General features: G+C 35.9%; 3 protein-coding genes across 9 annotated transcripts; 1 reads left to right on the top strand and 2 right to left on the bottom strand.

The window, feature by feature from the left end:
* Nucleotides 1-5,093: 5,093 nt before the first annotated feature.
* LOC149806715 (membrane progestin receptor beta-like) lies at nt 5,094-40,548 on the bottom strand. 5 transcript variants are annotated; one of them, XM_089956853.1, is made up of 5 exons: nt 40,193-40,281; nt 21,353-21,442; nt 18,609-18,760; nt 18,324-18,418; nt 5,094-14,768 (listed from the first exon to the last, which is right to left on the bottom strand). In XM_089956853.1, the coding sequence occupies exons 4-5, from the start codon at nt 18,332-18,334 to the stop codon at nt 13,754-13,756; spliced, it is 1,026 nt and encodes a 341-aa protein (XP_089812979.1). In that variant the 5' UTR covers nt 18,335-18,418; nt 18,609-18,760; nt 21,353-21,442; nt 40,193-40,281; the 3' UTR covers nt 5,094-13,753. The 5 variants fall into 5 exon arrangements, with proteins under 5 accessions (XP_089812979.1, XP_089812985.1, XP_089812999.1 ...); XM_089956859.1 differs by lacking the exon at nt 21,353-21,442 and having other exon boundaries at nt 40,193-40,270; XM_089956873.1 differs by lacking the exons at nt 18,324-18,418; nt 18,609-18,760; nt 21,353-21,442; nt 40,193-40,281 and adding an exon at nt 40,474-40,548.
* Nucleotides 28,036-35,139, bottom strand: LOC149806716 (P2X purinoceptor 7-like). The gene is made up of 3 exons (XM_089956847.1): nt 34,018-35,139; nt 33,002-33,150; nt 28,036-28,345 (listed from the first exon to the last, which is right to left on the bottom strand). The coding sequence occupies exons 2-3, from the start codon at nt 33,005-33,007 to the stop codon at nt 28,088-28,090; spliced, it is 264 nt and encodes an 87-aa protein (XP_089812973.1). The 5' UTR covers nt 33,008-33,150; nt 34,018-35,139; the 3' UTR covers nt 28,036-28,087.
* Nucleotides 40,549-64,836: 24,288 nt separating the features above from the next.
* LOC149806714 (polyadenylate-binding protein-interacting protein 1-like) lies at nt 64,837-122,516 on the top strand. 3 transcript variants are annotated; one of them, XM_089956827.1, is made up of 11 exons: nt 64,837-65,123; nt 72,670-72,767; nt 73,633-73,728; nt 76,213-76,443; nt 78,948-79,060; nt 82,886-82,994; nt 87,566-87,688; nt 93,460-93,560; nt 99,916-100,054; nt 104,557-104,786; nt 112,070-122,516. In XM_089956827.1, exons 1-11 carry the CDS (start codon nt 64,991-64,993, stop codon nt 112,164-112,166), a joined length of 1,470 nt encoding a protein of 489 aa, XP_089812953.1. In that variant the 5' UTR covers nt 64,837-64,990; the 3' UTR covers nt 112,167-122,516. The 3 variants fall into 3 exon arrangements, with proteins under 3 accessions (XP_089812953.1, XP_089812960.1, XP_089812967.1); XM_089956834.1 differs by lacking the exon at nt 73,633-73,728; XM_089956841.1 differs by lacking the exon at nt 76,213-76,443.
* The last annotated feature ends 2,603 nt before the right edge of the window (nt 122,517-125,119 follow it).

Below are 125,119 nucleotides of genomic sequence, written 5' to 3'. Positions count from 1 at the left end.
CCAAAACCCTTGTATGAACCGTCATATAATTTTGTTAAAGGCCAAGTAAAAATTGCTATTTGGAATGACCCTAGTGTGTCACTAACAACTCGAGGCCAGCTTGGGATTATCCCCCAGGCAAACATCCAAACGTTGATTAACATCAGCAAAAGTAATATCTCTCCGAGACTGTTTCTACATTGGCGAAGTAGTATTCACTGCTGTGTCCACCCCGGTTATGTTCAGCAACGAATATCTTACACCCACATTGACTCAGCTGAGACTTTTCGGGTCACAGTTATTGGGCAAAGAAGATCGTTAGATGTCATAGGTTCTTGTATAATCGGTGGTTTTTAAAATGAGAGGGGTACCAATCCACCAGAATGCACAATTGTCGGTGATTTAAGTATTTCGAGATGGAGATTTATTTATAACTGTATGACCATTGTACCAGTAAAAAATGTGTAATTGGTTAGAAGAGTGTGTATTGCACCTGCTCGTGATCGTGAGACTAGACATGTATGTCGTGCAATTAAAATAAGCGATTGTATTAATAATAGAAGAAATATGACAGACCGTCAGTTTTACCATCATGAAAAAATAATCGAAGCGGAACAACAGCTGCGAAATGAAATCACCAAGAGAACTGTGCTGATCGTAAAATAAAAACGCACGTGTTTATTTGTAGAAGTTATGTAAGGTCTTGTTGCAGCAATAACTGTTGTTCTTGGTGTGGCTGTAATCACGACATCAACCATTGTAGAGACATCTATCGCAACTGTTGTTGGAGCTATATAGATAGGAACTGGTGTCTCTGGTGGTGCAAGCAAATTAATTCCCATGCAGCTATATTCCCGAGTATGCCTCTATTCCAAATTAATTGTGGCCTCACAAAACAGTTTCAATATGATCAGCAAACTGCAGGCGTTAGCAATCGAGTATAAAATAAAAAGTGCGGCTGAGCTTGAGACTGTGCTGGCAGAAATGGAAAATCACAGACAGTTACAAGCACAAATACGAAACAGGTCAGAGTCGAATAAATCTGATCAATCGAAAACACTAGCTCGCAGTGTGTGTGTGTGTTGATCACTACTATATGACTGCCTGTCTGAGTATACTCTGCGGAATTTCGTTTCTACAATCACAAGTTATTGCTCAAGTAGCATGAAAGGATAGAGTTTTGTCCTTTTGGGGATACCTTTGAGGTCACTGACACCCCAATGACTGGCTCACTCACGTTACGTGTGTTTGCAAAGTGACCAAAATGTATCGATCGTGTAGAGGATAACTATATCATGGGGACAGGGGCGATGACAGTTCTTAGTGGGCCCAAAGGAAACAAAAAAGGCAAAAACCCCACTTTGCTAATACTGGTTCAATTTTTGTGGATTTGAAAATAAAAAAGTAAATTTTGTGTAGGTACATAAACTGGTGGATTTGTCAAAGCTTGAATATTTGTCGGTATTTAATTTAGTGGATTAACCTTTACAAATACCCAAAATAACAAACCGCATTCGCTTAAAACAATACCACCACCTGCATGAACATAAATCAAACACAGTCAAATGTATGCATTAGTCTTTCGCCACAAAATGTCTGCTAGTTGAGGAACCTTTGTCTGACTTTGCTAACATCACTGTATAGTTTATGCCACCAAATTGCTGGCAAATGATTCACACGCCAGTGCTCCACAAGTTCGGAATCGAGACCTTTAACATTAAAATCAAAATAAGTATGCCATCAGCTTGTTATCGGAATGCAACAAAATAAAAAATCTGATAAAGGTTTATTGGTATATGTACAAGCAGGGGTGGCCATAGAATAGCTGCCAGCAACCTGCACCCTAGACGAACTATGCAATGCCCTCCAGGCAAATTTCTTGTCAAATATGGCGCACCGTTTAACTAGTTGCCCTAGACAACCACCTAGTTTGCCTATATGGAAGGGAGGGAGGGACTGCCCCTGTATGAAAGTCGATGCATTTAGCTCAGTACAGTACAAGAATGCAACCAATGATATTTGACTGAACTGCTGGTCAATTAGGTCTGGTTTTAAATTCCTTTACAAAAGTGCTGATATGTTGGGGGTCAAATCTAGACCATTTTTATTCATGATCAATTAAACATTGTAATAAGTATTTTAGTGAAAACATTATATCCATGCCAACATTCATTTATAAGTATCAATCAGATTAAAACTGACATCTACTTGTATTAAGATCTGACAGATACCGATAATGGTTCATGTTTTAGTGAGCTTCAGAATTACCGCTTCACTTAATTTTATTAAACTGCACATAGAGCTTTGCATTTCTTATTAGGGAATGTCATGTTTCAAACGATGTTTTTCACTTTCATATGTTAAAGCTGCGGTTTGATTGTTAAATATAAAATGCAGAACATGACCTTGTATCTATGCTTTTCAGATCTCCGTCATATCAGAGATCTCGATTTAATCCAGATTCTGAGGAGTAACGGCAAGCAAGTTTTCGAGACGGCTGCTATAATTGCCAGACTGGAGGTTAGTGGTTCACCATTTCCATTCAGAATGAGCACAAGACTCGAACCCACTCGGGCAGATGTAAGATGTCAATGATCTGAAATGGCGAGCCACCATTTTATTTGTTGTTATTATTGTTGTTGTGGGGTTTAATGCCATTTTTTAGCACACGATAGGCAATACATGGCGGCCAGTATTAATGGTGGAGGAAGAACCCGGGTAAGCCCCGGAAAGAACCACTAACCCACGAGAAGCTACTGGCAAGCTTTCTCACATACCCACACTGGCCAAATCCAAGACTCGAACCCACGCAGACAGAGGTGAGATGGCAGTGATCCGTAATAGTGAGCGCTTTAGACCACTCAGCCACTCAGGGCCCCACCACCATTTTAAGAGAGTAGTTATAACAAAATTTTCAACAATGCGTTTCATATTCAATGTCTTCATGACAGCCATATGGGGAGTGCTGATTATGGTGGTTGTCAGTCCTGCACCGTTTTTATTTAGTGCCAACTACACTATAACAAAGACGTAGTTTTGCACCAGGAGAGCTAAAAACTTAAAAGTAATGGCAAGTGAAAATGCTAGATCACTTTCAACTATTAGTTTTAGCTGGCCAAACCTATCCCATAGCTGCATCCGATATGGTCATGCGCATTTGACGTAGGGCAACTCAGTGACATAAACTTCTTGAATTAATAGAAAACTTGTCATTATTGATCGCCGCAGATGGTAATAAACAGTTATATGCCAACTCATAAGTATTTGAGTTGAACTGTATGTTTTCCTCAAGCATTCTTCAATAAATGGGTATCTATTGCTTTATGTTACTGCATAGTGACTCTCATCTTAACTCTGCCCCCCACCCCACCCCCCGCTGACTACATGGTAATGATTAATCCGGTAATAAAAAGGGTTAAATTGTCTGACTAACAGCTAGCAATGAACACATTCCAAAGATACATTATCTTAATTATGATCGTTAAAAGTTGCCCTACTTTGACTGCACATGTGTTAAATATTGGTGAGGAAAAACCCAGATTCAACTTCCAGGAAAAGGTCTAAGGGCATAGCCATTACAAAGTTATGCAAAAAAGATCACTCTAACAAACCAAATAACAAGTATAACATGAACAGCACATTATATCCCTGCCCAATGCATAATAATTTTTAATGAAGGCACTAGAAGGGCATAACTTAACAGATTATTGACCAATTAGTCTCACTGACTTGGACCTTTGGTCAAGGTATGCAGGCATGAACTAAACTCATCTGTGCAAAACTTTTATTTTCTTATTAGACTTACCATGACAGTGACCAATGATTTTTAAAGCCCAGAATATATAGGTTTCTTTATTACCCGAAGTGTAAACCATCCAAAAGTGTTGTCAATGAACTTACAATAAAACAAAGATTATCATGCATAACCCATTTTATTTACCCTCAATGATCATAACATTTAACCTTCTTACCCCAAATCAAGTGGAAGCCCTCCTCAAACTTGGTCAAAAGTACATGGTCTAGAACTATGTAGTGGCCAAAACAATTTTCTTCTTTCAGTCACATTGGCATTGAACCTTGACCTCTAGGTCCCAAAGTCAATAGGATCCTGTCATAAGAAGCGTTGCAAGTCATCCACATACTACTGTGAAGATAATTACAATCACGAAATAAAATATCTGTGCAGAAACCATCTTCTTTCAGACAGGACTTTGGCCTTTGACCTTTGGACCACAAACAAAAAGATCTCTTGCTTTACCACAAGTGCAAGCCATTCAAAATGTTTGGAATGGATCTGTGATGTAGAATTTTATTGTACTGAAACCACTTTTTTCTTCAAGTGCGTTAACTTTATCATTCACAATTTAATAGGCTTCTTTCTCTTACTAGCAAGAATTTATATGAAAGCAGATGTTACTGAACTGATGTTATCGTGTTAACACATGGAGAAATAACATAATGGACAAATGGAGTCAAAGTCATAGCAAAATAACCTCTGCCAAAAGGCAGGCATATAAAAACTAGTCAAGCATTATTTGCATGAGAAATTTACATGTGCGTGATTTGGATTTTTAACGTAGCTTTAACAATTTTTCGGTCATATTTCTGCGATGTATGCAGTGTGGCAGCTTATAGTGATGTATAGCACTGGGGCATCATGCCACAGACATATAGCATCATGTCCCGCCCAGTCTCATCATCCTGACACCAGGCCAACCAGTCCTAACACTAACCTCTTAATGCTGAGCCCCTAGAGAGGCATCTTTTAGTACCATTTTTATGAGTCTTTAGTATAACTCGGCCGGGGTCCGAACCCACGACCTCCCTCATCGAAGGATGGCGTTCTAATCACTAGGCCACTAGAGCGGTCCCATGAGAGATTAAAAAATAGATATGAATTTACATAAAAAGACACTATACACTTAAACCTGTCTTAAGCAGCCACCTCTGGAAACTAAGAACACATATCTACAGACAGATGGTTGCCCAATATAGGCCTCTTTCTACAGTAAAATGGATTAAAGGTCTCTGAGAAAGGTGTGATTGCACAAAAAATTACTTTGAAGACAGGAGGTTTGACTGCAGTGGGAGTAATAAATGCATTCAACAATATACAAGATAACCAGGATTTTAATTGTATGCCTCAAGAAAAACATGTCACACTTATCCAAATACAATGCAAAACTAACTGGCAAACACCTTACACCAATACCTGCCACTGAATAATTCAACACAAGAATTGGGTCTATTAAACTAACTTGATTTCATCAACAGTGCAAACTATGGGACTATCATGCTGGTTCAAGTTCATTCATAGAGCAAACAATAAAGACCCTGACCTTGCAAGTCATTATGTGATGACTGACCAGAATCTTCTCTGTTGGTTTGATTTCATCTACACAACAAACAATACATATCCTGATCAGACGGAGCATTATCTAACTGCAGATCTGGATAGAAGTAACTTTGAATCAATCATACTGACTTGATTTTATCCAGAGAGCAAACATCATAAACCACAATTCAATAGGCCTCATGTGATCACAGAACAGGGTCAATTCACTTTATTTCATCCCTAAAGTGAACATCATATACCCTGCTCTACTACTACTAGGTCATTCTGTGACAGCAGATCTGGATCTATTGTGTCTGAAAATGGCTGAGTGTTATATTTTGACAAAATACCATACTAATTTTATGACATATACTGCCACTGCTAAAGTTTCATTTGCCAGTTGCAGTGAATCAATGAGATATTTAATGTACTAAAAGATGATGCATCGATGACATAGGTGCCAAGGTGAAGGATGAACATCAATATAATAAACATTACAAATAGCCAGCTATTATTGTAAAAAATAAATTGTTTTTGATGTTGCAGCATGCAGAATAATGGATATTATGTGACAAAGAAGAATCAACTCAAACAGAAACAACGGTAAATTTAACAAACACAAAAACAAATTATGTACTACCCTGCAGAATAAATAAAGCCCTGGACAAAACTTTACAACAATGAGCTGTAAATTGCTTATCAGGTTAGAATGTGCAACCAGATTTTTTCCAATTTTCTAAAAATGTATCAGATTTATGCCTTACTACCTAAATTTCACAAGTAATGGTAAATGTTCAATTGGATGGTGTGCTCACACACAATTTGGCTATTCAAGACTTGGTTCATGTAACTAGCAATGTACATATGATCACAAAAACTGAATCCAGACTAAAGACTTGAAAATGAGAAACCATACTTGGAATTCTTTTGAAAAAGATGAAATTTTATGAATATCTAAGCAAAAATTTTCAAGATGTTCCTGAAATCAAGATAATTCTATCCTTAATCTGATTAATGTCATTTTAAAAATTCTAAAAAAATGTCAGGAGTCAAAGTTGATATTTTTTGATGAAGAGTTATATGATAGGTCAGGTTGAATTTGGAGCTTTCAAATCAAGATTACTTCTCTTGAACTGTCAACGTTTAGTTACTGACTGCCAGTTTTGTTCAGTTTTCAACCTTATTCTACATAACAAAATAAAGGTCCTAAACATTTCTCTGTAAATTCCATCCAAAGCTATGACAAGTGACAATTTTATGCTTAGATACAAGATCTGAAACAAAAACATACTGCTTTATAAGGAGCTCATTTCTCTGTCAATTCCATCCAAAGCTATGACAAGTAACAATTTTATGCTTAGATACAAGATCTGAAACAAAAACATACTGCTTTATAAGGAGTTCCACAATTATGTCTTTTCAAAGAGCTCAGCAGTAAAACTTCCTGTATCAAGGACCCCCATATGTTTTAGTCATGGACTCTCAGGTTTCATATTAGGTCAACATATATGATGTTTTTGAAGAAACACCTACCTTTTCATCCACTTGCAAAATATTAAAATAAGCTCTACTTCCAGAGACAAAATTCTTCTAGTCTGCCAAAATGTAGTCTAAGTTGGTCTCTGTTCTGTAAATTTTACTGTTCTTGAACTGCATTCTCATAACAGGTTCATTAATTTTTCTCCAATGTTCATAAAAATACATGTCTCTAACAATATTGGTTAATGTTTCATCTTACTAAACAGTACTTTAAGTTAATGATAAAATATAACCATGCATATCCAAAACCAGTATTTATATAAATATTAATATGTTTATATTGAAACCACTGCATTAACAAAACATATAGTTCAACACTGTGACCATTATCAATATGACATAAACCATTTCCACCTGCTGCATCTAAATTCAACAGTGTGACCACAATTAAATAGACGAAACCATATATACAGTATATGACCCCAGTTGTTACTCAATTTCTCAAAATCTCTTCCCCAATTTAAGATTTTAACATTGTTCTCAGTGCTTGATTGGTGAAAAAATTTCACTGAACATTCAGCATGTGCTTTCTCTCTCAGGAAGTAATTTCCTCAAATTTGAACATTTCCCCAATTCTTTCTATTGAAGAATAAAAAGGTTTCCACAATCCCAGTTTTAAATCTAAAATGTGACTAAGCATCCCTTCTACTATCATTAATACTAACTAAAATAATGACATTGTCTGAAGTATCATATGCAAGATAATGTAAAATCTCAATCTGAGGAGAAATTTGGAGAAATTTAGTGAAACTGGGCTTGTCCTCGATAAAAAAATCCTCCACTTAAAAAACAGTTCTTGGCACTTACTGAAATAATCTGTGAAAACTACATACAGCTAGAGTCAACTCTTTTTGATGAAAAAGTTTGTTTGCAGCCATTTTGCCAGAGTAATAAATCTATTGTTGTAAAATCATATCTTTAACTTATATGGGTTACCACCTTTATCTTTATGTTGTCAGAAACATGTCATGAATATGGATTTTATTTCGATATCATCATAATTAATATTGAAGTCTAATGCACATTTAAAACTCGTTTTTCAAAAATTAAAAAATGATAAATACAATCTTCTTACTTGTTCCCAGTAAAGTAAATATTCAAAGAATGACAATGATGCTGTAAAGAACATTAACATTACAAAATATGCCCAATTTAAGATGGAACCCTTGGGACAGACCCAGATACAAATATGGACACTGAATCCTAATTAAATTCATCTACCTGGATTTTCCAGTAATCCATATCAATGGGACAGAAACAAAACTGTATAGATTAATGGTGTTTCATGATGCATGAATTTGAATGTATTTATTGACAGTTTTACCATACATATATATATATATATATATACACACACACACACACACACACACACATTTTCCTTGAAAAAAAATGTCTGGCAGTAGACTTCAAAAACATTTGATCCCTAATGCATGTATATCTATATAGCAATAAGGAAATGTGATTTAATAGATCCATTTTAAATATATTATACAAAACAGCATTAAAAACAAATAAATAACTATATAAAAAAAACTGATTTTGATACAATAACCTTTCAAAAAAGGATCTTCGGTATAATTCCACCATGCATATATGTTAATCTACATACCCTATATACTCACTTATAAGACAAGTCCAATTGCAAACTGCACAGACCCAGATATGCCATTGTATAATGTGCTGGCAGATTTGGGTCTGTGCAGTTTGTTTTGAGTAATCAGCCAAACAAACAACATAGACCTGATCTGCAGGCACATTATGCTACAGCATATCAGGATCTTTGTTGCTTGCAGTTTGACTTATAAGCGAATATAAATGGTACATGAAAATGAAAACTATCTGAGAATGTCAAGTACCATATATACTTGCTTACAAGTCAAGTCCAACTGCCAAGTGCAGATGAGAAAGCGATTCACAAAATGAAAAGTTCATTATAAAAAGAATCACGGGCAGATTTCGATTGACTTGAAACAAAATATTTGATACAATGCTCGGATATGACATCACATGGCATTTAAAGCCAAATAAATGTGTTCCTCTAAAAGAGATTATTTTTTTGAAGCTCTGTTTATGGGTAAAATTTGTTAAAGCATATTGTGCATCTCTATTACTCACTCATAGCTTCTTTTGTAAAATCTTTTTCTAGACTATGTTTTATTATGACACACTGAGCAATTGTTTGACCATGTACATGGATTTGTTATCATAAACTGAGTAAGCAGGTTAGATTTATTGGCATTTTTCAGCTGGATAATCCATATGTTTGGGTTTTTGTCTTGATTAAAAATTACACTGCTAAAATTTTTGAATTTTTGAATCTAATGCCTATTTTTTCCTTTCAAAACATCTCTGAAACTTTAAAACTATTGCAAGCTCATGTTGAATTATGGAACAATACCTTTCTTCCAGATTTACAAGTATCTCCAATGTCTCTTTCATTTCTACCAAAGTTCTTTTTACCAGCAGGCTTCTCTAGCCTGCAACCTTTTGGTTGTAAGCTGAGTATACTATCCAATCAGCCACCACAGCTCATGGTCAAAAAACAGAAATTGGATAGAGAGAGGCAAGAGAATCTACCAGTAACAAATTATATTCTTATTACATTTTTGCAGCAGTTTCCCTCTGTCTAACTTTATCTTGCCATGAAACTCAAACCAAGTATAGATTTCAACAATGCTTTGAAAATCTGACAAATGCCTTAACATCATTAAGCACTTTTCCAGAATAATCAATCAAGGAGAAGGGGGTTTGGGAAACTGAAATAATCAGGTGTAAAATAAAATGATTCTTAGATGTAAAGACAGATATGCTATTTTAATATCATCAAGTTCAACATTTTGTTCAGATTTGTTTTTTAAAAAGCTGTAACAGTGCATTAACAGATAAAGAAGCAATTGGATATATTTCCATTACTTTTCAGCCTTTCCTCCTAAGACCTGAAACAACCTACATTGATAACCATGAAAAGTACACTAAGCATTCATAAATACTGTGTACCAGTAACCTCTCTTAAGCAGCCATTGACATGATGGATAAATATTAGGTGGGAATGAGAGTTAACTATTGTGTAAGTGTTAAATAGGTACATAAAATGAAGAGAAGTGACACCCAAGTTTTGGGTGAAAATGAACAACTCATATTTATGGATGTCAAAGTTATTGGAGATTAAAATGCATTTGAATCAAATCACAGGTAGTATTGTCATGTTTGTATTTTTTGTACATATTCTAATTTTTCATATGCCCTCATTCCATTAAAATTACTTTTATTGTATTTTAAAGTTTTAATAGAGAGAACTTTCTTTTTGGAAAGCTGCATGTTTCCTTGCAAATCCCTACGGCAACTGGGTTAGTTTCAACACATCTATTATTGACATACTTATGGATTGTTTTTCAGTTACAAATGCCATGAAGTGGCATTATTTTTGCCACGAAAACATCAATACATTGTTGCCAATCTTTGTGGTCCCAACAAATGCCAGTATACCATGAGAAACTGATGTGAACTCTCCACTCAGAAATGAAATAGTAAAATCCCAACTTCTTATGACATCCCTTGATGGCAATACTGCCTTCAAGAATGACTGTGCATGTGTCATAATGAATCAAAATATCAATTGAAATATTCTCCAATACAATAAAGGTATTGTAGTACAACCTGCCTGCACTTTAAAATTCCTGCTAAATGCATAACAGGTCTGCCTGGGGTATTAATAAGATATGGTCAACAATCTAATGCCTGGATATTATCAATACCACAACCAGGAAAATATGAAGTCATTCATCCAGGAGTCACTTGTTTCACTGCTTAATTTATTAATTATTTTTACTGTTCAATTGATTAACATGTTTCACTGCTCAACTGATTTTTTACTGATCAATTTATTAATTAGTTTTAACATAATCTACATCAATGAAAATAAATTTTTATGCAGATTATTGGAGAATATTTTAAGTTTCCAAGTAAAATAATGGCCCTGACTTAAAAAAACAACAAAAAACATGTAATTATATAGTGTAATACGATTACAAATGAAAGGATCTTAAATTTAAAAGTAAAATGAAGAATATATGAAGTAATAAGCATCAACAAAAGAAAATAATTGTCAACAAAGTAGATTAATAATTAAGGCATGGTGTACACCATTATAGTCTATACAAAATTGGGTGTACTTATAACTGACAGATGAGACAAGCTGAAGAAACAAATCAGCATAGCCCTTGAGACAGGGGAGGAAACTGATGACAAAAAAACAAAACAATGAGTAATACATATTTCAGTGTTGAGTGGATTGTCACAATGGAAAAGAAGTGATGAGTGCTTTCAGGTCATGTTAGTGTGTCTATGGTATGCCATGCTGATTTACTCTTCAAGTTTTTGAATCCAGTTTTTGTCTGGCTAGGTATGTGAATATAAGACAGGAAAAGTCCTGTCATTCAGTACACCATTTCTATGTACAGTATGACATTATCACAGAATCAGGATGAGTAATTCAGAAGTAAAGCTGACTAATTTAGTTACTGTATTTAAGTTAGAAGACACTTCTTTCTACACAGATCTTCATAACATTCATAAACCTAAACGACTGTAAAATTTCTGTCTCTCAAAACATCACACCAAAGAGCATATAAAGTTGTTTTAAAATATAAAATGAAAATGATAAAAACCACATTTCATACAGAAATCCATCATATCCATTAAAAACAACAATGGCCTTCGGTCTTCAGCTATCTCCTTCATAGATGTCACAACAGGAAAAGATCTTTATTACTTACAATATGAATTATTGAAAAATGTATTTTGGATACAAATATGGAAACATTTCTTACTTTCAGAATAAACATCAAAAAAGAAACAAAAATCACAGAAAATGGAAATAAAAAAATAAATTTAGAAATCTCTTGCAAATAAATTATTACATGAGTTCACAAGAAGTGTTGTTCTATCTTTTTGTAATGCAACATAACATATTTCAAAGTTAGAAAGGAAAGAATGCACCACTGCACTCGAGGGAACATGTCTTTAATTGCAATATATGGAATTTAAATAAATAATTATTTAAATAGTCGCTTAATTTCAAGTAAAACATTTTATCAGCAGAAAGTGTTATTATAGGGGAAAAAAGCCTGACCATAGAAAAAGAAGAACCAAATCAGTGAGACGATATTCTTGTATTTGTTGGACCAGGCTTTTCAAGTGGTGCTATGCATCAGATTCAAGGTGAGTAAGCGAGCTTGATTCCACATTAAGTAATGGTCCAACCTTACTGGCACAACACCAGGCAGCTAGGCTAAGGATGACAATTTTTCAGATTATTACACAATCAGCAAGGAAGCATATTTTCAAATGTCTGAAATGATCAATCAGCTTCAAATCATCATCATTTTAAATTGTTAAAACTTCTAAAAATAAAAGTGTTAGAAAAATTACATACAATACAGTATACATTTAGACATATTTTGCAACATCTTGTATATGGAATGAATGAAAGACCTTAAATAAACCAAGCATGCTACTTGGAAAAACACATTAAATTTAAAAAAGAACAAATCTTAGTTTATCTTCATTGTGGGAGGTAATTTTATGAATTATTCTGTTAATAACAAACATAATAGAGGGCAACATTTACCAAGAAATAAGCAACAAGCTGTTTAAAAAAAAAAACATCATAGCAATATTGGAGATAAAAATGACACAATTATTTTGATCAATTTCAAAATCGATTGTCAACCAATGTCTATACCTTTCCATACAAGGCATTTCAGATATTTTCACACACTTGCATAAACAAAAACGCAAATCCTAATAGCATGTCTTAAATGAAACAATTTACAAAGCTGAACATCTTTGATGCAGTCTACCATTAATTATTACTTGATATACAGGCATTATATATCATGTTATAATGAGGTATGGCCACTAAGTCGTTCCATATTTTTCTGAAACAATTATCTAATACAAATTAAGAGCTTTCTTTCTAATTAATGTCTAAAAGGCCAGTGTGACCTATCTTCTTCTGTTGTTAAATAATTCTGGATATTGGGAGACCATTTCAACAAAGGTCATACAAGATATATGGTAAAATTTATGTTACTAAACAATGATATTGGAGATTTAACCATTACAAATAAAAAGAACAATACAAATTTTAGCCTCTCAACCAGAATAAAGGTCACAGTAACCTATATTAATCAAAAGCAATTCATAGTAATTTAGTAACACTGTTGTGCTCAACCAACTGATATATTTTAAGAACTGTGGAATTTGTCTTGTTCCTGAAATGTTATTCTCCCCTGAGTCTTATAATTACCATATCTATTTGCTTATAAGTAAAGTCCAACTGTAAACAAAAAAGACCCAGATCTGCCACTGTATAATGCACCAGTAGATCAGAATCTATTTCTTTGTTCTACTGATTACTCCTAACAAACTACATAGACCCAAAACTGGGTCTGTATTGTCTGTCTACAGTTGCACTCTTCTATAAGGAAATATATACAGTATACCCTATGATCTTTTGATGCTGGAATCACTCAGAATATTTCCAAATCTGTTCGCAAACAACTTATTTTACACAAGACAGATGTAGCAGTTACACAGAAAAAGTGTATACTGGCTAGTTAGCAAGAAAGAATGTTATTAATACAACTGCTAAATCATACATTTTAAAAATAAAAATGCCTGTAATTCTTTGATAGACTTTGTTTTACACAAAATAAATGTACAAATTTTACCCCAAATACATCACTATCACAATGTGTTCATATTATGAAAGACAACAGCAAGAAAAAAGGCTCCCCTGTGTATCCAAAGTGTTGATATGCATAAAATGACTACCTTGGCTAATGGCACAGCTGTTTTTGACAACAGTTATTAAAATGTATGTCAGGACTAAAATCATTCCTTCTTTTCAGATTCTACAAGAAGCTTACTCTTTGCAAGCTGATGAAAGATGGACACAACAATGATGTTCATCAAAGTGGCAAGAAGTACAGCCCCAATTGTACCCATGAATGATGGTATTGGCAGCTGCATATGGTATTGCTCTCGATTTTGTCTAATATCCTCGTAAACGGCATCCAGCTTCTTGAAGGTAGTCATCATAATGCAGACATGAAATATTTGATGGCTATGTCCAACAAAATCAAACATTCCTGGAAAAAATCTTTGTGGTATATCAGACCCAAAGAAAAATCCCGCACTTAAAAACCACAAAATTTGCTGGGTATGATGTGTAAGTCCAGAGTCCCACTTCTCTCCATCATGAATACTCAAATATATTCGTTGCAGTATTGGAATTATCAACAAAATATAGATTCCAGCAACAGAACTTAGTTGCCAAATTTTTCTAGCGAATGGATAGGGCCGCTTGTACATGACCTTCGAGATGCTACAACACACACAGACAGTCACAGCAAGACAAACAGCAACTGGGACAGCTATGTCATGTAAAATCCCTCCAATCAGTGACTGGTCTAGACTATAGCTGTAATGAAGAATGGTGCAACCAAGACCATACATACCTATTCCAGCGTAGTCAATCATGAACCAGGTGTAGTGCATTAGTTCAGACTGGTTGTGAAAACAATGAGCGCTAAAACTACAAAGATACAGCATAACTGTCGTCATTATACCAGCCACAAGTGGTAGCATGTACGGGTCATTTATCAGATCAAACTCTTCTGAAAATGATTTAAACTTTGCAAGGCAAAACAGCAAAGCAATAAGGTGTGTCCATGCATTCATACATTCATTATGTCGCTGGAAAAGGCTGAGCAAATAATATGACCATGGCTGATGAATTTTACGGAACCCAGTCTCCACATGTGGTTCGTGAAAGAGTAGGGGTACTTCCTGTTTTGTGGCAGTTGGTGTCAAGGAATCTACAAACTTCATGAGAGGCATCATTATGCTGGAAAGAACAAAATTAATTGTTTGAGAACATGCATTTGTCAACTGTTTGAGAAAATATACTTGCCAACTGTCTGAGAATATGTACTTGTCAACTGTTTGAGAAAATATACAGTGTGACCTTGCTATAGCATGGTCCATTATAGCATGAATTTTGATATAACAAAATCATGGTTATGGCTCCAGAAATTTCATATGCATGTATTTTTCTTGTACACAAACATAATTTTGTCTTCTTAAAAGTATGACAAATAATCTGTAAAAAGTTACTATGGTTTTCGGGAAGAGACTGTGTACAAATTCTAACATAATTGTGTCAGGATTCCAGAAATTTCATATACATGTATTTTACTTGTGTACGAAAATAATTTCTTAAAAGTATGAAAAGTAATTTGTAAAAAGTTTATTCAAGGACTGTGCTGGGCTTTGCCAATATCACAAATTGCGATTTTTGTTTCCCTCTTTGGTGACAAGATATACCATCTGGTGATTTTGTTTGTGACAACAGTGTTGGCTGTTTAAACTTGTATATACAATCTTGGGTTTGGAGTAAAGAAATTCAAATCAACCATGAGAGGAAGCTGCAAATGTGGATATTAGATGAACTGGAATCTATATATTGTTACACAAGTAAATCCTTTGTTCATATTGACAAACCATCTTAACAGTGCATTGTTATATATCATAATCTGCTTCTGCTGACAAGTAATCAAGTAATGTATGCTGCTTCTGGACTAGCTGCAAAAGTGTGTGTGTGTGATTAGGATTTTTAACATAGCTTTAAGAATTTTTTAGTCAGATCACTACGATGTCTGCAGTGTGGCAGTTTATAGTGATGACTAGCACTGGGGCATCATGTGGCATGATGTCCCACCCAGTCACATTATCCTGACACCAGGCCAACCAGTCCTACCACTAACCTCTAAATGCTGAGCACCTAGCGAGGCAGCTGTTAGTACCATTTCAGTAAGTCTTTGGTATGATTCGGCAGGTGGTCAAAGCTACAAAAGACCAACCTTTGATGGCAGACAACTGACCAAACAATGGCAAAAAAACTTTTTAATGTACCAAGAAAAAGTTTTGCTGAAACTTTAAAGAAAAACAGATCACGTTTTAAGCACCAATCATTCTGTATAAATGCTAAGCAAATGCTTTTAAAAATTCAGTCTCAATCAATGTTCTACAATTAGCTGATGTTGCCACCAGAAAGAACAACAAATGGGCTTTTGTTTGTCCTACAAAATTGTTTTTTTTAGTGCTGACTCCATTAACACACACACCCTTCATCAAAGCAAGCAGACAACAATCAATAAAAATAAAGCACCTTTCATCAAAGGAAATCACCACCAAACATAAATAAATGCAATCAAATCTGATGGATTGTTGCATTTTCCAAAGTGACCAGAAGATGTTTACTGTGCCATGAAATTTTCCTTTTTGCTTGAAAAACATTTATGCTTGCAATCACTACCAACGGTGGCATAAAATGCAATTAAAATTTCTGATCTTTTGAAACCATAGATATCTCTGGCTGTCAAGTTATTTTTTAATTTGTTTTTATTTCCTTATAAATAACCTCATCCTCTGGTAGTCTCATCAAGATGATAGCTGTCTCCAGATGACCAAAATCTAGGCTAGTTTAAATACATGTATACAAATCATGTATACAACTATAGCCACATGCTACTAGCAACAATATTGTAGTGAATTGTTTAGTGACACATGTTTGTTGACAATAGGATACAGATCAAATGACAACTACTTTTTTTATACACGTGTTTTTTGTGTTTTCTAATGGGATGGGATGGATACATAAATTTTATAACGTATTCATGAAATTTTCATATACGCGTACAGAATGCATTACGGACTGTACTACACAAATGTAATTTGTCCAGATACAAGTGTATTTCATAGTAGTTCTGTCTTCATTTAATGAAAGCATGTATTTTTGCACCCCTTTTTATTACCTCTGCCCCCGACCCCCCCATGATAAATTTTTTGTACATGCACAATTTTCTTCAGCTGAGTTAGTTGATTTTTAACAAAGTTCCTTCTATAACACAGTCTGGGTTCTATTGACCCCAACCTCCGTGTTATAATGTATTTGTCAGCCAGCCGAAAAAATATACTTGTCAATTATCTGAGAATATGTTTGGGAATATGTACTTGTTAATTGCTGAATTAAAGTTAGGACTGCATTCATGCATGATCTTCTTCATACCATTTCCTTACATCACACTAAAGTTCATTTGACAAAATGTTGAGAACTATGAATATAACACTAACAATGGGGTCAAACCTACGTATTATCAGTTATCTATTGATGGATTTATGCAAGGATTTGAGTAAATGCCACATTAACAAAATCCCAATAAATACTGAATAGACTACACATTCAGGAATCCTTCAATGTAATGAGTTTACTGCATGAAAACTAAAAACGATCAGGTCAAACTTGATATAAATAAGTACATGACAGGGCTGAGCAAATTTTTTTAACCACTAGTCCAGGACAAGTGGTTTCTGAAAATTCACTAGTCCCACCTTTCTCTTCACTAGTCCCACCTTACTCTTCACTAGTCCCACCTTACTTTTCACTGGTCCCAAAATGGTAATCACTTGCAGAGATTTGATGAGATGTATGTACTTAATCTATATAAAAAAAATAAAAATAATATACAACATAATTATTTCATACAAGAATTTAATTTTTAAAAACATTGGTTGTTATACATTTGGCTTCTTCAGGTTCATGTATATATGTTTTAGCTCATGGATTTGAAAATATGTCTGTGTATATGTCTGCCACCTTCCGAGTCACGTGGAAGTTAATCATCTGTATAATCAATTATAAATTAAAGAATCATTACTGTTATTTAATCAGTTCATAAAGGAAACCAACACTGATGTCGGTAAAGTACCTTTCATTAATTTAATTACACTGACTCGCCGGATTAAAATCATAGCAAGCCGCTGGTTATGATCGTAATTGAGTAAACTCATTGCAACAAAACCGCTTACAACACTGCTAATTGATCATACTGGCTTTCTTTTGTTTTACGTGTTTTGATTTGCCGATAATTTGGTCGCTTAGCCCAATATGCAGTAAAGCAGTAACAGGATGTAAATGTATACAGAGTAGAATCAAGTATTCAGTACGCCCGGAGGGCATGATTGGCCAAATAAAGGTAGATATAGTGATTAAAGCACGAAAATAAGGACTAGCTAATTTTTTTCAAAAGCACTTGTCCCAGACTAGTGACTTGGAAAATTTTACTTGCCCAACTTCAAAAATGACTAGTCCGGGATGTCAGGCATAGGGGATTTGCTCAGCCCTGCATGTTATAACAGGGTCTGACAAATTTTTAAATCTTGTGGTAGCCCAGTGATTAGCTAGCTCAAAATTTATTGGGGAGGGGTAACTATATGAAAAAAGGCTTTCAGTATGCAAATAGTTTATTTTTATGATTTTTTTATTCTCTATCTGTACAAGATTCAATATAAGAAGTAAATATGTATGACATTTCACTTTAATATCTTCAATCAAGCTCACTTTAATATCATCAATTATGTTCACTTTATTAATCAATGTCCCTTGTTCTGGTCAGTCTCTGTGTCTGTGTAGTCTTCAAAGGACAGGTCTATAAACTGAAATAATAAAATAATTACAAATATTTTAATCACTGCATAATGTAATTGTTTATAAGATATTCAATGGTCAGTACAATTCTTGCATTTAATTACTATTATTTAATGACAGATGTTAATATTTTGCCATTTCATCAAATTAAATTAAATTAAATAAAACATTTCATGTGCAAAACTCTGAAACACTTACCTTTGATTCTTACTGGAATTTTGTGGCCATGAACATGTCTATCCAATGGTTTATGACTAGGACTGGGTCAAAGATGGCAATACCTTGGCCATATGAATGAAGACCTCAACTGTCAAATGGCTCATGTGTTGCTCTCAGTGATGTCTTCATGGCTGAAAACAGAAAGTTACTTGTAAAATTATTACTGTAGAATTATATTGTATGTAACAGAAACATATATTTTTTTTCCGATTACATGATTTATTTTAATCCTGACAAAGAGAAAGGAAGTTATAATATAATATTGTAAAATATATGAATTTTTTAAAATATGTTTAAACCAATCTTGATTTGTCTTTTTTTAACCTATACCATATCATTTTAATTACCAAAAAACTGTCCTTCACATTCAGCAGTGGATGGTGATATGGACAGCATGATGTTGATGTGCAGCAGTAAGGTCTTAGCCTCCTGAGGCCCTGACATCATTAAGTCATTGTGCACACTGAAGAGACAAGTCCTGACTTTCTTCACATGGTTCTCAACGGTCCATTCTCGAATGATGTTGGCCTTTTCTTCCTCTGTCAGTATAATGGAGAAATGTTCTACAAGCTCCCTGATCTCTGTGCATCCAAAATTAAGAAGCTCTTTATCATCTGTAGGCCAGTATTTTAAGCTGAAAACTGGGAAGTTCTTCAGAGGTTTACATTTAAAGTTGCAGAAACATCTTCAATGTACAGAATACTAGCTTCTAGCAGCTTCTTTAAATAACTGTCTTCACTGTACTTAGGATGTAAATGTCCTTTTAGCTTGATTGGATCTAAATGTTGGTCATCATACTCTGAGGCTGTCATTAAACTCCACATTTTCTTCAGGCTCCTCCTTCATCAATTCCAGCTAACCAACCAGAATCAAGATCAGTTCATCTACTTCCATAGTCCAGAGTTGATAAAAACCACATTTCATTTTGTTGAAACTTAAGTGACAGTAATGGCAGCCAGGTAGTCATGAACGTGAGGCATTTCACAAAGCATGAAGACTGCAGGTCATGGAGGATTTTCTTGGCCTTGCCACCTTCTTCAGTTCTATTTTAAAGATGCTGCTATTGAAAATGATCTTGCTTGTAGACAAGAGTTTGCAGTTGTTTGTTTGAATGAACAACTTTTCCTGCTTTACCAACAGGATCACTATCATTATTTTAGTGGATTGTCCCTTCGTTTTAATTGCAAGTTGTATTTATTCCACCTAGGTGGGCCTATACCAAGTTTCTGGTTTGTTTGGAAGCATAATGCACCTGACATGGCAAAAACTATCCAAGTCATTTGAGAAATCGAGAAAAACATTCTACAGTATCACACTTGTGCTATACACAAAGAGTTTCCAAGCCATCTCTGGATCAGTTGCTAAGCTGCAACCTTCTGTTGTCCATGCTGTTTATCAGTTTCTCACCTCAAATTCCTCAACTATGCATGATGCAGCATCTAAGGATGTTACTTGGTTAAAAGAAAATTATGTCTGCATTTATTTATAACTTATTTTCAGTTGGAAAAAAAAGAAGGCAGTATTCCAATCAGCTTGTTGTTCTTGCATATTAAGCTGGAGTGATCTTGTCCATGTCAAGCAGTAGTGTGGCAAAATAGTCTGGCATTCCTTAAAGGTACAATAGTCAGCCAAACTTTGGATAGGCATAAAAAAGTCAAAATACCTGAGCTAACATCGATAACAAATGTATTACACTACACAAGAAAGGAGAGAAGTGTCCCCCTTTGTATTATTGTAAACTATATGTATGACTGATTTGTAAGCAATGATCCGAGCCCTTGTGATCGTGAAGTTACATACCCATCAATTGAACAGCCTTTTCCAATGATTTATGTGTGGTTCTCCAAAACATGACATGTCAGTGAAGAAGAGAATAATCAGTTTGCAAGTGTTAAACCACTGTGCTCTATGTGCATAACTGAAGGGCTATTCATCAAGAACAATGAACAAGAGTAAAGTCAGGGGGAAGAAGCTGACAAAGTAAACTTGAATGCTACTAATATGTGCCATTAACTGCCAAATGAAAGGAGACACTTAAATGCCAAAGTATTTTGAAAAGGTTGTTTCAATTTTTTTCTATCAGGGACATTTTTTTCTTCTTTTTTTTAATATGTGCCATTAACTGCCAAATATTTATGACTTTTATCTTTATGAACAGAGACACTGCTAAATGTCAAAATATGGTTGTTTACATTCTGTTTTCATATCAGGGACAATGGTTTGTTTTATATATATATATATATATATATATATATATATATATATATATATATATATATGAAATAATTATTGGCTTTGAAGTATTAGTGGTAAATATCTTGTGTGTTTATAAACCTTGCTTGCTGGTACCTTTAAAATTTTTGGCTAGATGTAAAACAAGCTAAAAACAGATCGCTTAAATAAATTTACTTTCAATCTTCAATAGTCATGAATAAGCTATTAGTCATTTGCCTCTTGATTTTTTATGTGTATCAATATGTAAACCATATGTTGTGCATTGCAATATGTATCAATGCATGGCACATACACATCATTTCACCGCTAATATTGACATAAGGTGGAAACCCTTAAGATTTAGTTCAAAAATGAAATATAAACCTCTCCCTTACAAAAGTCATAAATATCTTACATTGTCAAATCTTGTATGATCATATAGGTGAATTTATTCATAATTAAAATAAATATAAATTGTTGCTCTAAAATTTAATAACAAATCTGCTTACCCAAAGTCTATTCAATCCTGACAGTTCAATGCTCTGCACCTTACATGCCATCAACAAACAGCCGCATGAAAATTATTCATCATTTAAAAGCTGGATAAAAAAAGATGATGAGTCTATCATAACAAATATCAGGGCAGTACAAATTAGTTTCATTACACATTGCTTTCATTGTGACATCACAGGATGCATCATTCAATCTGGTTTGTAATGGGTCACATCCTAACAATGATCTCGTCCAAAATTAACATTTGATATTGCTGTTGTGTACTTGACGGGGCAAGCAAATAATGACCGTCAAAATGAATAACGGTGTATAAGGATCCAAATAAACCGAATAAATGTCATTTAAATAATCAAATAATATATATATAAAAAACACTCACAACTGAATTAGTTTATTCTGAACTCCTACGCGACCTTTATGGCTTTTACTAAAAACCTGTTATCGAAATGGTTTTCATGTAATTGCGAGTTCTTAAACACAATTATCCCAAATGACTCTTCCATTAAATAAATCAGATTATTCCTATTTTTACAAAAAATTAATGGCCTAATTGCACACACAGGTGCTCGACGTGAGTTTGATGTTGAGAAAAAAAACCAATAATCTGAAGGTAAAAAAAATCATAAAGAGTGACAAAAATACCTTAGATTACCCCCATGACCCGTTCTGACATAGGACTCTCTCTATCATACTATAAAAAAAAAGAGCATGATAGAAAGGGTCCTATGTCAGAACGGGCAGTGGCACGATTTACCCAAATACACCCAAATACTGTCCAGAAACAAGCATTTGATAAATGTACAAATAAAGAGATTTTTACATTCATTGCAAAGTTAAGTTCTGGGTAGAATGAAATATGTTAAATTACCAAAGCAATTAGAATGTCTTTGTATGAAACATATTAAACATCTCCAATTACCATTTGCTCATAAATTATCGACAGAGATTGTGGCCAACGATCTTTCTACTGTCCATGTTTGATATGTATATGCTACAATGTTTAGTCTGCTATAAAGTTTCTGTGTCTGGACTAGTCTTTGTGTGGTCAATTTTTTCGTTTAGTAAATTGATGTTTATTTCTCAAGATACAGACTATGACCACACACACACACATATAATGTATGATACATATGCATAAATCGTTACCTTTGGCTTTAATGAATATAAAATAATGCAAGGAGAAATCCAATTCAGCACAAACGTTGATATTGCTAACACATCTATTTATAACTTGGTCTATGATCTTTTCCAACTGATTCTTAGAATTTAGTCTCTTATTCCTCTCTTTTCACTGTTATATTTATATACAAGATCAGAGCCACATGTTCAACTAAATCTCTATTCAGCCACAAAATAAAAATTCATGTGATGAGGATCAGTTCGGACTGTTTAAAAAAACTAATAAAACTCTATGTGATCTAATGAACAAAATGCAAAAATAAACAAAACTGCACTATTACAGATGTCCAAATGAGAAAACATTGTGAACTAAGTTACATTCTTAATGTTTTCTTTTACTGGCAATTATTGAATAATGACATTAGAATGAGTTGAAAAGCAGAAAGATAACTCAGCCCTTGGCAGTCGAGGCCAGGAGTTAATTATAAATATTCGAAAATGTGAACAATAACAGGTAAATTGTCAGAAATCTCAAGTGCTTTTTGTCAATGATTAAAAATATAAACCAAAGAAAGAAATTGCCAAAAAAGATGATCAAGCATCAAGCTCTCTTTTACTCAGTTAATATTTGTTCACCAGCAACCTGCTAAAATCAGCCTTGAATTGTTTTAGATTGCATATTGAGTGTAAGGGTGCAAATTTCTGTCAATCTATAAAGAGGACATTAATTTGGGCAAAAGAACAATTAATTTGATTTACTGGGACAGGTGTGTGTTAAATCACTATACTGTAATGATTTTTAATGTCTGTGTCATGAGAGGAGGTGATTCTTAATTAAGCCTTCGTTTATTTAACTGTCAGACAGACTGGAAGGGAAAAGGTTAACTTTGATCTTTGTGTTGAACATGTCAGAGTTGAAATTGTCCAGGATCAGTTATTTGGAAATCTAGAAGTCAGGCTGTCTACAATTTTGGCAGCTAGTTATAAAAGGCAGTAGATATATTTAATCAGGATTGGTTACGCTAAATAAGGGTCATGTATCCAACATGAAATTTCTTGGTTTGATATGACCCATGGCAAAAAAATTGTCAGTCTACGTTTTCCTGCAAGAGAAAAAAATATAGGAGGCTCCAAGATTGAATTTAGAAGAAATTTTCTCGTAAAACATTTATCTGAGGGACCAGATGTCTGGAAAGGCGACTGTTAAGGATGAAAATTTCTGTCGATCTATGAAGAGCACAATAACTTGGGTCATATAACAATTAGATTTATGGGGACAGGCGCTTGTTAAATCGCTATACTGCAATGATTTCTAATGTCTGTGTTGGGAGAGGAAGTGATTCTTAAAGGCACAATAGTGCAGAGTGTTTGTAATTTTGTGAATGTTACAGATCATGTAACTAGTAAAATGTGTCAACTTATAAGCTGAAATAATTCAAAATAACCTAGAGTTTGAGAAGATTAAATTGGGCAATTGATAAATAAACGAGAGAAAATGAATTTTTGTGGGGGCCCGCTTTAATTGAAACTTGTAGGTCATGAACTGTTACGGAAGCCTCACGTGACCACAAAAACGTACACGTCATCTTCGTCCAGTGGGCGGGTTATGAGTCACGTGGTTGTAATTTAAATATCTACTATAAACAAAAATGCGGATACACGTGAGAGTCAAAAACGTAAAGGTCGCCCGCACTTGTCGCTTTCCGAGAAGAAACGTCGAAACACTGTCTGAGAAACCGAACGGGACTTATCAAGGATTCGTCTTGGGGACCAGTTTGTTCGATGGAGAGCATTGATGTAAGAGTTAGGACTGGCATCAGGCACTGAAATGGCGAATTTGTTGTTGGACAGTTAAGCCAATGTCTGTGTTATATGGTGATACACATTAGTTTCCCCAGAATCAAGTGACTGTGATGTCTATGTATAAGTGTTCTCCATTTTTCAATATCTTGTTCCTGCTGTATGTTTGAAACTACACTGTTTTATTAATACAATGTTTGCACAAGGACTTGCTTTGTGATATGTCAAAAATAGATGTGATCGGCTGATCAATATTTCACTCAGTTACTGCATTGTGTGTATTGTATGTTGGGGTAGAATATATTATTTATTTTTTATAACAGCTTGCTCATAAAGGTCATTTTGTACACCTGTCAATTATCTTCGTGAGACAGGTATTTTTAAAAAAATTTGGCGAGGGAACTTAGATACATTTACAAGCATTATCATTATTTATATCATATCTATCCCCTAGTCCTACCTGCAAGACCCGACGCTGATATTTATGTTGTTGCTTACAAAATCAAAATGTGCTATGTCTTACATGTAGGACTAATCTATCCCCCCCCCTCTCTCTCTCACACACACACATGCACACCTTAGGTTAATGTGACATGCACATTACTTGCATAAAAGTTTAATAACCTTATCATGTAAACGTGATGGAACAAATAATAAGATTTTATTGTAAATCTTTCAACTACTAGTAAATCTATTATAAAGCACTGTATTGACTACAGTTACAAAAGGATCTCTAGTCATGATAGGAAAGGATGTTGTAGTGCTACCAGAATATATGGCTGGCAGATTGTTATCAGTTAAAGTTTTGAGCTGCAGTCAAGTTAGTTTTATTGATGTGAATTTTTTTTAGATCTATTATTATGTATTCTTGCTTAAATGAAGTATTTCAATTCTAAGTGTTTAACACAGTGCACAAAGAAACAGATTTAAAGCATAACTTATAATACAAATGAATATTTAATTCATATTTTAAGTTACAAAGAATGTAGCAAAAGATGAACCCAAGCATACAGAACCGATGGCCAGTACATTTTCATGCTTCACATCAACACCTGGCCAAGTGCTTTTGCAACATACTGAGAGAATGAAGACACCTTCAGTATCTAAAGTATTTGCTATTGAATCAGGAAGGTAAAAATGACAAATTTCTTGCAGATTTTTTTTGTGCATGGGTGGGGGTTGTCTTACAATTGTCATTGTGCTGAAAACAATGATGTAACAAATGCAATGCTGATAAAGGACATTATTATAACTGCCAGCAGGTTGAGTTCCCACTTCATGCTTTTCTTAGTTTGAGTTATAAAAAAGAACTTGAATTTCGCTTTCTCAGAAGTGGGGTTGGGTATTTCAACTGTGCCACTTGATGCATAGAAAAAGGCATAATTTGAACTGTCATTGTTTTGGTTATGCAAAAAAGTTCCGGTATACTGGGTTTTTTCCCCCACTCAATACTTAGAGGACCAGTGATTGTATATTGAAATTGTGTCTACATGCCTCATATGCTTTCTTTATACATTTATACATGTATCCATGTCCCACATGCAGTTCTTGCTAACACCCTCTTCCCATCTATCCACTTAGCTCTTGATGAATGCACATAAGACATATTTAATTTAAAAACAAAATACTGAGATAACAGTTGAAGTTTGTTTTTGGAAACCACCAGCAGTTCATTAGAACTTTATTCATTAGGACTGGTGATATAACTTATTTAGGATTTAATTTACAATACTGTAAGTTCTGTTTAAATTTCATTTTTTATTCTTGGGAATTAAACGACTTGTTGGTTTTCACTCTTTACTGTTATAAAACTTTTGGAATTGAAAAGCTGTTTCTGTTTTGATGATTGCTCTTCATGCATTTTTAACTTTATTTTATCTACCTACTTTTCAAGGTTGCCAAACAAATGGATAATATGGCTTTATTACAATGGTCCCAAGACATGAACCAGTTTTGGTTTTTCATGCAAGACTGCTAGCAGCTACGGACAATTTTTTGTGAGTTTTCAGTCCTTTTATTTGAAACATATATGTAAACATTTGCTATTGTATACTTTTGTATGAAATCAAAATTACAGTGCATAATCCTTATCTTCTGATTTCTTTTAATGTATTTTTTATCCATATATATTCATCACCAAATTTTCTAGGTATGTAGTTTATTAAAAGTAATTTATTTGAAATGTCATAGTAATGTGGAATATTGAAGGAACAATGATCTGAGGAAAATTTGAATCCTTCTACGCTAACTATTAACTATTAGCTTTCACTTTATGATATAAATCAAGTTGTCTTATCAATATGGGGTCACCATGACAAAAGAGACCAGCTTTAGGTGCTAAAGGTATTGATTGTGGCATTCTTTCAGAGTATCTTGAGGAGTGTCCTAAATCACATCACCAATACACGAGTAGATCCTCTCACATGGCCAAGGCATTAATAAATGTCTTCATGAACCTTACCTGGAGAATGAAGAGTTGACAAAGCCTTGGCTTGATGAAGATGATCCCAAGAAGAAAGCCAAAGTGCTGAAAACCTTGGCACAGGTGCTCTTGGACCAAAGGTTCCTAAACTGTGGAGTATTACTTAAATTTCAGGTATGCCATTTCAGGATTGCAACAACTGCATGGTATTTAAAAGAAAAATGTGAAGACCACTTTAAATATTTTTATTCTCAACTAAATAATAAATTACTGTATATATTTACCATTTGAAGATCTGAATAAATTAGAATTCATAAGATGTGTGCACATGATACATGTATAGTGACTCTCCTTCTCAAGTCGGCACACATTTATATTTGTGGTAAGGAATCTAAATATTTTCATGCATACAGATCTTGTAATTAGTATTGTTATCATTCTAGTGAATATTTATTTTTATTTGAGCAATGCAAGTCTAGTAATTAGATCCAGTGATATGTATATCACTTTCCCAGGGGACTGACACACTTTATTAAGGATATATGGGGTTTATGGAATGTCCTCAGGACGTTTGGAGTAGATGCTGTCATCATGATGATTACTAGCTAATACCTGTTCATGAAAACATGTTGCTTTCTGAAGGAATGGGCAAAAATGCATGCTGTCTCACATAGTATTTTGTGGATAGAACAAATAAGAATTAAAACAAACCCTCAACAACTCCTTCTTGGGAACTGATCATGAGGCTCTAATATTGGGTAAAAAGTTAATATGGGTTAGCATGGGGATGTTTGTCACACATGTTAGAAAATAAAATTTTCTTTAAAACAGGCATTGATGTTACAACAGAAAAAGTGGCAGATGGTCCGTCTACCCTTGCAAGGAAAAGAAAACATCCCCACATCAGGGAGCTTATAAAGAAAGCCCTCATCTGTCAACTTGAAGGAAAGCAGGGTATGCAGAGGAGAAGAGAACTAAAGGAAGATGATCCCAGGAGAATTTGTAGAAACCTGGCACCTCAAGAACCACCATCAACTCTAGTTTTGGTGTGGTGAAGGAGATCTCTCGATTTTAGTTATGTAAAATATGAAACAGTGTCTGATATATGGAGGTGTCAGCTAAGGCAGGTTACACTTTATATAATATCCTGAAATATCAGTAGTTGAAAATAAAATGTATAATACTGTATCTGCAGTTGCTGAAAACTTTTTATATTGATTATTTATGATCGTGCCCACATTGTTTATAGGCAGAAATAGACTGGTGTTAAAAAAAAATCTGAAAGCATTATTGTTTGATGCAATATTATGTGCATTTATAAGAAAACAATGAATAAAATCAATTGTATTCATTTATATACCAACTCATACATGCAAGAAAGTGTTTAAGTTCATGCAAGTCTAGAGGGGATGAAGCCAGTGTATTGTCCATCGGGATATTTGTCATGTATCTGCCAGAAACAGCAAGAGGGAATTACATGTCTCTGTCCAGGCCCCAACCTTCCATGTTGCCGTAGTATGAACTGCCTATAGGTAGCATGACTGTTGGCACTCATCAAGTCAACTTTATCGTTGAGGACAAGAACATTTCGTCTGTACAACCTGGACAAGGCATATACATCCTCATCAAGGATTAGATCTTGAAAAATCTGAAAAATTATTCAATTGTAACATGCTATTTCTAAAATGTAAAAAAATATATTTTAAGAAATAATAGGAGCATGCACTTATTCAAACGTTATTCATCTTTGATCAGCAAATTCCACTGTGAAATACACGTGGATCAAAACTGCACATGGTTTTTATTTTGACATGAACACTGAGAGTTCCATCGCAACTAGAACTGATAGTTTATGTTAAGATGGACAGCTCAAAGTTTTTGGGGAGCATTTCTAGAAGTCAGAAACTCCTACATTGGGATCAAATAGGAATGGCTGATTGCAGCTTCGATTTGTTTAGTATAGTGAGGTACCCATATTGAAAAAATCAGGTAATGAAAAGAATCTACTCAATGAGTATCAATTGTAAATTAAAACAAAGTCCTTATCATTTGCATATGTATGCATCATGTCTGTTTTTGGACGGCTTACAATTTTAAAATTCTTTCACAGTGGTTGCAAAGAAATAATATTTACAACAATCATGTATGTACATTAATTATCAATCTTTGAGAGTCCACCTTGGAAATGGAATTCATTGTTAATGTTGTATTGTAAGAGTAACTATCAAAGTTTTAATTGCTTGTAAATTGATGTAGCATTTTGATTTTATTGGTACAAAGTGCAAGTTGTACATTTATAGGCATGTTCTACACATATCCTGTATACAGAAAGAGGTTTTCTGTAATGTAGCCAACATACCTGTAAAGTTATTCATACCTTTTGTGATATACATTTTGTACATAAAAATGTTAAGCTTTGGCAATAACACGCTTAAGGAATATATAAAAGTTATTGAAAGAATTAAAGAAATTTCAAAACTGCCATTGAATCAAGTAAATTTGTTATACAGAAATCATTTGCAGTAATCACCAATTCAAAGGTGGAAACATTGAATGCCAAGCAGACTGGGCAATTAAAATTCTTACCCAAAAATGTTAGATCAGATATGAAGAAAAAAAAAGGTTTCTTGCAAGCCTTCATGTCAGTCTTAATTCTGGATAAATAAAACAATTTAGGATTATTAAGTCCTTATGTTTATCATGATATTGCATATATAGTATTATCTTAACATATTTTGGGGCTTTAGAAATACACATTAAGGCATGCATCATATTTAAAACAGAAGAATAAAAGTGTAGCATTTATTTCACAAGACTTAAATGGCTATATGAATTCTGTACATGTCTAAATTTATAAAAAAAACTGCAATCTAGTCAGGTCTAACTGCTGAACTCCAAAGTAAGATTGCATAGAATTTTTGTTCCCATTTTGTATTTTTTAAAAATAAAACTAATAAATGTATTACTTAAGTTGGTTTATTAATTAAATTGAAAAAAGAGCAAGTTGACCTTAATAGTATTGAATGTTTGTATGCCACTAGTGTAGATCACTAATACCTATATATGAAATGATTTTAGCTAATCTACCTTTAGGCCCTCATATAAATGAATTTATCTATTTTAAGTGTATCTCTGAAGCCGCTGTATATATTGGTTTGGAAGAAGGAAATAGAGTTGGCATTTCTAAAGTCAACTGGAATACTATTCCTAAGCAAAGTTCCAGAGTACTGGAAACATTTTTTAAATAATTCCTTATCTGGTTTGGGAATTCTATACTGTTTGGTAGACATGGATCACAGTTGTGGAGTATTACCAGGTAGCCTATACTTGAATAGTGATTGTAAATATTCAGGAGCACTATTATTGGATATCATGTACATTACTTTGGCTTTTCTCAACCGGATTCAGTCTTTAATAGGTAATAATTTTAACTTACCAGCTAAAATTTTCCTTGCTTACTTTCTGGATTGATATAGCCTGAATGTACTTGTTTTAAGATGTGCCAGCTTTGCTATGATTTTATCATTTGAATTACTCCACACTGTGTTACAGTAGTCTAAATAGGGTTGTATGTAACTGTTATAAAATAGTTTTCTGTACCTTATCCTACTGAAAAGCCATAAACTTGAATTAACTTTTTTACTGACAAGATCAGTCCATGATAGGTTATTATCTACCAAAACACCAAATAGTCTATCATGACAAACCATTTGCAAATTTGTATCCTTCCATGTCAGACATAGTTTATCACTACCAAGATTTTTTCTTTTTTGCCATGTTGAGATAAATAATATTTTAGTTCTTCCAGTATTTACCACTATGCCATTGCATGTGTACCAGTTGTCCAGTTTGTTTAGGGCATCCTGTAAATAAATTTATAGTTTGTGCTTGTGTTTTGGATGTCTGACAATGTTGTGTCATTTGCATAGAGATCTGTAGATGAAATTGAGTCCCCTAGTAAAAAGTGGTAGGCCATTAATAAATAGTATTAATAGTAATGGACCTAAAATTGAACCTTGTGGTACTCCATATCTAATTGTTCCAGGTTCTGACAGAACATTATTTATATAAACATGTTGTGTTCTCTCACTTAACTTTGAAGTAAACCATCTAATTGTGCTTTCATCACATTGGTTGATTTTCAGTTTCTTAAAAGAATTTCATGTACACCAACCCATAAACTTTCCTGAAATCTACAAATAGAGATCCTATTATTCAACTCTGATCAAGTGGTTGAAGCCATTTATCAATTAGAGAGATCAAGTCAGTCTCACATGAATGTTTCTGTCTAAAGCCTGATTGAATAGGGTGTAACAGCAACTGTTTCGTTAAATATGACATGAACGAGTCATGGACATGTTTTTCAATCAATTTTGACAAGTTTTGGTTGTATTGAAATTGGCTGGTAGTTATCAGCATATTCTTAGAACCAGATTTGTACATAGACATTACTTTTGCAGTTTTCCATATTTTGGGGACAGATGAGGTTGCAATATTTAAACTGATTATGAATGTTATGTTATGCTATCTGAAATAGCTGAGGCAGAAGTTTTAATGAGTGGTGGACCAATCTGATCAAGTCCTGTAGCTTTCTTGATATCAAGTTTACTGAGACATTTTTTAGCAGTTTTTTTATACCTGTGGGATAGAGAAACATCCCACCTTAGGCATTTTTCAGTTCATTATAGTTGTTTTCTATCACTGGTTCTTATAACTGAGTGATATTGTTAGTGAAAAAAAATCACTCAAAATATTTGCAATGTCAGTGTCATCAATGACTTTTGTGTCATTTACCAGAAGTGAGTGAATTTTATTTGTCTGATCTTTGTGTGTTACCCCAATGAGTTCACTGAAGACTTTCCAAATGGAGTTTGTGTTGCTCTTTGTGTTTTCAAGCATTGATTGAAAATAAGGTGTTTTTTTTAGCCTTTTCAGTCATACTTGTTATGTTATTTCCCCATACTTGATATTGTGCATGGTTTCCCATAGCCTTCAATTGGTCTCGTGTCTTCATAGTATCTAGAATTTCAGTAGTAAATCAGTTAGGTTGGATTTCATACTTTACTCAATGTACATTTAGTGGTGCATGCTTAGAGACTACATTCATAAATCAGTCCACCCTTTTAGAGCTTCACATATGTCATCAAAATTTTGGATAATATTCAATGGAACTTTATATAGGTCATCTTGAAATTGTTATTTACTTCAATTTTGGAAAGATCTGTAAGTGATAGTTTTGTGTGTATTGTTCCTATTTATGTTGCATTTAACCTTTCTTGTCAAAAAAGTAGGATAGTGGTCACTAAGACCAACATTTGGTACATTAACACAAGCCACATTGCTTGGTAGGTTGGTATAAATGTGATCAATAAGAGTGCTTGATATTTCTGTTACACTTGTGGGCTCATTTACTAGCTGGACTAGGCCTAATGATTCAAAAAATTCCATCCAGTTACTCCTTATTTGAGTATTGAGTAGGTCCTTATTTAGACTGCTGAGTATATATGTTTCTTTCTCCTGTGCATGAACATTTTCTATTTGTGTCAGAGAGTTATCATTCCAAATTGCTTTGGAGGAAGGTGACCTATAAATGAAACCAACTAGGAATGATTCTGCATTATTTTGAGAAATTTCCACCCAAATACTCTCAATTTCACGTGACCCCAAGTCAGGTCGCCTTTCTGCATTTACATCTTGTAATGTATACAAGACCCCCCCCCCCCACTGTCTCTCTGTCCCTGCATAATGGTTTATTGTAGCCTTGACAGTGAAATAGATTATCATTGTGGCTAGCATTTAATTTGGTTTCAGTGAGTCCTAAAACATGCATACTCTTTTCCTTGGAAGACAACATTAACTTAATCTGTTCTATTTTTTCCACTATACCTTGTACATTTAAGTGACCCATGTTAAAACCTTTTGTATTTAGTTTCATATCAATTATATGTATTTCATCGTGCAATGGGGTACTCTATGAGATTGTTTCCATAATACTTTTACCATTTTGGTATTAAATAAGGTGGCCATATAAATGAGGTGGCCTCTGTATTTTCTATGTTATCTGTGCATCGTCTTCCTTTATCAAATCATATTGGGGTGGGGTGTTGAGTAGCAACAAAAAGTAAAGCACTTTAAACATACATTGTTTGGTAAAATAACTAATCGTTTAATACAAGTATGCGTTTTCTAAGTTGTGCAAAACACTACTGACATAGATATTAGAGTCTTTGCCAACTTTACTTAGTACCAAACATTTTTCAATATCTATCAATACTTGTTTTGCAAGATATAAATAAACAATTACCCTCATTCTTGTCTGCCTTGTCTGAACTATGTGTAGAGCTTGGTCAGCTCAGTTTTTAGGCTGCACAGCATGTCTTTCTCCTCTCCCCCATCTGGTTTTTCAACTTCTTGTTCCATGCCTCATCCTCCCTCTTCCTCTTAAAGGTCGCTCTAGAATTGAGCTTGAAAGTGAGCTGATTTAAGTCTATCTAATGAATTTTAATATGTAAATGTATTTCATAATTTGACAACTAATATATTCATGATTACTTATTAAACTTATAGGAATATAGTGCTAACTTTGGATCAGAAATTAATACATGAGAGGTTGTGATTTGATAGAAGTATTTTTGGGCTGGATCAGGTCAAGTGTTGGGTGGGGTGGGGATCCAAAATTTAAAAGGGCCTCTACTTTCCTCGAATGGGCACCAAAGCAAAGTCTATGTGTCTATTTACTCAGTGTGCACAATACCAAATAAACATGTCCAAGAATAAAGCTGTGGTCAAACTTCAGCTGACAAGTGACTGTACGTTTGTGTGTGTACTTTTTTATGATCTGGCCCCGAGTTTTGAACCTAGATTCCATATTCTAGTCGCAGATTTAAAAAAAAAAAAAAAAATTAAAACCTTGTGTATGTAAAGTATTAACTTGGAGAAATTCTTTTCCGCTTTGTTTGAAACGTCAGAAAGATGGGTATTAGGGGCCCACTGGTGACAATCTGGTTAGAATTTATAAATTGATTAATGAAATTACTCAATTTTGAGCATTTTTAAATATCCCTGATGACTTTCATTTATAAAATTGAGTGGGGGGGACGTGAGGGAGTACGAATTCTACTGGGCAAGAAATAGAGTACCTGTGGGTTTTTGCAATACTGTACAGAGCACGTCGATTTAAATTATTCTCGTACCATAAAAACTTTGAAATATAACTATAAAAGTAGTTCTACATACATTTCATTGTTTCCTCTCAAAATTAAAATTAGAAAGGAAAAGGATAAGAAGAAAAGAACGAGATCAGAAGAAGATCGTACTCACCGTTGTTGACATTTTCGTAGCGTGGTTGTGTTTTACGTCATCAGCTTCAGTGTTTACAATGTGGCCTATAATTATGCAAATTTCGGTCACCAGAATTATGTGTGTTATTCATTCGGGATCTGCCGATCACTGCCGAGCGGGATTTCAACATGGAGACGGTAGATTCGTTACTCTACGTACGAAGATTTCAGAGAGCTCATATTTCATAACGAGAACCCCTACGTACTTGATATTACCCCAGTAATGCCTTTTAAATAGTATTTAATCAGTTGATATACATAAATGTCCCAACATTTTTGCAAGAAAATTCACCGTCAGCTGCACTATTGTGCCTTTAATGAAGCCTTCGTTTATTTAACAGTAAGATGGACTGTTAGGAAAAGGTTAACTTTGATTTTTGTATCGAAGTGTCAGAAGTTGAAACTGTCCAGAGTCAGTTATTTGGAAATCTAGAAGTCAGACTGACTGCAGTTTTGGCACCTAGTTATCTATGGCAGTAGATATATTTAATACTGATTGGTTACACTAAATAAGGGGCATGGTTCCCACATGAAATTTCTTGGGTTTAAATTGCCCCCATCGAAAAATCTAATCTCTCTGCATTTTTCCTGCAAGAGTGAAAATATAAGGAACTCAGAGACTGAATTCGGAAAAAGTTCTCTGTAAAACATTTGTCAAAGAGACTGGATGTCTGGAAAGTCAACAGACACAATTCTGGTGGTAGAAGCAAACAAAGCTTGAATGCACAAGGTATTTGTGTCAATCTCATGTAATTCATTCATACCAGTATAATGATTTGCTTGAATTTATTTGCTTATATTTGCATGAATTTATTTGTTTAAATCCGTAGATCAATTCTCTTGAGATGAGTGTGTAACTTCATATCTCTGAATTCGTACAATGATCTTCTTTATATATGTTTGACGAATTGGTTGAATTTGTCATCTTGATTGTTGTTGTTGTTGTGGAGTTTAATGCCATTTTCAGCACACGATAGGCTATACATGGCGGCCAGTATTAATGGTGGAGGAAGAACCCGGAAAGAACCACTGACCCATGAGAAGCTACTGGCAAGCTTTCTCACATACCCACATTGGTGAATCTGAGACTCGAACCGGCGCAGACAGAGGTGAGATGGCAGTGATCTGTAACGGAAAGTGCTTTACACCACTTGGCCACTTGGAGCCCCATCATCTTGATTGTTATAGGAAGCTAAGAATTTCATGCATTACTTTAGTTGATATGAGTTATGAAAATCCATGTGAATTCTCCAATCTTGGATGATTTCATATATGATAAAGACTTGAATGTGTATATTCGCTGAAAATAATGTAGTTAAACCATGTAATGAATTTCATTCATTTGTGAAATTGAGACAAGAACGGAACTGTTATGTCTCCTGTGATGTTAATGCAAGTCAGTGATTAAATAGCCATTAGGAAGTACATTAATCTTATGAACTAGGTTTGTTTATGGTCTGCCATATTTGGCTTGACAAGATAGCCTTTGGTATCTGTTTGAATTCCGATAGGACGATATGACATAACGAGAGGGTAGTAATGATCTATTCCCAGTAGGATATCTGACAGAAGATTTAGGCTGCTTCTCTATTTATTTTGAAAGAGGGAAATAGCTCCATTGACATATCCACGTACCTATTGATCCAAGTATCTATGCATCTATGTACTTACATATCCACCCACCCACACAAAGTTTGAGGGCCAAAAAGAGGCGAGGCAGTAGGGAGGTTGGAGAAGAAAAAAAGCGAAGGGACTGAGAAGGACAGCCACAGTAAAGTTAGAGTGAACCAGGAATGAGCAGGTTATGAAGTTGTACAAGGCAATGACTTCGATTGTTCACTCGATTCTATGATGAACCAATTCTATCATTTTAAACAGATCAGCTATTTATATAAATATATTTGTTTTTGAAATTCGCTGAATGATTTATTTCAGAGAGATGTGTATCTTCCTAATTTAATGTATTATCACAGTTGTTTATATAATTGATTAAATTGTTGGTTTTCATGTACAGGGGCTTATGTCATTCTGTTCTATATATCTGCTCAGATCACTATTTATTCCATCTATAAGTTTCACACTTTTATTTTAACATTTACTCAATCCAGGCAATAACACCAAGGGCGATTATCTCCTAGATAATGAGAACCAAATAAAGCGGACACCTTGTAAGAAGGTACAATCCGCCAATCAACTACACCACCCATGGCACCTCTACAAAGTGGGCACTCATCCTGGGGATTAGAACATTTTTATTCAAGAGTCTGAGCAAATATAGAATAGAATAAGTATCTAAACTGTGATAACTTCAATGGTACTTGTCAAGAAATAGTGATCCGTGTGACTCGAATCATTGTCTGCTTATTTTCTTTTATATTCTGTGCATGTAATTTACTTGCCATTTCTTTTCATATTGTGATGAATATATTGTAAGAGACTGAAGCAAATTTCTTGCAGTTCAGGTCATATTCTAAATTTGTGAAGTAAAGTGAAAAATTACCTCTGTATTCTCTTGAAAGAAGAGAAATTCTGGCCAACCCAACAGTAGTAATTACGCCTTGAGTGTGTAAGCATTACGCTGAGTTTGGGGAACCATTCCAGCTGTGTATTGCCCATTTATTAATTGTTGGTGCGAGGAATAGTTGGTTTAATTGAGTAAGGTTATACTAGAAGTAGGATAAACACATGCTGGGCTATTTTCAAGTAGGGCAGTAAAACTTAAGTGTTGGTAAAGGACTTAATTCTTGTGTCATCATACAAGTAGACCGGGATAGCAAAAGACAGACAATTAGCAAGAGAATTTAAGTTGATTGGTAAGGATGAATTAGGTGCCAAAAGGGCCCAGTTAGCTTAATTTGTTGAGCGGAGTGATAGAGAAGACAAGGAGCAACTAGCTGTGGAATGAGATAAAGGCAGACAAGCAGCTGAGCGTGAATGAGAGAATGACAGACAGGTAGCGGAACGAAAGACAGGCATGTAGCTGAGCGAGAACGAGAGCTCAAACTAGTCAGATTGCAGGCTAAAGAAAAATCTAGAGAATGCGAATATATGTTAGCCATGGAGAGGGTGAGGATCAAAGAAGAGTCCAGAAGGGGTGAAGACCTGAATAAACATTCAGGACCCACAAGTAGGCAATCTGAAGACTGATGACCAATACAGGTCACCAAGTCCATGTTCAACGACAAGGACGAAATCACTGACATCTTTTTGATGCAATTTGAAAAGTTGGCACTGGTTCATCAGCTACCCAAAGACCAGTGGGCTATCAATATTTCAGCATTCTCACAGGGAACCGCAAAAGATGTCTACCATAGTATGACACCAAACGAGGTAGAGAATTACAATGCTGTGAAGAAAGCGCTACTATGGCACTATGAGTTTTCGGCAGAAATGTTTCGGAAACTCTTCAGAGAATGGTCAAAGAGAGCTACCGAAACGCATGCACAGTTCCATAGCCACATACATGAGGAAATTTTGAAAGAGCACGTGTTAAGTACATACAGAAAGGAATTATTAGCATTCTTAGCGGTATGTGAATTATCAACCTTGGATGATATAAGCATGATGGCCAAGCGCTATGGGGTGGCAGGGATTGACCTGGAATCGGCGAGCACAGAAAGACCATTGAGGTGGTACCCCAGACGGAATGGTCAGAATGGTGGGAGGCCAAGTGCCAGAAATCCCAGCCAAGAACATTTCCATGGGTCGGGGGAAGAACATACGAGTATTCTGATGTGAATGAATGCGTGACCGAAGAAATTTAATAGCCATTATCTGATGATAGGCTGGGTGTAGTGTGAGATGAGAGGGCTTAGGAAAATATTGTACCATCCTTGTTTTCACAGAAAGCTTTTTTGGGGATAGAACATAAAGTTCAGTGAGTCCTTTATCTCTGAGAGGTGAGACGTTAGTACGACTAGCAGAACAGTTGGAGCAGACAATACTGGTTGGGAGAGAGTCGAGGAGGAGGAGGAAAAGGAGTCGAGGAGAAAGTGGAGGAGGAGTATCAAGGAGTCGGTGGAGAGAAGGGATTTGGAGAAAGTCAGGAGGAAGAAGAGAAGGAATTGGAGGGATAGGAGAGAAGAATACACAGATGAACAGAATACAAGGACAGATGGAAAGCTATCTCACACTACAAATCAAATGGTGCAATAGGCTACCACAGGGTCAGGCAGAAGGAGAGTACTTGGGAAATTTTAATCATTTAATTACTGAAGTCATTAAATTGCTATTAGTTGAATTTCACTTTTTTTGTATATTCAATCATTTAACTGTCAGCATTGCTGAATGGGGGTTTGGAGCTTTACATCTATCTTTCACTAATTTAACTTCCAACCAAAATCAAGCCTGGGTGGGACTTCTAATAAAAGATAAAACATAACCTTTTTTAATTCTAATTTGACTTTATACCTGTATAGGAATGTAATCTCCTTTACAGCATCAAAGGTAACCAAAAAGGCATAGTTTTGTGCCTTTAATAACACAACTGCTTATCTGTTATGACAGAGAACTAGAAGAAAAAAAACAAGGATGATGTCATTACCTCTGCCCATGACTGTCAATTATCAGATAATGACTTCACATGACGATTTGAATACCAGAAAGATTTGATAATTCCACCCTTGATCAAATCAACGAGTTTATTTTAGGTATTAGAAATTGCCAACATTAACATTTAACACGCAATAATTAGGACAAATTAAAGTACTTTAAATTGTCAGGGACTGCATAAAATGTAACAAAACATACTGCCAAACAAACTCAGAAGCTGAAAATACAACTTGAATTGACACAAATAAATAAATAATCAGGCCTTTGAAAATAAAGACTGAAGTTGTGAGAGAATAAAAACATCTGAGTATATTGGGATAGATTTATATATATTTTAGAGTATTTGGATAGTGTCTCCATGTTTTAGTAGCATTTAAATATAGTTTGGGAGGTCTCTGAAAGTATTTGGGTATATTTGGCAGTATTTTTATATACATATGCATGCATCCAAGGATTAAAGCCAAAGGTAATGATGTACGCATATGTATCATACATTATATATATATATATATATATGATCTTTAGGAGAAATAAACACCAAATTACTAACAGAAAACAATTGACTACACAAAGGCCAATCCAGACACAGAAACTATATAACAGGCAAAACATTATAGCATATACATAGCAAGCATAGACAGTAAGATCATTGATAACAATCACAACAAGTTATTAATTTAATAAAGCTATCAAGTATTGGGAGAGGAAGAAACAAGGGGTTGGTATATAGAGGAACCTCAGAGAATGACTCATCCAAGAATGTAGCAAATTAAGATAAGCACCTGCAACAACAAAAACAGTCAAATAAATACATTTTCTTTTCCAAATTCTTTTTCATTTTTACGGAAAAAAGCAACACATAAGTATCAGAGGGTGGGAACACAAACACGTAAAAGCCTTTGAATGTTTCGGATAAAGAGCCATGTGGTGGGGGTTTGGGCACACTCGAGGCCAATAGCTAATTATAGGTAAAGGTCGAAGGTGTGCCCACAAACGTTCTTCTAGAATATAGATTTCTGCAATTAAGTATGCAAATTAGGGACATATATGTCGTCTCGGTCTGTCACTAATATCCAAGCAAATGGAAATTGAAGACATTTATTATGTTTCAAACAAAGAATTTCTAATTGCTTTAGTAATTCAACGAATTTCATTTTAACCCAGAGCTTAAATTTGCAATGAATTAAAAAAAAAAATCTTTAGTAGTAAATGTATCTCGTGCTTGTTTCTGGGTAATTTTGTGTAAATCGTGCCACCACTGAACGGGTGGGGTGGGGGTAATCTAAGGTATTTTTGTCACTCTATTATTTTTTTCCTTCTGATTATTGAGTTTTTTTCCTCATCATCAAGCTCGCATCTAGCACCTGCTCATAAAAATATGAACAATTAGTAACGATATAAGAAATCAGTCTGGTGCGTCGGTTTAAATTAATATGCTGTACAGTACAGTACTGAGTGAAGTACAGTAGCTTCCACCGTAATCATGTGTGGAATATTACCTGTCAACCCCTAGTTGTCTAATAAAGAATAACATAAAATTATAACACAGTATTTTCATCCTTAATATGATTCTTCAATCGTTCAAAATGTTCCGAATTACTCACATGTTATAGCCATTACCAGCGGTCGAAAATGTTATAATTTCTGAACCAGCAGAAGGAAGTTAAATATATTCTGAATTGTACCTAGTCTGGTACCCGGACTCACCTTATTCTATGTGTAACATCACAGGAAACCAAGGAACCAGGCTAGGAAGTTATAACGGTTAACCACCCGGATATATTTTCCACATCCGCAATTCAAAGCAAGTGTAACATTATACATTATTAAAGGATATTAAATGATGCAACCAGGGCAAAGTGTTAAACGTTTGAAGCCTTTATACTTGGCCAAATGAAATAAACGTGATTTATCCGAAATAGGCACAGCCTTAGACAAGGGGAGATGACTGGCCTCTCGTGCTGTCAGTGAAATAAGTACCAGTTTTAGTCTGGTTCATGACCTCTCTCCACTCCTCATAACAAATTGGAAAGAGGTCAGGGAACCAGACTATATCAATTTAAGCACAATCGGAACATCTTTGGCCATTTCCTATCTCTTGCTATAAACAAACATGATTAGAAATCTTCCAAAATGTATCTCTTGATGACAACAATGTCACTTAATTTTAACACATGATAATTTGGAACCAGTGCATGATTGAATAGAGCATTAGAAAAGTTCCCAGTTCCTTTATATTCAGAAAACAAACCGAGTTGCTAGTCTTGTAAAATACAAAACGATTGACCTTGATGTTGAGGAAAGCAGTCTAAGTAATCACCTATCCAACATAATTACCAACAAATGAAATTTGCATGGACATTCTTAAAATTGTCTTTGTGACATTCTCGAGGTCGATTCAAACAGGCAGGACCAACACAACCAGGGAGCCAAGATAATAGGGGCGCCGAATTAAACAGAAGTTATTTTTTTATCTATATGGAAGGGGCGCAAACGTCATAGTTTTATTTGGGCGTCAGATCCCTTAGGCCGTTCTTGGGCCGCTATTTCATAGTATTGTTATTCATTTATGATAACATGTAGCTTGTTCTTGGCAAGACACAATAACAAGGTTCTTGACGCGATTACAATGTTATTGTGCTTCTCGTCTAGCATGGGTTACAAATCAGATTATAATCAGATCACCGCTGTCCTACATGAAGATCTGACAGTAACTCCTATGGTGTCATGTTCTTGTGACCTTTAAATTAGCCAATACAATTGCAGCTTTCAGAAATCCGAAAGCGAATCAAATTGTTCGGCACATACTGATGCTCCTCAGCCATTCTCAATCTCCCAAAAGTGAAGATATAAGACTTCATCCGATTGGCTGATAAAATAAGCGATTATGGTAATAACATAGGTCAAAAGAACATGGCCCCTAAGCGGTCGCCGTCAGAACTTCACGTACGACAATACAGATTCGATTTCTTAATAAGATTGCCTGGTTTACAGTCCGGTCAGTTTTTTCTTCAAGTTTTAGTTTGACGGCCTGGTGACATGCAAAAAAATAAGTGCAACGGCCTCTGTTTTATCTCTCGTTTTAAATTGGCTAATTTCAAGTTCGATAACTCTGATCAGGTTGTTCTTACGTCTAAAGATAAGGTATCCTCATCGCTTCGTTCTGATATGAATGTCATGTCGGTGTCTCATATTGCGAAAATTAGATGAAAATCGCCTTTACCGTGGATCTTATTACAGCTGATGTTCCGATGATATCAAATGGCGCTTATAGCAACACCCTTGCTCGTTTTGGATAAAGTAAACGTGATGTGCTAATCGGTTGTTAAAAGTATTAAGCATTCAGGAAAACACCTCGTATGTCTCAAGATCTTGATATCGCTTACATTCTCAAGAGGGTGCTATTAATTAATGATAATCTATTTTAGACGGGTTTACATCTTGAAAAAAAGCCACACCGTCTCTGAAGCGGAAGTAGACAAGAAAGTTAGAGGAACATGCCGAGCGTTCACGTGCCATATTTTTTGTTCTGAGATCAACTCGAGTTTTCAGGATGTGCACAGCCAGGGACAAGACTACGGAATACATAGCGTGTGGTATAAAGTGTACGAAATACAGAGGGTGTTGTATAAAGATTACGGAATACAGAGTCTGCTGTATAAAAGCTTCGGAATTGAGACTTTCCAAAGGAGATTGTTCAAGCTGGATGGAGTATCTGGCCGTAATTAAAAAATCTGACGCCTGAACAGAAACGTGTTTCCATCGGGCACACAGCTCAGCTTATTGCGAACGGGAGAGTCGCATCTGATATCTTTCTCGATTATCGCGATGTTTAATATGATCAAGGTACAGTGCACCAGATAAAATCCGGGCAAAGATGCGAGTAAAAATGCTATATCTGGTCACTATGAACACAGTAGCCATACAATTGAAGATAGTACATGTATACTTCTGAGTTCGACTCCTACGGCCAGATGCAGGATTGAATATCAGAGTCAAGAAGCTGGATCACATGATCCGGAATATGGGAATGTTTTTGGAGTTGACAAGGATAATCCATATTCAACTAAAACCAAATATACTAGTCTCTGCGAGTCGGCGACTTCTAATGCTTTGGTGCTATTGAGGCTAGAAGAACACTTTCGTCAACGGGATGGTAGTGATCGAATTGTGAATCTGGAGAAGAGAAGTAGAGATGCTGGTTCCCTCGTCAAGTCGAAAAGTTGATACATGATCACGAATGGTGGGTTTGAATAAAATACGACATAAAACCTCACTTGTGTGAAAAATAGTTTTATAGGTGGAAGAGCACATGAGACCTATACTCCACAGGCAGCTAGGAAAGTTCCCATGCTGTACATTGCTAGTGTAACCGCGAAATGTATCAACACTCTCAGATTAATGCTGTTTGGTGTGATTCCAAAAAGTTATTAATCAGAATGGCAAAGAAATAAGACCTGCTCAGCATAAAAGTTCCCTTAGCAAAAGGGCCAGGCAGGGTGATAATGTATTCACGCCCAAGACCACGCGGAGTAGGCATACAACCTTTTGAGGCTAGACATATGGAACATCCAAGGCCTACCTACTAAATCTGCAAATGAACAGAGCAGAGTTGCATGAATTATTTCAACAAAATTAATATTATATTGCTAACAGAAACTTTGAACGTCAAAATTGTCATATATAAATGTTAAAAGGATGATTCTTTATTTCTTCTTACAATTCTTGAGAAAGACAATTGCACAAAGGGCTCTGGGGCTTAATCACGTGATGTAGACAATCGAATTAGAACTTGTATATAGTGATTCTGATGATGCAGTAAAATTATATAAAAAATAAGGATATTTTAGTATTGTGCGTGCCAGAGGGATCAAGTCTTGAAGTCCTGGTTGATTTTCCACTGAAACACAGACTGCATTATCACTTTATTGAGATGGAGAATGCGCTAGTAAATATTTTATTTTTGGTGATTATAATATCCGATCACGTACCACCCCAGATTGTGTACATGATGATAAAGCACTTACCGTTAGCTGGCAACCGCATTAGTGTTTGTGAAACTGGACGTGCGTCGAGAGACCAATGGCAAGTGAATGAAAATGGTTATACGAGGTGTATGAAAACGTTTCTAAATATTAGTGCGCTATGCGACAAATTAAACGTGCTAAATATCAGTGAGCAGTACAGCAAAGTTCTTTTAAAGTGTAGTAAATATTTATATGTTTACAAAAGGCAGACAGTACTTCTCTATATTTAGTACGAGCTGTCGATTGGTCTTGCTTAGGTCAGCTAACAGTTTTCTTGCCAAATAAATTCTTAAGTAATTACTTTACAGCTGTCAATTATCCGGCCAAATAGTTTCTTAAGTCATTACTTTACAAACATTATTATAGTTTTCATTAGCGTTCAGACTTTGATATGTTTCAAATCTGCCAAACAGTATACGTGTGGCTTTCATACACAATGTATGTCACTAAAACAAATAGCTTTCCCATCCAAAATACGAAGACTTTGGCGTAAAGGCATGCCTTGCGTTAGATAGTAATGCACATCAAAAGCGTTACAGAGTCGCACTCTGTATCCACCATAAGTGGATATCAGAGTGTGAGAATGGTCCCAGTGACATTGTTGTTTGAATCGATCGGGTCGTGGTTAGATGTTGTTTGCTGGAGGGCGGAAATTCCCCAAAACAGGCCTTAATAGGGTATCCTATTGGTTGTAAAGACATACGATATAGTCACCGTTGAATATTTTTATAGCAAAGAGTAAACAGTATGGACTCTCTAATTAATAATTCTACCCGTGTGTTATTTAAAGTCATTATATATATATATATATATATATATATATATATATATATATATATATATATATATATATATATATATATATTAGGTACGACGGTTGACATTGCCATCAATTTTGCAAGCCTTTATCTCTGTCTATGTTATGGAGCTTGGCAGACGGAACAAATAGCCGTTTTACAAATAATTATGTCAACACCGTATTTACACAAAATCTGGTTACAAAATTATAAAGAATTCTTGTCTCATCAAAACTGAATCTAGCGTAGGCACGTGGGAAAGCCTGCCAGTAGCTTCTCGTGGGTCGGTGGTTCTTCCCTGGGTTTTCCAGGGTTCTTCCTCCACCAGTTATACTGGCCGCCATGTATAGCCTATCTTGTGCTGAAAAATGGCGTTAAACCCTAGAACAACAACAACAAAAATCAAAACTGAATATGGCTTCATTGTGGCAGGTTGTTACAATTCTTTGTTTTAAGTGTTCTTCTTTAGTTTGGTTTTGTGAACTAACACTTGTTTTCTGCGTGTGTATTATTTTATAAACAGGATACACAAAGTATTAATTTATTCACTGTGCACCATCGACCCTAAGTACGCGCCTCTACCATCTGGCGATTTACTGTAAAGGTTTGTATATTACACTGGTCAACAGTGAAATCATTACTGACTTGAAAAGGCCCTAATCTGTAGTATTTTGGTGTGCCGAACACGAATATAACCGTGAAAAATTTGTATTGGCTCTCGTTTTGAAGATATTCATATACCTCATTTTCTATGTTTCACTGTGTAAATTTCTCCAGTAGGACTGCAGCAACATCCGGAATAATGATGTAACATTGCATAATACCATCATGCTCACATCATCCACAGTTGATTGCATCATTTTCTGATGCAATGCAATACTAATGCCATGCGGCTGCTGAAGTAAGTTGACGTCAGCAGTGTACTATACATGTGTAGGCCTATTATACTAATGCCAGGCGGCTGCTGAAGCTGACGTAAGCAGTGTACTATATAAAGCCCAATCAGATAGGTTCAGCATTTAAAATATTTTAGACCTTGTGCGAGACAGTTCAAGCTACTGTTACATAAAACTTATTATTTTATCCATTTACGTACAATAAAGAACAGTAATGCCTCGAAAGTGTGTTAATACCGCGGACAATTTTTGCTATATTTGTGGGGAAGTGACATTTGCCAACCAGAAGAAAAGTATCAATTCTCAAGTGAAGAAGGCATATCATCTTTACTTCGGATGCAAGGTTGGTGACCAAGACAAGCCTTGGGCTCCGCATATATGCTGTGCTACATGTACAACACAGCTTTCACAGTGGTTGAATTGCAAAAGGTCATCAATGCCGTTTGCAGTCCCAATGGTGTGGAGAGAGCCAAGCAACCACCTAAATGATTGTTACTTCTGCTTGGTTCCTCCTCTTTCCGGCGGAATAACGAAGCGAAAGAAGTCGAGAATAGTCTACCCAAACATTCCGTCTGCATTGAGACCAGTTCCACATGGTGAGGGACTTCCTATTCCAGAACCTCCAGCAGAATATTCTCTTGATTCATCTGACGAAGACAAAGGTGAGTCGACCTGTTCTTCTCCTGGTCCATCAGCATGCAGTGATCCAGATTTTCACTGTGGTGCATCATCAACCCCACACAGAATAACACAGGAAGAACTAAATGACCTGATTCGTGATTTGGACTTATCAAAGAACAAGGCAGAATTGCTAGGATCAAGACTCCAACAGTGGAATCTTCTAGAAGAAGATGTCACAATTACTGCATATCGAAAGCGCCACCAGCAATTGGAGCCTTTCTTCAGAAAGGAAAGTAATCTGATATTCTGTTCCGATATTGAGGGCCTCATGAATGCTTTAAAAATCACTCATGACCCACAAGAATGGAGACTATTTGTGGACTCTTCGAAACTGAGTCTCAAGGCTGTGCTTTTGCACAATGGAAACATTCTTCCATCTATTCCAGTAGCGTATGCTGTCCACATGAAAGAGACATACGATAACTTAAGGCAGCTACTGAATTCCATTGAGTATAACAAGTACAGCTGGCACCTCTGTGGTGATTTGAAGGTAGTTGCCCTTTTAATGGGACTGCAGCAAGGATATACAAAATACATGTGTTTCTTATGCGAGTGGGATAGCCGAGCAAGGGAAATGCACTACATGAGGAAGGAATGGACTCACAGGCAGAATGTAGCCATTGGAGAGAAGAATATCCAACACCCAGCTCTGGTTGAGGCTCAGAAAATCTTGCTACCACCCCTTCACATCAAACTAGGTTTGATGAAGAACTTCGTGAAAGCCATTGACCGGACTTTGCCAGCATTCCGATACCTGCATGAAAAATTCCCTCGACTCAGCGAAGCAAAGATTAAAGAGGGAGTTTTTGTGGGTCCTCAGATTCGAGAGCTTTTCAAAGATGACCGGTTCAACAACTTGCTGGAAGGTGACGCGAAACAAGCATGGAATGCTTTTCGCCTAGTTTCTACAAACTTCCTCGGAAATGTTAGGGCAGAAAACTATAAGGAACTAGTAGAAGACATGTTGATGAAGTATAAGAAACTTGGCTGCAATATGTCTCTAAAGATTCACTTCCTTCATTCCCATTTGGATTTCTTTCCTAGCAACTGTGGTATTGTTAGTGATGAACACGGCGAACGTTTTCATCAAGATATCGCAACAATGGAACAAAGATACCAGGGAAAATGGTCCACTACAATGCTGGCTGACTACTGCTGGACACTCCTCAGAGATGCTCCCGAACAGCTGTACAAGAGACAGGCGAAGAAATTTAAGATGTAGTCAATGACTTGATTTTTTATAGGTAGGCTATTACAGTTGACCTTTTACTATTGGAATGCATTTCGTTATGTAAACATTAATTTCTTGCAGATTACAAAAAAACTAGAGCCAATTTTGCAATTTGACTGTCATATTCGTGTTCAGCACATAAAAATTGATAAGAATTGACTAATTTTATTTCAGTAACATGACTTTTGTAAAAATTTGTTGTCCAGTGTTATTCGTACGCATTGGCGGAAACTTCTAACAAAATAGTTTTAAAACTCTTGACCCATTTACTTGATATGTTGTAATGATTTGCTAATGTCAGTCTAATATATGTCATGATTGTAATTTTGAACTTAGTAAAATTTCAAATTTGTTATAAAAATGTGTTAATATGTGTTGTTTCTTTTATTTTTTTCAGCAGACATTTTTTAATTTTTTTCTTCTAAGGGAGGTAATCCATTCTGAAGAGAACACTTTATTTTTACCCTTTATTTGTAAAAAAAGTAGTATTTCATACATTTGAGCTGACATACAATGTGCTGAATCGAGATAGAAACGTACACTTTATTTAATTCAGAAGAAAATTATATAGTTATGTCATTTTTTTTATCATGAAGATAGTCAAACCCTTCGTTTGCTTCGATCGCTGCCATATTTTACCAACGTACATTGATCCTATGGAGTTCAAGTTTGCCAGGTACCAAACTAATCTGTGTTATGGCTTTGCGCCAAGAACAATTTCTGGGAAGTATTCAGTATTATCATTCCACATAGCACTACTGGTCCATGAAACCGCCTTCAGAGCAGCTGGTTAAAGTTAACAATCTTAAAAACCTACTAACCGAGGAAATCAATTAAATTCGACTGTATTAATTTTCACTTTCTGATACGGTTTACAGTTCTTATACTTTTGTACACCAGTCAACAGTTTTATGTTTCTGGTACTAGTTTCTTGTATTTGATTCCAGTTTATTGAATTATTTATTGTTTTCACTATAAATCAAACCATTGTAGTTCTGTCCTTAACATAGTTCTCGCCGAGACTAGCTTTTGTTCTCAGCAACTGCTTTATCTACTAACAAAGTGCCAAGTCGCGGAGCTACGTACAAACTAAAGCAACAGAGTAGATAAGTAGTAATAAGGGATACATTACGGACAATGGGAATTAGCATTACAGGGACCCCTGGGTCAGATTACGGACAATGGAAATTTAACATGGCGAAAAATCGTGGGTCAGATTACGGACAAGGGGAATTAACATGGGAATAAATCGTGGGACAATCTACGGACAAGGGGAATTTAACATGGGATTTTTTTAAAAAAATTTTTTTTAAAAAAAGGGGTAGGCAATTCAAAGACTATCTCTTTTCGAGAAATATGGCTGGCCCTGAAAAGGGCCTTTGGGTTTTCTTCTGCTTCTAATTTCTTCTTTTCCTCCACCAAGTTCTTATTTTATCTCCTACACTCTTTTTCTTCTTTTTTTCTCCTCCTCTTCTTTCTTCTCTTCCTCTTCTTTCTTCTCTTCCTCCTCCTCTTCTTTCTTCCTCTTCTCATTTTCTTCTTTTTCAATTTTTTCGTTCCATTTTGTGACGATCGTCGATAAATACCTATGTATCTATAATCAGCTGAAATTCCTATGAAATCCCACTATCTATTTATAGCTCCAACTTGTGGGTTTTTCCTTTGGAAAATCCCACTATCTTTTAATAGCCTCAGCTTGAGTGACGTTCCTGTTTATGAATTCTAGTATATATGTATAGCTACAAAATGTGGAAATCCCCAAGTCGATATTTATAGTCTCGAAATTTCCAGCGTCAGTGACGTCACTGTACTGAACACTAGGGATAAATATCAACAGTGTTGCAAGTGGCTGACCTGAATGCACGCTACTGCAGGTAGGTAGGTAGAGTGTATCTGATAGGGATAAAGTGAGTTTTATACGGACAAACAGAGACCAATACACACACCCACACAACGTACGCGCGCAGACACACACACACACACACACACACACATACACACATACACACACACACACACATACAGAGGGAAGAGGAGAAAACAAACCCCAAATATACTATCAACACAGAAGGGAGATGATACAAACCCCAAATAAACTATCCACACAAACGTACGCGAACGCATACAAACCCCAAATATACTATCAACACAGAAGGGAGATGATACAAACCCCAAATAAACTATCCACACAAACGTACGCGAACGCATACAAACCCCAAATATACTATCAACACAGAAGGGAGATGATACAGACCCCAAATAAACTATCCACACAAACGTACGCGAACGAATACAAACCCCAAATATACTATCAACACAGAGTGAAGAAGTAAAAGTTTTATGAAAGCACCTAAGCCCTCACCTGCAATGACCAACTCTGCCAAACACCTACACCCCACCCCACCCCACCCCACCCCACTCCCAACACTACAAAACCCATTTAACCCGTTATTTTATGGCATCAGTGTGTGATTTAGGAAACATCAAGACACAAAATAATGGAGGAATAGACTGACTATTGTTTACCGACTTGCATGCCTAAAGAGCGTGCGTGAAGGAAAACATCCTTCCATTTCAATTCTAACTAAAACATGATCCAGAGGGATAGAGATAGGTGAAAGGGCACAATTTCATAAAGTGTGAGTAGAAAACAAAACACGCCATCCTTATTATACAATGTCAAGACCAAGAGACACGTATGTGTTCTTTCTGGTCTATTCTCTTTTAGAAGGTAGTATGAAATTTCACATCAGGGCCAACGCATCGGCTCACATTGTCAATTTTTCCATTTCCATGTCTTTACTGGCACAAGTTCTTCATCATCTTCAATTTCTTCTTCTTCTGAATCCCTCTTCTCTGTTTCGTCTTGTTTTTGTTTATTCTCTTTTCTCGTAGGGCACTCTGAATTCCAGTGTCCTTTCTCCTGACAACGATATTAGGTATCTTGACTTTTGTCTCTCTTTCTTAGACGAAGCAGGTATTCTGGAGACAAATACCCATTTACCTTTGCAGATATAGCAAACTTCATTAGCACTTACACGCTTTCGTATGACTCTCATCAAATCAACGACCAAAAGAGTAAGTTTTGTTGCCACTTTCGCATGTGAATTATGCTTTCGTATGACTTTTAGCAAATATTTGACCAGCAGGTCGATCTGTGCTGACTCTTCCATCTTTGATCGTTTGAGAGCGGAATGAATACTCTGACGCTAAGACACTCTCCTTATATACAGAGACCTGCTGCGTATGAAACCTAGTCAAATGTAATTTTGCAATAAGATGAAACGATTTCATTGAGGAAGTAAAAGGCAATGATGTACCGTATCGCCTCACACAAAACCTGAAGTGTTAGTTCAAATCCGTGTCAGCGATTTCGAAGACGACATAACTGGGCTTTAATCAATGCTCTCCATTTCTGCCACAAAACCACGAGTCCTGATTCACGCCAAAAGAAATTTCGTTCGGTCCATAAAAAATAGTATCACATCTGAGAAACGCAAAAACGAACTTCCAGAAAACTGAGAACGACGGCTTACACCTACAACGTAAATGTATGAGTTCAAGTAGTGTGTAAGACTTAGTCAAATTAAATTTTTATAGTCAAGACGAAACGATCTCTTTTCGAAGAAGAAAGCAGACACCAAACGACAATGGCGATCCGTGTCACACAACACTTTTCAAAATGTGTATGATCAGAGGTTTATTTAGCGATCTGCACGGTTAAATTAAATGTTGATGTATTTTGCAATAAGACGGACACAATTTCCATGGGATCGCCCATGGTACGATTGTTCGTGCATTAGTTTAATTTTTAAAAATATTTTTTTTATATAAATCGCCTATAGGATAGACCCAGTAAAGCATGGCCATTCTCGTCACTGTCTGAATAGCTACTCAAGTCAATTCGAAGCGAACGCGGTAAGAAAATAAGTATAGCCAATGAAATGGCTTACAACGGGTGATGCATTGTTTTGTTCTAGGACTGTGTGGCATAATAATCCCTATGTTCTTGCGTTGTTACCATTACAGTGCAGACACTGAAATGTGAACTTACAAGCCCTCTTTGTGTGTGTGTGTGTGTTGTACCATTTCCTCTTACCACATCAAAATACTGAGCGTCACAGTATTGGTTCGCGTTTTCAAGCTGACCATATTTTTATATCTCACTTAAACATTTCGACATAAACACTCACACTCACCTCGGTAGAATCAGAACAGACGTGTTACAGTATTGAGGGGCATGTTATCTTTTTTTTTCAAACCAATAAATTTGGGGTTTGTATGAAGTAAAGAACCGAAAGTACAGTGAAACTCAAGGATGATGACCCAATCTGTCTGTCTATTGATGCATGTATTTACTTAAGAAGAAATATGACCTCTAAAACACAAAGAGATACGGCAAGCATGATTAGATTAAACACAACGATGTTTTTCCTTCACGCCTGTGTAATTTAGAGTTTCAATCGTCTTTGAACACAAACTTGGTCTCCTTTTGTAGGGCTTGAAATAATAAAAAAAGCTGAAAAATCTTAAGCACTTTGCTATAGATAATTTCATCAACAGACTAAACAACATAAATACCGTTACAACAATAGAAAGCCTTAAATCTTCTATCAAAAAGAAATGCATGAAAAAAATTAAAGATTAACGATAACTAACCAATGAAACCGAATTTAACAAAGGCAATGACATGTGAAGAAATGCCTCTCACTTTGGAAAGGTAGGCGAATGTACTCTGTCATGCACCATCAACTTGAAAAAAATTATAAACAGAGAGAAACCTGAATTCAAAATTCAGTTGTTTTTTTCTTCAAAATTATTTCGTTTCTTTTTTCTTTTTTTTGGAACAATTCTAAGCACTAATATAGAGTGGAAAAGGGAAAATGCACATACAAGCTTTGATATTTCTGAAAAAATGAGGGGATATTCCTAACGTTCATAACCACCTATATATGCTTGGACTTGTCTGTGACTTATCCACAAAACAAGATGTACATATTTCTGGTCAAGCTGCAAGTGTGTGCGTGTTTTTGAAAATGGTAAAAACTTGGATATACAATTTTCTCGTGACACTTATAAAGTGAAGAGTCTGTGCAAGTGTCAAAAGCCAAAGTCATATAAGTTTTGTATTTTGTACGGCTTGTGAAGATTTCCACTTTAGGAAATGTGAAGTATCACAAGTTATTATCACAAACAGAAGTGGAACATAGGGGCTTGCAAGAAAGAAAATAACCCAGACAGTTGGTGTCATCAAGAGTGCTAGAGACGGTACCCGAACTTGCTTGCTTGCTTGCTTACTTGAATTAAAGTGATTTTCGCTCTAATGGAGCATGTATCACTGGTTTAATAACGCACCGCGTGATTTTTAATTACTCCTGGGGAAGGAAAGAGAGCCTCATCCCCCAGGCTTTTATGTACTCACAGACTATTTTTAAATTTAGCCACTCAGGTGTAGGACTAACTAGTCCTTAACAACCTGACTGAAAGGCTTTACACATGAGTGGGAATTGTCTCACCACACACTCATTTTTCTGTCCGAGCGTGGTAAAGGAGGAAAAAGGTGCTCAGCAAGACAGCCATGGATGTTAAGTACTCACCAAAACGCTAGCCCGTACTTATTTCAAATCAAGTTCTGTTTTTTGCTAATCGACAATAATAAGTACCAATAATGTGTTAACCACCTGTGCAATTAGTTCAAATCTAACGAGTCTGTTAAATTTCCTAACATATCTGTCTAATATTAGTTCTTAGTGTACATAAAAATAGCCATACTGATCTTATTTAAATTATTATGTCTAAGCGACATATACCAGTTTGGTCACTGTTAGGTTTAAAAAGTTAAGTTTGTTGCAGTGTTCCAATGGGTCAAGTTTGTTTCGAGAATAGTTTAGTCAAGGAGGGATACCAAGCCAAATATGGTTCCCTATTTAATAAAAAGCAATCTTTTGGAGCCATAAAAAAAGTCTGTTTTTTCTGTTAGAAGGTAACACGTCTCTCTTTTGCTTTCACGTTCTTTCCCGCACTCCTAGTCACATGATTCTTGATATCAGGAAATGCGTAGCCATGATGGGCGGTAATGTAAGCAGCGGCTTCTACCAGTTGACTGAGGGGGGTATCCAGTGTAGGTTTGTCTGTAGAATTGGGGAAGAACTCTGACCCCTAATCCCATTGAGAAGATCTTGGTTTAAAGTTGTCTAGAGATCTGTAGGCAACGTATTGTATGGCTCTAATAAACTGCCCTGCTATGTTGACGTCATACAATGCTTGATCTAGCCCCATTTCGGTGTACTTTTCAACGAGGGTCAGCGTCCCCCTCCTCCTCCTCAACCGCCTCAATTTATTTTTCTGGTTCTGATACTAATTCTTCAGATAGTTTCAAATCTGCCGCTATGGTGTCTGTCGCTGTTATTGTTGTTGTGGTTGTTATTTCAGCTGAGATTGCCTGTAGTATCGGAGTGAGAAAAGAACGTAGTGCCTCCGATAATTACATTTGAGTTTGCCATACCGTTTGTCTAAGATAATTGGACCTTTGTTTTGCCACCACTCTTTCCGGGACGGGTTGTTTGTTAGGTATAGTCGGCTGTTGACTAGATGTTATTTGTGTTCTCGAGGTGGGTGGAGTGCTAACTGGCAGAAACCGTAAAGTAGGCAAACGACGTCAAAGAAGTCAAAGTACGTTGGAAAGGATATCCGACCAGTTATCATTCTTGGATCGACGCTTCGCACGTCATCGACTATAAAAAGAAGTGACCATCATTCCCTTTCACACAGATTCAGCTACTGCGATCACTCCTTCACCCAATTCTTCTCTGCAAGATTTACAAAAACAACCCTTGTGGGTGTAGTGTGGAGAACGTGTGCCTAAAACGCAGATCGTCTTTTTCTGCCAAATCTTCGTGGTGTATTGTGTCATCGGGGCAGCCATCGCCAATTTGAGTTTGCAACAAGGAGACAAACAATTGTGGACCATTGTATTGAGCAGTTACATCGATTACCTGCTTCCCAATCCCTCCCTGAAATTCTCCTCGAACGGGAACCACGGGAACCTTGTGTCCAGTGTCAGTGCCAGCCACCACTCCAACAACAACTCCATTTTGGGCGGAGACACTCCTCTGACTTCCAGTATCGCCTCGGAGAGCCACAAAACTCTGGAATTATGAGCAATAACAGCCAATTTTACTTAACCTTACCCAGTGACAGTTCCATGGAGGTGCTTCCCAACAACACGTTGTGCTGTTACACGACCAAATTACCTCAAGCCATCCCCTTAGATCACGAAGCCCATTGGGAAGTGGCTTTAGTGGAAATCATTCACCCAACACAAATCAAAAACATCACCGAAAAGCAAAACACTTTCGAGGTGGAAATCCTGAATGCCCAATTGGAGGAAGAAATCAACAAAATCGGGTTTTTAGGGGACACAAGAGCAGCCAGCAATCCAGCCTTCATTATCTACACCTTGAAAATTCCTTCAGGTTATTATTTTAGTGGTGAACATTTGGTGGACACTATTGCGGACAGGTTCAACTTAGCCTTTGGCAAAGCACTGAACAGAGCCAAAAAAAGTGTGAAGATTGAGTACCATAAAGTGGCTCATCGTCTCGTGATCAAATTTCAAGATACGGACACATTGTCCCTCAGGTTCAATGGTAGTTTGTTTGAAATTTTGGGTGGACATGCAGAAATGGTCGCAAACAATATGAGCCCCAAGATCAAAAGTAATATGGATTTTTACAGAGCTTTTGGAAACCCGGTAGAACTGAACCAAGGACTTAATTTGATCTTTGTGTATTCCGATGTGGTGGAGTACAACGTGGTGGGACACACCTCTGTGCCGTTACTGCGTGTCATTCCTTTCAAAGTGGATAGTACCACAAACAATGACCAGGAAGGTGCAAACACCTATCACGTACACCGTGAATTTGTACATCCTCACTATTTACCCGTCAGTAAGTCGTATTTAGACACTGTCAACATTGCTATAAAAGGAGATCTGGGACAAAATATTCCCTTCTCCAAAGGGAAAGTTACAGTGAAACTCCATTTTCGAAAACGGTTCTCTAACGAATTGTAAGTCAAGACAGCGACGAGTGACATTTTCACCCTATAAAATCCGGCCAGATCCGTGTGGAATTTCAGTTTGCAGAAAATCTACGCGCAGATAATACGGTGAACGTCCTCCTGTATGCTGAATTGGACAATACGATATAAGCCAACAGTTTGAGAGAAGTCATTCTACACTATTAGAAGTCATGGAAGACTTTTATCAATGTTTGTATAGTAGGGATTCTTTGGACATGGAATGTGAAGATCCTGAGGAAGGAGAACCCCAAGACAAAGACGAAGAAGTCATCATGATGAAGTCTAGATGGCCAAAACAAGAATCACATATAGTTTCCTGTTATGCTATAGTCTTGACAGAAAAAAAATTAAGGAATTGATCAAGAAAGATTGCTATGGATGTCATAACGATCATCCCAGTCAAATTCAACACGATAAATGCTAATGCTGAGTCAAGAAGAAAAATTGGACGAATATCTGGACGAAGCTTGGAGTCTCATCTCGGAAGAAGACGTGTTACAACAGTGGTATAAAGGCTTGCGTGAACATTATTGTCCTCCATTAACAACTCAAGAGATCCATCGCATCGAAGCTCTGTTGGATCAGAGTTGGGAGACAAGGCGAAGAAAACGATTACTTGTCAGACATTTTCAAGCAGAAAGTCAGGATCGAATTGATGACTTAAGAAAAAAAACAAAAAATGGATACCTGAGAACTTTATTACCTTTTGAACCACAGTTCGTATACGGCTTCTTGGAATCCTGTCGTCTGTGCTAAAGATGAACTCCCTCATCGCAAACCTAAAGACCATCAAGCTTACGTGATCAACACGGACGACAGTCATCTCCCAGGAACCCACTGGGTAGCCGTCTACTTTCCTCAAGAAGGATGTGTGGAATAATTAGATTCGTACGGATTGCCCCCTTTGGAAGACGATATCATCGACTTTATGAGAAGAACTGCTCAAACCACCCGATTCAATAACGTGAAATTACAAGGCACAGATTCCTTGGTGTGTGGACAGTACTGTGTGTATTTTCTGCATCATCGCAGCCTGGGCTATTCCTTAGAACATTTAGTGACTCATTTCGATCCTCGTTCTTCTGCTAGAAACGATGTGAAAGTAGATCGATGGTTTTGTGACCATTATGCTTATCTTTTGTCTCAAGCTAGGAAACGTAGTGTCCATCAATGGCCTAATGATTTCCAACAGTGGAAATCACAATTTCATTCACAACGTTGTCAGCCCTGTTTAAAGTAGAGTGTGAATTAAAAAAACGTTTGGTGTTTGAAAAAAATGTTTGATGTTATAGTGTTAGATTATTGTTAAAAAAATGTTAGAGTTGTTTGTTAGTATGAATAAAAAATGTTGTGTTTTGAAGAAAAAAAATGCTATTGTGGTTTGTTTGGCTTAAGGAATGTTGAATTGATGCTCTTTGACTTCTTTCTATCCCTCCCATAACACTATTTGAACGTTCCGGCTCGAAAACCGTGTAGCAATGTTTTCCTTCACGTACGCGCTTTGACAATACAAACGGGGAAGTCTCCAGTCTGCCCATCCATTGTTAACTTATCTTCCTACGAAGATGTGCTCAAGATTAGCCAAGTTGAACGAAGCCTATGTGAATTTGCATAGGGTCATGACAAGTCTGATACCGAGACCTGAAGAGATAGACAATATCATAATGTTGAAAGTCACTGAAGACCTGAAAGAAGAGCTCTTCAAGGAGGAATTCAAGAAGGAGAAAGAAGAATGGATGGAGAAGTACAGACTTCATAAACGGCAGAGAGAGAGCAGCAACAGCAGCAGCATGAACCTGACAGAGGCTTTGTCGATTGTCGTATCGACACCAAAGAGTTCTTCTTCTCTTTTCCGAAGAAGCAGACCTTATCCTGTGAGAAAGCCTGTCGTCAGAGGAGGCCGCCATCTTATAACCTAAGCGATCGCCATAGCTTCAAGTTCCCAAAAAATTTCAGGGCTACCCCATACTCTCGAAAAGAAATAACATTCCATTGCCTATGATATGTTAGTCAGTTAGAAGAAAAAATACAGAAGTGAGTCTATCAGCACATGATTTCTTTATCTTGGTTAGAAAGTCTGACTCTAAGTTGTTCGTTTCCGTCGATTATCAAAATTTTAAAAATAGTAATATTCTGTAAAAAAGTGAGTGAATGTTTCTTTTAGGTCTGTGCGTTTTTTTTTTTTTGTTTTTTTTTTGTTGGTGATAATATGGATAATGTAAGTTCGGGTACAACGAAATTAAAATAATTAGGCCCAGAACTCGGTGTGGAGGGAAGAAATATACGCAACAGCAGCGGGAGCAAGAAATGCAGACCTAGCCAGTTAGCATTGAGGCATTATGCGTTTGACAATGCCTTTGATGTCGTACAAGTCGTCTTTTTTGGTGACACGACTTGATTTGAAATAAGTACGGGCTAGCGTTTTGGTGAGTACTTAACATCCATGGCTGTCTTGCTGAGCACCTTTTTCCTCCTTTACCACGCTCGGACAGAAAAATGAGTGTGTGGTGAGACAATTCCCACTCATGTGTAAAGCCTTTCAGTCAGGTTGTTAAGGACTAGTTAGTCCTACACCTGAGTGGCTAAATTTAAAAATAGTCTGTGAGTACATAAAAGCCTGGGGGATGAGGCTCTCTTTCCTTCCCCAGGAGTAATTAAAAATCACGCGGTGCGTTATTAAACCAGTGATACATGCTCCATTAGAGCGAAAATCACTTTAATTCAAGTAAGCAAGCAAGCAAGCAAGTTCGGGTACCGTCTCTAGCACTCTTGATGACACCAACTGTCTGGGTTATTTTCTTTCTTGCAAGCCCCTATGTTCCACTTCTGTTTGTGATAATAACTTGTGATACTTCACATTTCCTAAAGTGGAAATCTTCACAAGCCGTACAAAATACAAAACTTATATGACTTTGGCTTTTGACACTTGCACAGACTCTTCACTTTATAAGTGTCACGAGAAAATTGTATATCCAAGTTTTTACCATTTTCAAAAACACGCACACACTTGCAGCTTGACCAGAAATATGTACATCTTGTTTTGTGGATAAGTCACAGACAAGTCCAAGCATATATAGGTGGTTATGAACGTTAGGAATATCCCCTCATTTTTTCAGAAATATCAAAGCTTGTATGTGCATTTTCCCTTTTCCACTCTATATTAGTGCTTAGAATTGTTCCAAAAAAAAGAAAAAAGAAACGAAATAATTTTGAAGAAAAAAACAACTGAATTTTGAATTCAGGTTTCTCTCTGTTTATAATTTTTTTCAAGTTGATGGTGCATGACAGAGTACATTCGCCTACCTTTCCAAAGTGAGAGGCATTTCTTCACATGTCATTGCCTTTGTTAAATTCGGTTTCATTGGTTAGTTATCGTTAATCTTTAATTTTTTTCATGCATTTCTTTTTGATAGAAGATTTAAGGCTTTCTATTGTTGTAACGGTATTTATGTTGTTTAGTCTGTTGATGAAATTATCTATAGCAAAGTGCTTAAGATTTTTCAGCTTTTTTTATTATTTCAAGCCCTACAAAAGGAGACCAAGTTTGTGTTCAAAGACGATTGAAACTCTAAATTACACAGGCGTGAAGGAAAAACATCGTTGTGTTTAATCTAATCATGCTTGCCGTATCTCTTTGTGTTTTAGAGGTCATATTTCTTCTTAAGTAAATACATGCATCAATAGACAGACAGATTGGGTCATCATCCTTGAGTTTCACTGTACTTTCGGTTCTTTACTTCATACAAACCCCAAATTTATTGGTTTGAAAAAAAAAGATAACATGCCCCTCAATACTGTAACACGTCTGTTCTGATTCTACCGAGGTGAGTGTGAGTGTTTATGTCGAAATGTTTAAGTGAGATATAAAAATATGGTCAGCTTGAAAACGCGAACCAATACTGTGACGCTCAGTATTTTGATGTGGTAAGAGGAAATGGTACAACACACACACACACACAAAGAGGGCTTGTAAGTTCACATTTCAGTGTCTGCACTGTAATGGTAACAACGCAAGAACATAGGGATTATTATGCCACACAGTCCTAGAACAAAACAATGCATCACCCGTTGTAAGCCATTTCATTGGCTATACTTATTTTCTTACCGCGTTCGCTTCGAATTGACTTGAGTAGCTATTCAGACAGTGACGAGAATGGCCATGCTTTACTGGGTCTATCCTATAGGCGATTTATATAAAAAAAATATTTTTAAAAATTAAACTAATGCACGAACAATCGTACCATGGGCGATCCCATGGAAATTGTGTCCGTCTTATTGCAAAATACATCAACATTTAATTTAACCGTGCAGATCGCTAAATAAACCTCTGATCATACACATTTTGAAAAGTGTTGTGTGACACGGATCGCCATTGTCGTTTGGTGTCTGCTTTCTTCTTCGAAAAGAGATCGTTTCGTCTTGACTATAAAAATTTAATTTGACTAAGTCTTACACACTACTTGAACTCATACATTTACGTTGTAGGTGTAAGCCGTCGTTCTCAGTTTTCTGGAAGTTCGTTTTTGCGTTTCTCAGATGTGATACTATTTTTTATGGACCGAACGAAATTTCTTTTGGCGTGAATCAGGACTCGTGGTTTTGTGGCAGAAATGGAGAGCATTGATTAAAGCCCAGTTATGTCGTCTTCGAAATCGCTGACACGGATTTGAACTAACACTTCAGGTTTTGTGTGAGGCGATACGGTACATCATTGCCTTTTACTTCCTCAATGAAATCGTTTCATCTTATTGCAAAATTACATTTGACTAGGTTTCATACGCAGCAGGTCTCTGTATATAAGGAGAGTGTCTTAGCGTCAGAGTATTCATTCCGCTCTCAAACGATCAAAGATGGAAGAGTCAGCACAGATCGACCTGCTGGTCAAATATTTGCTAAAAGTCATACGAAAGCATAATTCACATGCGAAAGTGGCAACAAAACTTACTCTTTTGGTCGTTGATTTGATGAGAGTCATACGAAAGCGTGTAAGTGCTAATGAAGTTTGCTATATCTGCAAAGGTAAATGGGTATTTGTCTCCAGAATACCTGCTTCGTCTAAGAAAGAGAGACAAAAGTCAAGATACCTAATATCGTTGTCAGGAGAAAGGACACTGGAATTCAGAGTGCCCTACGAGAAAAGAGAATAAACAAAAACAAGACGAAACAGAGAAGAGGGATTCAGAAGAAGAAGAAATTGAAGATGATGAAGAACTTGTGCCAGTAAAGACATGGAAATGGAAAAATTGACAATGTGAGCCGATGCGTTGGCCCTGATGTGAAATTTCATACTACCTTCTAAAAGAGAATAGACCAGAAAGAACACATACGTGTCTCTTGGTCTTGACATTGTATAATAAGGATGGCGTGTTTTGTTTTCTACTCACACTTTATGAAATTGTGCCCTTTCACCTATCTCTATCCCTCTGGATCATGTTTTAGTTAGAATTGAAATGGAAGGATGTTTTCCTTCACGCACGCTCTTTAGGCATGCAAGTCGGTAAACAATAGTCAGTCTATTCCTCCATTATTTTGTGTCTTGATGTTTCCTAAATCACACACTGATGCCATAAAATAACGGGTTAAATGGGTTTTGTAGTGTTGGGAGTGGGGTGGGGTGGGGTGGGGTGGGGTGTAGGTGTTTGGCAGAGTTGGTCATTGCAGGTGAGGGCTTAGGTGCTTTCATAAAACTTTTACTTCTTCACTCTGTGTTGATAGTATATTTGGGGTTTGTATTCGTTCGCGTACGTTTGTGTGGATAGTTTATTTGGGGTCTGTATCATCTCCCTTCTGTGTTGATAGTATATTTGGGGTTTGTATGCGTTCGCGTACGTTTGTGTGGATAGTTTATTTGGGGTTTGTATCATCTCCCTTCTGTGTTGATAGTATATTTGGGGTTTGTATGCGTTCGCGTACGTTTGTGTGGATAGTTTATTTGGGGTTTGTATCATCTCCCTTCTGTGTTGATAGTATATTTGGGGTTTGTTTTCTCCTCTTCCCTCTGTATGTGTGTGTGTGTGTGTATGTGTGTATGTGTGTGTGTGTGTGTGTGTGTGTGTGTCTGCGCGCGTACGTTGTGTGGGTGTGTGTATTGGTCTCTGTTTGTCCGTATAAAACTCACTTTATCCCTATCAGATACACTCTACCTACCTACCTGCAGTAGCGTGCATTCAGGTCAGCCACTTGCAACACTGTTGATATTTATCCCTAGTGTTCAGTACAGTGACGTCACTGACGCTGGAAATTTCGAGACTATAAATATCGACTTGGGGATTTCCACATTTTGTAGCTATACATATATACTAGAATTCATAAACAGGAACGTCACTCAAGCTGAGGCTATTAAAAGATAGTGGGATTTTCCAAAGGAAAAACCCACAAGTTGGAGCTATAAATAGATAGTGGGATTTCATAGGAATTTCAGCTGATTATAGATACATAGGTATTTATCGACGATCGTCACAAAATGGAACGAAAAAATTGAAAAAGAAGAAAATGAGAAGAGGAAGAAAGAAGAGGAGGAGGAAGAGAAGAAAGAAGAGGAAGAGAAGAAAGAAGAGGAGGAGAAAAAAAGAAGAAAAAGAGTGTAGGAGATAAAATAAGAACTTGGTGGAGGAAAAGAAGAAATTAGAAGCAGAAGAAAACCCAAAGGCCCTTTTCAGGGCCAGCCATATTTCTCGAAAAGAGATAGTCTTTGAATTGCCTACCCCTTTTTTTAAAAAAATTTTTTTTTAAAAAATCCCATGTTAAATTCCCCTTGTCCGTAGATTGTCCCACGATTTATTCCCATGTTAATTCCCCTTGTCCGTAATCTGACCCACGATTTTTCGCCATGTTAAATTTCCATTGTCCGTAATCTGACCCAGGGGTCCCTGTAATGCTAATTCCCATTGTCCGTAATGTATCCCCTATTACTACATACATACATACATACATACATACATACATACATACATACATACATACATACATAACAATATTTGAATCTGTGCGCCCTTGCTCCCTCAGCCACCCCCACCCCACCCCACCGCACTGCAGGGGCTACGGGATGGTCGTTATGCTACTGTATAGATGATTCAAGACGTCAATAAATCTTGTATCTGAATTGTAGCATTTTGCTGAGTGAAGGAATAAAACAGTAATTAATTAGGAAATAATACTTCCGTAGACACGGTTTACGAAATCGTTCCTACAATGTAACATCTTAAATTGCATTCTTTGTAACACACGCATTGTTTACAATACACGTCTCAGACTGAAATCATCTTTAGTACTTTTTCTAGTGAGTTTTGATGTTTCAGTCTTATTATGCAAGACAAATTCGTAAATGCAGAAGTTTTCTATAAAAGTTGCTTTTTAGAGCTTCAAACATAAGACACACACACACACACACACACACACACACACACTGTTTACACGGCTAACGTGGGTATGTGAGAAAGCTTGCCAGTAGCTTCTCGTGGGTCGGTGGTTCTTCCCGGAGTTTTCCCGGGTTCTTCCTCCACCATTAATACTGGCCGCCATGCATAGCCTATCGTGTGCTGACATATGGCGTTAAACCCAACAACAACAACAACAACACTGTTTACAAGTCTTCATTTCTTAGGAAGAAATAAATTAAGACCGAGAAAGCGATTTTTTTTTTCGTGAATATCCTCGTCAGTGTTTCACAGGTCCTGATATTTAATCTGAACACATTTTGAAAACCCGAATTTCTTTATGATGAGTTCCTAACTTCGAATAAATTTTCGTTCGTTTTTCTTGGTTGGGGGTGTGTGTCTTCATGAAAGTGACAAAATCATCGCATATAATAACAATGGCCGAAAATTAATTATTCCCTGAATTAAGACTGACAATCGCATTTCTAAACAATAAATCCTGTTTTTAGTTTGTTTGTTTTGTTGTTGGTTTTTTTTGTGTTGTTGTTGCAAACAATAAGCGGTACTGAAACAGCATCCTCCAAACTTGTGATCCCTTTCTTTGGAGATACGGCCGATTTTTCTCTTCTTCGGATTGTATATAGTGACATTTCAGTGATATATATTTTATGAGTTATTCCGGTAATTTTTCCAAGAACGATAGTCTAGAGCAGTGGTTCCCAAAATGGGCGTTACCGCCGTCCGGGGGAGAGGGGGGGGGGGGCGGTGGGATTACCGAGGGGGGTGGGGTACGCTAATGCTGAATAATAATTTTATGGGGTGAGGTAGGAAGCGCTGAGGATAACCAAGGGGGCGGTGGCCCGAAAAAGTTTGGGAACAACTGTTCTAGAGCTATGCCCTATATATTAGATGGATTGGACGTTCGAAAATAAAAAGAAAATAAACCAGGCCTGTTACGTTTTTTTTTTTTGGGGGGGGGGTCCTTGTTTTATTTGTTATAAATTGCTGAATCTTTCTCTAATAACTAATTAAAATTCAATTTTTTTTTTACATTTTTAAATTTCGTAACTCTCTCGATATACATGATTAGTTACTTAACATGACTCAGTATCATTTTACCCCCACCCGGTATGTCCAATCAATATAGCTCCTGGATTGAAGCCGGCGTTGAGATTCATAATGTTTTAGTAGACGATCGCGGTAATTTAATTCCTTTTGAAATGATTAACGAAAGCTAGATGCATATACCTCTCCTTAATATCCAAAATTTATTTAGTACACGATAATTTTGATATGCCGGAAGATAAAAGGATGAACCTGCAAAAACGAAATTCACAGAAATGTGTTTTAAAAGATTTTTTAAGAAAGGTAAAAAGGCCACACACTGTTATGCAAATAACTTGATAATTAATGAGTTGTCTGAGATCTAGTCGCGCAAAAATTTGTACTTAGGTTACCAAACTGATGTTTTTAATTTGAACTCAAATCAATGCCTAATTGTTACAAATATATCCTGAAATTAACTGACATATTAAACGGCGACATTTCTTTTGGGTGAGAACGAAAGTATCGAACATCTCTTCTGTGATTGAGCTATTACTTCAGCGTTTTGATACTGTTTTATTAAACATTTTACACCTTGTTGCCCAAATTTTGCATATTTGTCCAAAAAGGAAATATTTGCAGGTTTTAGGTATATTTATTAACATTTCTGTTTAGGCATATTTGTTTATGTACATTTGTTTATGTACATTTATTAACACATCAGTCATCTTGACCATTGTATTGTATTTTTCTTTAGAAAACCAGTTTTTTTATCCCCCCCCCCCCCAACAAAAAAAAAAAAACAACTATGCGTGCGCATTTGTAAATAACTGTTGTATACCAGTGTCCGGCAAACATAAAGTTTGCAAAAGTTGTTCTCGTTTCACTTTTGAACATTATCAGCATAAATCAAATAATGAAGTAATGATTTACACAAGGAACAGGAAACAAACGAAATCTGTTTATACGCATTTAACTCTTTGTGTGTGTGTGTTTGTTAGGCGCAGATCTGATTTTTGGTCATTTACTTCCTGCAAATGCTTTTGTCTGGTTCCAACCCGTTTTCAAAATTTATCTTCCTAAGCTATATATATATTAAAGGTTAGATGCACCAGTCTGAGTTGGTATATGGGGGACCTCACTGTATACGTCTGAGTAAAATTCACCTTTCGATTGCAAATCCAAGATTAATTAGCGTAAGGGACGATTGTCCTTTGATTATTTAAACAAATCAGGGACTTAGAAAGGTTTATTTAATAACTGATTTAATGTCGTCCCAAGCCAAGGGCGCTGCAACGGGGTCAGCTGTTAGCTCGACCACCAGCTCACCAGAGAAAACCTTGAGAAAACCTCACAAACAAACAGAAGACAGATTGTTGAATGGTATATACGGAATACATGGTAAATGTTTAAGCGCAGCATGTTTCGATGTATGAATTATTTGCTTAGAAAGGAAGACTGTAGATATACTCTTCCAAAAACTGGTAGGTATTTGGAAAGTGACATTGTATAGGTCCATGTTCTAAACTGTTGATCGTTATTCGTGGAACTGTTATATTTGCACATGTCATAAAGTAGAAAACTGTGGTTTGAAGGATTCTGGTCACAGGGAGAGTATTAGCCAGCCCCCAAAAGTAGCAATGAACAATTAAACTTTAAAACATTTAAATGTTTACTCTATCTCTGCCGTAATAAGTGAATGTAGGTTTACCATGCTTCAGCCAACACAAAATTGAATATGAAGTCATCGTTTGTCGATTATTTAAATCCTGAAAAGTAAAGGATCTCCAATGGTGGGTCTTAATGTAATAATACTTTTATAACATATTGTTTGTAGAATTTTGGAAATTAAGTTCCAATAAAATCTAGATTGTATTAGTAGGTGAAAATAAGCCTAGTTGTATTTAGAAAGTAAGTGCATATAGGTATTTCTATATATTTTATAGCATTAATAAGTTTACATATGTTTATTAAAGGAAGAGTATATATTTGTTAATGAAATAAATTGGTATGTGATGGATACAATATTTACACTTCTTACAATTGATCTTCCTGCAACAAGCAGTAAGGCAAATATTTTGTCCATTTGTCTTGTTCTGATGTTGTTTTGGCATTTTTGCCATCTTTTTAATTTTTTTTTTATTAAACAGCTATATAGTATGCCATTGAATCAGATAGTTGAGTTCTACAATGTAAGACATAATTCAGATCCTGAATTAAACTTTTCAGTCATAGTTACATCTCTTTGCTAATATGTTTCTCCCGAATTTTTCTTCTTCCTCCTAATTGTTTTTCTTTTCCACAAAAAATGTAAGGTTGTTCAGGTGACCAGAACCACACTTGTTTTTAATTTGGTCCTTTATGTATGGGATAGGGGTAGATTGCCAGGACAGTTGGTGCTGTGTTACATTGTTCCATCTGCAGTTGACATGGGAACTGGAGGCCCAATTTTCGAGAATATCACAGAGGTCTCACTAAGATTTTAAAACTAGGAGTCCAGGACTCCCACTTTGGTAAAAATAGGAGTCTCACCATCAAAAGTTGCAGTCCCTTCCAGGGATCAAGCTATACTTGAATTATAGGGAAAAGTTACTTCTCCTTTTGGACAGAACAAGAAGAAGTAAGAACTCAACAGGAAGAAGTGGATGCAAAGCTAGAAACACAATATATATATATATATATATATATATATATATATATATATATATATATATATATATATATACACACACATACACACACAGATGTTCTCTTATTAAGTTTACATTTTTAGCCGACTTAGTCACCCACTTCATCTGGTAGCATGACCCCTGGCCCTCCCCAAAACACTGAAAATTAGAAGAACTGTTGGTTGCCGTTGAGTTTAATTTCTGTATTCTTTATAACACAGACATAGCTCTTCTTTATCCATCAGAGTGAGACTGAATTTTGTCAATCCAGGCAAGGACTTATTCCAAACACTAAGCTAGGCATCACACACTTTCTTACACTTAGCTACTGTCCCATCTGAACTATCAACTCTAGCAGCTTTAGCACTTTTTTTAATCTCGTTACAATCTTTGTCAGTTTGCTGTTTAACCCCAAAATACTTATCCAAATTTACGAATGGCATTTTGTCAAAGTCTCAACATGTCTTGATTCTGAGGTCACGTTCACTGCTTATTCCACTACATTCTGAAATTAACACAATAATGAAAGCTAAAGTTGTTTATTTGATGTACTTTTATAAATGACCACATGTACACCTCTGGGTCTTTCTGCCTCTGAATTTGATCACTGTAAATATCAGTACATTTTCCCACCCGGCTGCCAGTCAAAGCCTTTGAATTTAGTCAATGAATTCAGTTGTTGTAAATATCAGCACAGCTAATTGATCAACACATTTTCCCACAAAGCAGGTGGCTGAAGGAGGACTGGCAAGTCTTTGAATTTTGCCGCACACCTATTACATGCTTACGGAGGACTCCTGTCTCGGTGATTTTCTGCATCTCAGATCAAAAATTTGTGTCCAAATATGCGTAATAAAGCATTTCCAAGACCTCTGACATCACATAATTGGTAACCTATATTGAGACTGCTGCACAGCTTTGAGTTTAATTGTTTATTCGCACAATACTTTTTGAATCCCTATTTCCTTGTGAAAATAAATTCAGGCACAAAATCAGGTGCTTGCATTTTTCTAACTTGGCTGATTGCCATTTCAGCTGCTTGAAGACCACTGGTAGCTGAGGAATGTCAAAGTTGGTTGAACTCAGGCAGCATTTACTTTAAGGAAATGAAAGTGTCTAATTATATTAGGCTGAATGTTATTAGATATATTAGTGTTGTAAAAAAAAAAAATAATAAACATTAAGATTGTACAGAAATTTATTCCGAAAAAAATCTACTGGAAGTTTGTTTTGTACTGGTTTTGATTGAGTTCATACATGTGCTTTGCTCTCTCATTGCCTTGATCAAGCTTGCACAAGTTCTTGAATCTCTCTCATGCCCTTAATCTCCTCAATTTTAATAAACTCTTACCAGAGGAAAAGCCAACTGATCTGTTTGAAATGGCTGACAGCTGGTGTTAGAATGATCACTTCAGAAATTACTGAAAACAATCTTTATCAGACAAACAAATGTTGATCAACATGGTGAACTTTTGTATTCCTATAATTCCTGCTAAGTAAGAGTTTTACTGGGCTGCTGGATTTAAAGATTTTTTTTTCAGCATCCAAAATTTAACCATATACATAACTATTGCAGAATTTAAATAAATTTGCACACATATGCACATTATATATATATGGTTTTAAACTAAGTAACAGTAAAGAGCAAAAACCTACAATACAAAGTTAAAATTTTAAAAGAACTTACAGTATTATGAACTAAATCCCAAATAGTCCTAAAAGTTCCATCACAGTAATGATAGTATAGAGTGTTCCAAATTAATAACAATGGTGTTTTTAATGAATTCCAATTTTGAATGTGCTGATGTGCCAGTAACCTGGAATAGTGTTGATGTGCCAACGTTCTTTCTGTATCACAGTGATATGATCCATAATATCCTTGAATAAATTGACAATTATCCCAGAATAGTGATTTAATCCTGAATCAATGAGCACATTGTAATTTTAATGAACAATTTAAATAAATATAGTAAATCCTCTCAACTGAACACTAAACTTGATTTTGAGATATGGAATGAGTAATTTAAATATAAACAACCTTAATATAAAAACCTAAGACACAATTCGAGGACCAGGATTTGGTCATCTTAATGGAAATTTCTATTAAACTGTAAACAATAATTTGTTGAAAATTCTGATGTCGGAATAAAGACTAAATTCAAAGATAGTAAACATGCTTACCCTACATGACAATAGACATGTTGGCCTAGCTCTGACTATCAGTTATGGATAAAGATCACACAGTACAAATGTATGTATGTGTATATATATATATATATATATATATATACACATTTGTATTGTGTGATCTTTATAATGTGCATACACACATTTGCATGCCTGGTTTATATTAATTTTAGATGGTATTGGCATTATTATGACCCTAAAGACAGTAATGTTCTCCCCAGGACCACTTATTGTTGTGGTTCTGCAATGTTTTCATTTTATTGTGCTATGCTTTTGAACTCACCAGTATTTCATGCACTGCTGCTAATATGCTTGCATGTTTCTTACTAACCTTTAAAAATGATTCTGTTTTTAAAAAAAACATATCACCTCATTCTAAGCACAAGTACTAAGATGCCACTTTTTCTTTCTGATTTTTGGGGTATGCAATTAAGATAAATCAAAATAATTAGCCACTGATTTGGCTGTCATCTTTGTATCTGACTTGGCTTGATTGCCAGTGCATGACCATTTGATGCTGGTTCTGTCATTGCATTGAGATAGTCATATGGTTGGCATGCGATAATGGAGTATGCTCGTAGCATGTGTTGTATTTTGGTTGTTTGCAGTACCAGCTGAATTTGTGTGAGACATTATATTTCAAGTTAGTAAAACCCTTATTATTATATGCTCATTTTTTTCTCTGTTAACTTTACATTGTTAGAATCATTCAGTATTTTACGATATTGCACTCATGTGCAACTTAATATTGAACTCATGTGTGCCCAATAGTTAGGAACTTCTTTGTAAACAAATCATGTACACTCTTGTAGCAGACATTTTACGTTTTGGTTGATTAAATTTGTTTCTGAATGAACTTATCAAGATGTTTTGTGGACTGCCACATACCAGCTGCTTTGGCACATTCGGTGTTAACTTTTTTGATACATTGTTTCGGATTTAGGATAGCTATAGATGCCAGACAGGGTCCTTGCAAATAACATGTAAGTGACAAGGTTAAACTGTCTTCTTTAGCTTTTAATAAGAATGACCAAAAATATACTTAGTTTTGCATCCTGAATTTCCTCAAAATGTACTTTCTTAGTTCTGCAAATCCAAATTAGATGAGCCATGTCATGAGTTCTTAAGCTTGATTACACATTTCAAAATTGTACTGTAATTTTGACTATATGCCAAGTGCAGTTATATCCTCCTTACTGCACTCAAAATGAAATAAACATTAAATTCCATAGTGTCTTTTTGATAATTGCAATTGAAAAGCTTCATATTTTTCCCAAATCATGATTTCAAGCATTCAGTGACAGAACAGAAACACACTTGCAGATGTCAACATGCTTCTCCCTTGCTGCTTCAATCCGATGTATTTAATGTAGAATTAGCACAGATAAATCCAGTCCATAATGACAAAATGTTGTAGAATCAATAAAAATACCAAAATCTATTGATTCCAGTTCAAATGGAAAAGTTGTTGCAATGAGCATTCATTCACAATATGACTCCAAATTTCAAATTTAAGTAGACCAAAATGCCATTTTCTTTTGAAAGTTATGTCTATCACTCGACTAAGTTCAAATTTATCTGGGTGGAGTTATGTGCATATTAATAATGTTGTTGTGTAATGATGAATCTGCGGTTTTGAATTTAGTTTGGAACATGGCATACATTCAGTTACTTTGTTTCTTGTTGTGTATTTTTGTTTATATAATCAAGCCTTAGGTAGAATAAGAAAATGAACATATAATAGAAAGGTTACTGCATTTGTATGGGAAAATATTAACTCATTTTGTCGGATGGATATACTGCACTCCCAAGGTCATGCAGTATTTCCATCCGAAAAACTTGTTCATATTTTCCCATACAAATGCAGTAACCTATAAATACTCATTCAGTAAAAAGGAGAAGACCTTGAACATTTTAATACTATTTACAGAACATTATGTTTAAATTAAAAATCCATTTCTTTGGCAATGTTTAACTGTTTATTCAGGGTTCCAGGGCAAGTCTGGAGAAAAAAATTGAAAATTGCTGTTCCAGGTCTTAAAAATGTCAGGAAAAATTGAGAAATGGCTAAAAAGTTTTGAAAAAGTCTTAAATATTTTTATTATGGAAACCTGTACATGACTGCTCATTTGTGCTTGGGAGAAGATTTATTATGCAGATTAAATCTTGTTGAATACATTATATTTTTCTTCATCTCCTCACATTTTTAGTTTTAGCCTTATTAGGTCAGTAAACTTGGCATATTGTTAGGTCTGGAAATTTTTACATTTTAGTCTGGTAAAGGTCTGGAATCTGTTTTTAAATTGTGGCAGGAACTCTGTTTATCTCATCAAAATTCGCATTGACTAGTGTTTAGGGCTAGTTTTGCTTTTATATGTAATGTCTTTCTCAAACAAATCCACCAGCCACTAAGGTAGGAACTTATTGATTCACTTTGATTTCAAGTAAAAATAACTGCTTTGGTGCAGATTTCACACAAAAGCTATGAAGAGGAACAGAGAAAGGTTTGTTGGTTTCATCAAAATGAAGAAGGATGCAGAAAATGGGGACTATAAGTTATATTGTGTGAATTCAGGAAGTTTTTTGAAATCTTTAAGAGTAAGCCCACTACATTATTGTGTTTTAATTTCTGTCACAATCATATTTCAAGCAACCATATCATTACAAGTCCTTCTGAACTGCTCCAGTGTCCTAGTGGTTAGAGTGTCTGCCTTGGATGCGGGAGGTCATGTATTCAATCCCTGGCCGAGTCATACCAAAGACTTACAAAAATGGTACTAACTGCCTTGCTTGGTGCTCCGCATTAAGAGGATAGTGTTAGGACTGGTCGGCCTGGTGTCAGGATAATGTGACTGGGTGGGACATCATGCTACATGTCTGCAGCATGATGCCCCAGTGCTAGACATCACTATAAACTGCCACACTGCAGACATTGTAGCGATATGACTGAATTTTTTTAAAGCTACGTTAAAAATACAAAGCGATTTAGACATACATAGGTCTCGGAAATGCTTAATCATGGGTATTTGGATGCTAATTTTATATTGGGGGCGCAGAAAATCAATTAGTTGGGAGTCCTACATACACATGTAATAGGTGGGCAGCAAAATTCAAAGGCTTGAGCCACATGCAATGTAGGAAAAGTGTTCATCATTAAGCTGTGCTGATATTTACAATGACAGAATTTAGTGGCTGAAGCCCCCACCCCCATGTACATGTCGCCATTATAAGAGTATATCAAAAGAACATGCTGCAATAGCTAGGTGGCAAGACCAAAGGCTTTGACTGGCAGCTGGGTGGGAAAATGTACTAATATTTACATTGCTTGAATTTAGAGGCAGAAAGACCCATATATGTACATATGGTCATTGATGGCAGGTGTTCATTTCTGAGTGTAGCGGAATAAGCTCTGCACATGACCTCGGAATCAAAATATGTTGAGACTTAGACTTGAATGAGTATTTTGGTATTCAACGGCAAACTGATGATTGTAATAAGATTCAGGAAAGTGCTGAAGTTGTTAGAACTGATACTTTGGATGGGACAGTAGCAAAGTGTAAGAAGTATGTGATGCCTAGCTTAGTGCTTTGAATAAGACCTTCCTTGGATTGACAAAATTCAGACTCACTCAGATGGACAAACGATAGCTATGTGAGTGTTTAAATGAATGTAGAAATTAAACTCAATGGCAACCAGTAGTTCTTATAATTTGCATAGTTTTCTGGGAGGGGATTGCAACTTTTGCTGGACGGACAGACACTTGTCCCAGTATCGCCATTAATCCACCATATCTACTCCATACCACCTTGCTCTCAAGTGCCCAGTGGTTTAAATGCATTTTCATTATGGCTGTCCTAAAGATATGTAAAGGGAGAGGAAAATGTGGTCACACCTAGGCTTATACCTAGACTTTTTTAAATCTAGACAGGTGTCCTACAATGTGTGGCTCAATATTAAGTCAGATATGTGCATACTATAATTTTATGGTAATCATTCCCCTTTAGAAAACAACCAGATGTTAGCATTGCACAGTATTAAGCTCTATCCCATATTTTTGTTTCTTGTATCTCATTTTTTCCCCCTAATTTCAGATGAGAATGAAAACAACAGTGCTCAGTCCACTTCAAAAAAATTGTCAGCAGATGCCCCTGAATTTGTGCCGCAGTCTACATATCAGGCTGGAAATGATGTATTGTTAAAAGTTTCTTGTTCATTAATTATTATTCATGCATTTCATGCTTCCTATTTTAATGACTAAGCATTTTTTCAAAAGTTTTGTTCTTTATATTTTTTTCTTGTTTGTGACAAATGTTTTAAAAAAGATCACATGTAGCATTCCCAATATTGTATGCCTTTCTGTATAACAACAACTATTAACTGCATGAAATGATTGCATATTGTGTATAATTTAGGTGTAAATTTGACTTTAATCAAGCAGTATCATTTTTTCTAATTACCTCCCTTGAAAACTATCCATCATGTAATGGGTATATAATTATAAACAAAAACAAAGCATAATAGCATAAACAAAGTGTAATGGTATCAACAAAGTGCAATGGTATAAACAAAGCATAATGGTATAAAACAAAGTATAATGGTATAAATATTCTGTTTATGCATTGTTTACATAATAAATGGCACTGCCTGGTGTCTACAGATGCTCATTCTTTCATAAAATAAAATTGTAATCATGACAAGATTGGTATACTGATATTTGGAAGATAAGTATGATTTTTGTTGCTCATGTCTACATTAGATGACAAAATGCCCCAACAAATTAAGTGCAGGATTGATCTAAGAACTGGTGGACAGTTTTTCAATGAGAGTTAATTATGAAGTAGGTTTAGTGACAGTTATATGAGAGATTGCTTAGTTTGAATTTAAAGGATTCTGTTCTTTGCACTGCTTTTTTTTAAGCCTTTACTGAACTATAAAATAAAAACATTTGTCAAAGGAAAATGAGACTTCAGAAAAATCTAAAAATCCACAGTTGTTCTCTTGGTAGGTATCTAGTTTATTTTTTTCTCTATATTTACCTTATTTCTCTGTTTTAGAATAGCGAGCATTCCTCACTTGCAGCGTCCTCTCTTTCTGCCTCTGCCCCTGAGTTTGTCCCACGCAACACAACTTCATGTACTGCCACTTCACAGGTATTTGCCCTCCCATTGCCTTATTGTCTGTTATTGGGTGGTGGTAGTTACAATTACTATCCAAGATTTCCACTTCGAAATCCTACTAAATACTTTTTAAGACCATGGATAGAAAATGTCTGAAATGACATATTTGTCTGGAATCAAAGTCTCAATAAAACAGCAGAGAAATAAAAAAAAATTCTGCATTTTGCATGTATATCAGTCTGAAAAAGTGACAGAAAATTTGTTTCCAGCATGTTTGTTGCTTCATGAATGACAGATGAAAGTTGTTTTTTTTTTTTCATCTGGAGAAAGAGTTGAGTCGAGATAAATTGATCTTTAAAACAGATTCGTTGATTTGCATTATAATATAGTAGTATTATGGTACAGTGAGGGAAACATTGGATAGTAAGGTTATGACACTGATGCTGATGTTGTATCATAGTTTACATGACAGTCATAATAATGTTGTCCACAATTACTCATTTTTAAACTTTCCTTATATATATATATATATATATATATATATATATATATATATATATATATATATATATATATATCTGCCTGTTATTATCAAGCATTCTTCTATAGGAATCCAGGGATAGTTTCCATTCTGGTGTGTGTGTATATATATATATATATATATATATATATATACACATATTACAATATCTGTGTAACCTATCATTTCTAGCACTAACTATTCCTGTCACCAATTGCTACTTTCATCTAGGTTGCCACCTTAGTGAGAAATAAGCAAAGCTTTTAACAGAGTGTATCATTGAGCTTATCACCCGGCTTGGTCTTAAAGAAGTAGTAAATCAAACTTCTTGCTTTACATTAATAACCCCTTTTTCTCTGATCAGTTTGGGGGCCCCGAGTGGTCTAAAGCGCTCTCCGTTATGGATCACTGCCATCTCACCTCTGTCTGCGTGGGTTCGAGTCTTGGATTCGGCCAATGTGAGTAATGTGAGAAAGCTTGCCAGTAGCTTCTTGAGGGTGTGTGGTTCTTTCCGGGATTTTACCGGGTTCTTCCTCCACCATTCATACTGGCTGCCATGTATAGCCTATCGTGTGCTGAAAAATGGCGTTAAACCCTGCAACAACAACAACAACTGATCAGTTTGAATTAAGTTGTCAAGTCAAGGTTTTACATTTTGTAAAACCCTAAAGCATTTGTTAGTGCAGCAGAGCTGTCTTGACAACATGTATAAACTCAATTTAAAAATCAACATCATTGTTCCTGAAAATAATAATAAATACATGGCACATGCATCAATTGTGAGTTGTGTTGTTTTGGGGTTTGATGCTATTTTTCAGCACGTGATAGGTTATTTATGACATTCAGTATAACTGGTGGAGGAAAAACCGGAGAAAACCCAGGTAAGAACCACCAACCTTTGGGAAGCTTCTGACAAGCCTTCTCACATACCTGCATTAAGTGAGTCCTGGACTTGAACCCATGTGGACAGAGATGAAGATGGCAGTGATTGGTAAAGGTGAGCACTTTAGACCATTTGACCCCCTGGGGCCCTACACTTATAAATGTCAGTAAATTTGTAATCTAGTATTTAGTTTTAAACAAAAGAAAGATTTGTAAGCATCATTATTTATCAATTATGCAGACTTAAAAGTTTGCTTTTTTTGGTACTTTAATGTAGATGAAAGTTGTTTCTAGGATGGATAGAATAGAATGATTTTTATATCCCATCAAAAATATGATAGGGACACATGATGTAATCCTTGTTCATATTCTGTCTTGCTAACCCAGTGCTTTTTAAAAAAGTGTTAATAATTATGTGATGCCTTACATCTGTCCATATTTTTTGTGTCCGTTGCCATATTTCCTCCTAAACCACAAGTTGGAAGATACGGAATTTTGGTTGTGAAGTTAACTGGCATATCTTTGTAACAGACACTATTATGTTACAACTTTTGAGCATTCTTACAATATCGCAGTTCAGTATATAATGCTGTTCTCATTAGATCTCAATTCAATTCATATAGGAGTTCTCATCTTAATGCAATTGGTGGATTTGGGCAATGTGTACTGCATTATAACGAGTGAGAGCTGTATATGCATTGACTGATTATATATGTAAATGTTTTATGGCTCCCTGGTCATCGGATGGTGGTGAGCCATTGCATTTGTTAAATTGAAGTCTTGCATTTTTATCAGACTTCATGTGAATGTTATCAACATCTGCTTATCCATCACAACATCACCAGGATCAGAGTGGAACTACACAATATATTATTTTGACCTTGTGGCTAATAACTGCAAGATTGGTGTAACATATCTTTGCCGTTCATGGCAACCTTGGGGAAGGGTTCATTGATCAGATTTCAGTACATTGACGTTTGTTCCCTTAGGTCTAAATTGGAGGTAGAGGAGAATACAGGGTTGGGGATTAAAATATGCAGCAGAAAGTATGGAGATTTGCAATGGCAAGCCATGGCAGTTGCACTGGTTTTACATGTGTTATCTATATATTTCAGGAACCACTTTATGGGCAGTTTCAACGTTTAGTTTTAAATTGTCCCACACATCTGAGTGGGAATGTCATCAGTAATCATTGTTCTGCAACAGACCTGTTCAAAAATGCAGTATTCATACTGACCACCAATCCAGGTGGACTCGAGGAGCATATCAGGCCTGTGGTTGACATACTTCAGGGGGTCACAGATCCAAAAGTCAGAGATGAAATAATTAACATTTTACTTGAACAGGTAGGTTACTTTTTGTGCTGAAATATATATCAACACTTTGGGTCAGGCATGCATCAGGGTTTTAGCATCTTTCAGCCCCGATAATTAGAGGTTGCTTTGAGTATGAAATGCCATGGTTTTTACATAGACCTTACAGGGACTTCTCACTGTCAGGTGTCTCAGTTTAACTTTGATCATGAACCTGTTATTCTGACTGAATGCTATTTTTAGTTCACCTGACCAAAGGCTTCTTATGGTATGGTCATTTGTCCATTGTGAATCTGTCCATCCACTTTTGGGGGCCCCGAGTGGCCGAGTTGTCTAAAGCGCTCTCCATTACAGATCACTGCCATCTCACCTCTCTCTGCGCGGGTTTGAGTCTAGGATTCGGCTAATGTGGTATGTGAGAAAGCTTGCCAGTAGCTTCTCGTGGGTTGGTGGTTCTTTCTGGGGTTTTCCCAGGTTCTTCCTCCACCATTAATACTGGCCGCCATGTATAGCCTTTCGTGTGCTGAAAAATGGCATTAAACCCTACAACAACAACAACAACTCCACCCACTTTTGCTATTTTCGATATCTCATAAAAGGTGGCAATTTCAGTCAAACTCAGTAGGAATGTTCTTTACATCATGCTCTATCAAACTTGATTTTTGATTGACTCCACTTGCCATAATGTGGTTAACATAGCAACCATATGTAAGAAAAGTTCTCACCTTCAGAATGATTGAAACAATTTGGATCAAGCTTGGCCTGAATGTTTATGCTTTTAGATTTGTGTTTGTTACAGCTCACTTAGAAGTGTTGTGGCTTCAGGCAATTTTGGAGCTATAACAATATGGCGATATATGTTAGGAGTATTTGCATGGTGATATGAATATGTTGTATTGCCACATAATATTGCAATATGCATAATGCAGTATAAAAACCGAAAATATGTATTTTAAAAAGAAAATATTGACGCTTGTAACTTAATGATTTTATCGGATTAGCATACTAGTTTAATATCATCTTTTTAAATTGTGTTACATTGTGACTAGTTTAACATTGAACTACCAGTCCTATTTTTATTCAAATGGCTTTAGTCCAGGTGTTAAAACAGTAATATATTATGATGACAAAGTCTGGTACTTAATAAACTGTTAGTGAGTATTATGTATAAGGATGCAGGAGGTTTTGGGTTCAAACCTTGGCTGAGTCATACCAATGACTTTTTTTATATATAAAAAATGGTACTAACAGCTACCTTACTAGGTGCTCAGCATTAGGAGGTTAGTGTTAGAACTGGTCGGTCTCATGTTAGGATAATGTGACTGGGTGGGACATCATGCTACATGTCTGTGGCATGATGTCCCAGTGCTAGACATCACTATAAACTGCCACACTGCTGACAACATAGCAACATGACTGAAAAATTGTTAAAGCTACATTAAAAATCCAAATCACACATATACACACACATGTATAAGGATGTATATTGTGATCAGAATTGGAGATAAGTGTCATATCACTAATGGTGGTATTGCATCAGGTCAACATTTCTTGTACCTGTCTTAGGTGTTGCCATTAGGCCTTTATCTCAGTTAATAAGAATTTGTATCTCCAGATCTGCCTTACATGTGAAAAAAGGTGATTGCTACCATGCCTTAATTTTTACACCATGCCTTAATTTCTAACCACCATGGAAAAATACCAACAAATGATTAGAAAAATATTACATTTTAAAGGTTTTGAGATTAGATTACATTTTAAAGGTTTTGAGATTAGATTACATTTTAAAGGTTTTGAGATTAGATTATTGTTCTCATTGAATATTGACCTAATTGTTATCACTGCACACATGAACTTCGATGACAATTCATCCCTACCATGCTTTCAAGTAGGAAAAAAAGGGAGATGTACTTTAACTTGATTAACCAATCTATTAGTGGAGATGGTCTCTAGTGCAGCCGTGCCTTAAATTATCCCTACAGAAAGCCGTGCCTGACATTGCATCCATACAGTCATTTGCCGTTGTCTGGCTTAAAGAGATTTCAGTTCATCTGTGCAGCATGGCGTAGTGTCCATTCTCTGTTACCAAATATGGTTTGTGTTACTAATAATAATATCAAACTATGGTTTTAATAATTGGCAAGCATGTATAGGTGCACTTGTCGTTAAGGTGGTAGTTGCATAAAGGGAGGCAACAAAAAATTGGGTAAATGGTTAACCTGAAAGCATTTATCTCCCAAGGGTGTTGCCCCACGGCTGGTAGTACTTGAATTAATAATAGAAACTGCTTTTAAAGGAAAGCACCACATTAATTCTTCAGTAATGTCTCAAAATTAACGTAAATCTTTTTGTCCATTATAAAAATAAAAAGAACATTTAGAAAAATATTTTGAAGATAATTTAGAATGATATAAGCATGAGTAACAATGTCTCTGGAGTTGCAATTATGCGATATGATCTTGTGGATATAAGCAATACTTGAACCCTTCAAGCTGTCAGTACGTACATTTCTTTGATTTCATCCTGGTCTTTTGCAGGGAATAATGGAGTCCAATTTTCGATATACAGGAGCCAGACTTTGCAAATACCTCACTACAGAACTCAAGAATAATCCTCTATTTGTAGATTTTAGACGTCATTTCTTAAACAGGTACACTTCTTTCTTTATTAAATTCTGTACAGTGTTTGAACTATTTTTAGCTCAGTTAAGGTCAAGTGAACTTATGGTGCTGCCCCTTGTCCATTATTGTCGTGTGTCATTTGGTGAGTCATTCATCTGTCAAAAATTGCTTGTTAGCACACTGGAGTCCATATTTCTTATCTGATTTCAGTCAGACTTGGAATATGGATTTATATCATCAAAATTTCAGATCAAATTGAGAATGAGTATGATCCATAATATTACTATGGTGATCTTGTAGCTTTTTGGCCTTCCTTGTTACTACTCTGGTGTTCATGCTTCTGATCTAATTTGGTAAAACATGGAATGTATGCTTAGATTAGTAAGATCCTCTGCAAGTTTTTCTATGAGTGAGACCGATGCGTAGGAAAGAGTTAGTCTTGCATCTGATTGGCTGAGCTTGTTACCACTCTGGAGTCATACGTTTAATATGATTTTGATCAAACTTGGAATAAAATGCTGATATGATTACTGTCTCCAATAAGTTCAGTAATGAGCAAGATCTTCATATATTTTCGAGGTGATCTTGCATGTGATTGGCTGAGCTTATTCCCACTCTGGAAGCTGTAATTCTGTTCTGAATTTGTTCAAACTTGGAATATGGGCTTGTAATCAAGATCTTGGGTAATTTCAAAAGTGAGTGGGAACAATGCATAATAATGATGTGATCTTGCATCTTATTGGCTGATGAAAGTTAGCACTCTGAAAGCCATTTGCATTTGATCAGCTGACCTTGTTAGCACTCCTGAAGCCATATTTTTGATGTGTTGATTTTTATTATCACGATTAATGGTGCTGTTGATTATATTATATACTGTGCATGTTACATTTTATTGTCAGAAAGGTTTTGTATCAGTCTATAGTTAAACAATAAAAACAATGTGATTTAAAGTTGGGGAGGCAGTTTACATACTTTGTGTTCTTACAATATAGGCCTGCATTGTGAAATGTCCAATTAAGTTATATCAGTTATATCGGTGAATTGTATCAGGCTTTCTTGGGCCTCATGTTTAAGAGGTTTATATTTCCACTCACCTCCTCAAACCCCGCCCCCGCCACAACCACCTGTTTGGCAGGGACATGTGGTGTTAGGCTTATCCATCCATCATGTATGTACATAATGGGCATTGGTTTGCCTAAAAATTATTGTGTGTACAGTTTCCCATGCATCTTTCCATTGATGTCCTGAGACTTGGCAGTCATTTTTTTTTAGATGTGATCAACATTATTTAATTCTGTCATTGTCCTCTGACACATTTTTTTTTAGTTGTGCTTCTTTTTGGTAGTAAATGTATATCCTGTAATTATGATAAATCTAGTCTGACAGCTTTATTAATGAATTCACATAAATCTTGGCAGGCATTATTGACACGAGGACAAAATGTGCATGTCATTCTTTTGGTATGCTCTGTTGATTTCGTAGTTATGCCACATTTTAGTGTTAACATTATGTACTATATACAACCATTTTTGCTTATGCATTTAGTTTCACAGCTTTTGATGAATTGCCCTGAAACTTGGCAGACATTATCAAATTTAACAAAACTTCTAACATCTCCAGAAAATATTGATTTCATCAACATTCAGTTTCAATGATCTGATGATTTTGTAGGGTTTTCTAACCCATTTTAAGTGTTTTTGCATATTCATACACATGTGTATTTTGCTGGCATTATTGCTTTTTATTATTTGCACCACTAATTCAAGCAAGGGGGCATATTGAGGCAACTATGTCCTAATAGACATTTCTGGTGGGAACATATTGAGGCATCTGTGTCCTATTAGATACATTCCTAGTGGGGGCATATTGGGGTCTTTATGTCCTATTAGACACATTCCTTGTGGGGGCATATTGAGCCATCTATGTCCTATTAGACACATTCCTCGTGGGGGCATATATGGGCCTCTATGTCCTATTAGACACATTCCTAGTGGGGAAATATTGAGGCATCTATGTCCTTTTGGACACATTTCTAGTGGGGGCATATTGAGGTTTCTTTGTCCTTTTGGACACATTTCTAATGGGGGCATATTGAGGCTTCTATTTCCTTTTGGACATATTTCTAGTGGGGGCATATTGGGGCCTCTATGTCCTATTAGACACATTCCTAGTGGGGAAATATTGAGGCCTCTGTGTCCTATTAGACACATTCCTAATGGGGGTATATAGGGGCCTCTATGTCCTATTAGACACATTCCTAGTAGGGAAATATTGAGGCATCTATGTCGTTTTGGACACATTTCTAGTGGGGGCATATTGAGGCCTCTATGTCCTATTAGATACATTCCTAATTGGGGCATATTGAGGCATTTATGTCCTTTTGGACACATTTCTATTGGGGGCATATTGAGGCATTTATGTCCTTTTGGACACATTTCTAATGGGGGCATATTTGGGCTTCTATGTCCTTTTGGACACATTTCTAGTGGGGGCATATTGGGGCCCTACATGTCCTTTTGGACACATTTCTAGTGGGGCCATATTGGGGCCCTACATGTCCTTTACGACACCGTTATATGGGTCATTTTGGGGCCTTGGTTTTATAAAACATTTCTAGGGAAATATTTAGGCATCTATATCCTTTTAGACACATTTCTAGGGAGCATATTGAGGCCTTGGTTTTTTAAAACATTTCTAGGGAGCATATTGGCATCTGTCTTTTTTGGATGCATTTCTAATGGGGAATATTGGGGCCTCAGTATTTTTAAAACATTTCTAGGGTGCATATTGGGTTATCTATGTCCTTTTTGGACACATTCTAATGGGAGCATATTGGGGCATCCATGTCCTTTTGGACACATTTCTTGGGGAGGGGCACTAAGTTTTTCTCGACACGGTTCTAGCTTTTTGTCTCACCTGCATAAGCATGTTTGAAGATAGTAGTCACTATTCTGCTGCATCAACATTTTTAGTTTTGCACACAGAAAAATTTGAAAGTCACATATCTTTTGTATCAGTTGTAGCATTCAGTTGAAACTAAGTTATCATTACAATTGGCCAAAAGGGTATATGCTAATATGCTAGGAGTTCCTGTTTTGGTTTTCTTGCTTGCTTAAACAGAAAGCTCAGTCCATTATTGTGAACAATAGTAATTGTCAAAATGTAGAAGTTTCTGTTTAAATTTTATTTGAAATAATCTTCCATGCCTTAAAATCTCAAAGTCACTGTCATTATTAACATCTTTTGCGGCATCTATGAATAATTGTATTTAAAAGTGCTACCCTCAGAGCAGTTGGCACAGGTATTACCTGCCACTTAGATTATAGTTTAGTGAATTTGCAATAGGTTATGAAATAAAGTAATCCTGTGGGTATTTTAAAGAAATTTAAACAACTGAATGTTGCATGGACAGACAATATTATCATTGATAGAAAAAATAAAATGAATGCCATTTATTAGTAAGAATTAAGCAAATGTATTCAAACATAGAAGTTCATATTTCTCACTGTTTGGCTTTAAAGGTTCTATACAACATTGAGATTCCTAGTTTATGCAAGAATTTCTTACATTAACTTAAAAATAAAATGCTATTCTTTGAAATGGAACATGGGCTACCCTGATCTCTTTAAATGTAATCCTCTAACTCCTCAGTATTTTGCTATGTTCAGCTTGGTATATAATGTTCTTATTTCTCCAAAATGAATCAGATTGTTCTTTAAAGTCAGGGAACATGGGGAATCAGATTTCAGAGTGGTTTTTGGCTTTTGCTTTCAAATGCTGGATAAGATCAAAGTTATTATTTTTGACAGTCAAAACTCGTAAAGTTATCCATGAACTTTTTCTTCATTGTACAGATGTGGTGAAGAATATGAGAAAAGAGAAACACTTGTTACCAATCCAGAGACAGTGGAGAGGTTATGTGGACTCACGATGTTCTTTGGAGAATTGTTTTCTCATTTGGAGGTAAATTTTATCCCCGCTGAATATTTTTGCCACACCTGTAAATTACAAGAACTAGGTACATGATTCCCACACAATAAGGCCCTAATAATTTACATTATAAGGCGGGTACAGTCATAGATCCCATTTCAGTATTCAATTAGAGAATTTTGTGTATGATGTATTTCATTGTAAGATGGTCCCACTTCAGGATGATATGACCACTCTAGTGGCTTAAGTGGTTAGAGCATCTGCCTCAGATGTGGAAAGCCGAGGGCTCGAACCCCAACCAAGTCATATCAGATACTTATAAAAATGGTAATAGCAGCTGCCTCACTTGGTCCTCAGCATTAAGAGGTTAGTGCTAGGACTGGTCGGCCTGGTGTCAGGATAATGCAGGCATCACTAAAAACTGTCATATTGCAGACATCGTAGCAATATGACTGGAAAATTTGTAAAGCTAAGTTAGAGACTCAGTTGTCCATTTTGAACTTCCGATTGTACGAAGCCTGGATGTAGCAGTGGTTTAAATTTGAATCATTTGCTTCAACATGGCTGGCTGCCAATTCCGACTTTGGTGGCTAGATGAAGAAATATATAAAGTTTAGAGTGTGTGATCTTTCTCTGAGAGCTTTGCATAATGCCAATTATGCCAGAAGGACATTGATTTTGAGTGCAGTGGGAGAGAGTGCTCCACGGTCACATGCAGCTGGGGAAAAAAAAACAAGCACTTGTAATGGCGCTTAATACAGGCAAAACAAGAAGCCCTCAGCATGAAATCATTTTGCACGAAAGAGGTATGTCTGTGAACACAGAGATTCAAGTTTTAAAATATAAACTGTATATAGTCTTAATTATGAAATTAGTTCAGTACGGGTCTGTTTTGGGATTGAGTGGAAATAGGACATATGATGATTGCAGTGAACAGGAAAAATCTAAAAATATAGAATACAGCTAAGCTGAGAGAAATGTTAATATATCTAATATGAAATAGTTTAAAATATCCATACACTGTTTTTAAATAAGCAATAATGTAAAAAAAATATCTTTACTTTGTTTTGTTTATGGGTATGAGTGAAGAAGAAAGGAAGGTACTGAAAAAGACATTGAGACAGTGACAGCTGCTGATGATTTACTGCATCAAAAGCAAAGATCCATAGGATAATTTCCTTTATCATGACATCAAAATAATTTGAGGAAAAGTGAAAAGGACAAAATCGCTGAACTTGGAGCTCTTGAAAAACAGCTTGACATCAAGTTACAAGTACTGAAAAATTCACTCTAAAATATTTTGGACTTTGTAAAATGAATTTTGTTCAGTGACTACTGTATTCTAATGCCCAGATGTAGGATGTTTAATATTAATGGGAAAGATATCAATGATCATATTATTGACTTCATGTTTTATTTAGTTTTTAAAAAAAATAATTTGCAAGAAATGTTTCTCGCATGGAATAATAGTAAGTATTAACTTGTGTTTACATAGTTTTATTTGTGTATCCTTTCAAATTAATGTAATAATCCTTGAAAAACATGATTTTGAACCTTGAAAAACATTGAAAAAAACCTTGAAATATTTTAATGAAATATGCTACTAACCCTGTTACTAATTTCTGGGGTATGCTATTTCAGATTACCAGCACATGGGAAATTGCATCATTAATGCTAAAATGTTTTTGAAGAGAGATTGTTTAATTGTTTAAAATCCTTAATGTAGGGTCCTATATTGTTTCATACACAATCTCTTCCCCAAAATGAAATATTTTTTACACATTATTTTTTGTACTTATTTAACTCATTCGGCCCCAGAGGTTTTTGTCATTTTTGTCTGAAATGTGCGTAGGAACGAGATTTGGGGTGCTATTTCTGAACACATCGTAATACAGCGGTTTTCAACAGATTATCCATGAGAATAATGCCTAGTTGTATTAGAAACATCAATTTCCATTGGTTATTTTGCTTGCGCATGAGCAGAAGGGTAAAAGTTGGAGTTCTTTTTTTTTTTTTTTTTTTTTTGCTTAATAGACCCATCATTTTCGTATGGAGCCCGCAATTTACTCCAATTGCCCACCTTATCCTAGTTTTTGCAAAGGTTCACCTGTCTGTTCAGTTAAGACCGGTATGCCATAGATCTGAGGCCAAAAGGTCTAAAATCCGGACACAAAATCGCATTCCGATCTCGAGCGAATTTTGGGTGAAAAAAAACCGGGTCCAAAAAATGAGCTTTTTCTCTCTGTATTTTGTAGTGCAACTAGAACTTCCAGATTATTTGATACCATTTTAGAGCTATATCTGTCTGCTTTTTTGTAATACCACCCACGTTGGTCTATCTTAAATGGCCTCGATGCTGCAGGGCTTTGAAGTAGGGTACAGCCTCATCACGCCTACAGACGGGATCGGGGCTGAATCGGTTAAGAACTTTTTCCATGCAATTTTTTTTAAACATACAATAAAATGATCAAGAGGACATAATTAGTATATAAGTCAATTCGGAATATAAGATCTTCTGGTAAAAAAACTATCCTCTTATAGGCTGGCAAATATGGTACAAGTTTTTGAAAGTCATGTAACTTTACCTCTAAGGCTATATTCAAGTGAAACTTTGGTGTAATAAGTACTACTGTAATATGACTGAAGTTTGTACCAAGCTATGCTAGGACTGAGTCTTGCCTTCATTAACGAATATCTCTCTTATGATAAAACTTTTAAGATTTGGAGCAGTATTCTGCCTAACTATTCTTGAAGACTAAGCTCTTTCCTGTCCAATGTGCACCTGGTTTTTAAATGCTTGATTTCATGCAAATACTTGTACATTCTTAGAGTCTCTAATCTTAAAATATTTGCTCATCACTGCGGTCTTAATAATTTTCACCCATTTATATGATGGATTTGGAGGGGGGGGATAGGGTTTTGATTTGGTGGTTGGTTAATGTGAGGAAATTACTAACTGAAAAAAGGCAACACAGTTATATGGTGACTATGCAGTTTCCAGGCAATAATTTGTCATCTATATAATTGTTCTCTACGGAAAGCAAACTCTTCAAATAGCATCTTATAGTTAAGCTGTTGTTCAGTGGCTGTATTTGAATTATTTTTATAAGAAAATCTTTTCTGGAGTTTTGTTACAGATATTGATTTTTTCAGTTTTGGATCAATTAATTTTTGGTGTCAGGTTTTGGAACATTAAGATCATGGAAGAGTTTATTAACGAGCAAGATCCACAAAAGATGAATTTGCATCTTTTTAGTATAGCTGGATTCACGAGGTGTCCAGCTTATTTCCTAATCTTAATGTGATTGGGAACATAAATTTACCTTAAATTTTTTTTTTATAGCATTTACAATGAAAATTACAGGCTTGCAAGTGACCCTAGCCTCTCCTGCTTTTCCCAACTTTTCATTGGGTTCCCTACATTTTTTGTCAAATCAGCTGTACTCTCTATACTTATTCATTTTTCTGGAGACATTCTTTTATCCATTTAATAGGTTCCAACAATCACAGGGAGGTTTTTTCCTCTCATTGCTTTTCAGTAATATTTGTTTTAGAGGAACCTCAGACAATTGTCACGGCAGCCTGGTCGATCTATTGTACTTCATGAGTGGTAGAGGCAGCAAGTCAGTCTTGACTGAACTGCTACTTTCAGGTAAAAGTTGGCTGTTGCATTGTTTGTTAGTACTCATCATCCCATCTGGGACATAAGGCTGCAACTGTCATCTACCATCTAGCAATGGCTTGAGCCTCACCCCAGGAAAGTTCATCTCTTCCAACTTGGTCATCACTGTCCTTTGTCATGTTATCTTTGGTCATCTGCATTTGCACTTACCAGCTGGTGTCCATCTGAGTGCTACCTTGGGTATCCATTCTTGGGGCATTCTGATTATGTGCATCTTGATCTCCAGGGAAATGTTGTTATATCGCGTTTCACACTGGAGATATTATTTGGCCAATAGATGTTGCAGATTTTATGGAGGCAGCTGTTGTAAAATGATGAAATTGTTGCTTTGTGGAGCCTGTTTATTCCTGATAAGAAAGTAGAGATGTGAATATGATATTGTTTGCTTAACTACAATAGGTAAATCAATGAAAGTACTCTTTCCTACTTTCAAATCTGTATTCCGGTTTTTTAACCAATTTTCTGCCTACTTTTCCCTACTTTTTAAAATAGTCATTATATATTCCTAGTTTTTACAGACAGGTGCTTGAAAGCATGAAAATATGCAGAAGTACCGTTTTCAAGACCAGTACTCATTGAATTTATTTGCAGTGGCATAGACTATGGCATTTTTCATTGGTATCAGTTGTCATGGTTCTGTGATGAACGACACTTAGTCAGAATTTAGATTCATGGAATTTGAAGAGAGTATTGTTGTTTCCACAAAATGATGAATAATCACTTCAGATTCATTATTTATTGCATGCCAAAAGTTCACAAAAATTTATAGCCCATGGAAAAAGTCAAGTATGTTTCAATACTTTATTGTAATAAGTCATTTTGAGTCAGCTATTGTGGAGGCTTTTTTCTTGAATTAAACTGAATTTAAGGTATGCTAGAAATTGCTATCATTTTCTCATTTATTATCTTGTAATGTTTTCAGGTTGAGAAGGATGGGATATCTGACAAAATAGGAAGACTTCGGCAGTCACTTCATCAGTTAATCATGACACTTCTATCACATCCAGATGATGTCACAGTAAAATGTGCTACTCAACTTTTAAAGGTATAAAAATATATTTCTGCAGCTTGTATACATTTTTTTTATGACATAAGCATAGGAGAGACATAGGATTTGCTTTTCCAGTGGTGGTGGTGTTTTTTCTTTTATTTGTTGCTTTTGTTGGTGTATATTGTCCAGTTTTTACATTTGTATCCTTTTCTGTGAAGCTGTTACATGTACATTTATGAACCTTGATTAATGTATTCATTATGTGGAGTGCCACTCATCTCTGGCAAAATCAGGACACATGAGACCTGTGTTTCATCCAAGTGAGTGAGGGGACAATGTGTCCCTCTCTTATGAATCTGAGGAACACAAGAGGATTCAGAGGAGCAAATAATTGTTTGCATTAGAAGTAATGGTGAATAAAAATGCCTCAAGGTGCACAGGGGACAAAATTAAGGGAACATTAGGCCACAATTTATGGGAAACTTGTTATTGTGTTCTCAGTGTGCCACACTGTGCACCTGATTTTCATGTACTCACTTAAAATTTTGTACAATTAGGTCTTGAAAGAAGAATGTATATTGGTATTTTCGACTGCAAAAGAGACTTTGTTATAATTACATTAAATGTATTTGTGGAAAATTTTCCAAAAATGTTTAAACATGCATTCATATTTCGCATAATATTTACAATCTATTCTGTGGTGTGTACATCTGTCAAAAATTCTTGAACATCAAAAAGTCTTATTTATTTATTGAAAATCCCTTATGCAACATTGTAGATTGTTAGTAGTTAAATTGCACAAGGAACTATCTTCTGAATTGGGAACATGTCTCAAATCTTGGACCACTACAGCTGGCATAAGTAGGGAGTTAATTCCACCTAAAATTCATCAGTGCCAGACTACCCCTCATAAAGATGGAAAGGCTGAAGAAACAAAGTCACCAAAGTTATGTACATGATCATTAAGTTTGTATATCGGCAATTAAGTACCTTGTATACTCACTTATATTTTTCTGATTGCAGGTGCATTATGCTATGGCAGATCAGGATCATTGTTGTTGATTTGACTGCTAAGCGAGTACTCACAGTATCGTTGATTGATTGTATTTTTTACGGCACACATGCACTGTTAGGCTGTTTAGCTCTACATTAAAAGTTATGTGCTTGATCATTTAAAAATGATAAAAGGTTTTGTATTGACCAGTGATATCAAAACCAAATTGTTGAATGGATAACAATAAGATGGTAAGGGTAATATATAAAGCTTCCAGATCAATGGGGAATGTAAATGGTGTATGTTAATGAAGACAGATGAAAAGTTATTGAAAATAAGGGATGGTATGTACATTACATAAAGATGCTCAAGTGATAGCATAAATGTTATAGCTTCGAATAAATACTTACTTCTTTCAGGAATTCTATTGTACAACTGGTGTTTATTGTATCAAAAAGTTCCTTCATGTGATGCACATTGTAGTACTGACCATGCATGGGTTGCAGGTTGAAACATTCTATCATAAAGTGCTTAACAGTGAATGGTTCATTGCAAGAAATGCACTCTGGTTGGACGTCGCCTTTTAGTATGTGGGAGTCGGTTATATAAGTATGACCAATTGAGATTCTTGCAACTCACAATATGGATTGCAACTGATTAATATGGATTGCAAATGATTAATATGGAACCCTGATACAATGACATGTTACACACAAGATGCAGAGTCATATCTAAATGGTATAAAGTGAAACCTTCAGACTTGCAGGTAATTAGTAATGAATATTTTGCTACCTGTAACTAATCTCCTGTTAGGGTTAGTGAATAAAGGGTCACTAGGGAGGACTCTGTATTATGTTTCATAGGGACATATAATTAGTCATTCCTTCATGGAATATACCAGCAAATTAATTAACACGGACAGTTAAACACTGCCAAAATAGGTCCCTCTTAGAAACTTTCAGAATTAACACAAATCTCCATTCACAAATCTCCTTCGAATGCTCTGGTGTCATATGTGGTTAGAAAGTCCGCCTCAGATGTGAGATGTCATGGGTTCAAACCCCAGCCGAGTCATACCAATGAGTTATAAAAATAGTACTAGCAGCTTCCTCACTTGTTGCTCAGCGTTAGGAGGTTAGTGTTAGTACTAGTCATCCAGGAAGAAAGTTCAGTTTTAGTGAGAAAAAAGTACATCTTGCAAACATAGTCCTTGAATACCCGATTGAAAAGAAACTCTCCAGTTGCTGTATAAATGATGCCTTTTTTTCCCCAAACTGATGTAGTATGAAATTGTATGATACATATTATTTAGGATTTAGTTCAAAGTGTCTCAATTTTAATAGAAGGCATAATTGTAATTGGCCTTCAAATGGAATGTCTGATGCTTTTGAAAACTTATGTCTCAGAACTTAAACAGCTACATAATGAAAACAATATTTCATTAAAACAATAAGACCACTCTGGTGGCCTAAGTGCTTGGAGCGTCTGCATCAGATGCAGTATGTTGCAGGTTTGAACCCCATATCAAAGACTTACAAAAAATGATACAAACATGATGCCTCGCTTGGTGCTCAGTATTAAGAAGTTAGTGTTAGGACTGGTTGGATAATGTGACTGGATGTGACAATAAGACCACTCTGGTGGCCTAAGTGCTTGGAGCGTCCGCATCAGATGCAGTATGTTGCAGGTTTGAACCCCATATCAAAGACTTAAAAAAATGATACAAACATGATGCCTTGCTTGGTGCTCAGTATTAAGAAGTTAGTGTTAGGACTGGTTGGATAATGTGACTGGATGTGACAATAAGACCACTCTGGTGGCCTAAGTGCTTGGAGCGTCCGCATCAGATGCAGTATGTTGCAGGTTTGAACCCCATATCAAAGACTTAAAAAAATGATACAAACATGATGCCTCGCTTGGTGCTCAGTATTAAGAAGTTAGTGTTAGGACTGGTTGGATAATGTGACTGGATGTGACAATAAGACCACTCTGGTGGCCTAAGTGCTTGGAGCGTCCGCATCAGATGCAGTATGTTGCAGGTTTGAACCCCATATCAAAGACTTAAAAAAATGATACAAACATGATGCCTTGCTTGGTGCTCAGTATTAAGAAGTTAGTGTTAGGACTGGTTGGATAATGTGACTGGATGTGACAATAAGACCACTCTGGTGGCCTAAGTGCTTGGAGCGTCCGCATCAGATGCAGTATGTTGCAGGTTTGAACCCCATATCAAAGACTTACAAAAAATGATACAAACATGATGCCTCGCTTGGTGCTCAGTATTAAGAAGTTAGTGTTAGGACTGGTTGGATAATGTGACTGGATGTGACAATAAGACCACTCTGGTGGCCTAAGTGCTTGGAGCGTCCGCATCAGATGCAGTATGTTGCAGGTTTGAACCCCATATCAAAGACTTACAAAAAATGATACAAACATGATGCCTTGCTTGGTGCTCAGTATTAAGAAGTTAGTGTTAGGACTGGTTGGATAATGTGACTGGATGTGACATGATGCAACAAGTCTGTGGCATGATGCCCCATTGCTTGGCATCACTATAAACTACCACACTGGAGACATCGTAGTGATATGACTGAAATTTTTTTAAAGCTACATTAAAAATCTGATCACACAGACACACACACTTTCATAAAAAATATCCTAGACACTTTTCACTTAAACATTGATGAAGCTGTATGATTACCAAATTTAATGTGTTTAAACTTTTTCAAGGAGAAAGAAACTTTGGTGCAAAAAATAAAGCACATTGGTCAGTGTCACAGAGAGCCATCAGGCTCTTGTCTGTTAAGAAAATGATGCATGCACATCCTCAGGGCTTAACATATAGGGTAGGCAGGTGGTATACATGTACTGCAGTCAATGCATGCTAGATACAAAATTATGAAAATACAGTAATTGCAATTTAATATTTGATTTTAAGCAAAATGGACTACTCCGGTGGTCTAAGTGGTTAAAGCATCTGTCTTGGATGCATGAAATCATAGGTTCATGCCCTGGCAGAGTCATAACAAAGACTTATAAAAATGGTACTGGCAGCTGCCTCACTTGGGGCTCAGCATTAAGAGGTTAATGTTAGAATTGGTCGGCCTAGTGTCAGGATAATGTGCCTGGGTGGAACATGATGCCACATGTTTGTGGCATTATGCCCCAGTGCTAGACATCACTACCAACTACCACAATGTATACATCATAGAAATATGTCTCATTAAAGCTATGTTAAATATCCAAAAGTATGCACAACACAACACATTGGTACATTTATGGTTAAATTATCGATGCATGAAATTGCCATCTCATGTCATTGTAGCGATCACAGTGAATCCATAAGCCATAATCTTTCTATTAAAAATAAGCACAAAGAAATGTACATTTGAATCATTCCAGCATAGATCAAAGGTGTGACTAAATTCAGTACAAACAAAATAATCCAAACAATATATGGAAAAATCAAGAAAACTTGCAGTTTATTTGGTATATATGTATTTTATGTTTTGAAATTAAGCAGCATCCATATGCATTTCAAAAAATGTTCTTTGCTAGATTCCATATGAATCTGAATAATGCAGGAGCCCCAGGCATCTGATTACTGAAATAGCTCAGATCTTTCCATGTGAATTCATATCATGGCTTGACCGATGTGGGTATGTGAAAAAGCTTGCCAGTGGCCTTGCATCAGTGGTTTTTCCTGGGGGCCTGCCTGTGTTCGTCCTCAACCAAATATGCTGGATGCCAGTTACAGATGATGATGTAAGAAAAATGGCATTAAACCCAACAAACCCAACCAGACAATCCTGAGTAATACATGTAATTCTATTAACTACAGCAGAAATAATCGAAAACAAACAAATGTAGTAATGGGAGGGGGTGGGGATGGACGATGTGATTCAATAGTTAATTGATTACATGATAATTGTCTGGCACTCAGCTAACTTTTTTACCTTCATGGCTGATAATTTCACCAGTTTTATGCTGCATAATTCACATTGATGATTAGCAGTTATTTAATTGGATAGATACATTTGGGCAAGAAACATTTTTTTGACCACTGCATTGTCTGGTGCTTGCTTGTGTTAGCCAATTGACTAGGAATCATCTTTTGTCTATTGTTTGCCCTGGACTAAGTAATGATTATAGACTGGGTGCATTGAAAACAATCAAAAGTATGTGGTGGCCTTATTTCTTGATGATCTAATTATATATGTATTTAGATAACAAATTAGCCTCTTTTTCAAGAACTGATAAAATAAGTTAAGAGAGTCATGTAACCCTCACCATATTTTGTGGATGATTAACGTGTTGAATGAGAAAGAAATCTATTGATTTTGCAGTTAAAAGGACAAAATTCAAGGTTTGTGACTGAAAACAATTTTGTTTTACACAATAAAGTTTGTTTTAGACATGTATGTTAGCTTGTGAAGGGCTTGCACCAAAGTAACAAAAGAAACCAAGTTGACTGACCAAACATTGTGGATATCCAAAACTTAGGGCACTAAATAAACAAATTGATTCTGGGGTCTAAAGATCAGAGGTCATAGTCATGGTAAGTCTAATAAGAAAATAGTAGACTTCTGCAAATTAAGTTCAAGACACCATACCATGACTAAAGGCCAAGGTGCCTGCATCAAGTACTATTAATCATGTGGCAGGCATGAATATGTTGTGCATGGTACTTTTGTTCAAGCTTGCCTTCCCTGGGTGCCATGCATGTCTAAATGGAACAGTCATGAGGAAAAACTGTATGGAAAAACTATTTGACTCTTCAAGTAACATTACAGCTTTTATGTAATTCTTGCCTTTATTTTCTTCTTACTAGATGACTGGTGCAACAATAGATGACACATCTCATTTGCCTGGAGATTTTGATGAAGTTTATCAAAGGATAAATGAGCTTAAAGGCATGACATCGTTAAACAGGTATTTAAAAAAATAATCACACTCTTTTAAGCAAGCATTAGAGTCTTAATGAATCCATTGAGGAAAATTACTTTTGCTAAAAAAACTTTATTCATGTTAAAATTATGTGCATTAAAAGCTTTCAAAATAAATTATGTGACCAGTGAAGACTAGTTGGATGGTTCCTGGCATCAGTAATGCTGGTTTATAATTTTAGCGTCCACATTTCCTGAACACCTTTATACATGTATTATGTGATACTAGAAAGAAGGAAGTCCTTAGGGTGTTTTATACAAATTAAATACTATACAGTGACACTTTTATTATTATTTTGTTATTAGAAGATATCTCATATTGATTCATGTTTTTTGTTTCTTAATAATCACCTGTTCCTGTTGTCTGACATCAGTATATCTCTTATTTGAAATGGAAAGTAATATGAAGATGAGGATTGAAATCTTTACACATACATTCAATCAAAGTTCTTGTTTCTAAATGAAAATGGTGCTGCTGAGACTTTTAATGCCATCATCACTGTAGCCACCTTGAAAACCTTATCACCACTCCTTGTGAATGTATAGTCATATTAGCATGGGGTTTTCACTCAAAGACTTGTGTCATAAATTAAAATGTAGCTATAAGTTGTCGTCTAAACATTGTATCTAAACTCTGATGATTGTTGACCTGTAAAAAATAATGTGCTGATATTAAGAGGGCTTGTTGATAACAAAATCGTGGTGTTGATAACAAAATCGTGGTGTTGACACTGAAGTCTGTAAACTATTTATATGATAGACAGGGAAACGTTGAGGCTGATGCCAACACCTGGGCAAGAGGGAAAGTAAACAGAAATTCACTAATTGACCAAAAATATTTTGTACATATACAAAATATATAAAATTCAAACAGAAAACAACTGTTCTCCTGATATTTTAGGATTTGTAGTCTTGCAAAGGAATACATGTACTTAAAAAAAATCAAATTAACTCAAATTTATAGTTTTAAAATACTAAATTTTATTTAAAAAAAGTTGGATTTGGTCCAACTATTTTTCATGACATCCTATTTGGCCACCACATTGGCATATGTGACAATGTATGCTGTATGTTTGGTGGAGGTAGAACTCAGGAAGTCCTTGGAAAGAACCACCAACCCATCGGTAGCTACTGGCAAGTTTTCTCACATACCTTAGACTTGAACCAATCTGGACAGAGGTGATGTCAGTGATCTGTAAAGGCGAACCCTAAAGACCATTTGACCACCTGGGGCACAAATGTAAGATCTACCCACTGTTGTAATCCATGTAAATTAATAATCTATATGATACATTGATAAATGGAACTTCAAGACTTTTAATTATGGCTAGTAACTTTCCCATACAATTTTAAGGCTTGTGAAAGCACATCTAATTTTATTCATGCATTTTTAATCCAAAAATGAACAAGACTGTAAATACTTAACTAGTGATTAAACCACAAGTTCTGGTTAAATAGTATGTATATGTACACTAATAACTGCCAGTTTCTAAAGTTCACATATCACTGATTTTCAGATAATACCAAAACATGTCAATCAAAGTTCATGGTACAAGCAGAATTTTGCAACATTGATAATCCCAAAATTGAAGTATTACAGAGCTGCAACCTTATCAAAGCCTCATAATTATGGTCCAGTCTCTCACAAGTGTCCAACCCTTGTTCATGTATTTTTATTCTTTTTGTGTCCATTGTTTTGGGTATTGTTAGAGGTTAAGCCATGAAATTAAATACCTATATAATATAGAACCTAATCCATAGAATTACAGACTTGCTAACCTATATGATTTTGCTATTAGTCTTACAGAAATTATCCAAAAATTACAGACTAACAGAATAAAAGTACAAATTACAGAAATAGGATTGTTTGCAGTAGAATCTGGTTTGTCTGTATTTGATTCCTATCCAGGTTTCGTATTAGATTCAGTGGAATTGGTAGGAACCAGACTAACTTTACTGATGCTTTAAACAGCACACATTTTGTGACGCAAAACATCTGCATGAGCAATCTGATGGTTATTGTTTCTTGATGGCATCCATCAAGAAACATGTTGGAATGAAAGGGACAATAAACCTCTTAAAATGTTTTAATATGACAAAAAAATAAAAAGCGAATATTTAGATTCTTGAGGAAAACATCAGGAAGGGCAACAGCTATGTTTAGTGGACTACGTCACATGATGGGATAGATGAATACTATTGCCATGGCCCACAATCATACAGGCTTGTGATGGTCAGTTGTAATTAACTTCCCAAACTGCAGGAGAAAAACAACATGCTAATTAGGTTGGAAAGTAGTTCCAAAGCCATCATGCAGTGGTCCCCTTCTTATAGGGCCTTTTATGGCCACCCCTTCTACACCAGTGTGGCCGTTCCAGAGTGGGACTAAAGTTTTTGTGAGAAGTATATGCAATGTATGTAGTATGAAAGCTATATACTTCAAAGCATTTAATATCTTCATTTGAAAGTAACATTAATTATTAAATTAAATGTTTCTTCTTGTCTTAAGAATAGACTTAGTTCAACTGAATATACATTATTAGTTCTTATTCTTGATGTAAGCATGATATGTGAGCGGGTATAGTTGTCATGCACATTGCAAAACCATTCAAAAATGTCATTTAAATCTTGGTACATAGATAATTCTCTTTCCATTTACTCCATTTTCCCAATGCTGATGAATAATTTCCTTATTGGTTACAACATTGTTTATCTGAGTCTTTTCATCATAAAATTGTTTGGCAAGACCCCCTCCCACCCCACCCAATGTTGTCGTGTAGAATAACCAACTTTCTTCTGTTACATCTCTGTTTACGTGATGACATGTTAATGTTTGGTAATTATTTATTCAGATGTTGCTAACTGTATGCATTTAATTGTGCAGACAAAACTTTTGTAGAGTGGACGAATTGCCTTCTTCATAAAGAAAACGATAAATGTATTGTCAGGTGATTTTTTTGGTCTTTGTCTGGTACCCTGTTTTGTTCAAGGTTAATTTCTCTGTGTGTGTTAATCCACAAAATCTATATTTAGCCTATGCTGTCCCTGTTATGATCTTGACATTTATATCCAGTTGTAATCATCAAAGAGAAGAACTCAACAGATGTGTGAAGCCCAGAACTGATCATAACATTGTTGAGCCCATTTTCTGTAAACATCAGCTTTTATAGACAATGATATAATATTAATCTTAGTGTTACATGTACTTTAGTCGACACTTCTTTCAGTAACGGAAACCTGACATTGGGAGACATGTATCAATGGTTGAAATAATCTGATTACTTATCTTATGTCACGATCTGAATTAATTATTAGTTCTGAACACATTTTAAATAAAAAGTGGCCGTCTGTGAGGGGAACATTTTACATTTTTACTAATATGCTGAGAGCTAACCTCGTTAGAGGGGTTGTCATTCTTGAGGGGTACTTTTGAACACAAATTCATTGGTGCCAAGGGATTCTGGCCATAAGAAGCGGGTGGCCGCTGGTCAACGGGGGCCATTCAAGAGGGGGACTACTGTATATCTTTATGGCTATAAATGATGTGAATGCAGTAAAATTATTAATCACCTTGATTAATTAGGAATATTGTCAGGTATCTTGTTTATGGTCTTCAATTATCAGATTGATCAGCTATACTAATCTTTCAGTCATAAAAAGGTACATGATTCTAGTAATCCCATTTATGTTCGATATATGTATCTGTTTTCTGGCCACTATAAAGATGGATCATAGAGGTTTTCAGAATGGGACTTCCAAATTTCCAAAATTTCAAATTTCCAAAATATATACAGTGTGAGCTCACTATAACACGTTCCGTTATAACACAAATTTGGATAAAACAGTTGTGGTGTGGTTCCTGAAATTTTATTTACATTTTTCTTATACATGAAAATAAATCTTTCTTAAAAGTACAACAAAACAAAGCATAAGAAGTTTATTATCATTTTGGGGAAGAGATCACATATGAATAATACAAGACGATTGTGGCGTTGCTTCAGAAATTTTTTATGTATTTTTCTTGTACAAGTACAAAAATAATGTGTAAAAAGTTTATTCTGGGATCACATAGGGCTTCGCCAATGTTGCAAACTGCAATTTTGTTTTCCTTATTGACAGCAAAATTTACCATTTGCCAAATTTTTTTATTAGCGACATTTTTGGCTGTTTAAACTTGTATATTCAACCATTGGTTTGGAGTGGAGAAATTCAGGTCCCATGAAAGGAATCCGCAAACTTGATGTAAAATGCACTGAAATTTATTAATTATTGCATAAACAAATTCTTTGTCCATGTTGACAAACCATCTTAACAGTGCATCGTTATATCATAATCTGCTTATGTTGACATCTAGCATGAATACTGTATGTTGTGAGATATCTGCCTTTTTTGTTGTTGACATTTCTGGTAGTGGAGATCAACTGGATGAGGCATTTTCTCATAATCTATCTTTCATCGGATTTTCGGCCACTCACTAGTAACTAATATATTTACATAAATGGACATCTCTATGTGGATGGTAAGTAAATTCCTCTTCTTTTCGTTCAGAATTAAATCCTTCATAACGCTCACATTTTCTGTAGTATACCCTGTCATCAGACCAGAACACCCTGCATCTCTATCATCTGTTGACGCTTTGTTAAATTTCTGATGCATGTGTGGAAGGCAGCACCTCAAATGTAAAAAAAAAAAAAAATAACATCTTACTTGTTAGTCTATTCAAAAGGCAGGAAGGATCAGGAACTACATTCGACCAAATGATGGCCAATTCTTTTTTAAAAAATGTACCCAGATAAAATATCAAAGAAAACAGATTATCTTTGAAGCTCCAATTGTTATGAAAACATACTAAGCAAATGGGGAAGAAATTATTTGATGTTGCCGCCACAATAAGAAACGGGCATGTGTTTGGTTCTCCAAAGCTGTCCTTTAGCAGTGACTTCAATAACACATGTACCCTTCATCAGAGAAAGTCAACTACAATATTCAGTAAAAACAAAGAATATTTCATCAGAGGACGTCAGTACCAGACTTAAATAAAAACAATGGAATCTGATGGATTTTTTCATTTTCCAACGTGACTGGAAAACAATAACTGTGCCGTGACTGTTTCCTTTTTGCAGGGGAAAAGTTTGTGCTTAAGAATGCTACCAGTGGTGGCTTAAAACGCAAACTAGCTTTTACCGACTTGGGGCGTACTGAAAATTAAATGTGCTTCATCATCTGTTACGTGATTTTCCACTGAATTCAGACCTATATGACCTGCAACAAAATTATTGAATATTTTAAATCCGTGTGTGTGTATATTTTCGTTGGAATTACTTGTATTGTGGATTCAATGTATGTGATGAGATTCGCGGGTGAGTACACGGTTTTGATACTCTATTCGTGCTATACACTAAACATGTATATATAAACAGTATACACGTATATGTACCAATCCATGGTTCTCAAAATAAAGTAAAATATTATATATACCTTTTCTGTTTTCACTACAGGTATATTTCTCATTTAATATGTGTCGATTTAAGATGGTAGCTGTGCCAATGAAGCATGTATATTACCATGCATATTTATTACCTACCTACCCCACCCCACCCCTGCACATTTTTTGGGGTACTTGCATAATCTTCTTCAGCTAACTGACCTGGTTGTTTATAACACATTTGGGTTCTATGGCTCCCAACTGCTGTGTTATAACAGGGTCACACTGTGTGTGTGTGTGCATATATATATATATATCTATATATATATATATATATATATATATATATATATAGTTTAAAATATGTAAAAAAAAGTATATAAGATAAAGATGCTAAAGTTCTTTAAAGGTATATCAGGTATGAGGTAAAGGTTACAAAATATTAAATCTTTCAAATACAGTATCAAATTCAGTGATATAAACAACATTCTTTTATTATAGTTGGTCTTCTTGTGGGTTTAATGCCATTTTTCAGCACTTAATAAGCTGTGCATGGCGGCCAGTATAACAGGTGGATGAAGAACCTGTGAAAACCCCGGTAAGAACCACTGACCACCGGTAAGCTTCTAGCAAGCTTTCTCACATACCCACATTGGCTGAGCCCAAGACACAGTGTGATACATACAGAGGTGAGATGGCAGTCATTGGTAAAGTCAGCTGCTTTGACCATTCTTCCACATGGGGCCCCATATTCTTTGGAAAGACAAGATTATCTTGAATATAGTATGTTCTACACAATCAGCATTTGCAACAAATCTTGATCAATTATTTTATAGTATGAGTGGGTCATTTGTAGTAGTGTCAGTATTTTATTTGTAAATGTTCTGTGCTATATGACATTTGTCCTATTTTTTAGAACCAGCCAGTGTCTTATAAACTCAGTCTTAAGTTTGAAGGATGGGAACTGGGGTCGTGGCAGCATTTCCTCCTCACCACAGAAGCCAACTGGATTCAGTATGATGCAACAAAACCAAAGTTTACAGAACTTTGTTGTGGTGTGTTATGTATCTTTTGACATGTCTGTTTATTCTTTTATGCAGATATACATAAATTTCTTACTTTATCACATTCACGCCTATTGAAATATTTAGTCACATACAGAACCTATTGAAATGTTGTTAGAATTTTTTTCATCACATTCAAAAAGTTGTATGCAAACATTCTGGTAGATTTTGTCAGACACATTTCAATGTCCATGATTCTTTGATGGTGTTTTGTGCAACATCCATCCATCTGTTATCGCTGAAACTGCTTGTAAATGAGCGAACTGACCCTCAGTATGGCCACCATGGTGGCCATCTTGAAAATATTGTTATCTCGACTCCTTCCAAATGGATGGCTATATCGGTAAAGGATTTTCACCAGTGGACTTCTTATTATACCTAGTTTGTCCTAAATGAAGAAGAAAAAAAATGGTGCCAATCATGCAACCAGTATTCCTGGCAGTCTTGAAACTCTTGCTGTCACTACTCCCCGATGGTCATATTGATGTGGGGTTTTTATCAACATATTCTTAAAGATGTCTTCTTGGTACCGAATGAAAATGTTGCTTATCTAGCATCTAATAAGTCCACCACAGTAGCTAATTTGATCTAGCACCTAATAAGTCCACCACAGTAGCTAATTTGATCTAGCATCTATTAAGTCCACCACAGTAGCTAATTTGATCTAGTATCTATTAAGTCCACCACAGTAGCTAATTTGATCTAGCATCTGTTAAGTCCACCACAGTAGCTAATTTGGTCTAGCATCTATTTAGTCCACCATGGTAGCTAATTTGATCTAGCATCTATTAAGTCCACAACAGTAGCTAATTTAAAAATCTGGCTATCACTGAAGAATATCAGAAATGGTTTCAACGCTCAGTGGTTAAAAAGAAGAAATTATATTTTGAATTCCTGTATTTTTTTCCGGCTAGTTAACTGTCAATCCCTTTAAGAGATCCTTGTTGAAATTAATAGATGTAACATGGTATATTTGTACATAGTATTAGGTGTGGCACATGTTGCATGATTTACAAGTATACCAATTTACCACACAGACTATTCAATAATTTCATACTTTAGTCAGCACTTAGTGAAGATATTCCAAATTTCTAGAAAACTGATAACTGAAATCTGCAGAAACTGCACAAAAGGTATCAACGGTGTTCACAGATTTTCCCGTAATTCTTTTCTCTGTAAGGCTGTAACAGCTACCCAGATTGTAAACATGTACACAGTATGGAATGACCGAAATGATTCTGTTTATTCAGAATGATGTAAACTTCTGCATTTTACGAATCTGCACATTAGGCTTACAGCTGACATGTTTTTATGTAAGCCACTGGAAATGTACATGCCATTTGTTGCTCAGTTCTGATTCTTTCATTGTGATTCTTTTTATGCCTTCTACCTCTTGTTCTGATTCACCACTTCATTGGCCTTGTGTTTAGGGCATCCACCTTGGATGCGGGAGGTCATGGGTTCGAAACTCAACTGAGTCATACCAAAGGCTTATAAAAAGGGTACTAACAACTGCCTCACTAGGCTAGGCGCTCAGTACTTGAGGTTAGTGTTAGGACTGGTCGGCTTGGTGTCAGGATAATGTCACTGGATGGGACATCATGCTACATGTCTGCGGCATGATGCCCAGGTGCTCGACATAACTGTAAACTGCTACACTGCAGACATCTTAGTAGTATGACTGAATTTTTTTTAAAGCTACATAAAAAATCAATCAGACATACATTCTTGTTCTGATTAAGTTTTTAAGACATCTTTTTGCTAAATAATAGTTTAGGTAAAGCATCCATAGGATCATCATGACGTTGTTTCATACGTGTATGCACATGGTCAAAAATCAATAATGCACATAGGTTGCTTTTGTGGGATCTACAAATACGATAAAAACCTACAGGGGATTAAAAACTTGACTGTGTTTCTTAAAATAAAATGTTACTCATCAAAAGTTCATATAATGAATATGATCTTCAAAAGATAAATAATGTAAATGTTGAGGCAAAACTTTATATAATAGCAGTGTAATTTCAGTTATGAAAGAAACAAATCCACATGTTTTGTGATATAATTCAATTATAAACAAAATATCCACGCTGTTGGGGCTGTCTGTAATTACAAACTGTCAGAGTGTGAAAAAATTGTCATATGTACATTTCATGAATTGCTATCTTGTATAATAAGTCTTATTGATTACAGATGACAAAATCATTTAAGTAATTCTCCAAATCTGTCTGTTTCACACACACACATACAAACAAAAACTGTTGCATCTATAGTTTAACTTTTTCTTTTACTTTCTCTTGCTTTGTCACACACAAAAACAATTTTGCATACACACACAGCATAAATATAAATAGAAACAAGATCATTATTTCAATAAAACACGAAGTATGACTTGTACATATTGTTATATCTAAGGGGACATAACTGTTTGCATCTCATTTCGAGGGACTCTGTCACCCAAAAACCCACAAATGCAAAACATATCTTTCAGAGCTCCCACAGTCCTTGAAAGTTCCTTGAATTTGGTTTCGGTCCTTGACAACTCCTTGAATTTATTAATAGGGCTATTATTCCATGAAAAGTCCATGAATTTAATTAAAGGGCTTTTTTTCCTTGAAAACTCCATGAATTTAATTAAAGGGCTATTTTTCCTTGAAAACTTCATGAATTTAATTATAGGGTTATTTTTCCTTGAAAACTCATTGAAATAGTCTGAAAACTCCTTGAATATTTATAAAAACCTCCTTGAAATCCTAGAAGCAGATATAATGACATAAAAAATGAGTTTTTTAATTGAATGCCAATATTAACTATGACTAAATATTGTGAGCTCTCAGTTTGCTCATTTTTATGATTATCTACTGGTGGATTAATTTAACACGTAAAGAGCACACCAGAAGAAGTGAACTGAACAAATATGTATTGTGTCTGCTCAACAGGCTTATCATAAACCTGTAAACCACGAACAAAAGCAGTGTATATGCAATTTGAAATGAAGCATGGACGAAGCATACAACCAATGGATTAAACTTTTAAGGAAGGCCTTATGTACTGCTAGTGATTGTGTAATAAAAATTTCAAGCATGCAGGAATCTATATCAAATTTGCACGTGAAAGGTGAGAAGTACAAAATGCATGTTCTTAACTCTATAAAATATGTGCTAATATATGGGAGAAGAAACTTGTTACTGAGAAATTGAGAATGGAGGTTTGACTGTACCCCACCCATCTGTGAACATGCAAGGGCCATTTGAACATTGTGTTTCAAAGAATGATGTATTGAAGGCCACAATATTATGGACACTAAAACTTGTAAAAAGAAAAGGAACTGAATCAGACATTCATGATTCGTACACTACTACATATCACTTGCCTGAAAAGACAAAATTGGAAAATAAGTTTTCTGACACAAACAAGCTTGTTGAGGAGAACTGCTAGGAAAATAGCTGTTGAAAAGGAAAAGTTAGAGGAGATTTTGAATAATTAACTGGATAAATTAAAGTAAGCTTAAATGTTGTTGTAGGATCAAATAAACTAACCTTAGTTATTATAGATAAAAATGTGCATAATATATTAAAAATGAATAACAAGAGAAGTGCCTGATGCTGACAACATATATGTGTAAGTGCTTTTTCCTTTCTTTAGATCTGATTCATTTTTAATGTTATGAAAACAAAAACATATTCTTCAGTTATTATGTGAAGTATTTGAAGTTGTGTCATGGTCCAGAAAGAACTAAAGAGGTTTCCAGAATGAAAATGGGTGCCGAAAATTAGTAATAAAAATGTTTCAGAATCAACTCCTTGAAAATTAGAAAAGGTCTGTGAAAACTCTATTTTTTTTCACCCACGGTCTATATAAACTAGGTACTTGGTCACATTGGAGTTTGGTCTTTAGAGGCAATTTTGCATTGAGAAATATTAGTGTGAACTCATTGTTTTAATAGGCCATCTTGCCGGCACAACAGCCACTGCCAAAACAGCTTGTTCATATGGATATTTTTCAGTAATCCATGTACTTTACATCCTGATAGCATGCACCACCATGCAGATAACATACTGGCATGAACAGTGTACACCCTGATTTACCATTGTTCAAGGGTGAGCAGTGTACACCCTGATTTACCATTGTTCATGGGTGACCAGTGTGCACCCTGATTTACCATTGTTCAAGGGTGACCAGTGTACACCCTGATTTATCAGTGTACTAGGGTAAACAATGTACACACTGATCTAACAGTATACTGGGATGAATAGTGACATATGATTTGCCAGTGAATTAGGCTAAATCCAAAATCCAGATGTGATACGGGGCATAAATGTACATAAATGAAATTGGGGATACTAGTAAACGGACTCCAGTTAAGAAGACCCTGATAAATTCATGATCCTCAGCTAGTTTAGTCAGAGTTTTGACAGAGCCTTTTTGATTGCCTTTTTACAGTTGGGTGTTGTACTTGAGCAAGGTACAGTAATGACTACATCCCTTTTCAGGATGATCCAGTGTTCTACGACCAGACGGGGCAACCAATAACTCGGGAGGAAGCAGGGTTTTACCAGGAACCAGAAGATTATGAGGGATTCAATCCTGATGATCCAGAGGGCCATTATCACTGGAATGAAGATCAGTATGGAGAAGAATGGGGATATCCGCCATTGATTGATGGGTCAGATGCTTATTTACATTGGTCATCAAATCCTGATGATCTTCCATACGATGTAAAGTAAGTTATACTTTTAGCTCACATGCTTAAAGTATGAAAAGGGGAAATGGATACAGAGAAAGAGATCAGTCATTTTTGGTTTCTGCAATGATTTCATTACATTGAACTTTTTCCTAACTGGGATGTCTGTTACATGGCTTCTTCTGGCAGATTGACCAGATATTTTAGCTCTGAAAAGGCATTTTAATGTTCATAAATTAGATAAATTTCTGGGTCCCAACAGTGTTAGAATTCGAGAAGTTTTCTGTGGTTGAGGCAGATTTTGTGAGAAATGAAGTCATCTTGCAAATAACCACCCTTCCATGGTTTGCATATAATAGTGATTCCTTTCTCCCCTCACCAAAGATGTTTTGCCAATTCAGTTATGCTGGCTGATCTGTTTGTTCATCTTTGCCAGCCAGGGTTTCAATATGTTAATCTAACTACACCTTGGTGGATCTGATATTTTGGTGCTTCGAGTCTGCATCCAGTCTCAGAAAGACTCTTACATTTATCATTCTCACTGTCAACACCTTGGCAATCTGTTAGTTGCTTCCATGATATTTGGCCGACGTATAAAGCACCAATGTTACATGCTCTTCTTTTAGTTTACATTACATATTTATGAATTTCAATAGATGTCTCTAGTGCAAAGCACTGAAATATTACATCAATTCACCAAGGTTTAGATAGGTTAACATATCTGAACCTTGGGTGGTGTAGTTGTTTTTTGTTATGTCCTCAGTATCATAGATGATATCTATCATACATTCAGTATGCCTAGTAGCCAGCTGGTAAAGTGTTGGACTCATAAGCCAAGCATCACAGGTTTGATACCTGGCTAGGATAGCTGGCTGACTCATTATGTCCTTGGAAAAGGCACTTAACTTTTATTTCCTTGGCAGGATATAGCCATAAAGCGATTAAAGTGTTGTTAAGACCAAAGAAAAATCCCAAATTATCCTACACATTAATGGGCATGTACTGAATCATCCAGACAGGATGCGTTGAGTATTCATCCGATTTTGGAATCAATGGCAAGCATTGTGGGGTCATAGAGATGCCACCCCCACCCATTAATGACACCCAGAATTGCACTGACATCTGTGGTCTCCTCTAACCCTGTGAAAGCTGTGCAAGGACATTCTACATGCTCTGTTGGAGTCATGGAGGATTCATCTTATAAAAGAAGGTCTTTCCTCAGGGTTGTAAAGAAGTGACTTGGATTAAACACGAGCAGATTTTACCCATTTTGGAAGTCCACTGGGCACAAGTCCACATCCCTGCCTGTTCATGGTCTTTGTGCATTTGAAACTTGCATGTGGAGTTACAATCCGACTTTAGCAGGCCGCTAGGCCAGTAAGTCATATACTGTAAGCTATCCTGGATGCTGATCAGTAGTTCCAGACATCTGGCAGACTGATGTATAGGTTGTTGGAATTTTGGCTGGAGATCTGCATGTTGGATGACAGTTATATGCTTCGCCATCTGCCCCAACCCACTGGCCCACCACATACATTACACCAACACAATATAGCATACTGGCCTCGACATTTGTGCTTTTTGACCATCCTGGCCCAACCAACTACTTGCTTCAGTATCCTTCAGCCAGAACATGTTCCATCCTGGACATAGCACCTCCAGCTTTTCAGGGCAGGTAGGCCCACACTATACATACTGATGACACTGTGTGACAGACCTCCCAACTCTTACGATTTTGCCATAAGTCTTACGAAAATTACACTTAAAATACGGACTTACATCATACTACCAAAAACAACAAAAAAATGATCGTTGCCAAAAAATACGGAGAATTGGTTCATCCCTGTTTTATTTGGATCTGGGTTTCATCTCAGAATTAGTAAAATTAGTCAGGGAACCAGACTAACTTTACAGCAGCACCCCAGAGGCTTTAAACTGCACCTATTCCTGCTAAGCATCTGCATCATCAAAACTATTGATTATAGAATTTTTAAAAATGGCATCCAGAAAGTGATGCAAGGGAAAGGGAAAATACGCTTCTAGAAAAGTGTTAATAATCAACACAGAAGAATAAAAAGGAGTATTCAGATTCTTGTGAATAAAAGCTGTAAAGAACACAATTATGTTTACTGGACATCACGTGCCAATTTGAGTATGTCTTGTGATGCTAGATATGATTGCCATTGACATGTGAAATGGAAAAGAATTTCCAAGAATTATGTCAAGCTGAGAGATAGCAACAAGCCATTGAGCTGCATAGGGTTTGAAACTAGAGTTTGTGCAACTGTACTAGTGGTAAATAAAGTCTACGCGTACTTTACAAATTTGTCAGTTGAACATAATGTTTATCGTCGATACGTCGAACTTTTAATTACGTATTCCATCTTTACAATAGCAGTAATTGATATTTTGTTACACCTTACTGAAAACTGGTCAATCTTACGGAATAAAATCAACTCCTTTACTGAGACGGACTCATCAGGGTTGGCAGGTCTGGTGTGATCACATAGCGTGGCATGTCATGCAGGAGGAGGATAACCTGATCAGTAAGGGAGAAGACACACTTCCATGAATATTCTAATCTTTGGAATGGACAAGATTAGCTTTAAGGTGGCAGTAGAAGAAATATATTGAATTTTGTTACCTTCTGAATGCCATGTGGTAGTTAATACCACTTATAAAGTTAATTACTTTATAAATGTTGATGAAGAGAAGGAGAATCCATCTTTCCTGATTTTTTCTCAGTTGGCAAAAGATTGCCATAATTACTAGGTGACCTTGGATAAGATTTGAAACCGATAAGATTTGTGACTGCTCTACTTTGAATGCCTTCTTTTTCGTGATTCAGTTGCATGTGACTTTTTCACCCCACTGATAAGTCACATACCAGTGTTTACCTCATGTATGTGCCAGGTTTAGGTAAATATACAAATCTGCACGCCTCTGTTATGAGGTGGACAAGACTATTGTTCACACATCAGAGTTGTGATCATTCATCCAGCTGAGAAGGGAGGGACTGACCACTTGTTAGTCAACAATGCATCTCACCACATGATGGTAAATGCCCTAGCTGCTTCCAGCAATCTTGTTTTGATAAGAAATATTATTGTGTGATCTTCTCTCCTCCAAGAACCTTGTTCTGATAAGAAATACTTTGTGTGATCTTCTCTCTTCCAACAACCTTGCTCTGATAAGAAAAAATACTATTGTGTGATCTTCTCTCCTCCAGGAACCTTGTTCTGATAAGAAATACTCTTTTGTGATCTTTTCTCTTTCTGCATCCATGTTCTGATAAAAAGATTTGCTCTTGTGTGATCTTTTCTCTTCCTACAACCATGTTCTGATAAAAAGCTCTTGTGTTACCTTCTCTCAAACATATGGTGACCCAGTGCTTTCTCACTTTCAGTTTCCCCCATTTTTGTGTTACCTTCTCTCAAACATATGGTGACCCAGTGCTTTCTCACTTTCAGTTTCCCCCATTTTTGTGTTACCTTCTCTCAAACATATGGTGACCCAGTGCTTTCTCACTTTCAGTTTCCCCCATTTTTGTTTGGTGGCTGTATTGAGGTGAGAAAGCAGGCAGCACAGGAGTTACCACATCCGTTCTTCTTGCAAACTCCTACCTTGTCTCAATCTGTTCACTGGTTGTAAGAATGACTGCAGTAACAACCTTTTCATGGCCAGATGAACTATAGGCAGTTGTATGATGATAACTTGAACAGGTAGGCTGGGAGGGAAGGAGAAAACACAATTTCCCCTCCCCCAAGTCTCCCACTAACTATGATTTCTTGTACCTTCCACCCATTGATGACACTTTTGTGTGTTCCAGACTTTTCCTGTTTTGCCAGACTTGGATCAGCCACTTTCTGACAGTTGGGTGATTCAAATCATCTTGGAGGAAAACCAGATCTTGTTCATCCAGTTATTCATGGTTCTTGTTGACAATGGATAGTCCAGGTGATCCAATGCCCTGTTTGCAGAAGGAAATGAAACATTAGCACCTAAAGCAGTGGATGGAACTTGTATGAAAACCAGTCTCTTCTAGCTTTAATTGCAGACTTTTCTGGTGTTAAATGCCAACAGGAAATTGAGACCAGTCATAGATTTGAACTGGCTTCATCGGTTTATTGCTGCCTGAAATCTGAAATGGAGATGCAAGGTCAATTCTGCTGTTGGTGTGGTGCAACAAATACTGTCAGTCTTGATATAAGATGCACACCTCCATATTCCTATTCACATGGTATCCTGCTTGTTCCTTCACTTTGGTGATCATGGGTCAGTGTACAAATTCTGAACCTCAGCCCTTGGGCCTTCACAAAGACATTGGACTGTGCCATTGTTACATATGAACTATGTAGATCTTTGATTGTTTAGATCATCAGATTTTGATTTCAACCAAATCATCAAACACTTCCTGTGTGAGTAGCAAGACAGAAAGTGACTCGTGGTGGGAATACCTTTAGCAGCCCCATAACTGGAAAACACAATCTGTACAGATGACATTTTGTCATGTTGAGGGGACACACTTGCTACAAGCTTCTCAATGGCATGGGCAAGTGGTTGGTCAAGAGAAGGTTCTTCAGATCATGCCTCCTGTGCTTGGGGCGGGTACATTGCATCAAAAGAGGGATGGTTTTGACAATGTTAAAATGACTCAGGGCAGGTGGGGGTTGATGGCAAATCGCCAGAGCACTGTGTTATAGTATGGGAGCTCCTTCATTGGTGTGCTTAGTACCATATACACATATAAGTCAGACACATCACCAGCAGACAATGTTTTGACCAATCGTTATCCAGAAGAGACCAGTTGCTTCATATGGAGTGGTCTCCATCTTTCTGACATTCATTGACATTGGGGCTGACTGATGCTAATGATAGACCTATATACAAACTGCCCATCCTCATCCCCATTCCTGGACCCCGATGCCTGAACTATTAATGATCTGTCGATCAGCTGGGTGTGGATGTGGATTAACACCTTCCCACATCAGTTTTAATACTGAAGCTTATATAATAATTCTCATTATTCCCTACAGATGTACCCAGGAAGATTTTACAGAATCCATGATGCTGTATCCAGAGAAACTCCTCCATCACACTGGTTTCTTGTCCCAGTCACCTTGTGTTAAAAGTTACTCTGTGTTTTCAGTCATGGAGTGGCTCTAACCAGCTAAAAGGCACTCCACACTGAAAGCATATTTCTCAAAGTGGCATGTTTTTACTGACTTGTGTCATGTTTGTGACATAACTCAACTCTTTGCCCTCAACCCCCAGTTGGCTAGCTGCTTCTTTTGCACTTTGAAGACCTAAAGGTTAGCCCTTGTCTCGGTCAAGGGATACCATGATCTTATACACATTCTATGATCTCATATGCATTCAGACATTTATGCTTTTCCTACAAATTAAGATGGGAAAGCTAGACATAATCCCACAAGTACTGGACTCTAAGCGAAACTGGGTTATTAGAGTGACATACTCTGAATTCTCATGGGTTAAGGTGTGACTCATGACAGTCTTGGCGCATGAAATACAAGCAAGGTTTACAAGTCAGGCCATCAGATGTATTGTTTTGATTCGAGACAAGTGGAGTCATTTGGCTGGAACATCCAGTTTACATTCTCCATCTTGTATTTATGGGAGATGGATGTTTAGAGGAGAGGGCTGACTCTTGCCGTGCCACTGGTAGCTTTCCAAACAATTACCCTGCCCTGTTTATGACAGCAGAGCTTTATTACCAGGCTTCTGCTGGATTTGTTTTTTAAACTTAGGACACCCCCGTTGATCTTCACACGAGTATAAATGTGTAATCTTTTTTTGGTGCTGCCTTTCAGAAGAGCAGTCATTGTGCTCACATTACTATCTAACCCACCACCCTTTCTCACAAATGCAAACAATCTTTTCATGTCTGACCTCTCTGGTGGCCTAGTGGTTAGAGCATCTGCCTTGGATGCAGGAGGTCGCAGGTTCGAACCCCAGCCAAGTTATACCAAAGACATAAAAATGGTACTAGTTGGCCTGGTGTCAGGATAATATAACTGGGTGGGACATCATGCTACATGTCTGCGGCATGACACCCCAGTGCTAAACATTACTTTAAACTGCACACTGCAGACATTATAGCAATGTGACTGAATTTTTTTAAAAGCTATGTTAAAAATCCAAATCACACATACACATACACTCACCTTTCATGTCTTTCTCTATCTTAAACAGCCAAAATATGGCTTGCCACCAAGTAGTGGCATGGGTGGGGTGATCTGTAAGAGCTACTTTCCTTATTCTACATAATGCACAGATAGAAAGACATTCATCATTTCATGGAGGGCTGGATTCAGATGTATGAAAGGTTTCATCCATAGTGTTATTGTGGTAGGGTAAGAAACATTTTTAAATAAACAAATGTCCTTTTTACGTGCTATATACAGCTTTTAGCAGCCAGAGCTGTTGGAAGCAGGAATAAATCTTTATTCATTGATGACCTTCTCATGTTAAAAGAAGTACATTGTGCCATATCTTATGTATTTTTTCGTACACAATCCAGTTATCAAAATAATAATTATTTAAATATATCATAAATTTTCGTACATATCACTTTGTGTTTTTCGAAAAATCCATTCAGTTATATCCATTGTTGCTTTTGCTACTATTCCTGAATAGACCGTACCATAAACATTGGGTTTTCATCAAAAGACTTCCTGTGATGTCTAGTTGATCCTAAAGAGAAATGGCACCAGTCTTTAGATCTAGAATAACTACCATGGCATCCATCTTCAGAATCTTGTAATTGCTCAGGAATATCCAAAATAGTTTCAATGCTCCAGAGTTAAAACAAAAAAGTCATTATTTGGATTCCTGAAATAATTTTCAACTAGTAGAGCATCAGTCCATACAAAAGACTAGTGTTTGTATTGTTTTATGGCTTTTATTCCCAGTCATGTTGGTCATTCTTTCATTGTAAAGACCACTTTAATTTGTATTTGTTTTCTGCACGATAGTTAATGTTTGCAATGGCCATTGAAGATTACTATAAGCATCACAGAGGCAAGCTATGCAATCGTTGGGCTTTCTTTGGATATTTCTACTTTGCATTTGTTTGCTTTGCTGGGTTAGCCATTATGGTGTGTCTCAATGCAGAACATTAACTCCCATTGCTGTCATAGCAGTCTGAATATTGTTGGCCTTTACAGGTGTGCTCCTATTGGTGAGGGGAATGATCTTTATAAGTAATTATAATGGCCATCATATTCTAAAACATGCACTAAAATTATTGCAGTCCATTTCGAATGCATACAAACTACTTTCTTGTTTTGTTTAATTTTCAGTGAGGACCAGTATGTGCAAGCATACCCATATGGTATGGATGATGAAATGATGGCAGCATATGAAGAATTCCTTGAAGGACAGCCACAGAACCAATGACAGCAGTCACCATTCTAAATATCTATGATTGTCATCAAGCTTTTTATAATTACCATATTTCCTTCTGTGTAGAGCACATCTAACAGCAAACAGCATAGATCCATATTAGCTGCAACACAATGCACCTGTAGATTTGAATGATTTTAATTTTTTTTATTTCTTTAGTATTATGTGGTATTAGTACATAATGAGATGAAGATCTGGATCAGCTGCATTTTGTGAAAGTTAGATCTGGATTAACTGGTACATTATGTGATGGAGATCTGGATCTACTTGTTCATTATGGAATGAAGATATGAATCTACATGTGCATTGTGGGATGGAGATTTGGATCTACTTGACGTGTATTATGTGATGGCACATTTGTGCATTGTGATATGGTTGTGTGGATCTATTTGTGCATTATGTGATGGTAGATTTGTGCATTATTGTATGGTGGTATGAATCTGTTTGTGCATTATGGGATGGAAATTTGGATCTACTTTGGTATGGTGATGTGGATCTACATTTCCATTATGAGATGTAGATCTGGGTCTGTTGGAGCAGTATGGTACAGTGATGTGAATCTACTTTGCATTATGGGTTGGTAGATCAGGGTCTGTTTGTGCATTATGGTATGGTGATGTGTATCTAATTTTGCATTATGTGATGGTAGATCTGGGCATTATGGTATGTTGATGTGGATCTACTTTTGCATTATGGGATGGTAGATTTGGGTCTATTTGTTCATTATGGTATGTTGGTGTGGATCTACTTTTGCATTATGGGATGGTAGATTTGTGTCTATTTGTTCATTATGGTATGTTGATGTGGATCTACTTTTGCATTATGGGATGGTAGATTTGGGTCTATTTGTTCATTATGGTATGTTGATGTGGATCTACTTTTGCATTATGTGATGGTAGATCTGGGCATTATGGTATGTTGATGTGGATCTACTTTTGCATTATGGGATGGTAGATCTGGGTCTATTTGTTCATTATGGTATGGCAATGTGGATCTACTTTTGTATTATGGGATGGTAGATTTGGGTCTGTTTGTGCATTATGGGATGGTAGGTCTGTGAATTATGATACGGTGAAGTGGATCTGTTTGTGCATTATGCGATAGCAGATATGAATCTAAGCTGTTTGCAGCTAGTTGCATTGTACTCATAGTGGAATATGGTATTTTAGGTCTTCATTGTCTACATGTATATTGTTACGTTTCTCCCACCATATGCATGTGATATTTCTGTTCCATATTGTGATGGGTGAATTAGATCTATACAGGATTAGATATGATAGACACTGCGATGGTTCAGCAATGTTAAAGTGACAGTAGTGTTTATTTATAAAGAGTAAGATTGTTTCCCAGCATGTGGAACAAATTTGTCGTGTATGAAAATCTCTGTGAGAAGTATACTTTGTAACTGTTGTGTATAAATTACCCACAACTTTGTATATTTGTTTCTCCTAAATACATCAGCATAAATGTATAAAAAAAAGGGTATTTTGTTTCAGTTTGGAGATATTAATATTTTATTTTCCTCCATGGTTATGTCATTAAACAAAAACCAACACAAGAAATTTCTTTCAGGAACATGGTATGGGGAAGCCTTTTTAGAATCCTGCCTTTATATGTCCAGCAAGATGATACCAGTTTTTAAAAGAAAACATTTCATATCTTGCCAGCCTTTGAGGCAGAAATTCATTAATCAGTTGGAAATGTTAGTGCTTGTAGTATGAGTAACCATTGTTTTAAATGTATTTTCTTCTTGACTATTGTTTCAATGTACCAAGTACTTCCTCGGGAAATGAAATAGCCTTAACATTTGGTGTTAAGCATCTTTTGATCTATCACAGGCAACTTCCATGATTGATTTTCATATATGACCAAGTAATGTATTTAGTGTCATCTATTGTCCATTGTCATTGTCATAAAACTGATTTTTGGGGTCATAATACCAAGTCATTTCTTTGCACAATGACAATTTATAGTTCAATATTATGAATGATAACCATGTTCAGTGAAGTTTTACATGAGTGTCACAAAATATGGATAAAACAGCCAAATTGTGTGCCACAGGTAAGCAAACATTATCTGCATCATCTAGTTTTCAGGAACTATTTTAAATTTATCTTATAATATCTCTTAGACATGATTTGTCTAAAGAGAAGACAGTTTATTTATAAGTGGCACGTGATAGCTCCCATAACCACTGAGTCCTGAATCAAAACTGGATCGTTCCATAACTCCAGGACCAACATGTTAGATTAATGTTCATGATCCACTCTTTTTCAGCAGGTATAGAAGGAATGGTCTTGCTGTCTGTCTCAATACAAATGGTGTTGAAATCATTTGAATTGAATTCAGTAAATTTAGCTAGATTTTGCGACACTTGCGTTAAACTTCACCGAGCTGCAGACATGGATATTATGCCTGATTCTTTGCTTAATGAAATTTATACCAATGTCCATCATTTATTAAAAGATATAAAAATGTAATTTAAATTTCAGTTCTCATTTAGACTCAATACTATTGTTTTTAGGCACATTTACATGAAACTTTTTTCTTACTTGTAATTTGAAAAGCTTGAATTGTTTATTATTATTATTAGTTACAGCCTGCACTGCCCAATTCATTAAATCATTTATTCAGTTGTAGCTTGTGTGTCTTGTTACATAAAAGATTGCAACTATAAGGCCTTCTATGAAGGTCATTACAGTAACTTTGTGAGCGACTTGATACAGTTTATTTATAGAAACTGCATTCCTCATTTAGGGCATTTTTATCACATGATTAATGTATCATGAAGGACAAGGATATATATATATATATATATATATATATATATATATATATATATATATATATATATATATATATATATATATATATATATATATATATATCATCATAAGATCTTACATTATCACATTCTACTGTTAGCATTTTCATAGGAACATGGAGTAGAATTTCATTTTAATGCATATTTTGAATTATCGTCTTTTGAAAACTTTCTTTCTTAAAAGATTAATTTTCTTTTACCAGAATCTTAGAACAGCATAAAATAGTCATTTTTTTGTTTCCTTTTGAAACACATCCCATAAATGTTTTCTGAAAATGTTGATTTAAAAGATAGTCACATTACAGGCTGTGAAACAACAAAATACATAAAAGTGCCAAAAATAATGACATCAGATTATGCTTACCAAAGCACCTTGGAGAAGGCAGTATTATGTGTAACAATGACAAAGGACTTTAGAAAAGGCAGTATTATGTGTAACAATGACAAAGGACCTTAGAAAAGGCAGTATTATGTGTAACAATGACAAAGGACCTCAGAGAAGGCAGTAACAATGACAAAGATGAATAGAGAACTGAACGAAAATCTCTTGCAAATAATTGAAATGCCTGTCCCATGATGATAATGATTATGCTACTTAAGCATTTTATTCATGAGATTTTTTAATAGTCAGATTTACAGTTATGCCAAATTAAGTGCTGGAACAATGGAGCCATAACTACTATGTCAGTTTACTGTATTCATGGAAATCTTCACTAGGGCTTGCATTGTTATTTAAAGGATTTTTCATGTTACTTATGCCCCTCCTACCACCATAATTAGATGGAGAATGCAAATAGTGTTAGTTAGGCTACAACATTTACATGGTTGACAATAACTGGAAAGATGTTTAAATGAACTGATTCGAGATGTTTTCACCAATCTGTACAGTTTAGAGCTATTCATATGTCTTTGACAAGGTGCATGCCAAACATCACTCAACTTGCAGCTGTTTCATTTGCTGTATGTCTTTTACCTCTCAATATTATGTTTGTTGAATATACATTTTTGACAATTTAGGTAAAACACCCATAGGATCATCATCATATTGTACTTTACTGTTCAATACATGTACAGTTGCTGTTCAGTATATCTGCAGTTGAAAAACTTGATAATACTATCTGGACATATACACCTGTTAACTCCAGATTTCTTAGTGCTTGTCCATTAATTTTTTTATAAGACACAAGTCAAGTTTTATTTTCAACATTTTCTGACAGATTTGACTGATTTATGGACCCAGCTCTGTATTGAATCTAGCTTACTTCAAATGTACCATCTTTGTGGAGCCTCGGAGTCATATGGACCCATCTCTAGTGTTTTGAACAATGTATGGAGTTCAGATCTCAAAAATGGGATTATACCAAACAGTTGATGTAGATTTTTGAGGTATCTGGAAACTACATCCAGCAACAGTGACTGATTTGATAATATAAACATCATTTCAGTTACATATTAAGTTTTGATGACATGCAGCTGTACAATAAAGGACTTCAAACTTTCTTAATATTTTGCATTCATTATTATGCAGACTGGTTCAGCAGAATCAATGTGTCCTTGTGAAAGGCACTTTATTCCTATTTCTTCAGCATGATATTGTCAAAAATCTATTAGAAGCTCTACTCAAACAAAGAAGTAATTATTTGTATTCAGCAGTCAGCAATGGGATATCTGTGTATATATTGCATAACACAAAAGGCATTCCCAGTTAATGGTTATGTTGAAATGGAAGGCAATGAAGAGTGTGTAATGTGGTTTGGTGTTTTTCCAGGCATACATTACTGAAATAAGTATAAGCATCATAGGATCTGGCACTGAAAAGACAGGCAGATCAAAAATGATTTCATAGATTGTCATGATGTTATAATGTAGTGCAAGATTCCACATGACAATGATATCTGCAAAAAAAGATATTTAAATCTATTTTTAGTTTACTGCAACAGATTGTAGCATGTTCACCATAATCAACGTTGGTTACATTTTGATCGATACATGTTTGACATGTTTCTCACATGCACACAGAACGTTCAATGGAAAAAATGGAATTTTTTGCAAGCTATAACCTTGGCCTTGGCAAATTATCAGGCTGTATTTCAATGTGTGTTGTAGAAAATGACCCATTGCTTATATCAGCGTTTTGATATTGTCATGACAACATTGTAAAAGAGTGGCAAATTGCAATACAATTTGAGGCTCATAATAACATCACTAATTGATTTTGACTTTATTATATATTTCACCATTTGTTACATAAAAAGCTTTACACATGGCTGAAACACTTTATTTTTAACAAATGCTGTGAAGTAAAATTACATGCATTATTATTTATGTGAAATTCTAAACTGAAATGCAGGTTTTTTTATTGCTGTGATTTGCAGTTAGACAAGTTAATTTTATATAAATCAAGATTATATCACATGTGCATGCAGTCTTTAGAGACTGCCTATTATTGCCATATTTTTTAATTGAATGTGCCCAATTTTGTTTTGTGTAAAATAAGTGGTTGTTTTGAGTAAACCAAGTTGTATGTATATTTTGCATTTATTTATGATTCGTTTGTGATAACTGTCATCGTAAACGTTGTGTATAATTGAAAATTGACCAGTCAGATTAATTTACGTTTTCATTGATTTTCCCTATATTATTTGGGGGTTAAATTTGTTCATGGCATCTATGAGATGCTATAGGAAAAAAATATCTGCAATTAATTTACCTAATTCAATTTATTTAGTATATTGCTTTCCATCAGTTTTAGATTTTGGGCATGTAAGTACAAGTCTGGGTTAACACAGGTATATGGTCATTATTTAGGCAATGATGGAGTAGTCTGCAAAAACTTGCATTTTTATAAAGAAAACATCTTTGTGAAACCTGTATTCATGTTTAATGTATGATGGATTGCTTATTTGGTGAAAAATATTTGATTTATAATTAGTTATTTCATAAATTGAATCTTTAAAATATGCTTTTCTGCAAATTTGAATTTAATGAAGCCTTTAAATTTTATGCTACAACATCATAAAGCTTTGACTAGTGAGAAATAATTAATTTTTGTTGAGTGAATAGTCACATAATTTTTATTGGAAGCTACAAGTGAGGCCTGCATGGGGAGTAATGGTAAAGAACAGCATCATGTTGCCAGACAGCTGGATCACCTGTGGCCAGTGATTATGAAATCAATTACCCATCACTCAAAACTAGTATTTAGAATTTACTGTTAAATAATCATCTTTGTGTTTGATATTGCTTTTGTGCAAGAGAAAGGAAAGTAAAAGAGCAAGAGTGTTGCTGCATATCCAAGCCTTGGTTTGTCATATTTGATGTGTTTACACCCATAACCATGTTGAAATGATGCAACATATATGCATACCTGCAGATTGTATGCATCATATTAAACAGTGTTCTCATTACACTGCAGCCAATATACAAGAAAATCTGTAAAATTGAAAATGCATACCTGCAGATTTTATGCATCATATTAAACAGTGTTCTCATTACACTGCAGCCAATATACAAGAAAATCTGTAAAATTGAAAATGCATACCTGCAGATTTTATGCATCATATTAAACAGTGTTCTCAGTACACTGCAGCCAATATACAAGAAAATCTGTAAAATTGAAATGGAAATGTTCACAAAACAAATGACCTCACATGTGAGTGTGTGCAAAAGACAGAGAAAGAGAAAGTGTGCTCCTTTGCACACTGCTGCAATGAAACAGGTTCCAAGACCAACTGAGTGTACCAAATTGTTGCCTATAGATATAAATTTATAATTGTATTTCATAGTCGAGCAAAACAAAAACACAGATAATAATAAGTAGGTTTTTAAAAAAGTTATTTAACTCCTATCTTCTTGGTAGCTTCACGAAAGATGTTTCAAAATACTTGAGTTAAATTTTGACAGAACTATACCGATATTGGATTTTCATTTATGAAATGCACCATGACTGCAGTCATTATTCTCTTGTAAAGGAAAACTACTGTAATGGTAATTGATATTTTTTAAATGTGGAACACTGCTAGCGATTTACAGTTTTGTAAGTTAATGAAAGTGTAAATGAGTGCAAGGTGCTTACTATAGACAGGGAATAGACACTAAATTTAGCCAGAAGAATGGCTTGTAAATAGGTACACTTCTCCTTTGAATTAGTTTCCTGATCACATTATTGTTAAAGAATAACTTGTGCCAACTCAAGAAACCAGCCATCCCAAAACAATGAACCATTTGCCTTTTCTGATTATATAGTATACTTAGAGGAGAAATGGTTTCCCATTACCGCCACTAGATGTCACCAGTTTTAAGCTTTCCTGCAGTACTATCAACATAGTATTGCAAGACCTCCCAAAATCTTATGGATATCATTATGATTTGAACCCATCCACCATGAAAGATTATTTTTGTTGTTGTTGTTGTTGTAGGGTTTAACGCCATTTTTCAGCACACGATAGGCTATACATGGCGGCCAGTATTAATGGTGGAGGAAGAACCCGGAAAAACCCCGGAAAGAACCACCGACCCACGAGAATCTGATTATTTTTGACTTGGAGCAATATTGTAATTTTTGTTGCCTTTATGGTCTCTCTTTATTCTTTGTGCTCCAATACAGTATCATTAGTGCATGTTGTTGGTTGTTTATTAACACTCAGTGCGTATATATTTTTGCTTGTTTAAGTAACAAGTGTGGTTATTGTGATTTCTGAACACTTTTGATTCATTTTCCAATTTTGTTTTGTTATTGTCATTTCTGTTAAACAGTAGTAACAAAATGCAACCAATACAAGATGTGTAAAATTAATATTTAGCAGTGTATTATCCTAAGTATTCAGGGTTTGTGCATTATAGTCAGAAAATACCTGGTTCATTTTGTTGTGGAAAAGCATCAAGAGCAAGGATAAATCTGTGATGCCTTGGATGGAGTAGTGTGACCTCTTGCACCTTCAACCACAGCTGGCATCAGTTTCTGATATAGTGAGAGGTGACAGGATAGCCCTTCCCCACCTTCATATGACATATGATGCCAATTGCAGCAATTACATTTGGCAAATTAGAGGAGGAAAGGGTTGTGAAGTTGCAGATGTGATGACTAGTACTGGAGGCAACAACACAGTTGCATGCCTTAGGAGTTTTTTTTTAGTCCTTCACAAACCTCCATGGATAGTTTGGAACTTATGGGAGAGTGTCCTTCTGTATCTAGGCAACCCAGTGGGCATTAGTCTGAGCATGGCCTTTAAGTTGGGGCATGTGTGGTATTTCTCAATATTTGATGATCCATTTCACAATTCCATCATGCTGTACAAAGCTGCTCCAGATGCCTATCCGTGAGCCTAGCTAATAAGCTAGCTGTACCTATTTTCTAGTGGCTGAAGATCCGTCACATGGCAAGCATACCAGCTGACAATACTGTGATATGTGAACCAAATGAGAATTAGACTGACCCATTTATCTGTTTCATCACCCTTTATGCACATGCAGCCCACAGGCATGTGTTTGGCAAGTCATTTGTTCATGGCTTATCTAATGAAGCACTACCACAGATGCTATGAAGGTGTCAAGGAAATATATTGTGTTGCCAGCTTCCAGATGCCCACCACTGCCAACAGCAAGCCATGTTGATAAGGTCAAGGCATCAGTAGACTTGAAAGATGGGGATGAACATCGATCCATTCTGCATTCAGCGAGGATAAGAGAAATATTGAGCAATTCTTAGATGAAAAGCTAACTGCCAGTAATGCTTTCATCATGCTGATATCAAACAGATTTACTACTGAGCTTTTGACATTAGATAATAACCTTGAAGTTTGTTCACAATGATTTAACAATATCCTAATTGTTGGACCTAGCATTGCTAGTCATTTGTCGTGGGAATCGACAGCCAGCTAGGATTGCCATGCTTATGAACATGGCTGCACACCATTTTGCTCAAGCTGCTTATCATACAAGTTTTAAGATAGAATTAGCTTCTGTATGCAGGGCCAGCGAGTTTGATGTCCTTCCAAAGGACTCAAACTATCTCCAGTTCAGGTTGGATGGTTACATAGCCCTAATGATCAAACCAGGCTTTGTGGCTTAGAATAGATTGCTATTAGCAGGCAATCTGAGTCATCATGCACACAACCCTCTTAGATACACGTGTCAAGAAAAGCAACAATGCAAGATCCCTAAGCATTACTTTTGGTGCACAGAGAATAGTTATGGGATACGAAAAATTGCCTTTTTTTTCTTCAGAGAACACCAGGATTACCCCTTACACTGTGCCATTGAAGTGAGTAATATGCCTGGCATACTCTGAAGTTTTAAAAGATCATAGTTGCCCAATGAAGATTTTAGATCATGAGGTTAGAGCAATCTCAACAAGATTTCATTTAAATGCAGCGTTTTGATTCAAGACGTTTCTTGGCATGCAGATGGCTTTCTTGAGTTCCTATTTCTGGGTTCCAACATCACAGAGACAAGAATTGAATATGATGGGTTCAATAGCTGCCACCCAGATTACCAACAGACTCTGCTGAAATCAGCATAACCTCCTCACAGGCCAGAGTTTAGCATATTTACTGGATTCGTCCAGAAATTGTCTTGGTAAGAAGAGTTTATTTTATTTTTTCTCGTCCAAGTATGGTTGTCAAAAGTTACATGACTCACTTTGGCTGCCCTCATATTACAAGGGCAGGTTATTCATATAGGGAATTCAGGCATTCTTCTCATGAATGGTCCCTGGGGGTAGAGTTAGGATGCTCAATATATCCTCCTCATCATTGGGGGGTTGGCATATTTCAGAAAAGAAAGCCAAATTTTTTAAAAATATGTTTCTTTGAGAATACTTACCTATCACACTACTATAAAACCCACCATTTACCCCTGTGAATGCGGGCATCCTAGTTGTGTTTTGGTCAGCTCAAAACTAATGACACCTAGCAGTGATGAAGGGGAGAGAACGTTTCTTCATTTAGTCTGTATGTTATATAGATGGAAAAGATGCATTTTTATTTGGATTCAGGAGCTGGTGGAGTTTATTCCATTTGATTAATGTGATTGGGTAAGTATTCTTGAAAAAATATAACTTACTGATGTGTTTTTGAAAGAATAAGAATGTATTTTCTGTCATTTATGTGTTATTCATCAGTTACATTTCCATTTATCAAAAAAATATATTTGCTGTCATCTCCTGAAATATTTGTAAAGTTCCATTAGTATTTTTCTAGTTCAAACAAAACTCTTTAGAATAAATCTCATTTAATGAATTTGATATTTTGTTTGCCAGAAATTAAATTAGTACACTACAGCTCTGCTAGACTAGTCTTTTCCAGTGATTATATATTTGTTTATAAGCCCACTTAATTTTTCTTTCCTTTTATTTCAATGCCTGTTTGTCACACACGCTTTGAACATAGCTTATGGTGGACTTGACATGCAGGCAATGGTCAACTCCTTGTTTATATCACACACCCACGATGGTATTTTTTTAGTCTTGTGAATAACATACACTTGTAGATATTCTTGCCACATTACACTGTTATAAATCACTACATGCTTTGAATTTTATTGAAACCTTTGACCTGGAATGTACAGAAAGCTAAAAACTGAATATGTAATAATAACGGAGAGGATATTTTCTTTTCATGCATTAATGCCGGATAGATTTAATCATGTGTTATGATAAATGTGACATCTTAATGAGAATAAATAGGAGTGTGTGTGTATATATATATATATATATATATATATATATATATATATATATATATATATATATATATATATCAAACTAGCTCCAGAATTAAAGCTTAGATTAAACTCACTCATCATGCACAAAACCCCACCCCCTTGTTGTAAATTCACTTCACTTTCGTATGTAGATCATATAAATATGAATGACTTGAGAGAGTGGTAGAATTAGAATGACCTCAGTCTGTCACAGTAAATTACATCCAGTCTAACCACAAAGTCAGTCTGATCCAGAAATGCATCACAGCTGGTTTATCACTGTTGCCACGGAAGTAAAGGGAAATAAATAAATATGGGTGCTGGATTGAGAGTGAAAAAAATTCCCTTTGTGTCAAAACTGGGGTCAGATTGAGTACAAGAAACAAGTCTTAGTGTCAGAACTGGGAGGTCTCTGAAGTGCAAGTGATAAAGGGAAACATGGGAAAAAGCCATTAAAAAATAAGTCAACAATTAGTCATATTGACTTTGACCTCAAAATCTATTGGCTTCTTCCATGCCCCAGGTGCAAGCCTTCTACTGAGTTTGGTCACGCTGTAAGACACAAGTATTAAAATACTGTGCACAAACCACTTTTTCTATTTTCAGTCACATTGACCTTGACCATTCATCATTTGATTGTAAAATCAGTAGGCTTCTTCCTTACTGCAACTGCAATCCATCCATTTTGTTGTTTCAGTCACATTGTGACCATGACCACTAGGGATTTCTTTCTACATCAATATCAGATGCTGTGAACTATTCCCTCATAGCTGAGCCATCTGTCTGCCCTCCTGGCTTCAACCTTCCACGTCATCTGTGGACCATGCTGAACTGCTTTCAGACAGGACAGGGTCGTTGTGCAGTCAACCTTGTCCGATGGGGCCAGGCCATTGACTTCTGTTGTTGTGGAGCTCTACAGACTATGTCACACATTGTGAACAACTGTCCACTGACAAAGTTCCCTGGTGGACTGCAGTCTCTGCACTTGCTGTGATGCAGTGAAATGGCTGAGCATGCACTGCACATGATAATAATAATAATATGCAATGTATTTGCAAAATCTTTGGTAATGGTAGCTGGTGGAGAACTCTAGTCACCGAGTTCAACAATGGGAAACATAAATAGATGAACATCATAATGTAACAAGCAAGCATGATAGTTTCCTTGGCACAAACCTGAAGATGGTTGTTGACATTGGCTCTAAATATGTGTAATGACTTTAACCTGATTTCATAAGTTGTGACCTACTTTTTGTACTATATTGTAATATTAGAGACCCAGGAATAAAATTTTTTGTGTAGATCATCAAAACCCAGTGATCATTTTTGGCAGCTTCTAACATGTTGACATAAGGAATTTTTTAATACAATTTTACCACTGGTCTCCAAGTGGATCACAAATGTTTGCAAATAGCAATTATTCTAATAATATCTTAAGTAACAGATCAAGAAACTTGCAAAAGTGAACATGTGTGTGTGGGTGGGTTTTTTTTTGATGTTTTATGTAGCTTTAACAATTTTTCAGTCATAACTTTACAATGTCTGCAGTGTGGTAGTTTATAGTGATGTCTAGCACTGGGGCATCATGCTGTAGACATGTAGCATCATGTCCCACCCAGTTACATAATCTTGATACCAGGCCAACCAGTCCTAATTCTAACCTCATAATGCTGAGCCCATACCAGTACCATTTTTATAACTCTGGTATGACTTAGCCAGTGTTCAAACCCGAGACCTCCTGCATCTGTGGTGGATGCTCTAACCATTTAGGCCACCGGAGTGGTTGCAAAACTGAGTGCAGTGAATGAGTAATTTTCTTGGACACAAGTATTAAAATTATCACCTATGCAAAGCTGGGTTTTTTTCTTCTCTTTACGTGTTTGTGATCTTGCATTAACTCCAGCTGTGGATAATATGAAATGCAGGTTATGTCATTAAATTAATACATTTTGTGACTTGTAAATGGCATAAATGCATAAACAAACACTGTAACAATAGATGCAACATCCAAGTGTCTGCATGTGAAGACGGACAATACAATTTTGCTACTAATATGTGTTAATCAGTCCCACTCGTTTATGAAATGCCATAGTTCATGACAATGTAAGTACATGTAGATGTAATAATAATTCAACACCACTAGAGGGGGCCCCGAGTGGTCTAAAGCGCTCTTCGTTACGGATCACTGCCATTTCACCTCTGTCTGCGGCGGTTCGAGTCTAAGATTCAGCCAATGTGGGCATGTGAGAAAGCTTGCCAGTAGCTTCTCGTGGGTCGGTGGTTCTTTCCGGGGTTTTCCGGGTTCTTCCTCCACCATTAATACTGGCCGCCATGTATAGCCTATCGTGCTGAAAAATGGCGTTAAACCCCACAACAACAACAACACCACCACTAGACATTTTGTTTCCCCAATCATTTAATTT

This window comes from Sinohyriopsis cumingii, chromosome 1 (assembly GCF_028554795.1).
Source record: "Sinohyriopsis cumingii isolate HCF-2022 chromosome 1, ASM2855479v2, whole genome shotgun sequence".
Taxonomy (NCBI): Eukaryota; Metazoa; Mollusca; class Bivalvia; order Unionida; family Unionidae; genus Sinohyriopsis; species Sinohyriopsis cumingii.
This window is presented reverse-complemented; position numbering and strand designations above follow the sequence as displayed.

Excerpts from the sequence above, each read along its gene's own strand:
- LOC149806714 (XM_089956827.1), top strand. The coding sequence starts at position 64,991 with ATGTCGTCCCAAGCCAAGGGCGCTGCAACGGGGTCAGCTGTTAGCTCG. Across the intron at positions 73,729-76,212 it reads CATGTACTGCCACTTCACAG|GAACCACTTTATGGGCAGTT; the intron begins GTATTTGCCCTC and ends TATATATTTCAG. Across the intron at positions 104,787-112,069 it reads GATCTTCCATACGATGTAAA|TGAGGACCAGTATGTGCAAG; the intron begins GTAAGTTATACT and ends TTTAATTTTCAG.